General features: G+C 40.5%; 15 protein-coding genes, 1 long non-coding RNA gene and 1 other non-coding gene across 28 annotated transcripts in view; 6 read left to right on the forward strand and 11 right to left on the reverse strand.

The window, feature by feature from the left end:
- The first annotated feature begins 2228 nt into the window (after positions 1-2228).
- lhfpl5b (LHFPL tetraspan subfamily member 5b) lies at positions 2229-6973 on the forward strand. Its single transcript, XM_056385205.1, has 3 exons — positions 2229-2808; positions 5615-5851; positions 6815-6973. Exons 1-3 carry the CDS (start codon positions 2400-2402, stop codon positions 6823-6825), a joined length of 657 nt encoding a protein of 218 aa, XP_056241180.1. The 5' UTR covers positions 2229-2399; the 3' UTR covers positions 6826-6973.
- Positions 6974-7120: 147 nt separating this feature from the next.
- On the reverse strand, positions 7121-19671 carry srpk1a (SRSF protein kinase 1a). 2 transcript variants are annotated; one of them, XM_056385203.1, is made up of 16 exons: positions 19553-19671; positions 18824-18878; positions 15372-15499; positions 15149-15257; positions 14913-15000; positions 14593-14680; positions 14020-14126; positions 13305-13470; positions 13190-13215; positions 12865-13090; positions 12336-12728; positions 12041-12141; positions 11602-11709; positions 11351-11420; positions 10086-10178; positions 7121-8554 (listed from the first exon to the last, which is right to left on the reverse strand). In XM_056385203.1, the coding sequence occupies exons 1-16, from the start codon at positions 19563-19565 to the stop codon at positions 8370-8372; spliced, it is 1956 nt and encodes a 651-aa protein (XP_056241178.1). In that variant the 5' UTR covers positions 19566-19671; the 3' UTR covers positions 7121-8369. The 2 variants fall into 2 exon arrangements, with proteins under 2 accessions (XP_056241178.1, XP_056241179.1); XM_056385204.1 differs by lacking the exon at positions 10086-10178 and adding an exon at positions 8903-8995 and having other exon boundaries at positions 19553-19670.
- A 2772-nt stretch (positions 19672-22443) lies between these two features.
- mapk14a (mitogen-activated protein kinase 14a) lies at positions 22444-37183 on the reverse strand. 2 transcript variants are annotated; one of them, XM_056384109.1, is made up of 12 exons: positions 36781-37183; positions 33891-34020; positions 33638-33696; positions 29579-29690; positions 27770-27799; positions 27386-27433; positions 27162-27276; positions 26942-27013; positions 25621-25700; positions 24148-24226; positions 23784-23957; positions 22444-23680 (listed from the first exon to the last, which is right to left on the reverse strand). In XM_056384109.1, exons 1-12 carry the CDS (start codon positions 36897-36899, stop codon positions 23616-23618), a joined length of 1083 nt encoding a protein of 360 aa, XP_056240084.1. In that variant the 5' UTR covers positions 36900-37183; the 3' UTR covers positions 22444-23615. The 2 variants fall into 2 exon arrangements, with proteins under 2 accessions (XP_056240084.1, XP_056240083.1); XM_056384108.1 differs by lacking the exon at positions 25621-25700 and adding an exon at positions 26137-26216.
- Positions 37184-38280: 1097 nt separating this feature from the next.
- elapor1 (endosome-lysosome associated apoptosis and autophagy regulator 1) lies at positions 38281-52861 on the reverse strand. The gene is made up of 22 exons (XM_056384107.1): positions 52703-52861; positions 50727-50847; positions 50423-50603; positions 50137-50284; positions 49960-50040; positions 49751-49856; positions 49510-49659; positions 49135-49223; positions 48747-48924; positions 46674-46802; positions 46358-46448; positions 46174-46279; positions 45934-46071; positions 44188-44451; positions 43188-43364; positions 42945-43095; positions 42149-42242; positions 41854-41955; positions 41516-41642; positions 39993-40171; positions 39683-39848; positions 38281-39600 (listed from the first exon to the last, which is right to left on the reverse strand). The coding sequence occupies exons 1-22, from the start codon at positions 52787-52789 to the stop codon at positions 39514-39516; spliced, it is 2952 nt and encodes a 983-aa protein (XP_056240082.1). The 5' UTR covers positions 52790-52861; the 3' UTR covers positions 38281-39513.
- Positions 40178-43052, forward strand: LOC130174372 (uncharacterized). Of its 2 annotated transcripts, none has more exons than XR_008828589.1 (3): positions 40178-41340; positions 41447-41659; positions 42915-43052. It is a non-coding gene; the product is annotated as an uncharacterized LOC130174372 (long non-coding RNA). The 2 variants fall into 2 exon arrangements; XR_008828588.1 differs by having other exon boundaries at positions 41450-41659.
- A 1790-nt stretch (positions 52862-54651) lies between the features above and the next one.
- Positions 54652-56847, forward strand: cfap276 (cilia and flagella associated protein 276). Its single transcript, XM_056385812.1, has 4 exons — positions 54652-54850; positions 56067-56183; positions 56293-56408; positions 56556-56847. Exons 1-4 carry the CDS (start codon positions 54776-54778, stop codon positions 56656-56658), a joined length of 411 nt encoding a protein of 136 aa, XP_056241787.1. The 5' UTR covers positions 54652-54775; the 3' UTR covers positions 56659-56847.
- A 368-nt stretch (positions 56848-57215) lies between these two features.
- smc5 (structural maintenance of chromosomes 5) lies at positions 57216-69350 on the reverse strand. Its single transcript, XM_056385811.1, has 24 exons — positions 69109-69350; positions 67015-67156; positions 66648-66700; positions 66202-66364; positions 65896-66030; positions 65451-65591; positions 65168-65329; positions 64678-64749; positions 63996-64251; positions 63704-63858; positions 63191-63304; positions 62984-63078; positions 62704-62836; positions 62228-62401; positions 61951-62120; positions 61667-61790; positions 61186-61308; positions 60898-61023; positions 60667-60762; positions 60132-60236; positions 59900-60019; positions 59592-59771; positions 58432-58527; positions 57216-57768 (listed from the first exon to the last, which is right to left on the reverse strand). The coding sequence occupies exons 1-24, from the start codon at positions 69270-69272 to the stop codon at positions 57634-57636; spliced, it is 3234 nt and encodes a 1077-aa protein (XP_056241786.1). The 5' UTR covers positions 69273-69350; the 3' UTR covers positions 57216-57633.
- A 1641-nt stretch (positions 69351-70991) lies between these two features.
- Positions 70992-71357, reverse strand: LOC130175603 (small Cajal body-specific RNA 2). Its single transcript, XR_008828772.1, has one exon. It is a non-coding gene; the product is annotated as a small Cajal body-specific RNA 2 (non-coding RNA).
- A 3203-nt stretch (positions 71358-74560) lies between these two features.
- zgc:195245 (uncharacterized protein LOC565483 homolog) lies at positions 74561-77262 on the forward strand. The gene is made up of 4 exons (XM_056385363.1): positions 74561-74793; positions 75276-75426; positions 75555-75699; positions 76568-77262. Exons 1-4 carry the CDS (start codon positions 74718-74720, stop codon positions 76667-76669), a joined length of 474 nt encoding a protein of 157 aa, XP_056241338.1. The 5' UTR covers positions 74561-74717; the 3' UTR covers positions 76670-77262.
- A 1851-nt stretch (positions 77263-79113) lies between these two features.
- On the forward strand, positions 79114-89465 carry inavaa (innate immunity activator a). Its single transcript, XM_056383996.1, has 10 exons — positions 79114-79238; positions 83832-83927; positions 84743-84876; positions 85534-85656; positions 85762-85996; positions 86088-86141; positions 86770-86995; positions 87531-87680; positions 87792-88488; positions 89108-89465. The coding sequence occupies exons 2-10, from the start codon at positions 83864-83866 to the stop codon at positions 89198-89200; spliced, it is 1776 nt and encodes a 591-aa protein (XP_056239971.1). The 5' UTR covers positions 79114-79238; positions 83832-83863; the 3' UTR covers positions 89201-89465.
- Positions 89466-89600: 135 nt separating this feature from the next.
- Positions 89601-92381, reverse strand: si:ch211-163l21.11 (serine/arginine repetitive matrix protein 2). The gene is made up of 7 exons (XM_056383997.1): positions 92246-92381; positions 92118-92158; positions 91984-92034; positions 91370-91509; positions 91134-91268; positions 90388-90501; positions 89601-90294 (listed from the first exon to the last, which is right to left on the reverse strand). Exons 1-7 carry the CDS (start codon positions 92358-92360, stop codon positions 90144-90146), a joined length of 747 nt encoding a protein of 248 aa, XP_056239972.1. The 5' UTR covers positions 92361-92381; the 3' UTR covers positions 89601-90143.
- A 4558-nt stretch (positions 92382-96939) lies between these two features.
- On the reverse strand, positions 96940-99956 carry rpl10a (ribosomal protein L10a). Its single transcript, XM_056385706.1, has 6 exons — positions 99867-99956; positions 99361-99432; positions 98999-99079; positions 97815-97963; positions 97549-97721; positions 96940-97157 (listed from the first exon to the last, which is right to left on the reverse strand). Exons 1-6 carry the CDS (start codon positions 99869-99871, stop codon positions 96987-96989), a joined length of 651 nt encoding a protein of 216 aa, XP_056241681.1. The 5' UTR covers positions 99872-99956; the 3' UTR covers positions 96940-96986.
- A 280-nt stretch (positions 99957-100236) lies between these two features.
- On the reverse strand, positions 100237-105137 carry fance (FA complementation group E). 3 transcript variants are annotated; one of them, XM_056385703.1, is made up of 10 exons: positions 104896-105137; positions 103137-103725; positions 103003-103047; positions 102852-102908; positions 102298-102441; positions 102091-102214; positions 101767-101842; positions 101616-101682; positions 101378-101503; positions 100237-101269 (listed from the first exon to the last, which is right to left on the reverse strand). In XM_056385703.1, the coding sequence occupies exons 1-10, from the start codon at positions 105093-105095 to the stop codon at positions 101165-101167; spliced, it is 1533 nt and encodes a 510-aa protein (XP_056241678.1). In that variant the 5' UTR covers positions 105096-105137; the 3' UTR covers positions 100237-101164. The 3 variants fall into 3 exon arrangements, with proteins under 3 accessions (XP_056241678.1, XP_056241680.1, XP_056241679.1); XM_056385705.1 differs by having other exon boundaries at positions 104824-104905; XM_056385704.1 differs by lacking the exon at positions 102298-102441.
- Positions 105138-105801: 664 nt separating this feature from the next.
- mkrn4 (makorin, ring finger protein, 4) lies at positions 105802-111971 on the reverse strand. 2 transcript variants are annotated; one of them, XM_056385057.1, is made up of 8 exons: positions 111520-111971; positions 109232-109360; positions 108908-109155; positions 108728-108804; positions 108363-108613; positions 108166-108273; positions 106777-106876; positions 105802-106665 (listed from the first exon to the last, which is right to left on the reverse strand). In XM_056385057.1, exons 1-8 carry the CDS (start codon positions 111588-111590, stop codon positions 106528-106530), a joined length of 1122 nt encoding a protein of 373 aa, XP_056241032.1. In that variant the 5' UTR covers positions 111591-111971; the 3' UTR covers positions 105802-106527. The 2 variants fall into 2 exon arrangements, with proteins under 2 accessions (XP_056241032.1, XP_056241031.1); XM_056385056.1 differs by having other exon boundaries at positions 108363-108616.
- A 416-nt stretch (positions 111972-112387) lies between these two features.
- ppardb (peroxisome proliferator-activated receptor delta b) lies at positions 112388-119498 on the reverse strand. The gene is made up of 8 exons (XM_056385055.1): positions 119031-119498; positions 116662-117063; positions 116420-116571; positions 116165-116303; positions 115551-115753; positions 115134-115340; positions 114792-115035; positions 112388-114027 (listed from the first exon to the last, which is right to left on the reverse strand). Exons 2-8 carry the CDS (start codon positions 117002-117004, stop codon positions 113780-113782), a joined length of 1536 nt encoding a protein of 511 aa, XP_056241030.1. The 5' UTR covers positions 117005-117063; positions 119031-119498; the 3' UTR covers positions 112388-113779.
- Positions 119499-122183: 2685 nt separating this feature from the next.
- On the reverse strand, positions 122184-130610 carry LOC130175302 (differentially expressed in FDCP 6 homolog). 2 transcript variants are annotated; one of them, XM_056385715.1, is made up of 12 exons: positions 130398-130610; positions 128651-128791; positions 128358-128543; positions 127242-127469; positions 126995-127141; positions 125831-125893; positions 125607-125715; positions 125224-125522; positions 124962-125128; positions 124356-124554; positions 123548-123638; positions 122184-123016 (listed from the first exon to the last, which is right to left on the reverse strand). In XM_056385715.1, the coding sequence occupies exons 1-12, from the start codon at positions 130491-130493 to the stop codon at positions 122820-122822; spliced, it is 1923 nt and encodes a 640-aa protein (XP_056241690.1). In that variant the 5' UTR covers positions 130494-130610; the 3' UTR covers positions 122184-122819. The 2 variants fall into 2 exon arrangements, with proteins under 2 accessions (XP_056241690.1, XP_056241691.1); XM_056385716.1 differs by lacking the exon at positions 125831-125893 and having other exon boundaries at positions 122185-123016.
- The window catches only part of troap (trophinin associated protein), a 13616-nt gene continuing 2887 nt past the window's right edge, over positions 127363-138091 (forward strand). Inside the window, exons 1-12 of one of the 5 annotated variants that reach the window (XM_056385713.1) lie at positions 127363-127501; positions 132815-132922; positions 133708-133945; positions 134036-134555; positions 134921-135039; positions 135226-135277; positions 135895-136034; positions 136178-136232; positions 136334-136416; positions 136512-136586; positions 137453-137563; positions 137654-137963. In XM_056385713.1, the coding sequence (XP_056241688.1) occupies positions 132861-132922; positions 133708-133945; positions 134036-134555; positions 134921-135039; positions 135226-135277; positions 135895-136034; positions 136178-136232; positions 136334-136416; positions 136512-136586; positions 137453-137563; positions 137654-137963 (1765 nt within the window). In that variant the 5' untranslated portion in view covers positions 127363-127501; positions 132815-132860. Of the gene's footprint in view, positions 127502-130720; positions 131483-132137; positions 132373-132814; positions 132923-133707; positions 133946-134035; positions 134556-134920; positions 135040-135225; positions 135278-135894; positions 136035-136177; positions 136233-136333; positions 136417-136511; positions 136587-137452; positions 137564-137653; positions 137964-138091 lie in introns of those variants that run through there. The other 4 variants (XM_056385714.1, XM_056385709.1, XM_056385710.1 and 1 more) reach the window with 4 other exon arrangements.

The following is a 138091-nucleotide window of genomic DNA, read 5'->3' on the forward strand; positions in this document are numbered from 1 at the left end:
CCTCTCCACAGCATGGCATAGTGGCATATAGAAGGTCCTCAAGCCCCTTGTTACCAACTGTGACCGGAGGGCAATGGGCACAGATGGTGGCACGCTCTGTTCTGCTGCCCCTGTCACACTTGAGCCGCAGTTTTCATCCCAAACTGACTGTGGCACAAAAAATAATGAGTGCAAGGAGCAAAACCATATGTGCTGTTGTGCTTTAAATGTAACTGTGTTAAATGTTTACATAAAAACACACCAGTCATTACTGGTAAATGAGCAAATGAGATTCATAATTTTTTCCCCCAAAATTTACTTCTGGTGTTGAATACGCTAAATTATGAGCCCACAGAGGGGCAATTAATATGGCAACAAAACAGTCTCCTGAACAGCAGAGAGAGAGAGTTAGAGAGAGAGAGAGAGAGAGAGAGAGCAGAAAAAGCTGGACCCGCCAGCGTTAGCGAGATCTCTGTTTTGATATCAGGCATCACAGACCAGCTGGTTTTGGCAAACACAAGTGTGCTGTGTGATTTGAAGCTGCCCACATGTGTGTAGTGTTAGGTTTCCCACATATGTGCCATCTCTGAGCCAAATCAGACAGTGTTTCACTGTCGTTCAGCGCGCTGTGATGCAGCTGAACTCCCCAACATCCTCTGCGACAACAAAAGCCATAATCTATCCACGTGAGAGCTCTCTTTTTTCAACTCATCAAAATAAAACCCTTATTGTCTTCCTGTCACCGGCAGAAAGTTTTCAGATAAGCAGCGCTCCAATATGAAGCCTCGGCTGGAACAATATTGAATTTAATATCAGCAAACCTTTTATTTTAAGCTTGCTGTGCATCGCCCATAAACCTCAGCAAACTGTCAGAGTCCATATCCATGGGTTTAATGTGACTTTCAACAGCAAAAACTGCCGTGATTATAAAAATAACCTGAAAACCTTGGGGGGGGGGGGGGGTCTCCCTGATGTGTCATGCTGGATGAGGATTTTCCACAAACTGCTAACCTAAAAGTTGCTGTTGTTAATGGCTTACAAGTAATCTGTAAAGCATTACTAAATGATTTTTTAACCAGTGATAGAGCCATGAATTACCACTTATAAAGCCTTTATCAGAAAATGTTACAGAGACATGCTGGATGTTTTCTTAGTGTTTGAACCTGACAGCCTCTTTGTATTTGCTTTTTGAGCAGGTGAAGGTATACTGTTTAATGCAAAACTGTAGGCCTACACAGACAAAGGTGCTGTGTTGTTTCTGGTTGTGCTGGTTCATAATTCTGGGTTGCTTGGTGTACTATGAACACACTGTTGGATTGCTCATGCTGGGTCAAAGGGGTTTTTAAGGGTTTCATTCACAGCTGACCAGCAGGTTGGATGACTTTGATCCAGCTGCTCCTTCATTCCATTAAGTTATGTATAGAATATACAGGGGTGGACGGTAACAAAGTACATTTACTTGAGTCCTGTACTTAAATACATTTTTTTGTGATTTTTACTCCACTACACCTAAAACACAAAACATTGAACTTTTGACTCCACTAGATTTCTATGAAGTATTCTTACTTTGAAGCAGAGCTTTTAGTCAGAGGAATTAATTTTCTTTCATTTTGAAAATGTGATAGACCATACACTGTGTTCATCACAGGAGAAAAATCCATCACAGCCAACTCCTCCACTGTCAGTCATGTTTGAACCTGTCAGCGTCCTAACGATGGCGACGTTAGATAAAGATGAGGCAGAAGATTCTTCACCAGAGACCATCGTCTGATCTGAGGTCTGTGTTTGAAGCTTTAGAAATAAAGAAAGATTCATCTAGTTTGAAATGTTTGCTGCGTTTACCACGACCAAACTTCATCACTGACTAAAAACAAAATGAAACAATGTCTCCTTTCGTTGATCAGTCAGTGGGTTGTTTCAGAGTCATTAGGTTCTGTAAATGTGTACAACAATGTTTTTAAAATCAAGTACTCCAGTACTTTAACTTTAACTCAAGTAAAAATCTGACTGAAGAACTTTCACTTGTATTGGAGTCATGTTTGACCGAGAGGGTCTGTAGTGTAACTCCAGTAATGAAGCTGTGTACTTCCTCCTCCTCTGATAATATATTAAATTGAAATTTAAATTCGTCGTTGAAAAGAAAATGGGCCAACACACTGTTCTGCACCTGTCCACGTCTGACGTCAGAGCCACGTGTCAAGGTAAGGTGCTGTCCAGGGTGCTGAATCCTGAGCCACCTCTTTCAGCGCGGAGCAGCCACAGCCGCAACAGGTGTGTGTGTCTCTGTGTGTGTCTGTTTGAGTAAAGACTCGGGACATATGGATTGAGAACAACATCAAAACATTTCACAGTTTTACTAAAGAGAGATCTTTTTCAGAAAAGCTGTAAAATCCGACACAAACTTTTTTTCTCTGCTCGCTATGGATCTGCTTCCAGCCCAGGAGGCCGCCAAAATCTACCACACCAACTATGTGAGAAACTCCCGCGCCATCGGCGTCATGTGGGCCGTGTTCACCATCTGCTTCGTCATCATCACCGTGGTGGTCTTCATCCAGCCCTTCTGGATCGGGGACAGCGTCAACACCCCGCAGGCCGGATACTTCGGCCTCTTCCACTACTGCATCGGCAACGCGCTGACCTCGGAGCTCATCTGTAAGGGCAGCGTGCTGGACTTCAGCTCCATCCCCTCTCCGGCCTTCAGGACCGCCATGTTCTTCGTGGGGACCTCCATGCTGCTGATTGTTGGCACCATGGTCTGTTTCAGCTTGTTCTTCTTCTGCAACGCCGGGAACGTCTACAGGATCTGCGCCTGGATGCAGCTGGCCTCGGGTGAGGGAGAGGTGTGAAGCTACAGTTACTCCAGCCTACTTATGTACACCTCCAATTTATGTTTCTTTATACCTCTACTACATTACATTTCAGAGGTTAATACTGTACTTTATACTGGACTATATTTATGTGACAGTATAAGTTACTAGTTAGTTGTTTATATATGACCCATGTTTAAAATCAGATGCATAGTTACCTATTAAAATACCTTAAAGCAGCTAAAACTAACTCCACCAGCTACATTAAAATGCTGCTTACATGTCCATCATGTGCATCAATAATGATAATAATAATAATAAGAGGAAGAAGAAGAAGAAGAAGAAGAATATACACTATGAAATGGTTCATTCTGTTTAACCAAATACATAATTTTGTATAATTCATAGTTTCAGGTCACATTTCATTTGACTAAAAAAGCTTTCAACCCGGTGAAGCTGAGTGACAAATCTATACGATGCTGCTTTACTGTGAAGCTGGATATCAAGTGGGATTTTGATTTCCCCGCTCCCTGAAGGCAGCATGAAATGAGAAGCATCTAAACTCATCTAAATTAAATCAATTGCAAATTGGTTTATCTGCTTGACCTTCATTTTGAATCAATTCCTCAAAAGAAAATCACACTAAAATCTCTAATAGGAATCCCTAAACGATCATCATACTATTAATATTCTGGTATTCTTTTAATTAGGTTTATTTTTTTAGTGTCATAAAGACATTCTGTACAATGAGTTTAAATTGGAGGTTTGAAATGAGTCTGTTTTCATGAGTTAGGGTTAAAATCTTAACTAGGTTCAAGGGTTACCATCTGGGGAGACTTCTGCTTCTTAAAAAAACCTTATATTCTGTTTTAGCATCAGCATGTAATTATCCAAATTATTCTTCTTTACATTTGGTCATGAAAGCACACATCCTGCAAAAAGATCTTTTGAATCTTTACCAAAGTTCTGCATCTTAACGTAAAAAACTCTGAGGGATGAGTGAGACCTGTGCTTGTGATAAACTGAGGTGATAAACTCATGCTGTTGTGAGCCGCCTTCGCACCTCTCTGGTTTCAGGTGCGATGTGTGTCTTTGTTCTTGATGCGCTGTTCTTCACAGTGGAAGCCAATAAAGGATCCAGTTTCCACCCAGACTCTGACACCTCTGATGGTGGATTGGTTACATGTAACAAGATCAGGTGTTGCTGTGTTGTTAACTGATCTAAACTTGCACCTGAAACATACTAGGGCCAAGGAAATTAGCCATATATAGTTGTACATGACAAAGGCCTATATAACCTGTGGTAGAAGAGGTACTCAGATAATGCAACAATGTCAAATTATTACATTACAAGTTAAAATCCTGTGTTGTGTGTGACTGACAGCTCTTTATGGATGAAATTAGATTGTTAATACTGATGCAGCAACAGCATTTTAGTGATGTAGCTGCAGGAGGTGGAGCTAAATCATCTACTTTAGATATAGTCAGGTAGTTTAGCCCAGTGGTTCCCAACCTAAGGATCTGGGGCTGGTTGCACAAAACACCTTAAGTTAAGATGTTCCTTAAAGTCTGAGTTAAGGTTTCCTTAAAATAAAAACAGTTGCATAAAACAACAATTAAAATGTTGAAGTATTTAAGGTTTTCTACTTATCTTACTTAAGAAGTCACTTAAAATCTGTTAAACAATTGAACAAAAGACCATAGCAACCAAAATAAGGAAAAAACTAAAGGTACCTCTGACTCTATCTGAACTGTAACATGAATGAGTTTATGGTGATAAATGAAGAAAATGAACCGATCCCAAGAAGAGTGGGAGAACCCAGTGGAACCCAGTGGAACCCAGTGGAACCCCTTAACGATGAGGAATTACAGGTAGTCAGTCAGTTTATGATTTGTCCTCCCGTCTAGAGTTGGATCCTCTTCTTTCCACAGCGTAATGATTGCTCTGATAGCTGAGATGGCAGCGTACTTCTTTACTGTTACTGTCTTCCCAAAATTGACAACAGGCATCACAAGCTAATGCCAGCACACAAACAGTCTCCATGGAAACGGTAGAATTTTACCGCTGTAAAAATCTCTTTCATTGCTGTAAATTACTTAACCTTTTCCTCAATAAAGGAAACATTTTAAGAGATTCTGTGCAACACCCTTCGGTAACCCCCTCAGCTCAGGAGAAATTAAACATTAAGTGTCATACTTAAGTAGAAAATTTAAGGTGTTTTGTGCAACCGGGCCCAGGCACTTCCAAAGGGTCACAAGATAAATCTAACGGGGTTACTAGATGATTAATGAGGTAGGAACGAAGAAAAAACAAGGTGCTGTGACACACATTTATTTATATCTTCGCATTTTTGTGACGTTTGGAACAATCTGAGGTCTATTTGGGCCTCAAACTGTTATCTAAATGAAAAGACCTGAGAAGTTTAGAGGAGAAATGCCACTTTGTTTGAACTGCTAGCAAACCATAGAAATGTTTTGATGAGGAGCTACAGCTGCTCAGTTTTTTGTGAAGGGTCTCAAGTTTTGGGAACCAATATTTTAACCTTACTGTGTTTTATTTTCTAAGCTTTTTTCAAAATGTAAAATGTTCATTTTAATGTACAGTAACCACTTACTATATCTTTCAAGTAAATGTAGCTGTGTATGAAGTAAAAATGTATAAAGTGACATAAAATGAAAATACCTTTGGCACTTTATTATCATGCTGTATCCTGCAGTTGGGACACCAAAAAAAAAACCTCCCTCATAGTAGAGTAGAGAGTAAGAGCACAGAAGGTTTAATTACCACATTATGCAATTGCCATTTCTGTGTCCTCCCTCCACCACAGCCGCGTTGATGGTGATGGGCTGCATGATCTACCCGGACGGCTGGGACGCTCCTGAGGTGAAGAGGATGTGTGGCCAGAGGACGGATAAGTACAACCTGGGGAACTGCACGGTGCGCTGGGCCTACATCCTGGCTATCATCAGCATCCTGGACGCCCTCCTCCTGGCATTACTGTCCTTCACTCTCGGCAACCGGCAGGACAAACTGCTGCCGGATGACTTTGAGGTGGAGGGAACAGGTGAGTGTTAATGCAAAACAGGTGAAGTCTGAAGGTACGGAACAAAAGCCGGGAAGCAAACATCTCTGCTCTTGAGCTTGGTACGGAGAGTATGAATGCTGGCTGTAGGATTTGTTACGGCAGGCGTTGGCCATATTGTCACAGGATGGAAAAGCAGAGGTGTGTGACAGGGAGTCAAGCATGAACAATACCAGGACTGTGAAACTGAAGCAGCTTAACAACCTTCAAACCTACAAATCATATCAGAGGTTTGAGAATAAAAAAAAGGCTTTTAAGCTTCAAACGTCATTCTTGACCTTGGAAACAGCAATTGACAAAACAATACAACCTCAAGGTCCATTAAGTGGCTATTTTGGAGCTTTTGATCAAATCACATGATCCTCATCAGGTGGGATTTGTGCAGTTGTCATTAAAGTTGTAGATATTCAAAACTCTAACTAATGTCTAACTGCAAACCAAGAGAGAATATGTTTGTTTTTTGGGGTTTTTGCACTTATTTACAGTGTATACTCAATCTTAGCTCAGCTGGACATGTTAATACTGACATCGATAATCATCCCACAGTTAGCTGGGTAGTTGTTTTTTTTGTTTATCATGTGGTCTTTTGTGAGATCTACTTTTTAGAAGCGGTGAAAATTTACTTTATAACATTTAATGTGTATTGCTGAAGAATTGGATTATGTAAGAATTGGGCCTACAGACAATTTTGTATGGATTATTTCAATTCAGTTTTATTGAAATTTTTATTTACTTAATCTTTAGAAGCTACAAGCCAAAACATCCGCTCATTAAGTCTAAGCTGCATGTTCGTCATTATAAAATACTCCTGCTTTCTTTGTAAATCATTGATCTTCTCCCTTTAGTGTAACTTCGGTATGATGACGGTTAGGAGCCAGCAAAGACCTAGCATCTTAAATCCAGAAGATACAGATATCTATAAGAGCATATTTTACTCTTTTACAGAAAACCCTTGATGGGCACACGGACCACAGGAACAGTGTGATTCAGGTCCACTTCGACGACATTCAAGGTTCAAGACAAGCAACTTGAAATTCCATGACGCAGATCAAACTCTTCATATTTCTTGCCTTTTTTTTTTTGTTTTCTCTTTTATGTTTTTAAGTCATAGTGATATACGTTTGGTTAATTGGAATTTTGTAGTCTTTTACTGCTTCATAAACCCAAGAATAATATCCTATTGCAGTTAGCTTCTATACGTCTATATGTCAAATAGCTAATAAACTCAGAAAAACAAGCCTGACACAGTCATTTTGTATCGTATGAACATCTGTTTTATTGTATGGTGTGTTTATTTTGTGTTTGTTTTACAGTCTTGTAAAGTTGACAGCTCACACAAAGTCTATACTCTTGAATGATGTAAATTTTGTTTATACCTAGGCCTCAACAGATACATAGGTTACTTTGAAATGATCGATTTTGAGACACCATTACATAACATCAGATCTCACCATCTCTATGGTAAAAACATTGACATTATTGAACAGTTGGCCATACATACAACTGAACTCGAACACATCATCCATACGCTTTTATTAAAACACAGCTACCCAGCTAAATAATTTTAGCTAAGATATAAGATTTGTTAGAAACTGTACATAACTGTAATATACATAAAGGCAAACTCTTTGGTACAGATATATACAGTTAATTTTCACTTCTTTTTTCCTTTAAATTGGGCTTAAAATGTGGTCTTGTTGAAATCTTTAAAACACTATATTCCTCAACTGTAATGGGTGTATGAGAATACCAGCCTCCCATGAGAATGAAAGATCTCATTTATTATAATTCACTAACCACACTACATACCAGGTGATAACGGATTTGTTATGGCTAAACAATATGACCTACTTTATCAGACAGTGAACGTCTCAGTCAGAAACTAGAGCCTGTCTGGAGAAATGCTGTTAACATTACCACAGTCAGTGTAAATGTCAGCCCAGTGTGCAACTTCCTATCCCTACTTTACAAATACAAAATGCATACCTTACAGGTGTAATATAAGATAAAGTAATTCTTTTAAAAAAAAAAAAGAAAAAAAAAAAAGAACACAGCACTAATGAAAACGTATGAAGAAAGTGAGAGCGAGTCCTTTTTAAAGGGGACATAAATGACCAATAAAGGCTACATATCCTTGGTTTGTTTGGGTTTTAGTGCAGGAGTGTAACAAACAAGGATGAGTCACTAGCAGTACAATAACAGGTTTGCTTGGTTGGATGGGTGAACGGAGCACAGCAGTTGGAGCCAACATAACCACAAAGAAATACAATCCACTGGATTCCTGACGTCATCACACCGAGAGAAGAACCAACGAATACAAAGCAAACATACACAGAAGCATTAGCTCAATAACAAGAACATAAGAAATCCAAAAAAACAAACAAAAAAGAAACAAAAAGAGAAATAAATATTCATCTGATATGCCCAAACTGGAAAGTGATCTGTTGCAGTCTCTGGAGAAAGTGAGAGGGAGGGGAGGTGCAAGGGCTGGAAGACTCCACTAGAGGGCGAGCCATGGGTGGCGCAAGCACTCTGCGGCTGTGGCTCTCTTTTCAGGGATCAGCTCCAACATGGGAATCAGGAAGTCAGTGAAGCACTCGGCTTCTTCACGGGGCCACTCGTACTTGTCGATGAGCACCTCCAGCAGTCCCCACGGCTTCAGCTTTGTGATGTGTTTCAAATCCCCTGCACACACACACACACACACACACACACACAACGCTGTATCAGAGCCATGCAGGAACAAAACACGACACTTTACAACATGAACTCTCTGCAACAAGATAGTAAAGTCTATGAAACATCAAGCAGTCTTAATATCTTGATATTACATATAGGAAATATTATATCTTTTTAACTGTAAGTGTGTCTTCCAAACTGGAATTTCTTTTGTTCCATTCAATGTTTTAAAAGGTTTTTACCAATAGAATTTAAAATAACAAAAGTTATACACAACACTAGAGTATGATCCTAGGGACAGGAAACTCTCACTCTCAAGACATCCAACCTTGACTCTGGCACTTTTTGTTTTACCTTTCTTGGTGAAAAAATCCTTGGAATATTTGCCGGTCATTATTAGTTTGCGTGGGACACTCCCCAGCAGCTCAATGATCAGCGCTATATGGTCTACACGGCAGTAAAAGGAGAAGGAAAGACAGACAAGACAAACAACAGATTCATCAGACAGTGTCCCAGTCACAGGCCCAGCTCTGGGTGTGTGGATGGAGGGCTGGGGAAGAGCAGGGTCAGGCTGATGGTTCGCACACATGGGCCAGATTGTTGCGGAGGTCGGCGTGCACAGACCGACGGTTAGAAATCAAGGTATCGAACATGACCATCAGACATTACACGAGCTGGAAGGTTCTTCTGTCAAGAATCAACAGCAGACAGGGGACGGGACACATATTCCCAATGCAGATGTGCTCTGCGGTCAGCCGTCAAGTGAGGCACCTGTTCATATACTTCAAAGCAAAAAAATTCAGCTTCTCCCATCAAGTTAAAAGAAATGTTTTATCTGTTATTTAAATCTGTTGAAGCCATTGATATCACAGCTTCATCCTCATTTTTACAGAATCATTAATGGGCCCAGCAACATCTGCCTTCCACACATGTTCTTGAGCGTGACACTGAATGCCGACCGACTCCTGAGCCTGGGACCCCTTATGGATGAGACATTTCTCCCAGGGTGTGAGATACATATCATAATGTTGAAATACGTACGAACACTTGCATTTTTTGACGTCACTAAAAACATTTTATAATCTGAAACTTTAGACCTGTAATGCAACAAAGTTCAACCATTTTTCTGTGACTTAATATTTCTATCAGATAAAGTTAAATGTATTTGATAAAATTCGTTTATCACACCACTCCTGTGGCTCTTACACTCAAACTCCCCTGTGGAGGAATAAAGTCAAGAGAAGTTCTCCCAACAGGGATCAATAGTGTCAAGTATCCAGCCAAGTCCTCTGGCTACAACTGAAGAGGTACTGAATGTACCTCTGCCAGGCAATCTTTGGCAGAACTACTGACACTCGAATCAATGTCTGATGGCACTGTTCAAAGTAAAAGACATTTATTGGTCTGCACTGACTATTTTGTCCACTAGCCTGCACACACCAACAGCAGATCTGAATGCGCCGATGGAAACCTTGACCCTTCTCCCAGCCGTCCACCACTGTTCCCACAGCGGGCCACAGACAGAGGGGTGGCATACCTCTCTTGGTGAAGTATTCCTGTGAGTATTTCCCACTCAGAGCATAGTGACGAGGGATTTTACCGAGCAACTCAATCATGAGAGCAAGATGGTCTGGAAATGAGGCACATCAGAGGAGGAGAGGGAAGAAAGGGAAATCACGGAGAAACCGTTTTGGACAAAGGAGAGGAGATGGCAAATGGGAGGGGAGATAGGAGAGGGGATGGCAAACAGTCATGTGGAACAATGTATTAGAAACAATGGATGATGACAGCCTAGTATGACAAAAAGCACAGGTATGGGAAGCCTGTATTATTTTTTTCACATTTACAAACATTTCAACACATGTTGGCCATTCGGTTTCATACATGAAAACAAACTGAGTCTGACTGAAAATGAAGCTTAAAGCACGGCCGAGAAAAAGCCAATCGCACTAAAATGTGTACAGCATGTACTGGAGTCTCAATACAGGATGAGTAAAATACCCAATCAAAGACCGCCACACAACGGTGAAAAGCAGTGGTAGAACAGTAAGCAACAGACTCATGCTTATATGTGCTGTAGGTGAAAACTCGATTCACAGCTGCAGGACACGAGCCAGTGAACTAAAGGTTGAATCTCAGCACATACCTGACCTGCCGCAGCAGAGTCAAGTCAGTACAGACACCTCAAGCTATGCAGCAAGCCAACATTAACATAAAGCAAGCGTAAAGAGGAGAACAAGGAAGCGTGGAGAGTGAGTGATGAGGAGATGAAGAAAGGCGAGTGAGGAAATGAAGTGATGGCCCCGTCTCCAGTGCGCCAGAAAATGTGGTTTTGAGGTGTTAGAGAGGACATAAACACAGGAATATTGGTACTCATCATCACATGATTCACATCTGCATATCTTCCAAATTTGAGACCATTTGAAATCACTGTAATGGAGTACCTCATTTAAGTGTTAACGCTGTGAAATTGAAAGCAGAGTGCACTGCAACTTACTGTGCAAACTGCACATTAATGTGCAGTGAAGATCCCTACTTGCCATGCTCACTGTGAAACTCTTAGTATATGTATTTAATCGTTTAAATAATTCACGATGACAATAAAGCTCCAATATAACAAGACAAACATCATGAAGCTTTTCACACTAGCAACTGTTAAAAGTTACCTACAGTGCTAAAACCCTCTTACCAGTGACGCACATATTTCAGAAACACTACTAAATATAGCACTTAGGATTAATGCTGCGGAATTATAACAGGATAAAACGGAAAATGGACAGGAGGAAGAAATCCCAGCAATACCTTCATCCCTGGAATAATCTTCCCCAGAATGTGGTTCAAACAAGTAGTCCCCTGTGGCGAGCTCAAAGGCCTGAGGAGACAAGACAATCATCATCAACACAGGAAAAGACATTGTATGAAGGAAAATGTTAACTTCCTCCCACCACTTTCTACACTCTCATAATGCTAATGAAGTCTTAAACGTACATTGGACTATAATTTTTTCTTAGGTTTTGATACAATGCAAGTTGATTGTCGTCGCAATCTCTCACCATGCAGGCTGTGCTCCATATATCAGCCGGTGTGCTGTATCCAGCACCAATGAGCACCTCTAAGGACCGGTACTGCCGTGTCTGTATATCTTCTGTAAAGTGCTTGTGCTGAGAGAGGGAAACAAAGGAGAAGAAACAAATAATAAGATTCTATAACATGGCTATGTAACACAGCTAAGAGACTGCATCCTGTTATAATGGGAGAAGCACAGTATACACAAGAACTATAAATGCACGGAGAATCTAGAGAACTGTGCCAAACTGTGCCAAACTGCACCTGCCATTTTACATCAAAACAAACAATATACCATATAAAAACAAAGGAGATAGGAGATTGAAGTATTTCTATTTTGGTATCAAGATGACACTGGATGTGTCCCTTGCAGCAAGGCTTCATCCCTAATCAGGAAATCCCTCAGGTCATTAGCAGACTACTCACCACCCAGCAGGCATTTCCCAAGTCTGCAATCTTGACCTTGATCTTGTCTGCATTGAGTGGCTCAAGGGGGTTAACTAGCAGGGATCCTGCTGTTAGCTTCCCTGCATTGGAGCAGAGAGAGAGACAGACAGATAAGGATGGGCTGAAAATCTCATAAACAAAAAGTTTGACAATCAATATTTCAAAGTTCACATGGCTGAGCCTTAATTAAACTTTCAAAGCAGCCCAGCCAGAGCAAACAGTTCAGACAAAACCTTTTTGCAGTTTGTAGATTTGCTGGTTTTGACTGACTGACCGTTTCTCAGGCTTTCCTGGGTTCTATATTCATAGTCAGGCCCATCCTCTCCCTCCTCCTGCAAAAGGCTTTGCTCCAGCTCTCCTTCTTCCAGCCCAGCAGGAAGGTGTCGTTCAGTAACTCCGCTGCCGTGAGCGCCCCTGCCTTCAGTCTCAGTGTCCAGCTCGTGGAGATCGGCAAAGTCCACACCGTTGGGGATGGTCTGGACAGGAAACTCCTTGTGTTGTTGTTCCTCCTGACTGACACATTTCTCCGAGGGCTCTGAATTGCCATTGTGTTGGTCTTCGTCCGTCCACTGGGACTGTCTCTGCTCCACCTCTACATGGCCATTACAGTTCACCTCCGACAGCCCCTCTGGTCCCACCCTCATGAGGTCTGCAAGCACACTGCTCTCTGCCAGTGTAAGAACAGGAAAGGTGACAATTCTTTTTTTTTTCTTTTTTTAAATAACTCATACCAGGAATTTTATCACTGTATTAACACCACAACAGTAATAAAAGTAAAGCACATATACTTGTTGACTTCTTACCCCCTTTTTCCTCATTTCCTAGCTCCTGAAGAGACACCTGTCTGAGAGGAGCACACACCCGTCCCTTTGGAGACTGTGGATCATCGTCTTCATCATCTTCCTCCTCTCTTGTCTCTGTGGTCTTTTCCATTTCCTCCAGATCCAGGATGCACTTTTCCAACAGCTCCGCCTGACGCTTCTGCTTCTTTTTTAATTTCTTCTTCTTATTCTTCGACATTTTTACTGTCTGTCAGAGATGAACACAGGAAATAAGAGGAAGCTCTCCTTGACAGCCGCGTATTGTTGGGACTGCTTAAAACGTATGTTACACTGAAAAGGGTTGTACCTGTTTTGGAGCAGGTGCTGTGCTTACTGAAAAGAGAATATGAGATGAGTACAAACTGTTATCAAACTCATCAATGTATGTGAAACGCGCGCGTGTGTGTGTGTGTGTCTCATACTTGCTGAACCAGAGGGAGGAGGTGCCCCAGCCCTCTGCCACTCTGTGGCCTCTGCTGCGAGCTTGCGGACATAAGGCTCATCGACACTCATCAGGATGTTCTCTGGCTTGATGTCTGTGTGGATGATCTGACACTTTGTGTGCAGGTAGTCCAGGCCTTGGAGAACCTAGAAAATGAATGCATGGGAGATGATTAACTGACTGTCAAACATTGTCAACATTTGGGCTGAACTGAAATACAAACTTTTTAATATTCCAATGTCTCTGTTTCAACGTATTCTCTAAGTCTCTTTTGGTTTTCCTCACAGTTAAAATATATGGAAGAAATGGTTGATACACTTGTACATCATAGGGACAGAAATGCAGTCAATGTAAGCAAACGAAAAATAAAATCTTTAGAATAATTTACAATGTAAAATCAATTATCCGAGCATAAATAAAGAGTAATACTTAGTGGCAATGTGTGTCTGCGTATACATTTCAATATTACTAAATCAGTTCCTCGTTCAATCATGACAAAAGCTCCTTGGCTCTTTACAATTCTGTCATGTTAAGAGGCAGGTTTGACTTGCTCACTGTTTGTATTTTCAATCATCACAACATGCTCTGCCCTGACTGGTTCCCACCCATCACACAGCCTGGAGGCTACATGGCAAAGTAATGACTGCACCTTCACCATGAATCACCTGCATTCGAAACTGTGAATTCCGTGTTACCTGTCTTATGATGCTCTTCACACACGGCAGGGGCAACCCTTGGTAATTGGACTTTATTATCCACTTTAATAAATGATGCCCCAACACCTCAAAAACCATGCAGACATCTGAAGATCACAGCAGTCAAGATAGTAACGATGAAATACAAGAAAAGTCAAACTAAAAACTCATCAGCAGAGAATTACTAAACATGTCAAGGTCCTGTGGTCACTCACTTACACGAGGAGTAGCATTATTTATACTGAAAAGAGGGCAGGTCATGAGAGTGCAAACACTACAGTGTTGTTAGGGAGTCTCGTATTACAGCTATAGCTGTCCCTGTGGCATTCGCGGGATCTTATGCAGCCAAAGTGTTGTGATAGGTGGAGGTCTGTCTAGGACATACAAAGGTTCCATTTAGTCCAGCCGACACCTGCTGTCTACTTTGTTACTTGTACACTGCTTTCCAGCTAAATTTGACACCAATAATTCTTGACCTGAAAGAGTATTTTCTAAGAATTAATAAACTTTCTTTTCTACTCTGAGTCATGAAAGACAAGGAAGCAATTTGCATTATTTGGCTGTAAAGGATACGAGTTCCATTGACACCAGAGATCTTGAAGTCATCTAGCAGCTGGACCACCATCTCCCGCTTGGGGTCATCGGGGTCTGAGTTTCTTACCTGAGGACAAAGAAAGGGAACAATACAATCAAAATAGTGAGGATTTAAATTTACCAATATCTGACCGGACCAATAGAGGATCGGCATGTCTCTTCATCTGTAACCATGTAACACTGCTTAAACACACATGCCCAACATGCTGAAAGTTGTACTGTACATTCAGTCACACAGCGTGTAGACTCTGTCATGACTTTTACTGGAAACAAGTGAAAGCCATAGCTCAGCAACTTACAGATCTGAGGAGTTTGATCTCATCCACTGCTGTCTCTGTGTAATGCTCTGCACTCTTCACCACCTTCATTGCAACAAACCTCTTCACCCTGCAACCACAGACCAAGTGACGTTTGCTAACAGGAAGCACCGAAAAAGGTCATACTATAACAGTCTCAGAGTCATCTTTGTTATCCAACTTCAGGTGTCAAAAACAAAATAGTGCACTAAGAATATGGAGTAAAGCGTTTCTCATACTGGATGTCCCAGGCGAGCCACACGGTGGAGAAGTGTCCCCAGCCCAGTTTCCGGATAACGTGGTATTTTCCGTTGTAAAGGTCTCCCACTTTCACATGGTGGTAACCACCTAGAACAGAAGAAAATGCACATCGACTAAATCAACACACTCAAATGTTTCAGTCTGGTTATCCACAATAAGTGTGTATGTGTGTGTAAACATATAGAGTAAGACAAGACTCACCTTTGCAGTAGTCATTAGGATCCTCCTGCTCCTCATCATCAGAGCCGAGAATCTCCTCAGGTTCCTCGGGCTCCTGGGGTGAGGCCTCTAGCTGGGGTTGCTGTCGAGATCTGGGATTGGCTGGCTGCCTGATGGACAAGCACACCAACCATTATAGACTTCATTAAGAACGCAGTCCCTAACATATTCTTTCTTGCCTGAGTACATAAGTCCTTTGAGCATTAACATTTGCAGCACCTCTTACCAATTACCTGTCATTTAATTATAGAAATGCATTCCTATTTAACAAATGTTTCACAAGGGTAACAGACATGTTTCACTTCTTTTCAGGAGTGTGTTAACAGTTAACCTTCATCAGCCTCCACACTATCAATTTACTAACACTCAAATCTTATCTTTAAACCTGTGAACTTGTGACTGGTTGTTAATTTGAATCGTCACATGGGAATTAAGTTGAAAGCTCTGGTGTACCTGCTGTGTCTTGATTCGGCCTCGATGTCACCAAAAGAAAGCTTTGTAAGTTTCTGTCCTGGTCTAACCAACTGAATTTAAGCTACACTATTCATTTAAATACATTTTAAACACCATTCCATCATTTGAATGACTTTGAACTTCCACATAAACTCAGACAAAAACAGGTTTTTCCAAAGCTAATCTACATGGCTGGTTTTGGCAGATTTTTATTGATATGTACCTTTTTTTAAACATATAAACACAAACAAACAACAGCTTGATAGAGGCTGTAAAAAGCAATGCAAGCAAATACACCTTCGGCCTTTTAAGTGCTGCTGATTATTGAAAGAAGCATCTGTATTTTTACATCTTGCTCATGCAGGCCATGAGAAGAAAAATCCTATCAAAACCCTCCTGCCACAGCAGATCCACGCTGACCATCGTCCTTCCACAGATATCACACTTAAAGACACTAAAGCATAGGAAACACTTAAGGAAGTCTTTGCTGCAGGTGACATTTCTTAATGCCAGCTATTCAGCTGTCCACACATGTCTGAATAAGAACGGCTTTACTAATTTTACTGCAGGTCCATTTTAGGCCAAGTGTCTGCTGTGTATCTGTATCATGTATGAAAATATAAACACTGCTGAATCAGGACTTCACTACGTGGTATATAATAAATCACTGGGGTCAGAGGCAAGAAAGCTAAACTGCAGCTGAATTAAAAAGAGAATGCATCATCATTAAGAAAAAGATAAGGGTAGGAGCCTGTGCGCCACTGGTGTCCCACAATTACAGAGCAATTATTTTGTCATTATGTCAGGCTGTCAGATGGAAGCGACAAAGTCCAACGAGAACAAGCCATAGAAGACTGAACTAAAACTAAGACCTTAATAAAATAATATCAAGAGTATAGCTCAAAGTTTTGTAGACTATTATAGAGAAATGCTAGACCCATACATCATATTTTATTGCACAAAAAGTCTTGACACCCCCCCCCCCCAAAAAAAAAATTGACAAGAAAGTGTCAGTGCACGATTAATGACTGGGATGTGGCACATGAAGAATGGGCTCGGCCTGAAATGAATATTAAATTATAGGTTCACTGTGTGCAGACTTTTTTCATCTGTATTCACTGATGTTTTGACCATAATAGCAGCTAAAAAATGATCAAAGCAGAAAGCAGGCATCACAGGACAACAGGGTGGTCTAGGGTAATATATAGGGAGAATGTACTTCACATTTTGAATGAGATCTTTTTTATCCTTCGTTTGAGGTTTCATTAATTTAGTCATTCAAATCTTTGTGAAATATAAATATAATGGTTCCGGCATTTCAACCAAGCACAACAGGGTAATTTGACAGCCAATGTGTAAGATCAAAAATGTATTGGTCTTATAACGAAAGCTCAGAACATCCTCAATCACAGAAAACCATATACACTAATTTTCTGTAGTAATAAAAAACATATTTATATACAAGCATTTGGTCTCTGTATGTATATATATGACAACCTATAATCTGTGTTTGCCAACAGTTCAGTTGCTAATATTAACTTGAAAGCCAAACAGCCTGATGTTACTTCCTCCGCAGAGGAGATTAAGGCTGCTCATCATTATGGGAGCCAAGAGAGCTGAGATCACATTCAAATAAATTCCAAAACTGGTCTGTAGTGTCTCACAAATGGGCTGCTGGTTTCCACATAATCTGCAAATTCATTCCTGACACAGTTATTCGAAGCAAAAAGCTTTTAAGCATGTTTGTGCACCAATGACAGAACAAACAGCTGCAATTAATTACTGAATTATTTTAACTGAATTTAGACTTTCTAATGATGGCTTTTCCATTTAAAATAAATTTGCTACTCGTGAATTACTGCAATTCTTGTAATAATTATAACACATTTGTAGGAGGCAATCGGAATTGGTACTAATAATGAATATATGCAGTTCTCATACTCACAGCTCATTACCTATCGAAGAATGAAGACAGGGCTGAACCAAGGGAATATCATTACTTAAATGCGGAGCCAGACACAATTCCAATTAGTCATTTCAAGAAGAAAAAAAAACAAAACACGGTTGCACTTTTGAGTGAGAGGTCCAACTTTTGGTTCTCATTACTTTCGGTGTGAAGGCAAGTGTGTGGTCTAATTTTTAAGTCGTTCTGATACACGTTTCCTCGGAGAATCTTACATTAAACCGATATTTATTTTGACAACTGATTCAGAGCTATATCCGGTTCACTCCGCTGTGTCCACAAGAAGACTGAGTGTTTACTGCTCGTCTTTATATAAATGGTGCTCAGTATGCAAGGATGACTGTGGCATGTAACAGTACTGCTTTAAATTATATCTTGTTTGTTAGTATCAGATAATTCTTAAGCCTGATGGACATACAAGTTTCAGCCATGAAAATAACACTATCAGGAGATGACTATCTGCAATAGTGCTGTTTTCAGTGAAACACCATGCTTCGGTGGGCTGATGTGGGCTTCTTCATTCTCTCGTTTTAAATATAGCACAGGCTGTTATGCAACACTCCAGAGGATGCCACTGATGGCATGATTAGTAGATTGTTAGGTACACCAAAACAATCAGTATTGGAGATCAAGGCTGGAACAGTCTATTTTCATCCCTGTTTGTTGCATTATCTTAATGCAATCATTCATAAACTATGTTGATACTAGGGTTTAGCCCTCTGGTACTTTATTTCACAGTACATGCAGGCAGCTTACAACTTGCATCAAAATGACTGTCCGATGCTTTATGGATATGGCTACTGCTCTTACAGGAGCCCTATGAAAAAACTATAGAAACCAACCCTGTGTGTGCAATCTCATGATCCAGCTCAGATTATGTTAATAGGTCTTTTACTTCTTCATCTCTGCATCATGCACAGACCAAAATATGAGTGCAAACGTGCACCCAAGGACCTTTTGTCAGTTTCACATTTAAATGTTGGGACCATGTAGAGACAACACATGTGTCAAGACTCACTTTTTGCTGGTCTTCTTTGCTTTCGCCCTCTTCTTCCTCGCCTGCAGTGCCAGAACTGTCAGAAGAAACCAGTGACACATTATTTTTGCCTTTGTCAATAGCTGCCGTTTGATCTCCACCTCACACAGAAGACAAAAAAACAACATCATTTTACACTGTCTGATGTAAATGACACAACTACCTCGCCTTACAGCTCATAAACTCATGTCATTATGCGCTGTGGTGTATCATGTTTGCAAAAACCAGCATCTAAATCACAACTGCGGTGCATCTGTCACCCAGTTTGATACTGGAAACCATCTAACGTTAAGTTACATCAATAAGCTACCCACATAGGTAACCGTTCATCTCCAGACTGCACCGTTTGTGTGGCATGAAGTAGTCTCACACACTCGGGTGGCTAGCTGGTCGGTTAATACAGAACCAGCTGGTGAGTGTTGTCGGTGTTTTAGCTTGTGTATTAAACGGAAAGAGCTAGAAAGCTGGACGTAGCTCGCTAATCCTGACATGTCCCATTGAAGCTAAAGCTAACGTCTGGAGAGCTAACGCAGCTCGCCCCAGCTCAACAGTGCGTGACAGACGCGTTCAATTAAACCACCATCTGAATGGATGCAGCTCGGCTAAACTTTACATTTGTGACACCCACTGCAGTGTAGACCCACACAAACACACACAGACACGGGCTAACGCTGCTCACACAGTATGCGGAGTGTCGGTGTAAAGATTTACCTTTCCTCTCCATGTTGGCTGGACCCGTAGCTTAGCCGTTAGCTACACCACCAGTGATCGAATGTTCCACGCATGCGCACCGGCTCGTTTCGCTCAGGGTCTCCACCTGATCATCAAAACATCTTCATGGACTTTACTGCACTGGACCTGCGGGCAGCAGACTACATGGACGGTTAGGGAGGCCCCTGTGTGCTAATGTTTGCTGTTGGGCCCCTAGTATGCTTATTTGGTAAACACCACTTTATTTAGAAAGATGTACCATGTAAGCACACCACCTCTCTGCAAGACAGATCCTGAAATGAGCTAAATCACCTGCAGGGCCTGCCTTGATATTGTACTTAAGTGGTTCAAATTCTTAATTTAATTAATTTACCAAAAACTAAACCAACGTGCAGTGCATCTGGGAGTTCTGGGGCCCCTAGGCAGCTGCCCACTTTGCTCAATTGGTGAATATTTTTAGGTGCCCAACCTTCAACAGAAGCAAGCAGAAACAAAATGAACGAAAACAAATGTATGGTACCTCATACAAATGCATTATATCAGACATAAACTGAACAAATTAAACATTTAATTCATTAATAACTTAAATAAGTCTCATGCTGAATGTAGGTATTTAACAAAAACTGCTGTGTCAAATGACTAATATACTCAGTTTATTAGGTGCACCTAGTTAAAACTAATGCAGTCTAATGCAACAGTCCTGCAATAAATCCTCCTTCATGAAGTTTTTAATGTTCAGTTTTCACTGAAACTTTCAGGGAGGTGTTTGGTCCCCACCATGCTCATATTTTCTGCAGCTGTAGCTGTATGATCATTTTGGAGGATGTAGTGTGTGGTGCTGTTGAAATGTTTTGCATTATACAAAGAGTTGATTGTGTTATTTAGTCTTCCCTCACTGGACAAAATAATAGAAACACCTGTCAGTGTAATGCAATACAGCTGAGTGTATGCAAACATGTATTATACTCTACATTCATCTGTACTATTGAGCAGACTGTGATGCCCAGCAGACAAAGATGATAGACTGGACAGTAGAATACAAAATACATTTCATTCTCACCCTTTTTCAACTCACGCAGGAGGCACTTTCTGTCCTGGACTGAATGGAAGTGTCCAGTTTCCACAACAAAAGACAGGATGTCAGATCTTAACTGAGCACACAGACCTTGAAGCTCTGCTCAGGTTAAGGGTGACACATTGCTTGGGATGGTAACTGTGGTTTGCTTAATAATTCTTCTGACCATTTTCTTAAAGTAACAATCGCTACAAGGAAACCCACTGTATTTTATATTTAAATATATATTATATTATTATCATATTAAATATATACTATAAATCACATTTAGAAAATGACTATACAGTTTGGCAATCCAGCCTTAGCAACAGACGGTGAATAGCCTGCTATATATAAATATGTTATGTAGTATTACTGGCAGGAGTGCTAACTCATTTTAACCTTTTTATTCACTTTTACTGCACGGCCGTGGCTACAGTATGTTGACTTCAACTATGTCAGAGAAGTAAAACTGGCAGGTGGCAGTACAGTGTCAAATGATCTGCTAGATAGAAGTTTAGCTGCTCATATGACTTCAACTGAATAGTAAATGAAAAACTTTGAGTTCTGGGCTGATGAATGGAAAAGAGAAAAAACCAGGTGAGGAAAAATATATTTTAGAAACAAACAAGAAAAATGTATTTGTTTTTAACCTTGTTACCTTCTGAAGCCAAATTAAATCCTTTTGATGACTTTTTAAGCCCTGCAGATACCGCAAAGTATCTGTGCCCTGAGGGTCCATTTTTTATACTCACAAAGACTATAAATTGAGTTTGTTTCACTAAGTTTTGACATTAGCAGTGGTGTGCACAGAGCTGATCACCCAGAAAAACTTTGCATCCTCTGTTGACATTCTCCAGTCACCTGAGGAAGAGCTGCTGTTCTGTTTTTCCTCACATATCGCACTGTTGCACAAGTATCACAGTCATCAGATGTGCGCTGTCAAGCACAATTTCCAAGCCTATTTACTCATGTCACTGTAGTCACTGCTCCTATTGAAACACGAGCCAGTTGAGCATCTCTGTGACTGAAGCTCCTGCCATCCGTGCCCGGACAATGAACCCTCTTTTTAAAAGGCACTTAGATCTTTTCCTCGTCATCTTGATACAAAATCTGAATCAACTGGGTGCTCAGCAGTTTTATACCTGCCGCAGAACAGGATGGGATGTTAGTTGCTTAATTGTACCATGCAGTGCACCTGCGTGGAAATGTCTGTATTCTCCAGTCATTTATTCAGGTTTTTTCTTTCAATGTTACCCGTCTGTATGTGTCAAAACAATATACCTGTGATAAATTAATATCACCTGATACCATTACAGCTCCAGTCCACACACCGGGGCAGGGTGCTATGGTGCAGAGCACAAACAGAATTATTGTTATCAATATCTTATGTCATGAAAACTGTAACTTTTGGCATTTGAATGTTAAATACCAATATTGTCAATTGCCAAACAAATATTGATTACAATTATTTACTATAAGTAAAAAGGACATTTGGGCGAACACAAAAATGCAGCGATGATTGCCCTCCACACAAATGATTCAGTGTGCTCATGTCAGTCATGTTAGTGATTGACCAGCCAATCTCGGGTTCATATACAACACTTGCCTTCATCATGACTGGATGAGAGGAAGTCAAAATATGCATAAAATTAGGTAACACATAATAAATTTTCAAAATATAAAATGTGGAAGTCATTGTTCTTTGTAAAATCATCCACATTAATTAATTCATTAACACTTAAGTGAAAGCACTGAGTATTGTCCCTGTTGATAAAAATTCATTTTGAAAATAAGGATATAAAACACGCTGTCGGGACAATCAACAAAACGTGGGTCTCTTAAAAATAAGTCTTTATTTTGTTAAACAAAGGACTGAAGATAGTAGTTACTCTGCTGGACCGAAAATAGTTTACGGGATCTTTCAATTGCTGTTTATAAATACCACCTCCACAAAGTATAAATACATCTATAATCCCTCTTTTACACATTTAAGCAGTATTTCTAAAGGTTTCAGCATGACACTTAAAATTCCTGTAAACCAACAACACTCGCAGACGCACACAAAATCTTTAACTGATGTACATGCTAAAAGTGATTGCTTCACAACATAACCACAATAAGATTTAAAAAATATGGCACAGATATTTACATATTTTTGAGCAGAGCATGTACCCATTAATTTTTTTTTTTTTTATATTTCGGTGCCTTGTTGAAAAGCACCGTCCTTAAACAGTAGAGGCTCAGATTTTTCTGTGTAGCCAAAATATGTATACGAGTCTCACAGGGAACCTAAACTATCTAAATAAACATTAAACGTGAAATTCCGTTGGCGAACACTAAATTTCAGTGACTACACAGAGCAGGCACATTCTTAATTTGTCACCTATCTAAAAGCTTCTGTAAAATCTACTTCTGTCACAGATAGGAAACCCTTCAAAGTTATCTCTTTAAATACAGGAACAATCATGGCGATGACTGAATCAAAAATCATATTACAGATAAACGGGACCCAGTGCTATATGTGACTACGTGGCAGGGTGAGTGGTAGACTAGCGTATTCCTTTTCGACTGATAGATACAAAAGCTTATTCATAAGTTAGTCAATAGAAAATTTAAAACACAAAATAGCACAGCTATAGGTCCAGGTGTTTCAGCATCTCAGAGTCACAGTGATGAGTCATTAAAGTCTGAATTTAAAAAATATCTGAAGAATATAAAATTATTTCAGCTAATGGCAAGAAGTGACATTTCCCAGCATCGGACCATCAACATTAGTGGTTCATAACAGAGTAATGATAACTGCTCGAGCTTCTTCCCTTCCCTGCGCTGGTAATGATCTCCTTCCAAAGGCTAATCATGGAGAATGTTTTCTCAATTAATAAAGACTGACAACGGTTGATATGCACTCTGATACAAGTGTCTGAGAGTTTGTTTAACACTAATGCGCATGTATGAGGTTGTTACAAATTTGTCGGACGCTGGGGTTGATGTGGGTCGCACGTCTCACTACTCCATGTCATCCTCATCGAAGAGGGGCGGCTCAAAACTACACACCTCCTCGTAGGTTAATCCTGCAACAAATGAAAAAATGTTGTGAAAGTCCTCCAGTGTCAACTGTACGTTATTTCCCTTTACACATTTTACAGATTTCAGTCATGAATAGACAGGACTTACGTTTCCACTCTTCAATCTCCAGCTCACGGCTCTCAAAGCTCTGGTCGTACGGCTCGGCCTCAGGCTCGTCGTCCGGGTCGTGGTACTGAGCGAAGTAGGGGTGAGCCAGAGCTTCGGCTGCTGTTATCCGCTTGTCTGTGTCCAGAACCAGCATTTTCTCCAAAAGGTCCACAGCTTAAAAACATACACAACTGAATCTCTAACAGAGTCTATGATTCATTAAAAATCAGTGTCCTGTGATGTAGAGTTGTTCTGATTTCAAGCCAATAATACTTACAAAGTAAAAGGAGAATTTCAAAATAAAACACTGATCGCAGTTAACAGGAACTGCACCACCAGCAAAGCCAGTTTTTTCTGGAATTACCTTGTGGGTTTGCACCAATGAACACGTCAGCAAAGTTCCTCTTGGGCATGTGTGGCAAGGAGCCGATGTAGTTCCTGGCCTAGAAAAATACATACAGTACATCAAATGTCAGCTCCCACCAGCAGCAACATGTCGGACACATTCAGTTTTCACAATGCTCACATTCTTTCATGCCACTGAGACTGTTCAATGTAGCCACCTGCATCAATCATTACTGCTCAGTTAGGATATTTCTATCTACAGCTGTGACTGTACTGTATCCCACAAAGATAACATATGTTGGTGTCAAAGCTGAAGCCCTTTGCAGTATAATTATACTCATTGATTTAGTTTCTTCCTTTTCTTTTTTCTCTCATTTTTGTGTCCCTGTTTGTGTTTATAACTGTTGAATAACATGAAGTTTTTCTTTGGGGTTTCTGACAGTATGAAGTGAGACACAAGCTGTCAAAAACTCATTCACAGTTGCTGTTGATAGCTGTGTGCAGCTTGCGGCAAAAAGTGATTGACAGCGCTAATGTGTTGCCTAGCAACAGCAAGACGTCTTAGTGTGGTCTAAATAGGAGCTGCAGGAGTGAAAACATTGTAGCGCGGCGCTCTTTTTAAGACAATGAAGTGTTTACACTGTAATTGTTATTTTTAATATCCAATTTACGTCAGGATTTTTCTTGAAAGTGAAAGTACCCTCTAACAGAAAAAACTCCTGGCTGCTCTTGTGTCCTGTTGGGCTCAACACCGACAAGGAAGACATTTATTTTACCATTCATAATTGTCCTGAGAAGTCACCTCAGTGTAAAAGAAAGGCTTGACAGTTATTCTATCACATAGAGCAAACAAATAATGTCAATTACAAAATAACTATGTTGAAAGTTTCAAGAAATGTGCAACAGAAAGAGAAAAAAACACAGAGCTGTTAGTAACTACTGTATCACCAACAGTAAGCCTAGCTATTGCGCAGTGTGCATGTTTAACTCTGAAAAAATATTTTTACACTACTACAGTGAAATGACAAACACAGAAACGCCTTTACCACACAAGTTCAGAGCTGCTTGTGCCAATCGTTACAATCACATGCAACAAGCGTGTGAGACACCACACAAAGACGATGATTTAACTGGAAAACCAAAACCTTTAACCCCCAAATAGTAGCCCTTTAGTGGCCGCGCTGCTCCTTACACCCACTTGACCAAAGTTATTCCTGTGCTGTTGTTAGTGTGGCCAGTAAATCACTGTTTGCTTTATTTCTTAAAGATAAGCTAAAAAAGCAATATTATAGTGTGTATATATGTGTACATGTGGAAAGATCTGTAACATTATCACAGCATTTTGGGGTAACACAACATAAATACAGGATACTGAGCCAAGAGCTGCGTAGCTTTAAAAACAAAGAGGGAGAGTGCGTTAGAGCAGGTCTGACTGTCCTCCCGCCCCGGACTGATGTCTGGTCTAAAGAAAGCAACTGTGGATCCTGCTCACCTCGTGGCTGGGCATCCTGCTTATTAGAGATGCTGGGGGCGTTCCTGTCAAACGCATTATCTGCTGAAGCTGGTTTATATCTATGAAGCTTGTGTCAAGGGGAGTATAGCGACAGAGCAGAGATGGTTAAGAAGCTGCTTCTCAACCTAACACTGTGTGGCTGAACTAGATGCACTACAATGTTATGCTGAAGAGCAAACTTCAAAGCTTTGAAGCACAACGTGTCACAAAAGTTAAGAGGAGGGATTGTCAGATTGAGAGGAAAGAAACAACACAGTACTTTGCATTGTAGTCAGTCAGTGAAAGCCAGCAATCAATCATCTGTGCCACAATAATCTCACAGCAAACACCATTTTATTCACTCAGTTAAAAAGAGGCAGGAAGCAAGTCTCAAACCCATGAGGAAAACATGCTGTCATTTAGAAAGCGGCTGTATCAAATCGTCGTTCGGCAGAGCGGAAGGTTTAGAGCAGAAAACCGGTTAGAGGAAAACCTTGCATAACTTTGTGAACTCACAGACTCTGAAGATATTTTCATCAAGAGCTCGGGCCCTGGTGTTCCGACGAGCAGCATGATTAGCTTCAACTGATCAATGTCTACAAGCACACGGTAAAGGAAGACCAGAGGCTGGACGGGGGAAAACTTGTAATCTGACCGCCCTGTGAAACTTTTATCACTCCAAAGCCATGTTTGATATCCAATTTTACTATATTTACTTTGTTTCACACAGAGAAGATCAGAGGAGGAATTTGAACCTGTGGAAAAAGAACAAATTTCATAATGACAGCATACAATAGGAAAAGAGTGAAGGCAGTGGACAGCCCAGGTGTACACCTACTTACAAGCACAGCCGTTAGTCTGAAAAGACTGGCAGGGGGAGAGAAAGATAAACAGTTTTAAGCACAGACACTGCAGATTGATAGGCCCATACAAACACTGGCAGTGGTGCAGGCAAAACGTGGCCCCGAGCCAACCATGCATACTGACAGTGTAGGAAGAGTTGAAGCACGCCAGTAGAAACATTACAGCAGAGGGTATGTGTCAAGCCAGAGGGAAGTGTGGAAACAGGTACTACGTGTGTTACATTTTTAATATAAAAGGCGACGACTCAGGCAACGCCATGATGGAAAAGAAAAGCAGAAAAGCAGGTTTTAATAAGTGGACACAACAAATCAGCTTCTGCAACTGTGCCTGCAAAAAAACATCATATATCAGTACTTTCACACCAAAGTCAATGTGTATTAAACCTGTTTGATTTGTTATGCAAATGTCAGAATCTAGCCCCAGCTATCTCTCTCTCTCTCTCAAATGGAAAGGATACGGTCAGTACCAGGAAACAGAGTTCTTCCAGTGAGGAGTTCTGCCATTATACATCCCACTGACCAAATATCCACTGAAACACAGAAGCAGGACACAAACATTTAGATTAGCCTGACGAACAACTGTTCTGTCATGATGTATAGATGAAGAAAGACACAAGTCCAAAGGAGCTTTTTAAACAATAAATCAGCTGATAATAGTTCACTGCAGTCAGGCTCTACCTGTCATGTTGTAATGCATCCAGTTCAACATGATCTCTGGGGCTCGATACCAGCGGGTAGCCACATAACCGGTCATCTCATCATCAGTGTGCCGCGCCAAACCAAAGTCCAAAATCTGACAGCAGTTTACGTGCAAAAATAGCAGACTTGTTTGCAAAATATACACATTTGTGGGCAAATTCAGGATAAACTGGTGTTTTAAATGAGAGGAGCAGTTCACTGACCTTCAGCTCACAGTCTTCATTCACTGCCAGGTTACTAGGTTTCAAATCCTGAAGGGAGAAAAGCCATAAATGTGAATTTGTGTAATTTAAATTTAGGCAATAAGAATAATTAAGGTTGCAAAGTACATCTGTAATCTTGTTCTGGAGAAATATTCATACTTTTCATGAATAAAAACAAATTGCGCCCCTTCTTTATTAACATTACAATTGAAAAGTGCACATCATTAACACCATGTAAAGTCAAGGTCCTGTTTTCACTTCCCTTCCCTTGTTGTGTTTGTGTTTGCACAAGCCCGACTCTGCAAAGTGAAAGATGTCATAAACCCTGACAGCCCCCCCCCCCCGCCCAGTCAGGGTAAAAGACAAAGTGACATTTGCACTTACTCTATGAATGATGTCTGCTGAGTGGATATACTGGAGAGAGATGGAGGAGAACATGTGCATTAAACTACAGCATCAGTTTAAGTATTGATTAACCACTGCAAAAATGTCAGACGCTGCAGTACAGTGTAAAAATCATTCACTCCTCTAATGATCGTTAGTAGGACAGCTTAAAAGAAGGGATCTAACTTCTGTGGAATAGCCTTATTCACTTTGCTGCTGAGAGTTAGATGATGAGAAGATGGATACCACTGTCATGTCTGTCCATTCAATGTGTGGAGCTACAGGCAGAACACATTAGCTTAGCTTAGCATAGCATAAAGACTGGAAACAACGGGAAACAGGAAGCCTGACTCTGTCTAAAAGTAACAACATCTGCTTATTAACACTTCGAAAGCTCAGGAACAATATCTGTTTGTTTAATCTGTACAAAAAACCCCAAAGTGTAAAAAATGTTTCTTGGCCAGGCACAGTGACTTTCTGTGCTCTTGTTATCAGTGTGAAGTTGCCAGACAACCAGCAGAGACTTCAGGGCCCTGTTCTTGAAACGTGGCTTAGCTAATTCAGGCTCAAACACTGTTATCAGACTAAAATAATGCTGTTTATTCCCCTCAAGCTAATTTTGTTCAACAGTTTGAGGCTTGATTTGTTGACCCAGTTTGATCTTAACAAACAGTGTGCTCTTATTTTGAAATAAAAGTGAAATGAGCTTAATATAATATGAGAAGAAACACTGATGCCTAATGGTAGATTCGGTTATAGCAAGGTCCAAAAATGACATTCAACAAGGTGAAATGTAAACAATATGATCACATGACTGGAGTAAAAAAAAAAAAATTCCATGTCTAAATATAATTTCAAGTAAAGTCAGACTAAAGATATATTGTCAATAAGTGCATGAATTATCATTACATTTGAGTATTTTTGCTCTTTAGTCTGATGATGAACAAACTGTTGTGAACATGTGAACAGTTAAAGTTAATGTCAGACTGTTTTCTGCTGCAGAGGAGAGAAAGAAAAGAGGAGAGAAGTAGCTGATGTCTGATGAGTCAGTCTAACTGAAATGTTAATTTATAATCATGGAAATAATTAACTGTTAGTGGCTAGTTGTTCTAATCAAAAACATCAAGGTTTAGTTTTTATTTCCAGATGTGGTCATAGAGTCTCCTCATGTTATTCTGAGCTGTAGTGATGAAGAAGAGAGTAAATTCATCATCAGTGTCAGGAATCCTGTCGGATTAAGGAATATCTGTTCGATTAAAATGAAGCCATAATAATTATTATATATTTATTTAGCTTGATAAACCCATTTTAGAAGCTTTGTTTTAAAACCAGAGTGGACACATGGAAAGACTCAAACAGGAAAACTATTCCAGTACTTTTTTATATTTTATATCTACTGCTCGTTATAATTGATCACTCTTTTGTCCCTGTCAGGATCCTGTAGGAATGATGACTCGGTTTTTCCAGGTATCTGATTGGTCAGTAGTTTGGCTGTTGACAGGTTTTGATCCGATCCTCTGAAGGTAACCTGCACCAGAGTAGGTTAGGAGTTCAGCATCAGTTACCATGGTGATTTACCCCGGTAACAAGTGAACCATCGTCGTAGGACTGAAAACCCTGAGTTAAACCTGAAGTTACCTCAATAACCTGAAATCCTGCTTCGTAGTACAGACCTCAGGACTCTAGTCTTGATGATAAGATAAGCAGATATGAGAGTGGTATCAATCTTATATATTTAATTCTAACTCCCAGCAAGAAAACAAGTAAACATATCTTCCCGAATGTGAAACTATTCCTTAACAACCTTACCTTTAACCCTCGAAGGATCTGGTATATGAGGAACTGCACATGGTCATCTGTGAGCTTCTGACATTTCACTATGTTGTTGAGATCTGCCCCCATCAGGTGAGTCACAAGATACCTGCCGATCAGACGAGACAGTCGTCAGACACAAATATCACAAGGTGTATCAATGTTTTCCTGTGTCATAAAAAGCCAGTTGTATATATATGGATACATTTGCACTGCTAACAAATTTTTCCAGAGTTGTTTGCAGGCTGAGACTAATTTCCCATATGGCTTTGTGAGCTTAAACCGGTTTAGCTGCTACTTCTTTTCAGTCTCACTTCTCTCCATAGGCACTGAAAGGCCAAGCCCTTCACAAATGGAATGTCATTTAACAGCACACCCAGATAAATGGGCTTAATGGGACCAGATCAGAGCATAATTCAAATCTAATCCCAGAGCTGTTTAAAATGCACAAATAGCACTTGTGGAAGAAGGCAAGAGCAGGATGCTACTGCGGCAGTTTTGCAGCCAAAACACACAGAGCCATGTGCTGCTTCATCAGTCTGCTGCTCCACAAATACCAATTTCATGAATACTCTTCTATTCTCACACAGCACAGAGAGCGAGGCACTGAAACAGCACCTGGGGCCGTAGAACAGAAACTTCCCATCTAAAATTGTTAAGACAGAAAGAGTATAAGATAGCATTTTTCCTAAATTGGTATTACAGAAGCAAATCCTACCTAACTTTAAGAATCCTAAGTTATTTTCCCACGTCCAATCATATCTCAGGTCAGGAAATCCTACATTATCAGTTCAGTTCAGTTATGAACTGTCTGTTACCTAGCAGCCGATGCTACTTTTCTCATCTTATCTCATCTTGCTGGGGCATTTCTGCAACCCATTACATTTATCCTTGAAACGTACATATATCAATGTAACAAAAAGAACAAGGGGCACTTAACTTCAAGTGTTGGTAACATCTTCAGAAAAATCCAAAGATGTTCTTTTGGGAAATTTACAACAACACTAACTCGGGCGATAAAAGAGATTGAGTGGGCTGAGATAGCAGACAGTCTCCGCTGTCTCCGGCATCCAACGGAGCATTTTGTCCCTCTCAATGAATGAATGTTCTGCCTGTTGACATTTAGTTGGTTGTGTAAAAGCAATAAAAGAGCAGCCAGTGAAGTTAGGATAGTTTAAGATTAAGAGGCTTGTGTAATACACTTTTCCTATCTTAAGTTAGGATAGGAACATTGACTTAAGCACCATTCATCTGTAATGGCCTTTTCCCTAAACCCAATTACCATAGTTACCACACATTTAAGATAGGGTCTGAAAGTTAGGACGTTTCTGTAATATGGCTCCTGGTAATCCTTGAGCTTGTTGTTAGCAGCACACACAGGGACACAGACACTCTACAAAGTTCACCCGCCTTGGAAAAAAGGGGATATAAATAGTGACCTCTGTTTTCCGCTCTCCTATAGAAACAGGAGCACGACTGGAGCTGTGAGGAGCCTTACTGCAGCGTTGTGACTCGTCTGTATTTTTAGAGCCGAGGGGAAACCACACTTACAGCACCTGCATATCTGAGATTTTTCCTGGATATCACACTGCATGCAGAACATTTCCAATGTTCCAGCAGATGTGCAGATAAAGGGAGTCATATTTCCTTCTGGCAACCTGTGACTCAGCATTCATTTTACAGAATGAGTTTATGCTTCCACAACGCAGGACTCCAGTCCACACACAGTCTACATGTGTGACCTTTTATTGCCTTCAGTCCACCATGACATTAGGCTAATGGGGGAGGAGGGTGGGGCATCTTGAGAGGACAACTTTCCATCTCAACAGCAAACTGAGTCAGTGCCACTAAAAGTGTGAGGGAAAAGTTCTTATGTTCCACTAGGGATACATTACCATTCTGCAAAACTGCTGCATAGTCAAAGGGCACTCCGCCAGTATTGCACTTCTCTCACACTGGTGAGGACAGCTTAGTTCAAAAAAAGAATCAAAACAGATGCAGCAGAACCAACAGTCTTCTTCCTTATCAAAACCTGGCTCCTACATTACCCATAATGCAGCTAAACCACTGTCAGTCAGTGATTCGGATGTGTTACGCTAGTAGAGCTCATGTAGCCTTGAGCCTCTTACCCTCAAGCATAGATGAGGGAATTTATCTGACTTCACACAGCTCCTTTTTTAACATGCAGTGGTTCTCTCTGAGTTTGACCTGCCTACTGATTCACAAAGATATCAATTCTTACTGCAGTTCAATTTTCATGTCAGATATGAAAAGGTCATGTAGACACACTGCATGAGAAAGTACCTGTTCAAGCCCTCTGCATCAGCCCCACATGCTTTGCATTAAAATGCATGTATGATGATCAGACTGTGGACAGCTCCTGAAACACAACCCATTGTGAGTGGTCTGGGAAGCCTTGGACCACAAATGTGGTGTAGCATGGATGCAGACTTTTCCACAGTGTTTTATGGCAGAATGGGCCACCTTGCCTCTTGCCTAAAACAAACACCTCCATTGCTAACATTAGAAATGTATATACTGGGGCGTCGTGTAGCGTAGTGGTCTAAGCAGGCGGCCCATGTGTAGAGGCTACAGTCCTCGCTGCAGTTGGCCCTGGTTCGAGTCCCGCATCGGACGGCCTTTGCTGCATGTCATTCCCCCTCTCTCTGCCTCCCCATTTCCTGTCTCTCTCCACTATCCTGTCCAATAAAAGCCCAAAAAAAAAAAAAAAGAAATGTATATACTATTATGAAATCAAATTCTGGATGACTACCAGAGACTATAAGTAATACTTTGATTTCCATCACACACATGCACATAAAATAATAACTTTTCATGCCATATATTCATGAGTGTGGATGTTGTTTAGTCTGTCATCTTCCAACTAAATCAATGATGAGACAACATACGTCAGGATCGGAGAGACTTGCCACCTCAGCAAAACACTTTCCTGAGGGGAAACCTGGATCCCTGAGCACACTCACAGACTTCCTAATAAACTTTGTGGTAGCATAGATAACGTCCTTGCACAAGTGTATATAATTGATCTGCATATACCAAACTAAATGGGAAATGTCCTGAAATCCTTTTTTTCTAATTCAATTCAAGATGACACACCAAACACCTATTGTATGTTCTCCTCTGCAGTTATATGGCTGAGGTCAAATGTGCACCATCTTCATTTCAGCTTAGCATTCCTTGCAACTACATGTTCCTGGTTTCTGGTCTTGGGAGTCTACATATTCTCTGAGTGTTTATGTGGGTTTCCACACAAACTTAGTGACATGCACATTAGCTATTTTAAATGATACTGCCAATGTTGCTGACTATGGCTTGAGATATGAAGTGGGTCCCTGAGTGCAGCACTGCCCACTGCTCCAAAATAGTTAGGATGAGTCAATCGTGCAGGAATAATTTTCCATATGGGAAAATATAAAGTATAAAATAAAACGTGCAAGGAAACGAAATCTGTCTCCAAGTTCTAAGCTGAAAAACATTCTCATGTCGGGAGTCGACTGAGATATGTCACAATTTGATTGTGAGACAAATTTGTCAGTGTGAAGAGAAGAGGAAGAATCTGAAATTCCACAAACTACGGGGGAGGCAGGACACACGTTTGAGGAATGAGTCACTGTCTAGCTGTCCACTTCCCAATTCTAACAACTTTCAACATCAACAAATAATAACTACCTGTTTGCAGCAGCAGCAAATCAGTTATGTGTGTCACAAAGAACAGAAACCAGGAAACACAGGGAAGGAAGCTGGTGGTGAAAGAACTCTTGCAGCAGCCTGACAATGAATAACTAACAGAGTAGACGTGAAGTATGAAGTATTCCACTGTGTTCGGCCTGCTGGCCTGCTGGCCCGCCTCCAGGTGTTTCCCAGCCAGAGCTAGGACTGTCTGCTGCAGAGAAACTGAAGGCTGCAGTTTGTCGAACACTCTTGTTAAATTATGCACAAGTGTTGCTGAGGTGACACCCTGACCCAAAGCCAAAGAGCACAAAGAGGGAAACTTGGGATTAAGGAAGCTATTTTAAACAAGCACGGTCAACTTACACATCAGTGAATTCCTTCAGAGAAGTAGCCGGGGAAAAGACGTCTAGGAGGCCGATTACCTGCAAAAATATGGACAAATATACCATGTCAAGTTAACAACGACAGGCAGCAGCTGAAATCTGAAATCAATCTGCAGATTTTTTTTTATTTTTTACACAAACACATTGTAAGGGCATTGCACATCCAAACTCAAGCAATTTTATTCATGTTTAGCACCAGACAAAATAAAAAGAAGTGAAACAAATGGACTCACATTTTCATGTTTCATGTGCTTAAGCAACCGCAACTCTCTGTATGTTCTCTTGGCATGAATGATGGACTGAAACGGCCGAGAGAGCTTCTTCACAGCGACCTTCAAACCACTCTTCATATCATATGCAGAACTGTTAAAAAATAAAAATAATTTTTTTTTTTTAAAAAGCTTAAAACTCATCAGTAATAAACAACTTTCTTGTAATCACAATACTCTCACACAATTGAAACTGACAAACATGAACTCAACATTATAAACTAGAAATGAACTGGTCATTTTCCGGCACATGAGAAAAAATTTTCATATGGCTCAAAATGGGCTGAGTTTGCTCTCAACACAAAATTAGGTGCAGTAAGAGCTGCTGAAGGCTGAGGAAAAAGGGCGACATCAGCAGAAAACGTCATCTCTCAGCAGACTGGGAGCAGCCCTGCCTGCAATCTGTCCTGCACTCTGAAGACTGTCTGTCTCTAACTCAAACCTAACACCTACTAATACTCAGCTCACCCAATGATAGTCGTTACCAGTGGAAAGCCACCTGTGACTGCTAGTGGGCCTTAGAGACCAGAGGCCCATTGTGATTGGGGATGTCATTGAGTTCTTCAAGGCAAAATCTACAACATTTTCCATCCATATCAGCCTTTTTTTGTTTTGTTAATAGAAATGAGCTATTAAAACATGCAAGATGTGTAGGAATGACAATTCCACAACAACCAAATAACAGATGGATTGTCAAATGGATTATCCAAAAAAAAAAAAAAGACAAAAGATGTGCAACTGGCTGCTCAACCTCAAAAATATAAGTAATTTATCAAAGTAGAAAAAGGATCTTCCTTTATGCATCAGCAATCATATTGAAATAAAATATGAAGCTGCACAGAAATTGGCTGCTTTGATGGTGGTCCACCCTTTTGTACTTTAATAACTAAATATGGATAATATTGTGGCTCAGTAGGTGGAACAGGCCGTCCATTAATCCAGTGTTAACAGTTCAGTCCCTGGCTCCTCCTGTCCACATGTCGATGACAATGAGTGGACCCCATATTGCTCCTGGTGGTGAGGCCTTGCATGGTAGCTTGCTGCCATTAGTGTGCAAGTGTGAATAAGAGATGAATTATAGATAATTGCGACATAAATGCAGTCCATTCACCAATAATGCTGTTTTATATTAATTAGGGCAGAGTCTACCATGTAAACACAGACAATATAAGCCAGTGTGCCGTTTGAAAAAACAAAACAAAAAAACAATCACTCTGGTGAGCAGCCAGTAATCTGACCAGCAACAGATTATCGTATTGCCCAGCAACAGCACAGCTGTCTGCTTCCATCTGCAAAACAAACATCTGCCCACTAAATCAAATGTACCGCTGACAATGTTATGTCCTAGATAGTATCAGCACAACCTATTTAGGCAACACACCAAAGCAAAGGGTCTATCCTGTCAAAGCTTACCCTCTTGCCACTGAGCAGCATTAAGGAAATCCACCTTAAAACCAAGGTTCTCTAATAAGAGACCGCCACTGTAAATGCAAACGCCTTTGCTGCATATTTGTTTACCACTACTGGAAATATTCAGTAGAGCCTCTAAAAGATGAGTGGCTATCAAAATGCTTCAATTAAGACATGGTATTGATAATTTGATGAGACGACCAATCATATGGAATTTGCATGGAAATTTGTCATTTCCTGGTCTTACTACTGTATTATGAATTATACACGTTTACAGTGACGATTTCCATTACTCAATAATGTGTCAAATATCTTCTTTTTTTTTTTTTTTAATATTAATCGGTTTAACATTTTGTCTATAAAATATCAGAAAAGATCATCAGTTTACAGAACATCCTGACATTTAAGAGACTAAAACCAGTCATTTTTTTCTCCTCCAATTACTGAGACTAGGGCGGAAAGATTAGTCTGTTAATCATTAGTTGACTGACAGTTGAATAATAATAATAATTGGCAACTATCCTAAATATTGATTCATCAGTTCAATGATTTTTTAAATAAAAAATGCCAAATATTCTCTTGTTCCTCTGCTATATATAATATTTTTAACCAGAATGTCTTTGGGTTTTGAACTGTCTGTTGGTCTGTTTGTGTGTGAGGGCAAAACCATTTTGGACATTTAATAAGCTAAAAATAAAATCGTAAAATTATCTGCAGATGAATCATGATGAAAATAATTATTAGTTGCATTTATATGAAAGCAGAACTAGTAGAAATGTTGACACATCTAGAGCTGAAAATATTAGCTGATTAATCAACAGAAAAATAATCTGCAACCTTTTGAAAAAGCATCAGTCACTGTTCAAACAGAGGATGGTGAACAAAAGTCAAACATTTGCAGATTTTAGCCTCTCAACAGTGCGGATTTGCTGCATCTTTTGTAAAGTTAATATTTGGGATTTTTCGAAGGGTTTATTCGGCAGATTAAGATTTAAATCTATTGTTAACAGCCCCACTCACATCATCAGTATCGAGGTGGCAAGCATGGACCACATAATGATAATGTAATTTACCTGTGCAGCCGTAGTAGAAATACTGGGTCAGTTTTGTGATTGTAGCAACCCACTGATCAGATAAAGACTCACATACTTTGTCAGCAGTTAAACGTTGTTGTAAATGAGCAGTTTCCTGTAGTGTGGCTTATGTAAATGCAAAATTAAGTTAGAGAGGTTAACAACAGGTGGACAATATGCCATAGATAACAAGTCTACAGGTTTTCTTGTTGAAAGACACATCGTGGCTCCACCTTGCTAGCCAACAACCAGGACGAGCTAACCTAACTTTAGCATCTGCAGGCAAGGCCTCGTCTAAATGAATGGAGGTTAAGTTAGGTGACCAGGCTACTACCCCACGTACACAAACTTAAAGGAAAAAAGTGACTTACCACACGGATCCGTAGGCGCCAGAGCCCACCGGGGACAGGCTTTGGTACCGCTCCGGCACTTCCCATATCGTTTTGTTGACCTCCTGTCGATAAAACACTGGTCTCTCTTTCTGCGACATTCCTGCAGAACGAACTGCCGACCACCAACTGCACTTTCTGCGCTCACAGAGGTGGGTCCCTCGAGCCTGAGCCCAACTTTCCCCAAGTTACGAAAATAGGGGCTAAATGAAATGTTTCTCGCCGTCAGAGAACTTTATATTGTCTAGAGTTGCGGGATTGCCTTCTCGCTAAATACTGCAGAATCACCGTCTGCTGCGTGCACGTTTTTAGACCTTCACGTCGTTCGCTCCTCTCTCCGCTTTTCGCTTTCAGACACCTCCGAGATTTCACCCCGCTTGCAACACAGTGGAAAGTATCGCGAGAAAACAAATATTGGCACAGCCGAGCGGACGAGACGACAGAAACTGAGATCCCTGCTGCTTTCAAGTGCTACTGGAAAAAATAAGAAACGAAATGTCTCCTTAACACAATAGTCAAAAAAGTCATAAAAATCATAAACTTACATTCAGTGGTGGAAAGTAAACAAAAACATCTACTCAAGTACTGTACTTAAATATACATTTATAGATTAATTATTATTATTATATTATTATAATTATAATCTTATACCATATAATATACTTTACTTGATTATTTCCATTTTATGCTACTTTATACTTCCACTACTATGTGGAGATAAATATTGTACTTTTTACTCCACTACATTAACACTCAGTAATCAAGATATTAGGTACACTAGCTGATACAGTGTAATACTACAGTCCTGCAATAAATCCTACTTTCATGAAGGCTATAATGTTGAGTTTTTACTGAAACTGTTTCACAGAGGTGTTGATTCAACTGTGATCATTTTGGAAGATGTAGTTTGTGGTGCTGTTGAACTGTATTGCATTACACAGAAAGGTGTTTCTGTTAGTCTACCCTTATTGATATAAACGGGGTGCACAAAATAACAGAAAAACCTATTCCTATAGTGCGCACACACACACACACACACACACACACACACACACACACACACACACACATTATTCTGCTAAATGAGTGTAATTATTTGTAATTATTCAGATCTTTTAGTAAAAGCAATGTAAACATACTCCTTTACAAGTAAAAGTTCAGCGTTCAAACTCTTGACTTATGTAAAAGTACAAATTTATGTTTTGTATGTTAAAATAACTTTATCTGCAAAGTAACTGGCATCTATAACTGATAGATACAATATTCATTCTCAATTGTACTGAAGTAGAAGTATAAAGTAACAGAAATCTAATTTTGGAAGTAATTCTATTAGTTACTTTCCACCACTGCTTGTAATCATACTTTATTTGCCAAGATGAGACATTTAAAATGTGATGTGGAAAAATAATTTCATGAGTAAAAATCTATTACTATATTATTAGCATATTCAGTGATTAACATCTTCTTCTTTTTAAAACGCCCTCAGTTTGTATTCATTTTTTAATTAAACAATCAATTATATAGGTTTTTTTTTCAATCAAAAGCACATGGAAATACATATAAACATACAATATAGTGGCATTAAGTAGAAAATACATCATCAAATTCAGGCAGAAGTTGTCCTACAGTCACAGACACCAAACCATTTTCTAATGTCTAGTTCCAAAAACTTAAAAAGGTCTTAATATAGAGACAGTGGTTTTAAGAGCTTCTGAGCTCCTCAGTATCCTTTTTCTCTTATGTACCAACAGCAGAATTTCTTTCCTGTTTTCAGCCAATTTCCTATCATTTCATCCCAATATACAGAGTTACCATAAATGTATTAGGTTGTTGTCTTTTTCATCTATAAATTCCAAAGGGTCTGCATAGACAAATTAGTCTTGAAATTAAAATCATATATGCTTTTAACATCACCGAATGAACAATGGGACAAAGGGGGTCTCTTTTCACACATATGATTAATCATGTGATCACTCCGGAGCTGCTCTTAAAGAATTCTCTGACACTTTGCTTTAGGAGTAAAACAACACATGCGACTTATTCTTCACTTTCAGGAAGGCACTTTTTTTCTCTGAAGTTGGCTTTTTCATAACTCAAGTGTAATTCTTACACTGTAAAAACATCATGCAGGAATGTAGTGGAATTAAGCCACCTCAAATCAATGTAATGTGAAGTTATATAAGGTCATTCTTAGTTCCTAAAGATGTAGAAAATGTCTTTACTTTAGAGTAAAACAAAATAATATCATAAACTTTGGTGCAGCAGAAAAGGTTACTAAATCAAGCATAGCGAATATATTGCCAAATAGCGTTCTAAAACTGAACTAGATGGCGTGGCTAATAAAACAAATAAACAAAGGAGACAAAAAAGAGAAAAAAGTGAAATACACAGTAACAGTCATGTAAAATGTACACGGTCTCACACATCGACAAAAAGTGTAACTTTCTCTGTCGTGGTCTTTTGAAATACACCATGGGCTTTGAAAATATTCCCAAATACGTGAAGAATATCCCCAATATGGAGACTTTGTCTTTCAATATTAGGTGTGGAAACCTAACATATGCCAAAACTACTAAATAAAACTGTCACTCCTTGCATTATTTCAAAACTCCCTCAGTAAGCCTATATCTTTTGTAATAAATAAAATGCATTCACAGCCCATCTCTGTTTTCTATGACTCCACAAAGACCATGAAAGACCTGTTCATCCTCTGATTTAAGCATCATCAGAGTCCTCCTCCTCTCTTTGGTGGAGTGAAGACGAAGACTTTAGTGGAACTGAGTCAAACCCATCATACGTCCTCTGGAAACACAGTGATGATAACATGAAGCATGAGAAGTAGCCTTGTACTGTAAGAGTGTGTGTGAATGGAGCGTTTACTGACCTCCCGTGAGAAGGACTTAATTTTGGTGAAGAAGGATTTCTTGGTGAGGTCCATGAGCTCGTCCTCTGCGTCCTCTCCCTCCATTATTGCACAGCTGTCTGCAGTGGGCAGTTCACACTCTTTACCCCCAGAGCTCATCATCAGCTTGGAGTATTTATACTGCAACCTGCAAGTGGAGAAAGACAGCAATAAACAAAATAATTCTAAATGTTTTCATACTGTTTAGGTTTTAGCTTTAATTTTATTTACTGCCACGACATATCGGTGCTTCAACAAACACCGAAGGAAGTGTGGAGCTCAGCAGTCTTACTTGCGTGTCTTCTTCCAGAAATAGCAGCTGATACTGATGAGTAGCACAGCAGCAATCGTTCCCGTGGAAACACCAAACTTGAGCCAGAAATCCAGGGTCACACAAGCGCTGACTTTTTGCACCGGTAGGGACTCTCCTCCGTAGCACTGCAACGGCTGCTGCCACACATAGGTGGTTCTCTGAAACAAAATCCCTCAAAATGTTGAACTGTTCCTTTAAATATCCCCATAAACCTTAGATGAACATCTGTTTGTTCCAGTGCTTCAGTGTATCACAGCTATAGTACACTACCTCTTGTGGCTTAAGATTCAAACCTTCTTGTAAATTATTCTATACATTGTTTTTCTGTAATCTAGTCTGACATCATTGGTATATTTAGGATCTTTAAACGCACAGTATGTAACTTCTGCCTCCAGGGGTCTCTCAATCAAAACAATAACAAAAGATGGGACCATGGGAGTTGTTGTCTTCACCACCATTACAGTAATCTACTCCCGGTTTGGATTCCTCCAGTGTCAAGGGGTTCAAGAAATCAAACAGACCAGGTGATTCCGACCGTTAAAAACAAGTAATAAAGCAGCGACGCTGTACGGAGGACAGAGACTCAGGGAAGAGCTGGAGCTGAGATTGATGCTAACCTTTGTTTGGACTGTTTCTCTGATAATTTATGAACCAGACGTTCAGGAGGTTTTTAACAGCAGCTGAATTAGCCACAGAGGTGTCCTCCTCTCCATAACAAACACACCAGGGGATTAAAACCACTAAACGAATAACGCAGTCTCACTTTAAAAAAAAAAAAAAAATCAGTGATTTGCTGACGCACGTCGGCGGAGAGGGAGTAGCTGGAAACTGAGACTGCTTACCTTTGTTAATAAATTATGAACCAGGCGTTCAGCAGGCTTTTCCCGGCAGCCAAATTATCTGCAAAGGTGCTCTCGTCTCCACAACAAACGGACCAGGGGCTTAAACCCGGTAAACGAACAAAGCAGTTTCACTTTAACAAAAATAAATCAGTGATTCACCGACACTCTTCAGTGACACAGGACAGGACGTCTCCAGCAGCTGGGAGCTGAGCTGTCTAACATTTCCTCAGCTTGTTTCTCTGATAACTTCAGATCCAGACGTCCGGTGACCAAAATCCTATTATAATCTATTCAAATATAGAGCTGAAAACCACCAAGGTGTAAAAAGCGTATGTGGCTTAAAACTAGATAAAAGTCAATGTTGAGATTCTGGCAGGCATCCACAACACCGACCCATGCACATAGGGGATGATGTCATTGACTGTTACCATATTAAAAATACGTATTTATCTGGTTTGCGAATTATTGGAAACATTTGTGAAAATGTAAGTATACAACTCAAAAAAATGTATAACATAGGTCTAGTCATTTTTAGACATTTTAATGTGGAAAACGTACATATTATAACTTTAAGTGTTTCTTTCCACACAGCAGAGTTTGTGTTTGATCTGTGATGGATTTGTGGGGTTAAGGAGGTAAAATGATTTCGCTCCACTCTACCTGTATTCCCTGGATACAAGCGCTGACAATCTCTCTGTAGTGGTGTTTGGTGCAGAGTGGACATGCATGCTGGCTCTGCCACAGAAGGTGGAAAGAACAACCATCACACGTCCCCTCTGAACAGTTACTGCGGAGGAAAACAAGGTAAGAGAGGTGTTTACAAGCTTTTTACACGGCAGAAATGATCTCCAAGGAGCCACTTAGTCGACAGTTCAGCTTCAGAGAGCTCAATATGTGACCTGCATATGGCTGAAAGAACAGTATGTGTGTCAAATCAAATGCTGTCTGGATGACTCTGTGTCAGGTGAAAAGCTGAGTTTGGTTCTGGTGTGAGATACCTGGGCAGTGTGATGTGGTCTTTAGCCGTCACTGTGGGATTACATCTCAGTCTGATGGTGGCTGACCTGCCTTGTTTACAAGCCTGAGTCTTCTCACTGGACCTGGAAACATCACAAACATGACAAAAATGAAGATCTTAACCACCGTGGGATATATATGTGATATATTTTAGACTGTTTTTGAGTGTCTATTACATTTCAAATGATTAAACTTCCAGTATCAAAAATTTGCTATTAAAAATATGAATGCATCACAGTGGATGAATGAAGCAGAATAAATAGTGATCCTAATTACTTGTAATAGAATATGACGTCTGGCAAGCCGGGTGCAGGGGAGAACAGCCAATTTGGAGAAGAGACGCCAGCCAGCGCCGTGTCAGTGGTCACACCTTCAGAATAACATGGGACATATGTTTGTCATCTGATAAATGAAATGCTCACAGTGTAAACAGTCTTTTTCAAAGAAATGTCCATTTTGATGCCTCCTTACAGTAGTACAGCTAGAATAGGAAATATTAGAAAAAATAAACATAATTTAGCAGAAGTTCTCATGGTAATAATCTAACAACACCCTTAGATTCAGCTCGTTACACCTTGTGGGGTCTCAAACCTGAGGTTGGGAATGAATGAAATGATGCAGAATTCAGTCACGATCAGGCACGCACTACATCCAGCAGACTACTGCAAATGATCTCTGATAAAAAAGCAGGAGCTGAAACACTACTGGTGGTAGTAAAAACAACAGAGGAGTTAAAGCTCCTGAAAATGTTGAAGTTTTCTCTATTCCTCTATTAAATACTCACATCTAAATCCTTAGGTAATATTCACTAAAAGTTTAAGACTTATGTGAAAATCCAGAAACTGTAATAAAATAGCTGCTTTTATTGGAGCACTGACGCTGAGAAATAGAAAAGTGGAAACACCACTAATGTGTGAACAGAGGGTGCTGCCATTAATTAATATGGAAATTGTTACCACAGATTTTTCAGAAAATTACTGAATGTTGTGACTTGTCTTGTCTTATGAAAAAAATCTTTCAAACGTATGCTTCTCATTCACAGCGATAGCTGGCTGCAGCATTCAGTCCATACCGATGAGTGAGTCACCGATGAGGAAAGGCTGGGAGGACACCACGCTCTGACTCCTGATTTCAGAGGGAACCACGGTGGACTGGCAGACGTAACCTCTGACCTCTCTCCCACTCTCTGTTACGTTGTCCACACATGTGGCTGGCACACGGCCCTGCGAAGAGGAGCACGGCAGGTTAGAACGCACGTCAAACTACTATTTTACAAAAAAAAAAAAAAAAAAAAAAAGGATCACGGCCGTCTCACCTCTTTCCCACACAGACCCACGCTGAAGAGATGGAAATATCTCAGGCCTTTGTTGGTGAAGCGAGGCCCGCTGTGGAAGCTGGTGACGTTGGCCAGAGGAGAGAAGTCGTACTGCAGCCGGGCTCCTGCTCTCGTCCGCACATCCAGCGAACAGTCACTGACACAAGCTGAGTAAGCCTGCAGGAAGTCAGGGAGTCAACCACAGACGCATTTATATGCACATCATATTCTGTTTACTGAGGGTGGATCAATGTGGGAAAACATAATAAAACAAATTATATTTTAGCATTTGTTTTGTTTGTTTATGTGAGGAGATTTATGATGTGGGTTGATATATATTTGCGAAATTAAAATAAAAACGTATTAAAAAAGGTACGTAAGCGCTACTTTAGTCAGACCAACATTAATTTGGTAAAGTGGCTCCTGTGAACAATTTAAAATCAAATATGGAAAGAGGTTTCTGACTTCTGGGTTAAAAAAAAGAGAGAAATTGCTTTTCCTAATAAAAGAAATAAGCAGGAAGTCATGTAAGACGGGCAAAAGTACACAAGAACAAGCATTATATACCTTCATTTAGGATATGCCTACAGATACACATGCATTCATGGCAATAGCTAGGATTTTAGAAATGCTGACGTCATGATTTTCTTTTTTGAAGTTTGTAAAATTGTCTGATTTAATTGTTTCACATTTTCTTTATGTATTAATCTCTCCAGTTATATTGTCTGTAAATGTTTTGTCCCTCAGTGATGTCTGTTAACGCCTTCTGTACATTGCCAGAGAAACAAATACTATATCATGTTTAATGTTATTCAATATAATGTAATCATTTCATTATTAATTCATCTTTATTTTATTGAAACAGTTCATTATAGTCCCTGAAGCAACCCTGAGGTGATGACCTCTAACGACCTCGGCCGGGACACATTTACGCTCTGATAGATTTAGTCATAGCTTTGTAATTAGAGTTTTCCAGCGGTCAGGACTTCGTTCTCCTCACCTTGTTTCTCTTGGTGTTTGGACCACAGTGAACACAAGCCGCCTCCCCCACAGGCTGCTCAGCCCTGATGAAAGTGTTCGGCGAGCATCTCTTACACACCCCTGTCCCGTTGACCATGTAGTGTCCCGGTGGGCAGGGAACGCAGGCGGAGCCGGCCTCTGCGGAGCTCAGGGCACAGCGTCGACACTGCGAGGCTACACCTCCGACCACATTGGTGATGCGGATGGCGTAGATCTTTGCAACGTCGCGGCTGTATTTCCTCTCCTGGGGGAAGAGAAACATCGGGTGTCATTCATCAGCTGAGACTCTAAACACAGAGGGTGGTTGGCTCTGGACAGAGGAACACTTTGGAAGATAAAAATGTCGTCTGTTGTGGAAAGTAGCTGAACAAATTTAATCAAGTTCTGCACTTCAGTACAATTTTGACTTGGCTTGATTATTTCCATTTCCTGCTTTCTATATCCATTCCAGTTCTGAAGCAAATATTGTACTTATGACTGCAGTACATTTATTTACTTTAGTTACTTTGCAGATCCAGATTAGAAATATAAAATATAATCAACATTATTTTAGGTAAAGATAAGACTTTATTGATATCTGGGCCAAAATTACCCACCAGAATATGAAGTGATTAAAATGATCTCCACCTTTATGAGCTGCAGCAAAAGTGATTTTTTACACATTAATTCATCAATATTCAAAATTTAATATTAAATATATAATTTATATCATTAAGAAATGAGCCATTCTGTATAATTAGTGCTTTAGGTTTTGATACTTTACTTAATACTTTGGTACTTTTACTGACATGCACTCCAGTAACATATCAGAGTACTTCTCCCACCACACTGTGTTTTATACTCACAAAGGTCATTTAGATTTTTTTGAAGTTCAGCTCCAGACTGCCCTCTACAGTTAAGTGCAGTATCTGGGGGACAAACCCACCGTCCTCTGTCAGTGCAAAAATCACCTCCACAACAGTCAGAGGAAGCATGACAATGCTTCAGGAGTCTGTCAGAATAAATTCTAGTGATCATTTAAAACATTTACAGACATTCTTTGTAAATATAGTTACAGTATTTATCCCTACATTCGGTGCTTCATCTTCTGGCTCTCTTGCAGCTCCTCCTGCACCGTATAAATGAGTTTATACTATTGCGCTACACCAGATATTAAGCGTCGTCTCTGAAGTTTAAGAACAATATTGTTTTTATTTATTGTTTTCTTCTCTTCAACGTGATGATTTTACATTTACAATAAAGTCTATGAGTCATCAGCAAGTTTTCTCTCTGATGAGCCAAAGCAAAGAATACGAAGACACTAAGGGAATTCAGAAAGACCAACCGACTGTAACCAGGTAAACCTTTATTTGACTGACTGGCACTGTGCTGATGGCCTTAACCTTAATTGTTAGGAGGATGCTGGCATTTTGTTTCGTCTGTGCTGTTTTTGGTTCTTGATTTTATGTTCATTTCTTGTGTTTTGTTTCTGTTTATTTGTTTTCATTATGTTCATAATATTTTCAGGTTGTCCGTCCGTCCCATTCTCGTGGACACAATATATCTCTGTAACGCCTTGAGGGAATTTCTTCAAATTTAGTACAAACCTTCACGTGGACTCAAGGATGAACTGGTTAGACTTTGATGGTCAAAGGTCAAAGGTCACGGTGACCTCAGAAAACATTTTATAGCAGTGAAGCTGCTGGAAGATCAACACTGATGTTTGGGATGTGCTGCTGTGTCTCACCATGTTAAAGGTCTCTGTTCGCTGAAACGTCCAGGTGAAGCTGACGGTGCTGTTGCTATGGATCAGGTAGGAGTACGACTGTTTCCTGTTGCTGCCTTTCCACTGCTCCACCACATTATTATTCCACTGATTATAACCCTGCAGAGAAATGCATTCGCCTCGTTTATATTCATACACGTGTCAAGCTTCTTTATCATCACCTGAAGCACACGTGTGACAAAATGCACCATTTTCACTCACAGCCAGGAAGTACAATTTGCAGTCAGCTGTGCACGTGGTCTCAAAGACAAAGGTGATGGAAGACAGTTCAGTCCTTTCACTGTCTTTGACCAGGGACTGAGGCAGCCTGTGGAGACATGTGACATTACATACTGGATACAGAGCTTTATGTGTAATTTCTTCTAGAGAAAATGCTTGACTTCACCTGTATCCAGGGACGTTGAGTATGAGCATCAGATAGTCTGTGTCCTGATCCCCAGGCGTGGTGTAAATGTACTCTCCAGCCACCTCCCATGCTGTGGTTACAAAGAGGAAAAATGATAACACACTCCTGTGCTTTCAAACAAACAATACACACAAACAGACACAATAATTCAGGTGGCCATGCACATTGCATATTATGTGAATCATCACTTATAAATAAGGATTAAAGGACAAATTTGTAGGAATGTTACTGTAAGAAATCCTCAGGCTGAGCGTGTGATTGGTCAATCATGACCAACTAATGTGAAGTCTCTTACCTGTGCTGTGGTCGGAGTGGCTGAACTCCCGAGTGAAGACGGAGCTCTTCATGTTGCTCGGCATGGTGTTCCACCATTTGTACTCGAAGCCCACCACCGGCTCTGTGCCAACAGGGCACTTAGCACAGGCTGTGAGTAAATAATGTGTTATTATATCAGTGTAAACGTGTAGGTTTTTAGTATTTTTAGCATTTCCGAGTATTACGTGTACTTGAAAACAGATGAAGACAGGGAAGGTACGGAACTACCATTACATTTTACGGCACCACTTTACTATAAGACGACCCCTACAAAGGATTTATGAATGGTTTATAATTAGTATATTAGTTAGTTTGTTAACACTTCAAATCATTTATAAATTGTTATAAAACATTAGATAAAAAGGCCAACAGGGGCCTGTTGTTTGCCAAATAGTGAGCCAGCATGTATCTGTACTGTTGAGCCTCATCTCTCATTAGTTACTGAGCTTTCTTTGTTTTCTCCATCATCAGCTTTTGTAGCTGCTGCTTCATCACGTTTGTTCAGTCACTAGCAATGAACCACCGTCACCTTCTTAATGGTCAAAACATTCGGCATATCAATAAACAATGATGTGTTTTACACTTTACAATAAGGCTCCTTTTACCAGTTATAAAAGGTAGTAAGTCATTAGTAGGATTAATGAGTAGTAAGCATTAACTTGATCTTGCCAAATAGTGAGCCTGCATCAATGTATGAAAACTGTGTTATAACTTGTTTATAATTGTTTATTTATGATTTATAAAGCATTAACAACCAAATTAATAAATAACTTAATTATAAACCAATTATAAAGCCTTTATAAGGGTAGTATTAAAGTGGTAACAGTTTTACACTAAGTTTGAATGTAACAATAACAAAGTTGTTGAATAAATGGCACAAGAAATCTCAAGTGATTTGTTTTGACTTGTTTGAATGGTCTATAAGGATTTTTAGGGGAGAGTTTTTCCCGCTGCACAGATTGTCAAGCCCCTTGAGCCCAATTTGAGATTCGGGATTTTGGGTTTTATACAACTACAACAGTTAGTTCCGAATTTGTAATTTGGGACTTTTAACTACATGTTATCAGGTGTTCTATTAATTGTTAATCAGCATTACATTAATGGTCGGTATAGATTATAACAAAATTTGCAAAAATGAAAATATTTCCAGAAATAACATTTGAATTAAATTCTGTATGATCGTCAGAAGAGGATGAAGGGAAGGAAAGAAGCTTGCGGTCTCGTACCTACGACCGAATCACAGCCGTGCTGATATTCAGTACGTCACTCCCTCTCATGTGATATTACTTAAATATAAATGAAACTGACTTGACTATATGTTTTTACTTTAAAATAATGTATGTTGTATCTGCAGCAAAGCATAATTCATCCCATTCTATTGCGTTTCTACCATGCTGTCCATCTCCAGAAAAAGCAGCCTTAACAACAGAGCCATCACACGCATCACTCGACAAAGCAAATGAACACTTGACATTACTTGTGTGTGACATTACTCCTGCAGAGAGGAGACTCTGTAAGAGGGTTTGCTTTGGCAGGAGTTTTGTCCCTTCTGTCATAGCAGCCTTATATAATCCCTCCCTAAATGCTGTGTATAGATGTGTGTCATACAGTGTATGTGACTGTGTGAACACATGTATACAAGGACAGTATGTGTGGGTATATGCATGTGTATGTGTATATGTATATGTGTCCACCATGTTTACTTTGTGCGTTGAAAATCATTTTCTCTGCTCTCTGACGTTCTATATTTATCTACTGACTTTACATGGCTTTGTTGATTATTCAGCTCTAGTTAGTCACTGGATGTTTTCTGTAATTTGATTCAGGACTTTAATCACTGTTCCTTATTCTCTCTAGACGCATAAATCAACCTGCAGTCAAGACGACTGATCGATTCAAAGTTTGTCTCGGCAACAAATAAAATCATATTAATGGTTATTTAGCATCAAATGATCGACACCTTCGGTAAGTACACATGCAGAGTATGTCACTGCAAATAAAAAAAAAAAGAATCACGTGAAAATGCAGTATAATTAGTGTACTGATTCTGCACCTGTTCCATTAGAGTAGAAACCGTTGGCGCAGGGTTCACAGGTGGAGGAGTTGGTGACAAAGAACCCCGGGTTACACGGTGGACAGGTTGTCTTCTCCCCTGACGCAGGAAGCTTCACCGCTCCTTCAGTGGTCTCATTGCAGATCTTAGGTTCAATCCACTTGTACATGAGCTGCGTCTGAGACACACAACAAGCCAGACGTGAATAAATGAAAGAAGCCACCAGAAGCTCAATCAGCGCAGATGATTTATATTTAAAGAAACCCGATAGGTACAACAGATGGTTGTGGCAGTAGCAGCAGGATTCAGAAAGCGAGAATCTCTCCCACGTGTTCACCTCGACTCAACCTGCATGAATGTTGCTTCCGTGTGTTTTTGTCGACATTACCTTTCCCTCGGAGTCACAGGGAGTGTGAGTGTAGAAGTAATCACTGTTTGCACAAGCGGGTCTCGGTTTGCAGCTCCCTGAACCAGCCTCTGAGAAACATGGAAAAAACCAAGCCATGTGAACCAGCCGGCGGGGACGAGGGGGGAAACACACAGCTCACATTAAGATCCAGTGATAAGAAATACACACTCTGTAACCTCTTAAGCAGTAAAAGTATTTGAATGCAGATTGCTTTATGTATGTGTGGCAGCATGCAAATACGTAGCGGTTGTAAGTTCAGCCGTATCTACAATAATGATATGAAGTTAGAGAACACGTCAGTAAGTGATGTGACTCTCTTTGTGGATGGAGTGTTAGAAATGTGAACATGGATACCTGCATATTTGTCTGGTTCACACTGATGGCAAACAGTGGCACCCTTAGTGGAGTAGGTGTCAGCAGGGCAGGGGGCACAGCGGGCGGATCCTGGTTTTGCACTGTAGGTGCCAGGTTTACAATGGAAACACTCCGATGTGAAGGCCACCCCTGGAAGAAAACCATTAATCACCTTTTAATCATTAACAACAACAACAACAAAAAAGGAGTTGAAGAGCGAACAAAACGGGTGTTAATCTACCTGAGATGGCAACATTTCTTAACAGCACAGGTTTGACGGCGCTGCCCTGCAGAGTGTAGGCAGTGGTTCTCCAGTACAGCACGTTATTGCCAGTGTTCAGCTCAACCTGCACAGAGTCAGTTTGATAAATGAAAGAGACGGAGAGCAGCAGAGGTAAAATGCTGATGCAAGCAGGTGTGACATAGTGCTAAAGCTACACTCAGACAAACCCTGTATTTACTCCAGCTGCTCTCTGAGATCTTCATCCACCGGCTTTCAGAGTCTGTAGACTGACACTGGTCGTTCTGAACCTACGGGAGGGGGGAGAAAAGAGAGCGAGGTCACCAAATATTCCTCCTACACACAGAACTCTTCGTCAACAACAACAGTCATTTTAAAGCACTTACAAAGAACTCAAAGTAGACACTGTTGTCAGGGTAGAAATACTCAAAGGACACAGTTCCAGGTTTCTTCAGGCTCACGGCATAGGACAGCACGGCAGTGCACTCATCTGTGTTTGAGGCTATGTAATCACCTGACGGTGTCCACGTTGAGCTGGAAAAACATCAGCAGCAGAAAGAGTCGGATGAGCTTCTTCAAACCAAGAAACAATGAGGATTTCAATTGATTCATTCAGCTAAGACAAAAGAGACAAAGACTTTTAAAAATAAGTGAGGTACAGTGCGTACTGACTTGGAGCAGTCTGTGTGGGCATCCCCGCCATTTGTTGTCACCCCGTGGGTGACAAAACCTGTCGGTAGGCTGTCCCACTCATCGAAGGCCACGCCGGTGCCCAGAGAGTAGGTGCCTGCAGCACACTTCTGGCACTGCTGCGACTGCATGGCCAGGAACTCCCCCTCACTACAAGAGAAGGCTATAAGAGGAAAAAGACCAAGCAAGGGCAGAGAGGAGAGGTTCATGGAGATGTGGCAGTGAACAGATACAGTTCATTATTTACATGTTAAAGCTGTTTTACATGTAAAAGGAGGGAACTCACTGCACTGAGTGCCTCTCACTGGATCTGGTAGACCTGTGCATGTGTCGGGTTTGTTTGGAACTGCCACTCTCCATCGAGACCCGAGTACGTCACACTCTGTGTACTCAAAGTGATAGTCTGACTGCAGGGACACAACACAGCTGTGAGTTTCACACAGCCGGATAGCAAAAGCACTATATGCACAGCATGAATAAATTATATGGAAAAATAAAGGAGAAGGGCTGCAACTAATGATTATTTATATATATAATTTATCAGTTAATCTGCCAATTCTCTGTTTTATCTACAATATGTGAGAAAATACTGGAAAATGCCCATTTTAATTTCTCAGGGCCAAAGTTGAAGTCTTCAGATGTTTTGTTTTGTCCAACCAACTGTCCTCAATCCAAAACAATGATAAAGAAATGCATCAAATCCTCACATTTGAGACGCTGGAATCAGAAAATCTTATAAAAACTAATCTAACATCAAAGTTGTTGTAGATTAATTCTTTGATCATTGACTAATTGATTAATAGACTAATTGTTGCAACACTACAAAGGTTGCAAATCAACATGCATGTGGGGAGGAAATGAGGCTGTTGGTAGACAGGTTATCTGCCTGTTTTAAACTTCGGGTCAGACCAGCCTCTTTTACAAATAAAGATGGAGGCTAATATTTGCCAAGGCAGCCGTTTTAATCTCTCTCATCAAGGATGTGCTGAAGCTCCAGCCCCTCCAGGCCTTATTTACTTGGCCAAGGGGGAGAGATCCAACTCTTCTGTAAACATTTCACTTCAGTGTCGTCACAGAAGTTCGGAGACAGCAGGAGCTCAGGTGCAAAGCTTCTGCCGTGTTTGTCTGTCGTGCTTCGATACTTACAGTAGGTGACTGACAAACACTGTCCCACCCGTAATGATGTTATTTGAGGATTGACATAACGTTAAAGGTAATCTTGTTGATCTGACACCTTCTGAGACAAGTCATGAATACAGAGCAGACACACAGTGTAAACTTAAGATTTGATCATTGGTCAACAGGAGGCTGTAATGTTCCTAGGAAGGTCATTCAGAACTAATCCAAGCCCACACACAGCCTGGTGGTGGGATTAATAGTTAACAGAAACACAGCAGCACTCTCCTCTGGCTCTGTGTGTTTTCTATTAGAGCTGCTACATTAGCGGTGGTTGGGGTATCAGATGAACACGGGTCTGAGTGGGAGGATCTGATGTAAAAATGCACCAAACTGGGGATGTGCTGGAGCTTAATTGCCTCATTTAAACAAACATGAGGAAACCACGGCAACGGGACACGATGACCGCTGAGCCACATGGTCAATGGGCTGGCATGGAAACAAGCTCACCTGGAAAAAGTAGCTGCTAATAGGCAACCTTTATTAGCTCACAAAACATGAAAGTCTACAGGTGTGTGGCAGCTACTACACACTCTGAAGTAATGTTCAAAGTAAATAGATTAAAAAAAAAAAAAAAAAAAGAAATGTCTTGATTATTATCAAACAGTACTGTTATTATGCAAACTGAAAGTAGATAGAGAAGGGTGAGGAGAGCACAGCAGACTATATGTAGCATATGGAAGATGTAGTAAAACAAGTGTCTGATAACTGTAACAACACTGAAGCAAGCACAAGTGAATGACTAATGTAATTCAAACACTTGCTGTGTAAACATATGTTCATTTCCCACACACACAATATGTTCAGGTGGCCAAACTATAGTCCCACTGTGAATGTGTCTATTCAAAACTCACATCAGAAAATGTACATTTTTCTTTACAAGCATTTAAAGTCAGTTCTAAGTTAAAACACTTCCCTTGAACAGGTCTCCAAATGCTGATGACACTGCTTCTAAGGTGTTCCACGAGTTTACCTGATGACACCTTTGTATGTAGACTACATGATAAAAACAGCTGACACCTACGAGCAATTTTAACTTTGAATGGCTTTACTGCGTAAGAATAAAAACAACATGAACCTCCTCACCTCTTTGCACATCGGCAAATCCGCAGATGTTTGTGCAAAAAGCAGCCACAGCAAAAAGTGGCTCAGGTGTGTCAGGCCTCGCTGCATCGTCGCCTCCTGTCAGTGTGGAAGTGATGGTGACGGAGGAGCGGTGGGTTGACCTGCATACGCCCTCAGGTGCTGCCCGCCCGGCGGCTGCTGGAGGCGGGAGAACAAATACTGGGAGGTGATTGGCTCTGGAGATTGTTTTTACTGTGAATCGTCTTTGAAAGACTCGCTGTTGAACCACAATAGGCTGCTGACTTGTATTTTACCTTCCTTCTGCTGGTGTTATTTGGACATGTACTATATAAGTGAATGTTTTTCAGTAATAATCCTGAAGAGAAAAGAAGGTTGTATAAAAAAATATATAACCGTATGTGTGTGTGTGTGTGTATAGGCCTATATATAGCAACTGGTGGGTTGAGGTGGTGGGTTTATAAACTAGTATTGAATTAAGTGGCCACTTTGCCAGTGTGACACGCTGACACATCAGTTAGATAAGGGAAAATAATTCGTAAACCGCTGGAAAAATATACTTCTTTAAGAAAAAGTAGTAGCTAATAGTACACTGTGAAAAATACTGAGTAAGAGTCCTGCATTCAACAGTCTGCAGAAGTGAAAGTATCAAAAGTGAAAGTGGCCTATTCATTATTCATACATTACTCATGTATCGTTGCCTTTTACTGTTTGTCAGCGCAGTAAGAATTTTTACTTTTAAATGCATTTTGCATGTATGCATCTTCATCAAGCTCAGAGGCCTGGAAGTTTGAGGGCCCCCAGTGACCACTGGCACCACTGTTGCCTTTACTCCCCACATCTTTTCTAGCTCCTCTTTCGGCCCTTGATATTTTTTTCGAGCTTCTCGTGTTCCTTCTTCCTGATGTTGCTGTCGCTCAGGATTGCTACGTCTATCACCACTGCCTTTTCTGTTGTTTGTCGATCAGCACGATGTCCAGTTGGTTAGCCTTCACCAGTTTGTCAGTCTGGATCTGGAAGTCCCACAGGATCTTCGCTCGGTCATTCTCAACCACCTTAGGAGGCGTCTTCCATTGTGATGGCTCGGGCCTTGTTCTTCCCATTCAGCCAACTTTTCAGGACCTGCCTTACTCTGTGTAGGTATTTGGCTGGGACTTACTTCCTTGGTCCTCCTTACTGTTCCCATTTGTCTGCAGAACACCAAGGTGCTTGTAGCTGTCCTGAACATCTATAATGCTGCCTGCTGGTAGTTCAAACCCCTCTGTCCTGATCATCTTCCCTCTCTTTGACACCATCCGACCACACTTATCTAGTCCGAATGACATTCCGATCGTTGCTGTAGATCCTGATGATGTGGGGCAGTGAGTCAATGTCTCGCTCATTCCTGGCATACATCTTGATGTCATCCGTGTAGCGGAGGTGACTGATGGTCACTCCACCTCGGCATCGGTATCCGTAACCACTCTTTGACATGATCTGGCTGAGGGGGTTCAGGCCTATGCAGAACAGCAGTGGGGATAGTGCATCACCCTGGTATATGATGTTGATGTTGTACATTTCCAGGCATTCCAGTATCCATGTGTGTGGCATTGAGTCGTAGACTTTCTTGTAGTCAATCCAGGCGGTGCACAGGTTGGTCTGCCTGGTCTTGCAGTCTTGGGTGACTGCTCTATCGACCAGTAGCTGGTGCTTGGCTCCCATGGTATTGCTCCTTTCTGCGCCCTGCTCATGTATTGGGCCACGTGCCTATTCACCATAGCCACCTGCGTAGTTACTTTCCACCACTGTTGTAAACACCTGTGATTAATAGGCTCATTACCATAGATGTATTAGGCTATAAAACTTCTAATAAGTAAAGTCTTATAATACATCCATGCTCATGACATGTGGGAGGAGGGAAACTTCCGTCAACAATCATTTTATTTTGAAAGGTTTAAACGGAAGTTTTTGGTTGCTTAGAAACCAGGTTATAAACATACCGGGTTTAGTTACAATAGCTTAGCAGCTACAACAACAGCACCAAAACTCTGGCTTTATTATGTTTTCTGTTTGCGTGTTGTCGTATCGTCATTAAAGATGTCGGGCCGGGAACCTTTCGCCTCTCCACGGTTTGAAAACGGCTTCACCCTCAGCGGCTTCAGACCGCAGCAGGTGGGTTTGACTACTGATGATAACTGACCGTTTGTCTCAAATCCATGGCAAAGCAAAACACAAGCTAAAGGCTAAACTAAACATACATATTGGCTCCTGGCAGTTATTTTTACACTGAACATAAAACACCTTTTCCCTAATTAAACAACATGTAGATGTCTAACATACAATTCAATGACCACAAACCAGTTGCTACAAAGTGGAGGGTCCTGTGGTATGAAGGACAAAAAATGACATAAGTATGAATAAATAAATAAATGTAGAAATACATAAATAAATTAATAAATAAATAAATAAATGTAGAAATACAAAAATAAATAAACGTAGAAATGCGTAAATAAATAAATATTGCCAAAATGTTTTAAGAGCATGTTTAGCATTTATTTATGTATTCAATTTTCTTTTTCAGCATTTATTTATTTATTGATATTAAGTCACTTTTTGTTCTTCATACTAGGGCTTTGCACAGTTGTTAATCGAGCCTTGGGGAATCAAATGATGGGATTTAAAAGAACCTGTCCTGTGCAGCAATTAAATACATCAATACTGTAGGAAAAGCAGACAATACTTTTATCCTCCTCCACAAATTTTTTATATTTCTAAGTGCGATACTCCTTCATGTGCAATATTCTCTTGTGTCATTTTGTCTGTTTTGTGTGTGTTTACTGTTTGCACTGATCAGGAGTAGCTCTCATTCATTCATTTCATTGTAATTTTTTGTAGGACAATAAAGGATTTCTATTCTATTCTATTCTAAATACAACCACAAAATTGTCAAAAACTGAGTTTTTGCTTTAAGGCAACATTTCTTCCAAACATTTTACATTTTGAATATAACTTCTAAATTCTGAGGTGTGATGGTTCACTGTTAAAGAAAGCAACATTCTTGTGTTACATGTTTCATCTCCGTCATTGTTGGCTTATTACTGTATGTGGATTAAGTCTAACAAAATTACCATCTATGGTGAATAAAATCAAATAATACAAATCAATTATTAATGAGCACTATTGTGGCTCTATGTAGTCCACTAAATTTGCAGGATTTTATTCTAAAGCAGGTCCACACTTGGAGAACTATCACCTGAACTTCATCAGTTTAAGTCTTAAAATGACCCTTAGGAATAAAAGTTGACCATCATGTTATGTCCACAAATAGATTTGGTGATAATTTCTTTGTAAATTTGGAATCAATTTTTCCTCCTGACCCTTTGTGCAGAGAAAAACATATAATAAACCAACACACATCGCCCAGACAGAGGAACCCTGGAGTCACCTCCATGATGCAGCCACTTTGGCCAGCATCCGACGGAGCGTGATGCATTATGAGCACCAGGTGAGCTCCAGGGACCACGAGTTTGACCTTCATTTATGAAACAAGAGAAATATTTAAAGGCAAACACACCTTCCGTGCTCTGAATGCACCGCTCTTTTCTTGACATCAGGCTCCAAACGACAGCCTCGACTTCCATCTTAAGTCGGTCCACGATCAAAGCAAGGACTTCCTCAGGAGTAAGAGCCAGATTTTATACCAGAAAGAGACTGTCTCTGAGGACCACAGGTGGGTGTGTGTGTGTGTGTGTGTGTGTGTGTGTGTGTGTGTGTGTGTGAGACATTAAGGTCGTGGACTGTCTGTACAACATCACTGTGGCATTTCAGGAGTCTAATTCAACCATGTTCATTTATCATTTTCAATGTTAATTTGCAGGAAACAGGAAAAAATAAATCAGTACATGCTGGAAAAGGAACAAGAGAAAGAAATCAGAGTGTGGGTCGACCCACAGAGGCGCTCCATCTACAGCATCAAGTGAGGCATCTGGCTTTGTCTGGAGCAAAGTGTGTCCCAAATACCAATACAATGCTCTACTTTTCCTCCACAAGCATTTTCAAACAAGGGCATCAGCAGGGAGAACGATGGCAGCTTCTATTCTACATGTAGCTTCCACTACCACCGTCTCCAACTGCTGCCAACATCAACAAATAAAGAAGTTCTTTCAGTACATTTGTCTACTGCTGGTGTTTTTCCAAATGACACACAGTGAAAACTAGATACTGAAAGGTGATTCATGGATTTCAGGATCACTTGAACCCCAAACTTCCCAATAAACACTGAAGAAAAATAAACTCACTCAGCTGTCACATTACTGGAATGTTTAAATGGCCAAGTGGATATTTAATGAAGGTAAAAATTAAGGTATATTTCCACTTCGTTTGGCTGTTAATGCACAATAGTGCCACTTTTTTACTTTCCAGAAAATATCTTTAGCCACTTAATGCTGCACTGCGTACTGAAGCCGTATTCATGCCAAGCATACAAGGCGTCACATACTGAATGACTATTCTAAATAAATTTAACATTTAGAACAGAAACAGCAGAATATTTTATTCAAATATATAAACGTGCATATTAACCCCTTAAGGTAGAGATGAAACTGTTGTACTTTTTTTGTATTATTAAAAGAGTTAACATGTTGCTGCATAAACAGACAAATGTGCAAATGAGGGAACAACAAATATGCTCAGTGCATATTTCTATTTTCATAATAGGCGTTTTATAAATGTCCAACCCATTTGAAAACTCCTCAAGAAGTGACAGGACATTGTTGGTCTGTATATGACTCATCCACAGTGCAAAATGATATCGTTCCCCTTCAAAAGGTTCATATAAAATATTCTCTCTGAAATAACAGAAACTTTTTTATCATATCATGTAACATCCCCTTCAGATTTACAGTCGTATATTTTGAAACTAAGTGAAGCCTTCAGGTCAGGTCGACCTCGTGGATTCATGCCTGGGCTTTTCTTTGGAGACAGCGTCTGATGAAAGCCTTCTCAACCCACTGGTTCGGGGGAAGCATGTGGGCGCCGTTATGGACACACAGGATGGTCATTTCCTCGGCGTACTGAAGATTCTGCAGCAGCTGAAAAAAAAAAAAAAAAAACCACAGCAGGAGAGAAAGTTCAGGAAGATGAAGAGCACAGACTCTCGTGGGAGATATGCAGTTTCACATGAAACATTTTAAACCTGCATGAACTGACTTTTTGTCCACTTGGTTGCTGCAGGCAACAACGATAGAACTATCACCTTTAAGTTGATAAAACAAACATTCATCCAGATATGAAGCAAAATTAAGATTCATTTAGACTCGTGTTTCTGGCCACCAGTCAGTCCAGTATTTACTTTTTCGTCTCTACCACCTCCTGAAGGAAACATCTGTCTCCTCAGCTGCTAAATGTTCACCAGTTTGTCGCTAACTCTGTCTGTCTGCTGTTCGGGGCTGAGCAGGTGGCTTACTTTGGCTTATTTTGCTGAATACAGCTGCAGTACAGTAAAGTAAAGTTGTGTCTGGAAAGCTAAACAATGAAAGCTTTTTCAACTGAGGGATAATTCTCTGCAAGTTTGTCACTACAAGTAATCATGTGATTCATTGTTAATATAAAGATATTGATTACAGCTGCTTTAACAACACAAAATATATAAACAGATGCAAACCTACACACACACACACACACTCAATGACGTCAGTCTCTTGTTCCCATCTGACCTTTCACTCCTTAGGAGGTAAAAAAAAAAAAACACTCACTTTGGGTGTTATGAAGAAGTACTGGGATGTTGTCTCTTTGCAGGCCGTGCGGACCACAATGTCAAAGACTCTTCTCTCATTTACAGGATCCATTCCCTACACACACAGACACACAGACACACAGACACACAGACACACACACACACACACACACACACACACACACACACACACACACACACACACAAGAGAAACACACTCAGTAACAGTAAGTAAGCAGTGACTCTTGTATTAATGCTGGCAAGATGCTCATGAAATGAAGCAAGTGGGTGAAATAAATAAATAATACAATATATTTTTTAAAAACTCACATTTACACACTCAGTTACAATTCTGTTATAAAATCCTCGAACACAGGACGGATATATAAACTCAGTTTGTTTATTTTCGAGGATGCATGTGGAGAGAAAGCGAAGATTTTGCTGCTTTGCTAAAAAATTATTGTAGAGAATTCAAAGCTCACTTTAGTTAAATCACAGAACAAACCAACATGAAACATGATTCGCACATTTTCCCCTCATACTCGTACATTCGCACATTATTCGTTTATCAACTGTGTGAGTATGTGCTGCATTATTACCTCACTGTGGCCTAAATTTGGTTGAAAGTTAGGTCATGACCGAAGGAATCAGTGCTATAGCGCCACTTCATGGCCATTTATGAGGCACTTTAAGGCAGTCAGGGTATATCATGTTATTTTCCACCTCTTTGAATATTGCTCGTTTTCTATTTTCATGCTTCGGTGCTGTCCCTAAATTACTGTATTTCTGAGCAAAAAAAAATACCACAAAGGTTTTTTAAGCATTCTGAGCTCATTCCTCTCCCACTTTGTTTAATATACACTTGGATTATTTTTACAGAATTGCTCATTTAATTGCCCAGCATTTATCATTTTAAAGACTGTTGTTAAAACATCATAACAAACTCTCGTCTTCAGTTAGAGTGTGTTGAAACTGAACGTAATGCACTGACTGGACCACAGAGACTGAAGTGGTTTTGTATTGCTTCTGCAATTATGCAAACCCCATGCCTGGTTCTCATGGCAATATTTACATCAGCTTCAAGTTCATGTTGTCAAAAAAGAAAAGGCTGTGTGACTTTCTGTTTGTGTGTGTGTGTGTGTGTGTGTGTGTGTGTGTGTGTGTGTGTGTATGCACTACCTGGTTGATCTCATCCACCACTCTGAAGGGGCAGCGGTTGAGCTCCTGCAGGGCCATGAGGTAAAGCATTGTGGAGACGCTGCGCTCTCCTCCGCTCTGATGGTACGCTGTCAGCTCGTGGAGCTGAGTGCTGCTGTGAAACTTCACCCGGATACGGATCCCGTATTTGTCATATTCCTCCTTCAGTGGGCAAACAGCAGCATCCAGGTTTTACAATGACCACATCCATATATCACCGAAGAAAATAAAATGAAATGGCCACTAAAATCATCCCTGAGATGTCAGATCAAGTGTGTGTCCGCACTGACCTCATTCTCTGCGTGCAGATCAACCTCTCCTGCACACTGCATGGAGCGAAAGAAGTCGCTGAACTTGTCATTTATCTGTTCCACCAGTTGCTTCAGAGGGTTCAGCCAGCGTTCCTTCGCCTGTGACACAAAAGAGCTCATTATACACCCACTTACACACGGGACGAACACTCAGTCGTAACAGAGGTGACAGAATGAGCATGTGGCGCTATGGCAGTAACACAGTCATCACCTCTGATATGTTCTGCCGGTAAGCATTCAGGGCGTTGCTCTTATCTTCCAGCTCTTTCTCCAGATTTTTGATTTCCTGCTCTCTCCTGTTGTACTCCTCCACAACCTTCAGAGAGAATTCACGTGACAAACATTTACACTCTGGAAAACGTGAGAAAACCTGAGACAATAGATACATTGCGGCACTTTAAATGACTTATATGGTCTGATCACACTTTCCTGTTGTAAAGGTCTAATGTTTCCAAATCACATTTTCATAACACGAGCATTGTCCTTTATGTGCATTTTTCCTAATTATTGGTGCCAGTCTTAAAATCATGACTTTACTGATATTTAACTTGATGAAGACATTTTTCTCCCAGTTGTGGAAAAAAATTAAACAACAAATCTGTATTTTTGTCACGGATTTCCAGGCCGGAACAGCTCATTCTGAGCGGGAGAAGGCGGGCTCAACATTTCTAATCTGCTTTCTGAATGAATGAATTAAGCCATAATTATGTTTTTTTAAGAAATTAAGCCCTCCTCGGGCAAATTACACTTTCACTGAGGCCAGTGAAGCACTCGGCTCTGGACCGCTCCTCGTTCAGCATGGCATCAATCTCGTCCAGTGTGTCGGGCAGCTTGCTGAAAGCCTGCATTGACAAAAAAAAACGCACCATTAACATTTTACAAACTATTATCAATGATATCCCCCACAGCTGTGATCAGCCTGCGTGACAGGATAATATTGTATAGGAAGTACAGAAAGGGATGCTTGTTTCACTAACGTTACGCAGGTCTTCAGGTAATGACTCGTCAGGCTGCATCCTGCAGATGGACTTTGCTCTCTTCAGCAGGCCTTTGCAGTGTTCTGTCAGCTGGATCTTCCTCTGCTCCAGACGGTTGAATTTTTGCTTCGAGAACACATGCACGTAAACCAGTGAGATATAGCAAGAAATGAGTAAAGGAATATTACAGACGTCGACTCCCGGTGCTCTCGTTGAGCAACATGTTATCAACTTCTCCTGCCTGCGTGATGTTGTGAACGTACGTAAATGCGTGCGTGAAACACTTACATCGGTGGCCTTAAGTTCAGTGGCGCCTTCTCTACAGTCGTTCTCCAGCTTGGTCTTCTCCGCCGTCAGCCCCACCGTCTCCAAGGCCAGGTACACCTTCTCCATTGTCAGCTTGGCTCTCAGCTACAGGGGATGGATCGACCAGAAAAGTTGCAATGAGAGTCAGACACATAAAAGGCAGAGAAAGATCCTGAGCTCAGGTTTGGATTTTGCTAACAAGACATGAAAAAAAGCAATATTCTGAAAAATCTATTTAATTCATTAACAATATAAGTCAGACATAATGTCTACTAGGAGGTGAAGTTCTGGTGCAATGAAGGAGGTAAAGCATGACAACACTGAACGGAGGTGGGCACCGACACAAAGAAGGAGTCAAAGAAACAACAGGTTAATATTTTAATTCTAAATGTCATCTTAGCACAGCTCCCAAATGCAACGCAGTGACATAAAGGATCTTAGTTATAACTTCATTTATCCGCACCTTCATTTGAGCCATGAATGCTGAGACTATGGCCACCTTCTGGGAATTGACAGACGCTATTTTCTCTTTTGTCTCCTCTTCAATCTTCTTTAGGTCAATAACACTCTGCTCCATCTGCCTGAGACTGAACACATGGGAGGAGGAGGGGGGCAGGCAACCAACTCTTAAAATCTGCATTAACCAAACTTTACAGAGATTATTTAAAACATGTGTTATGTATGTAAACATATGAGATGATACAGGGAGAAAACTTTCAGTGCTTGTTAGTATTCCTTCAGATTTACCTGTCCTGTTTGGTGCTGATTTTCTGCTCCAGTTGTCTCTTTTTGCCCTTTAGCTCCGAGAGACGCTTCTTCTCTGTCAACAGTTCATTGTCGCTGCGATCCAGGGCGGCCGCTTCCTTCTGCAGAGCCTTCATCCGTTCATCGATGTCTCGTAACTTCAGCTCACACGCCTGGTTACAGCGGGGGTTGACAGTTAAACTCACGCCTCAGCTTAACTCTCGTTGGAGTTTAAGAAAACTGTTCGTTCTGCGCTTCCACGTTTGTTCCAGTGTCTCACCTTCATCTGCTGCTCCAGCTGCCGTTTCTCTTCAGCGTCAACAGTGATGATGAGGTACTGGGAAGGGTGTACCGCAGAGTTACTGGTGCTAATCTTGTTGGAGTAGAAGGACCTCTTCACTGAGTACCTCTCCTCTGTCGTGTATAACACCTTGAGGTAGGGCTCCTCAATCACCTTTGAGAAAGAAAACGGACAGAAACATTGATTCCTTTCAAGCCGAGTAATCAATAATATCTCTGCTGGCCTCAGACAGAAATGAAATTACATTTTCAATTCAGCATCTAATTTCTTCATCCACATCAAAATGAAGAATGCATCTTAGTGACATCTCTGAAAGGCAGGAGATAAAAATAAATAAAGGGCTAATTTCTATGTAATTTTTCTGGGTGGAGCTCATTTATAAACCTCACTGACAAATCCAGTCTCCACCACAATTTCTCTATTTCACCAAAGAGGTTGAATTTAAATGAACTTACCGTTTTAATCATGGCTTTGGTTTGTTCATTGCCCACAGGGACGTCATGTACCTTGTACTGGTGACAGAGGTAACTCATCACCTCATCAGGCGCATCAAACATCTCACGTAGGTACGTGAAGAACCCAAAACGCCTGCAAATTCAAAAATAAGAAAATTAAAAATAAGAAAATACGCGTGAAAACAGAAAAGTAATGGTCACAGACGGAGACACAATTATATAAAAAAAATAGACATACACAAATAAATACAGTTCATTTGACCAATTCATTTTCTCTCACCTCAGGGACTCAATATTTCGGGACGGCTCCCGCTTAGAACACGATTCCTCCGGAGCAGAAATGGAGTTCACCTTCAAGTTCATCTTGTCACGGACCTGAGGGTCAGAACAGAACAAACTAAACGTTTTGATTTTTTGGGAGGGTGAAAACTGGATTCCTCACACAAGGTTAGGTTTTGTGTGACATTTAGCTCAACTATAATTTGACCTCAATCATGAACTTCTCCATGTCGTCTTTCCTCTGGAAGACAAACGCCCGCAGGTCGTGGAATGAGATGTGGTTTTCCACATACTTGGCAAAGTGATGATCTCTCACATTGATCTGAGGAATACAGAAAGATCCATAACTAATATTAAAAATACAAATCACCCAAGCTTCTGTTTTTTTTAAAAGGGAAAGTGTCCTAAATAAATTCTTCTACTATTTTTTCAGGCGTTGCGTGAACAATTACAGAAAGAAGCAATTTCACCTTTTTAATCTATTAATGATGATAATGATGGTATAACACACTATAATGTAGTTCTAAGCATATATATATATATATATACACACACACACAAACACATATATACACATATATACTGTATATACAATAATAAACACTTGACCTGCTTACGACGACATTATACTGTGTTATAATCCATTAACTCTATGTAGCTAAACGATATTAAATAGTGCGGTTTAAGTGAAGTATGACCCTCCTGGTTCTCTGGGACTCACCACCAGCATCATAGGCTCATGGACATTCCCACCAAACTGGTGTTTGTTCTGTCTGAGCCACTGGAGAGCAACATGTGTGTCCCTGTGGCGTCCTCGCAGCTTCTCCTCTTTAGCGTTCATCATGTTGTTCATGTCATTGAGCTTTCTCTCCAACACTGGCGATAAAAATGAATAAACATAACCTACATGAAACATGAGTGAGCAGCATTATAATGTTTAATATGCTTCATAATTAGATCTTTGCTTATCGAAGGTGGTTCAGAGGACACTGTGGTTTGTGGGAAACACTCACTCCTGGACTCAGCAAAGAGGTTGTCTTTCTCCCTGCGAAGGTCGGCCTTCTCTCCTTCGATCTTGGCTCTCTCCTCCTGGATGCATCTCAGCTCGACATTGATGGCATTGATCCGCGGTGTCACATCTGGTTGATCGCCGACTTTGGCGAGCTCTGCCTTCAAGTCATCAATGGTCCGTCTGGTGTTGCTGATTCGCTTCTGGTGGTCTTCCTCCTCCATCTGCTTCAGTCTCAGTGTTTGTTTAATATCGTCGATCTGAAGAGAGGAAGTGTCACTCATAATGAAAAACGTACAGCTGCAGATTGGACAGCTGGACAGGAAAAGTTTTCAAAATAAACTTAATGCACAGTGGCATGTTTATTGGATGCTTTACATTGTTACAAAAATGATAATGTTCTGATGTTCTGTTCACTCACAAATATAAAGCTCCTGTTCAATAATATCTAAAAATAAATAATATTAATAATAATGAATGCATATTGCAAATCAATGGTAGCTACAAATCAAAATTTGATTTTAACTGTTTTTCTTTTTTATTACAACAAGAAAACCTAGTTTTTCCAAAATAAAAGCAACATTCTTCCATACGTTGACAAGTATGACAACACCATAGATTACGTGTTTTCAGTGTTGAGAGATTTTCTACCTCTTTCTGAGTAAAAAGAAAGTGCAGAGTCTCACCTCTTTGTGTTTTCGATCCAACTGATCTTGTTTCTGTTTGCACTTGTTTGAGGCTTCTTTGATCGCAGTAGTCTGCAAAACATCAAGCTCATCTTTACCATCGTGAGATCACAAATATTAACACTGCAGTAGTATATACATGCTCAAAAACCCTAGCCTTTCTTTTATTATGCATTTTATTGGGCAGCATAATGCTCTCGTTAATCTGTAATTACAATTCCTGGGAAATTCTCATGGATGCCAAAATAAATAAATAAATAAAACCACTCAAGTGCACTTGTTGTACTGTAGGTACCAGATTCAGACCTATCAGTGAAAGTTAATGCCGGGCACAATATTACAAATAGATTATAAATTTACAACCAAACAGCCTGAAAGTAAACAGATCTCATTAGTTTTCTACACATCTACAGAATAATAACATATCACTGCCCATATTTCTTCTTTGAAGCCTGTTAGACTCAGAGTCTAACAATATTTGCTTTTTCACCTTGGCTTTTATTTGTGCCTCAGTGGGCTTCAGCTGGTTGTCAATCTGCTGGATCTTCCTCAGCATGGGCGTCTGGGCCTGCTTCAGCGCGGCGAGCTGCTTTTTGGCCTCGTCTCGCTCTCCCTTGACACCCTCGAGTTCCTTACGGGTGGTCTCATACTCCTAGTGCCACAGAGAAACAGGGACAGATCTAACACAGTCGAAAGACCAGTTCTTCTCCGACTGCACGCTCTGTTTATTTGTCTCTCTTTCTTGTGCACAGTGTTTCGTTCCAACCACTCACCACCCACGGTTTCTTCTTCTCAAGCAATTCAATCACATCCAGATGCCTCTTCTTTTCATAGTAGCGGTTCACATCGTGTTTGTTCCTCTCGTTCCTCTGCTTGGCCTTCTCCAGGAAGCTAGCCCTCTCTTTCACGACATTCTAAAAGGGAAACAAAGCACCGACACAACACTGAAAAACCTAGAAGAGCCCAAAGCAAAGCTGCCTTTACGTGTTTTTAATATGTAAGAAAAAGAGAAATAATTGATTCTAATAATTATTGATGTGAATCTGTTTTGTTAAAAACTGTAGAGAAGTGACAAACATACATGAACTCCTGCTAGATATTAATGGTAAGAGATATACAAAACAAAGTTTAATTCTGTTGTAGTATTGTTTTATATATAGATTCAATTTTCAACAAAAATGCGTATTCAAAATATTTGTATAAAGCCTTTTCGTTTACCTCCAGTTCTCGTTCTTTGTTGCGGAAGTTTTTGAGCTCACAGTGGTACTCGTACATCTCTGGTGGCCCCACTGACTTCTCAGTCGCCTCCAACAACTCAATTTTGGACATTTTGGCAAACTCTCCCACTTTTTCCTGAAAAGACAAACCAGCAGGAAAATGGAAAACAATGAAGCAGATGTTAGTTAGACACGACATTTAAGACGCCTTCGTCCTAATAAAGGACTGTTATGGTCATTCTCATAACTGCACAAATAATTCATTTTTTTAATTAGCTGCCCATGTGCACGTGTGATGAACACATACCTGAGGCAGAAACTGGCAGAGGTTGCTGACTTGGATACGCAGAGCCTTGACCTCCTCTTCCACTGATTTCTGGTTACAGTGTCGTCCATTCATCATCCACAGAGACTGATTGTTCTCCACATGGATTTCTCTATTAATCACTATATTACCACCGTTCTTGCACCTTGAATAAAAACGAGGAGTATGATTCGACTATTTGCTACATCTAGCACTGGGAAAAATGGACTTAACACTGGTGAAAAGTAAAACAAACAGTAGTATCATTTATGGTGAAACTTATTTTTAAATGACTGAATTACATTAACAAGAATAATATTTAATGATTTCTAAATGGATAACTCGGGAATTTCCAAACAACGTAACACTAAAGGATTTCACCTATGTAAAAGTTTATTAGTATTAGTAAAACAACAGTGTGTGTCTGCAATCTATTTCACATAACTTACAGTTCAATCTCAATAAAACCTTTATGGCACCCACGTTTGACATAAAGCCCAACCTAGAGAAAAAACACAAACAAATCCTTTTAACAATCACCACAATTGTAATTAACTTATTTGTCAGCTAAAATAACTGTATAATAATTAGACTGGGAGACACTGGTGCAGGGAGATGAAACAAACCATCACATTCAGTGCAAGAGGACAATGACTGACATTCAAATAACATGTAACAGTTCTGCTGGTGCGCTGAGCTGAAAACCTGCCTGTTAACCTCGTATCATGCAACCAAGTTCTCTCACTGGCGTTCTGCAAAGAAACCAAGGCCTGATCAGAGTGCGTCTGCAAATTGCGGTGTTTCCCTGCTGCTTACCTTGTCGCCTCTGCCCAGGATAGCGGTCTTGCCAGCCAGACCCAGACAGATGGCACAAACAATGCTGGACTTGCCAGTTCCATTGGCTCCAACAATCATGTTGAGATTAGGTCCAGGACACACCACAGAGTAGTCATAGGTCCTGTCAAAGCACAAAGGAGATATCTATGGTTTTCCTGCAATATTTTACAGCAGAGGTGGTTGACCTTGCCTGAAATAAGGACAGCCTCTACTAACATCACAAAAATCAGTTTTATGAATTAAAACATCAATCTTATGAGAGCCAGAGTGCCATTTCATAAAGCATATCTGACATGTGTGGCTATTGTTTACACTTTAGTCTACTGACTAAGCTGATCCCGAGACAAGTCACTTCAGGATCTGAGTGGCCTCGCCACCTCTGCTAAACAATTTAGCACTGAAAATGCTTTGATTGCCTCAGTGCTTCGATAAACACATTACATTTTAAATGTTTGGTTATATATGTGCATCACCTGGCTGTCTGGGTGTGAAGAACAGATGCACCAGTTATTATTGCACAAGGTCTTTCAGGACCAAGCTACAGAGAGGTCAGATAAACAATGACGAAGGGCATTTTGCAGAGATCCTAAGCACTTAAAACACAGAACAATCCTTCAGATTTTAGGGATCGTGCTCATGTGGTTGTAGTCTACTAGCTAAAGCCTCTTGACTGCCAGCTCACACAGTGCTAAGGAAACATCTGCTTGTATCTTAACGCTTATCTTCCAACTTTTTGAAACACAGAGTGATGAGAAATCTATTTTTCAACTGTAAAATGTCCTGCTCAGTACATTTCTTGGTCACAATTGTTTAAAAAAAAAAAAATTATAATAATTAAGGGCACATGATCAAAAATGTTTATATATGTTGTGGGTTGTGTATAAAAAAAATTATATTGGCCGATATATCATTATTGGATTCAATATCATTATCGGCCTCAAAAATCCTGTATTGGTCGAGCTATAGTTTGTGGTGCTGTTGAACTGTATTCGGCTGTACGCTATAGCGTTACTAACATTTAATATAGTCTAACTTTTTAGTAAGGTGGACTACTCTACTAAATAGACTACATATTTATTCATTATTTATTGGATAAAATATTAGAAACACCTCTCAGTGTAAAGCACGACAGGTAACCAGTATTCTTTAACAGCTCTTTAATGACCTTGAAGTTGAACAGTTTCAACAAACCCTGAACATTGTAACAATCATGAAGGGTGAATTGTGTCAGGAGACAGTTGTATCAGACTGCAGTAGCTTTTTACCGGATAACGTAGCAACTGAATGTACAGTACTGTTCAAAGGTTTTTGCACTTTAGATGTTTGGATTCTTATCCATCACTCATTACGTCAGGGAGGCTTCTGATTGGTCCCAAATTCACTCTGCAGCATGTCAACCAGCCCTAACATACAGCCAAGAGCTATAAAGAACTATCTGAAGAGACAAGAGGAGCAAGGAGTCCTGCAACAGAGCCATGGTCTTCACATCATGGAAACAGTCTGTGATTATCTGAAGAGACAGACGACACTGAGACAAATCCACAGAAGAACTCTGGCAAGTTCTCCAAGATGCTCACAACAACCTACCTGCTGAGTACCTTAAAAAGCTGGGCGCAAGTGTAGCCAGGAGAATTAGTGCTGTTATAAAAGCATCCTCGCCTTACTCTATTTTTTAACAAGTCCCTAAAACTTATGCACGAGGTGAAAATGGTAGGAATAGCCATTGCGAAGGCTTGACTTGGACACCTCGCTTTAAATCTTAAAACCCAACTTGAATTCGTTCCTTGAAGTCTTAAGCTTTGACTTTAACTTAAAGTATCTGATGTGGACTTGATTTTGTCAGTTATAGAGAGGACACATAAGTTCACATGACAGCGTTGGAGCCACTGACACAGCCTGGCCTTTCTCGGTGGGTGAACGACTTTGTCATGTTTACATGGAGGTCAAAGCATCCAAATAGAGTGCCAGGAAGCGCTAATGTGTTAGCCAAGCCGTCCAGCGATCATCAACCTCAGCCGCCTTAAATACGTTGTTCTGTTGTTGTTGAATGACAGGTGAGGAGCAGTAACTTACAGGAAGTTTTTCATAGTGATGCGAAGTATGGATCCTTCCACAAAACGACCGTCTCCTCCACTTCCATCGCGCGGACTGCCCTTAATCGTGTTGGCGGTGCCGGAACACGTTTGTGAGCTGCTGTTAACTTGACTTACTCGCTGTTTTTTGCTGGGCTCCGCCATGGTTAAAATAAAAAAACAGAGCAGCCTGCCTCAAACAGCCACAGGCACTGCCGTTCACCCTCGCGCGCCTCGCCGAGTCGTATCTGAGAGCTGGTTGGACAAAGGCAGTCACGTGTAAACACAAAGGCCGACGTCATTGTCAAAGGTAGCGTTCATTATCGCGAGACAGTGTGTACGGCCTGATGAATAAAACCTTCCTTTTACCCACTAATCTACATTTAAAGAGATTTAAAGCTAAGTGTACATATGTGCTTTCACATATAATTTTGTTTTGTTTTATTCTGTGTTTTGAACATGTGCTGTTTGACCTGTTTGAATTTTATGCTTATAATATGAATAAGTCCAAACAGTAATGTATATTATGATTTAGATCAGGATTAATTGTTGAATATCCCTGTGATTTCTGTAAAGAGAAACTGATACGGTTGTAAAAATAAATAAAGTCCTGAATGGATATTAAGAATTTTACTAGAAGACTCAAAGACTAGAAGAATAATCCAATTACAGGATGAAGCCAAATATTTTGTGTTCATTACATAATGGGGAGAATACCACAATATAACATTTTAAAAACAAAAATATGGTTTTATTCATCAGTTTCTCCCATTCATTAATACCCCCAGTTACTGGGTCTGATATGATGAGTTGTGTGTGTATATGTTGTCCACTTAGTTGCCAGTTGATCAGGTAGACCTAGCTAAAACTAATGCAGTCTAATTTGTATTAGACTGCACTTTACTGTAATTCATGGAGGTTACTGCAGTTTAAGAGTAAATTAAATGTGGCTGATAAACTGCCAACTGTGTATATAGTGTACTTTCTGTTCTGAAAAAAAGAACATTTATACATTTTCACAGAAAAATGACTTTTGATTAGTCCCTTGCATGGAAATTGCTTAAGAGATTTCTGCTGCTGCTGTTTTAAAGGCAAAGGCTGGTCAGACCAAATATTGATTTGTTTTGGGATTTTTTCTGTTAACTGCACTTTGTATGATGTTAAACTACTGTTCATGGCATTACTTTTGAAAACGTCCTCACTTTACTTTTAGTGCCTACAACCTCTGCGCATGTACAGTACTGTGTGGGTATATGAGAACTGTTTTATGGCAAACTTGAAAACGTGGAAATATCATTGAAGACGGGGGAACAGATAGTGAAGTTTGAACCTTCAATAACTGATTTGTTTTTTGGCCATTTGTTGGCAAGTAAACCAGCTGTGAACACAGTATGACCCCTGAAGTTGAAAAGGCGAACTCTTTCACACATTCAAGTTAGGGAGCTCTCTGCCTCTCACGTAACATTACTACTGTTAAATGCTCCTCTATGTTCAAATAGTTGCTGTGGTTGTATGGTGTTTGTTGTTGAAAAGAAAGTGTACAGAGCTAGAAAAACAGAAAACAAAGACCGGACAATGACCGTAGACTCTATGCAAAGCCCCACTCTAGGTCGATGATGTAGGATGTTTTTCGTTTATTTAAAATCACCAATTACCAAAAGTATTTTTGGTTAAATTGGCTCTTACAGTTCTTCAAAAGCTTGAACGTAAAGTTACTTTTCACCTCAGAATACATGAAAACGTTTCGACGGTTCTCACATTATGACGACATTGTTTCTTTTCAAACAGTCTCGTGAGCAAATACGCAGGTCGTTCGAATCGGTCGGTTAAAACGGTTCAAACATCCACCGTCCACGGCTCGTCGTCGCTGCTTGTCAGTTGTGGTCAGATCAGAATCGCCTCTTTACTCATTGTTCATCGTGAAGCTTGAGATGAATCCCAAACTCAACCAGAACTAGTATATCTGATCAATTCATCACCTCTCACCACAACATGAAGCAGTGGAAGGCCCTGGAGGTTTCACTATTGCCTGCTGCTCATCGCCACGGAGGCTAGCGAGCGCTTTTCCTATCATCTCCGATCAGAGCAGAGCCGAACTCTGACCGGATCAAATAAGATCAGTGTGTAGGTTTTTAAAGAAATTCACATTCACACTCACAAACACGCTAAATTCACGCATTCAAACAATCACCAAACACTCTCTCTTACATACACACACTCACGACACAAGCCATTCAAACTATGGCGGACAAGGGACTTCCGGGGCGGGGTTTATATCTAAAAACCGGATGGAGTCATAGGACAATGAAAGCAGAACATATAGTTGTATGTTGACCTCATGTGGCCATTAACGGAAACGACCGCTCTCCTTTTATTTGATATTTCTTTCATTAAATGAATAAATTACAATTTTACAGAAAAGCAATACTGCCTATATGAACACAAAATAAGTGTAATATCTTATAATAATAATCACCATCAAATTTTAAATAAAAAATCAGATTGCGATTTTTTTGGCAGGTATTCAATTGTGATGAGTCACAATTTCAGTTGGTATGCATTTCATTCATTCAAATTATGATGATCTGGTTTTTATTCTGTCATTTACCCTGACATATAGAGAATATATAATACATATACATATATATATATATATATATATATATAATATATATATATATAATCTCTGTAACACCACAACGATTCATTTATGGTATGTTGTCACACATACGACATAAAATTGCAGCTCCTGCGATTTGGATATCACACTTGGCCATATTGTGATAATATTTCAATTAATTGTCCAGTCAATAATAATAATAATGATAATGATAATGATAATTTTATTAGTAAAGCACTTTTCAAAATGATAGTTTCAAAGTGCTTTGAAGAGCAAAGAAATACCAACAGATTAAAACAACCAAGATCCAACTAAAGTAGGAAAACCCAAAAGACTGAGACACAAGAAACAAAAACTACAAACAAAACTCTCAAAATGCATGCACATAAATTAAAGGATAAGCTCAACACACTAAATGAGAGAAGCTAGAACAGGAAGTTGTAGATGCCTGTCTGTTTAAGTGTGTTTAGAGAAGAAACTTGAAGGTTGATACCGAGGTGGCCAGCCTGATTTCCTCTGGCACGGCATGCAGAGCTTTGACAACAAAGGCTCTGTCACCTCAAGTTACCAACCCTGATCAAGGAACAGCCAGGAGATCCTTGCCAATGGGAGGGTTCATTCAAAGTTAATGAATTGATTGTAAATGTAATTTTTAAGGATATTGGCATCATGGGCAGCAATACATTTTAAATGACTGGAAAATATTTAATGCTTGGTCTCAATTCCTTTCAACCGATATTATACATAGAGTATATATAGTACTGTATGTAGAACAGATTCTTGTAAGACTGGTGAGTAAATAAATTTTTTTTTAAATTTATTTTATTTATACTTCTATCTCTGGGTATTGCTCAGAAACCATATACGTAGTTTGTCTATTGCACAAGCCGTGTGACTGTGAGAAAAAGGTGTTGTGAAAACTTTGATTACACACAGTTTTGATTATTTCCATCTCTATGTGAGGAATTACTTAATTGATTTATATCTATTTCAACTAATTGTTATTTGAACTGTATGTCTCCAAAAACCAATGAACACAGTGTAAAAGAAATCTGACCACTGTACACAAAATACAGCATGTTTCTTTGCCTGAAATCCTCTGTTGTTGGAGTCTCTGTCAGTATTAATGGGCTCGCTGGTAGAGCAATCGACTGGTAATAGTGCCGTGTTAGGTTGGTTTTAAGCTGCATTTGTGTCGGCGGCAATTAACTAATCTAGCGTCCTGTGCCCTGTGGGGGTTGTGAGGTAATCTTGAATGGCGTAACAAGATTTCAGTGTCTACTACCACTATTGACTACTTCTAGATGGCACACTGAGTCCGAGGAGCCCTCATCAGCAGCAGTATGTTGGATTTGGATGTAGCAAAGAGACAGACAACAGACTGACTATGTGAGGAGCGGTGATTCTTTGAATAATGGACTAAAACAGGGGAACTGTTACTGGACAGAAACAGTGCACCTCCACCATCCTGCCATGGAGGGGTCAAATGCAAAAAGAGTGAGTTTTTGGAAGTTGTTTACTTAGACAATAAAGAACTGCTGTCTGGTGAGTGAGAGGTTAATGTCTGATCTGGTGGCCATCTGTCAGAGCTTTAGTTGACTTTTGGTCAAGCTGTGAGTGTAACCTCAGCGAGTTTACAGTGGTGGTTAATTTTGAATTCTATGTGTCCAACAGACTTTATATCCTTATTAATATTATTTATATTTTGATAAAAAAAATATAAGTGTATGCTTTATTACAGGATAGTGTTGTTGGGACAATCCAGAATTACCCTCAAGATTATAGGACAATCAAGATGATTGAATCTGATTCAGCCACTTCATGACAGTCCATTACCGTCTCTAACTAAATTATAAAATATGAAATTACTTTAGTTAGGTAAACAGTAGGCTACAGTGTGGGTTATCATCACACTCAAGATTTATTAAGTGTGTATATTTTATCCTCATGAGCATCTTTCTGCCTTTTGTGGATACTTAAATGGTCAGGTCACGTCAGAAAACTGAAGTAGCCACATGTTGCATGTAAAAATCTGACTCATGGTTATGAAATCCTTTTTATATACCAGGATGGAAAACCTGAAAAAACATGGTTGAGTTTTAGTCAAGCTCTCTTTGAGAGATGCAGTATTTTGGAAACACAAGGTATTCATCTTTGGCTACCATTGGATGTGCACCTCAAAAACCAAAATTCAGTCTATTAAAAACTTTGCTGATGTTTCTGAGGGTAAAAGTATGTCAGCGCTACATTTGAGAATCAGCTTGTGACAACTGAGTGTCAGGTGTCACTCAGTGAGAGTGTCAAGTCGGGGAGTCTGTGCTAGAGAGAAGGAGAAGTTGTGAGAGATCAGGTGAAGCGACTTTGCTGGAATCCATCCACAATGGCTTCCAACCGGTAGGACACCCGTCAGGTTATCTCCCAGCTCAACCTCTCTGCAGGGGCCAGAGGAGGGACAGGATCTGAAGGCTTAGTGACAGGGACAGTAAAAGGCACAATCCCAAATACAGAGCCTGAGGACCATATGGGTCATCTGTAGGACAGTTTATAACAGAAATATGCTGCTACCTATCTGAGCAAGGCAGGACAACAACAGCATCTACCAGCTGTTCCCTGCTCAATATGATCCCTTCCTCCAGGTGATCTGGTTTCACTGGGTGTGGCAGAGGTATCTGTCTGGTTGTGTTACAGCAGGATGTCATCCAATGTGGTTAGATCATGAATGTAATAAATACCGATATTTATATATTTTTCTTCCGAATTACTTCTACATACGTAGGCCTACATTTCTGTTTGACCAAAGACACTGCCGTGCCAAACCTGACAGGCTGACAGAGCTGTTACATCACCTCCGTGCTCCAAGTAAACACAGCTCACCTGCTTAAGCAACGCAGCGGGCACTGTCCCTTTTAGCCTTTATCTAATTATACCTTCTGTCCAATCAAAATAAAGAAAATGTTTTGACAAACCAGTTTTCATACAGCAACGGTATCATGTTTGGCTCTCTTCTTTTCTCTTCCTTCACACTTTTTAACCGACAGAAACCAGGATATGGGCATCACAAAAAAGGTATCTTAATGCTGAGCAACACATAAAAGAAGCACACATACTGCTGATGATACTGTGGATTAGAATATCTGATTGATAGAAGAATCACTCAGCTGTTACAAATCAAATGTTTGATTACTTAATCAGTTTGAGCAATCAAAAATTGTAGATCAATCAGTCTCTTTGAATGATTGATTGGTTTGTTTGATAGAATTATCTTGAAATTAAATCAGACTGGCTCCATTATAGTTTTTAAGTGTTATTTGGTTTTCATATTTTCAACTGGTCACTGAAATTATTATACTTTATTTAATTTATCTAATGACTTTGTGACTCAAATAATCAAGAATATACAAATACTCGGTCACTATTTGACAGTCACTTACAGTTTGATGGTTGTGTCGAGTCAAACTTTTTATAAAAAATCTATTATAAGAGTAGTTTTCTATCATTCTGGTTGAATGTATTAAAAGTACAGATATAAGGTGCTTTGTGTTGCTCAGAGAACTCTGTTGGCCACCCGCCGCTGTGCCGTCAGTCCACCGCAGACTTCAGCAGTGACGACAACGTTCAGCCCAGGAAACTGAACGGCTCGTCAGTGGATACACCGAGCTACCAGAACCTGCACCGGGAGCTGCTGCTCAGCCATAAACGGTACAGGAGGCCAAACACTAAAAACACCTTTGATCCTCTCAAGAATTGAAACAGAGCAGGGGCGGGGGGGATGAGGGGGTGGGGTGGGGTGTTCCTGTGTGTAACTATGACTCTGGCTGACCGTGCAGGGGTCTGCTGCTGGAGGAGAAACCAGAGCTGAAGCGAGTGTTGGAGCAGCGCAGACTGGAGCTGCACAAGGAGGAGGAGATGGCACGACGGGGGCCCTCAGATCTGGAGACAGAGCTCCGCAAGAGGCAACAGAAGCTGCAAGAGGTCAGAGGCACATAACATACAGTTGAGAGACTTTTCACAAAGTGATTATAAAATACAAATGAATTCACTTTGGCCCAAACACACAGTGGTTGTTATTACTGTTACAACAAGAGTTTGAGAATTCAGAGGTTTTAAGGGCCAGTGCCTCCCAACCTTTGCCTTTACCTACGACCCTTTACAAAAAAGTGCATTGGTCCATTGTCACATTTCAGATTTCTATGAGTTTTCTAACAAAGAGCCTAAACTCCTACAAACTTCTCAGATGGTTTTAGCAAATAAAAGTTCAACATCCGAAGAGGTCAAATTATATATAAATATTTCACAAAAAGCAAAGATTAGAGAAAAAGTCCAAATGAAAACAAATGTGTGTATCAGAACCTGCTTATCTCCAGACCCCTAGGATTTATCTGGTGACCATTTCACTGCAGAATAAGTAGCCTACTTGTACTATTACTTGAGCAGGATATTGAATGAATGGTTTTTGCTAGTGGTGTGTGGAGCACTTCTGCATTGTCATATCTGTACTTTTACTTAAGTAAAGGATCTGAGAGACTTGGCAGTAATGAAATTTCCATATTAAAGGTTTCAACAGATGATATCTTGTGCCAGTGTTAATCAGTTCTAAATGTTAATGGCCAAATACCCCCAAGATTTGTTATCCGTCTCAGCTCTTGTGAGGTTAAAAAGTCGTTTTGGAACAGCAGACTCTGGGACATTTATACTCTCTTTTTAAACCTTTGGTGTTTGAAATGTTGCCCAGACTGAGAGGTAAACTGCTCTTGGTCTGGACCAGCTGGATGATGGATGAGGTGGATGACATTAACTGGCTAAGAGCAGATACACTGACTTTGTATTTATTTTCCCCCAGTACGAGCAGGAGGAGATCAGGCGGCGGGAGAACCAGCAGAAGATCCCGGAGTTTGTCCGTGTGAAGGACAACCTGAGGCGCACTCAGGCATTTGAGCAGTGAGGCCCTAAGGCTCCCATCAGCCCCTGCAGCATCTCACCATAGTGGCCCTAAATCTTTATGTTCACTGTCTGCTGAGTTACACAGCCTATATAGACAAACATCACAGGTGCACCTACAGGCTTTGGATCTCGTCATGGATTTTAAATTGCATTTGGAAATATCAGGAATCATACAAAGGAAATAGGTATTCCATATTTAGAAATGTCTTTGTAAAACTTAATCACAGTTCTGTTTCTGATGAGGGAGTGCTCATTTTTTATTTATATTTATGTGGATCAATATTTAATTGTTAAGGGAAAGCTACTACTGTTCAGAGGTTGGATATTTTTTATGTTTTCTATGGTAATTGTACTATTTATATTTTCAAATCAACTTCTCATGCTTCTTCAGGGCCACATCAGTCAAGCCTAATTCTTATTTTAAAACACTACTGTTATGGGATTGCTAACAGATGCGTTCCCCAACAGATCTGTTTTGTATCACTAGAAATCCCCCAGTGTTACAAATTTGCTTGTTTGTTTATCTGTTTCTGTCATGACTTTTGATTTTTAGTGTGTCCGTGTGCTGTGGAAATAAAGGCTTCGTGGTTTGCAGGGATGTGTTGTTTTGTTGGACACCATTCAAAGCACTGGGGACTGATTTGCATGCAGCTCTTCTCCCTGAGGACTCTCACGGTTCTTTCGCATGGATATGGGACTTTGTTTGATTAGCTGATCTTTTCATTCCATCACGGGACGAGAGGAGAAAGCACAGGCCATCTGGAGGAGGCTTTTCAGGATATATAGGCTGGGAATACCCAAGGGCCTGGTTAAGGCACTGGAGACATTTGGGATAGTCAGTGAAGCCAATGGCTGAAGGTAAAATAAAAGTAGCCTGTTTCAGAATTACATTTAGGTTATTTTAGCAGAAGTATAATAAGAAATGTGTAACTGTGAAATATGTTATATAAGTAAGTAATAATCCTACACTTACTTCGGTACTTTCACATATAAGTAAAAGTACAGAAGTAACATTTAAAAAAAAACAACTGTATCCAAATTAAAAAGCTCTCACTAAAGTGTATATTATTAGATAATATTGCATTAGTAGGACAGGATAATACATAACATTTTATGAGATTATCACATGTTTTCTATGTAAAAGCTGACTCTGCAGAGTAATTATTAGCTGTCAAACAAATGTAGAGGAGTAACAAGTACATCATGTACTTCTGAAATGTAGTGGCACAAAAGTATAGGTGTGGCTCTCTGGTAAGGCACCATTTATATAGGGTTTATAAGCTGTAATTAATTACTCTATTAGCAGTTAATAAATAGTTACTTATATGTGATAGATCAACTATAAGCCATTAATAAGAAGAATGGAAATTGTTGACCAGTCAACTTTGGGAACTGTCCAGTCCAAAATCCAGTTATAAAAAGCTAATCAACATTAATAACAAGAAACTAAATTGATTAATATTGAACCATTTATTAATGACATTATTAACATTTATAGGTGACTAACTTTTGCTGATGGCTTTTTACAATATGACTATTACCATTCCTGAATGGCTTACTAACACGTATGTCCAGTGCAGACGTGAGGGGTTGGATTTAGGTGCTACCAAAGTGTCAGGCTGGAGGATGATTTTTTACAACCTGGCAACCTAAAAGTCATTATTAATGGCTCATAACTGGTCCACAAATGATTACTATGCGATTTATCAACCATTAATAAAGCCATTAATCACAGTTTATATAGTCATTGTAAATGGTACCTTATCTGAAAGTGTAGAATCAAATAGAAAAAGTCAGGTATATCAAATTTGTATTTAAATACGGCATTTGAGTTGCTTTTCACCATTGTGCCTATCAAAAACAATAATGAAAACAATGTGCAAAATAATCAAAAATCTAAATAAAGAAATTAAAACCCAGATAAGTGCAGAAAATATTTTACACAACAGACGAAGAAGAAATAAATCTTCTTATTTATGCTAATTGTCAATCAAAACCAGTCTACATTTGTCTCTATTTAATTGTGTTTTAAATGTAATCTAGGATAGATGGGTGGTACAAATTGGCCGACATGAGTGTGGTCTTATTCAACACCACCACTTACTTACTTGCCAGCTGTCCTGAGTTTTTTCCTTTTTTTTAACCAAAAACTTGTCTCTCCCTCGGCCATTCATCCTTCAGATTAAAAGCCCCTCAGCGAGTCGCGTGCTGTGTCAATAAGCAGAGCGTGTCTGGAAAGAAAGCAGCGTCGGACCGGACCATTTAAAAAAAAGTCCGGGGGGGATCGGCGGTGCCAAAAAGTTTACTTTTCCTGTTTAAAAACTTACTTTAGTGAGAACAAATAGTTTCAAGAGATAAACAACAACAAAAACAATGGGTTATGAAGTAATATATAAATTATGTAGCTAGCAAAGATACTTTTCAATAAAGCCTTTCCCCCTTCAGCGAAAAAGTGGAGTTGACTGAAACAGATGTCCCAAGCGTTCCCCTCACATCAGACCAGAGAAAGTGTGGACAGCTGGAGACTCTGCAGAGGGGATGCTGTAGAGAAGCAGAAAACACACCACAAGGTAAGTACACACTATTCTCTGTAGGTTTAATGTGTGAAAGAGAGGGAAATCAACCGAGCAGCAACGCGAGTACAACCTGATGGAGAGTGTGAGGCAAGGGATGCTGTCGCTGAACTTTAGACAGACATTACAGAACAGTTAGCAGCGTAACTGAATTGGCTGTTTCGGCTGTATGTAACCATTAGAAACACAAACACTTCCAAGGAATATATCTTTATGATACCTCTTCGCTCTTCTTCCATATTGTAAAGTAACCGACAGTTGTGGAAGAAATATTCACATCCTTTAAGAGTAAAATTACTAATACCACAGTGTAAAATACTAAAAAGTCCTTAGCAGCAAGTAAAAGTACTCAGTATGGAAAATGGGCACTTTCATTGTGTAGGTTTTTAATTTGTGTGCACAACTTATTATTTTGTGCAGCAAAATGAAAAATAAATAAATTTTCTAGGACTTCAGGACTTTTAGTTTTACACATCTTCAACTTGATCATGTCTAATCAGCCAAATAAGTGCAAACACCTGTGTGGACTGTATGCTTTAGAAGCGTATTGCATGTTTTTATGTGTGATCAAAGGGAATAGTTAAATGCCAAATAAATGTAGTGTAGTAAAGACTACAACATTTCTCTCTGAAATTCAAGTTAAGTACTTTAACTGTACTTTCCACCAGTGGTAACATATTACATTTAAGTTCCACATTTCAATACAATGATTACGTATTTTAATTGTAATTGTTAATTGTAATGCATTGAATATTTCAGTTATCTGCCATTTTCTGCTTCCTTTTCACTTCAATTCAATGGGACTATACTTCACTACATTATTACATTATTTCACAGCTACAACAACTATGACATTAAATTGATTCTTACATGTTAACGCATCAGTGGTACTAATCCACCATTCTGCATAATGATTACATTTACCTGAAATACTTTAAGTACATTTAGTTGTTAATACCTCTGAACTTTTACTTAAGTAAAGATTTTAATGCAGGACTTTTAGTTGTAATTGATTATTTTCATAGTCTGGTACTGCTAATTTTACTTAAGATGACTATTGTCTTCCACCGCTGCTGATCCTCTAACAATCATGCTTTATTTGTCTGTTGACAAACTGTGAAAGAAAAGTTAAAACTATCATTAATTATGATTAATGAAAACTTGAGTTCTTGAGTGTCTGCAGATCAATAACTTGCTCTGTATTGTACCAGTAATATAAACAGGTTGCTTTCACAGAGAGAAAACACTGTAGGACATATTTGGGGCAACACACTGGTTGGTGGCAGTTGTTTGTGCCCACTGCAGCAGAATAAACACAGCGTCCTGCAGTCCACATGTTGACAGACATGCAGTGTTACCGTGGTGCCAAAGACAACACCTCTGTGTTGTTATGCTCCTGGAGTCCCCCCAGGTCTTTTGTTAACAGTGGGTACTTGTGGGTGAAAAGCTTTAACCACATCCTGCCCGTGGCCTGGGGTGACCATCAGTGTCCATTTAGAGGCCTCAGAAATGATGACTCAGAGGGACAAGGTGCCATGATCCCCGGCCAGCCCTTCAGCCTCTGGTGAACAATGGAACATCTCTTCTTGCCCTCTGTATTTACGCTGTCGCTGGGCTGTGACAGAGCTGGTGTGTCTGGCCAGCATATGGCCTCCAGAGACTGAGAGCAGGCCGGTAGGTGCTTATTACCCCTGCATTGTCTCTGTTGGAAAACTAAGACCCCTGCACTACTGAACAGTGTGTGAGTCTTTAATGTAGCCTTCTCACAGCTATGGCTTAGATGAACTTAATGTTATCAAAGCCTCTTGTCTACATTTTGCTGCTGTCTGTGGAGTTTCCAAACTCTGACTCCAGTGACGTGCTTTTCTAAAACAACACTCCCCCACATTGATGCACTTTTCTTCCAGCAGCCCATACTGTGTACAGAGTGGATCCATTTTGCTGAATGGATTTTGGCTTTTCATCAGACTCTGAAATAAGGCATGCTGTAAAGTCGTTTGGTTTCTTCCATAGTATCAGCATTCAGTGGAGAATCTTAATTACAGGGTTTGAACAGGCCTCGGTCTGGTTTCAGGCATCCCTCACTGTTTCCTCGGCGAGGCTGGTCCCCGTTGGTCCGTCGGTAATTCCAGGGCCGACCACAGTGGTAATGAGCACGGCGGTGGTGGCGGCATTCCAGGAGATTGCAGCTCCAAAGGCTCATGGGAAAGGGTGGTGGGGGAAGTCTGCGAGACAGTGAATCCACATCATGATCTCTTGCCACAAACACCCACTTCCGTAGATGTTACACTGTCACGGTCCGGTGAACGAGCGAGGATGGGTGGGGATCTTCAGCTTCCATGTCTGACACGTTTCTAGATCGTCTTCATTAGCGGTGATCACACACTCCCCTCAATTAAGATGTTTTGGCTACATCTATGTAGTCCGCTGGGTGGAGACTGAGCTATCAGCAGCTATCCCTTCAGGAAATGGACTGCTATTCCTGTTCCACTCGATCAGGACAAGTATTGTTTTTTTGGCTCTTCCCTAACTGTATAATTTCAACGCTCCCACGACTCCAGGTTCTTATGAAAGCCATGATAAATGACTTCGCAATGAGCTGCAACTTCTAATGAGATTTGCTGTTTTACCCGAACTCACCCACCCACCCGCTCACTCAGCCTAGACCTCCGACCACAGACTCTTGTGAAAGTCTTCAGAGAGTTATGGGGTGTAAGTGGGTAAATCCCACATTACCCGGCCTGTCTCTGATTACCAGGCTGGATTCCTGTCGACGTCATGAGTTTTAGATTGCTGCAGCGTGGAGCTGTGCGTCTGAGAGTACAGCAGCAGGCCCTGACCTTGCACAGTAAAAACTCAGCACTGTTCCTTTCTCCATCTCTCACTGCAGCCTTGTCTCAATATTGGCCCAACAATGCCGCTCCGGCCTGAAGCAGAGTTGTCAGCAGATATTGCGCCCGCAGCAGATTATTGAGGCCGGTTGGTGGATACAGGGCCTTTGTTGCAGTGTTGTTTTACTGACTCGAGCTGCCTGGCTGTACTTCATTGTGCTACCGGCTGCTCATAGCTGCGTCAGTTCACATGAGTTGCTGTGGTGAATGGGTCAGGCCGACGGGATACACAATAATATCCTGTTAGAGGAGGTTCTCATCCACACGGGCTCCGAGTCTTCCTGGTCCCTGCAGGAAAAGGCCTGATACCAATCTCCAAACACAGAGGATGAGACAGGAGCTGAGGATTATACACAGCAGCCTTAGCAACACATTCATTCATGTGGTGTCTGTTTTTATGTCTCCCTGCCTCCCCTTTATTTCTGACTAATAACACATCATTTATCTCTTCTGTGAGTTTTGCTTACATGATTCTGACACAGAGGCAGCTCCAGGTCATAAAGTTTATGAACTTTCCCTTTTATGAATGTGTTGCATTGAAGTAAGACAAGCTAATAATATCATTCAATCATGTTAGTGCCCAGAACATTCTCTCATGTGATCTTCTGGCCTTTCTAAGGAGGAGTCAAGGTTGGTGGCAGACATGTGACATCCAGAATAAATTAATTGACCTAAAAATAAAAGCAGCATTTTCTCCAATACTTTTCTTTTTTTTGTTGTTTTTCTTTTCTTTTTCACCACATAGCCACACACACACACACACACACACACACACACGCACACACACACACGCACACACACACACGCACACACACACACACACACACACACACACACACACACACACAACACACACACACACGCACACACACACACACGCACACACACACACACACACACACACACACACAGACCTCCTGGCCTGGTTTTAAAAGCCTTGACTTATCCTCAAACACTATCTCCAATTTGTTGTTGTCACTGTTTTCCTCTTCTTGCAGTCGTTCCTCTCTGCATCTTGTTTTAGGTGATTGTGAGTCAGATGTTTGGTGGAAAGCAACAATGGAACAGAGCGGGCCATAAACATGAATTGTGCTCGCTTGTTTGTGAAAGTGTGTTTGTGAAGTTGGGCAGCGCTGCACAGGAGTCAGCAGGGACCTTGTGATCTGATGCTGCATGGACAAGCCCAGCATTGAGACATTCTTCCACTTCAAAGCCCCCAGAGGGTTTTCTGGACACTGGTTGAATAGGAGTTGAGGGAGGGGTGCATGGGGGGAACAGGTGCAGTCCATGAGTGGGGTAATTCCCGCTGCCATCTGCTTTCTTTTTCGGGGTCTGGGCTCTTTAAACGCCCTCTGACACGCCTCACGGCGACACACTCCCCTAGCTAGCCACACCGCGCCCCGTCACCATGGCACCACGATTCGGATTAACCCCCGCACATGTGCCGAGTCAACCGTGAGGGTCTGCCTCTTTTGTGATTGAGCATGGGAGGGAGAAAAAAAGGGAAGGAGGAGGGGAGAGATGCAGAGCTGCATGGATAAGTGTGTGAAAGGACACTCGCCAGTCATTCACTTTTGTTAAGTAAAGCAGCAGGAGGGAGAATGAATGAAGCCATGTGGCAGAGAAAACACCAGGAGAATCTGTGGGCTTCTCAGTGATCACTTTAATTGTACTAATCTGAACAAACTTATTTCAACAGGTATTTCCAAAGCTTGAGAGCAGAGAGTCAAAATGACGGCCATCGAGAGTAAAGAGGAGATCAGTGACACTGACAGTGGGATTATCTTGCACTCTGGTAAGAAGAAATGAAACAGATTATCAATACAGCATCTGATTTCCACACATTTCATGTAAAGATCAGGGCTGATTTATCACTATCAAAACACACAATAATAGTACTAATTCTAACTCGAGCAGCTCAGGCCGATATTCATATTTGTTTAAAGTTTAAAAAATCAGAAGATATATCTACCAATAATAATTTTTTTTAAATAAACACAAACATTTTCCTTATTTTCTTTCTTTCTTTTTTTAGTAGTGACTCTGCTTAACAAAAACAAGTGTGACACGAAGGGTACACATATACACATAATGGACAGACATGTAAATGACAACACTAAACACTTATAGAGATATAGAAATGGAAAGAATATGATGTGTATGGTTCGTGTCTGTGATGTCTGTGAGTAAATTTTGTAGTTTAGTTTCTGTAGTGACATTTTTAACACATACACTGATGCTGATACATCTGCATCAAGCAAATAATGGCCGTCATAGTTCATATATGACAGACAACAGCCCATATAACATTCACATCATGTGATCAGGAGAAAACAACACAGCAACAAACCACTTTAATACTATGCAGCAGTGCCTGTGTTGCATAGTATTAAAGTGGTTTGTTGCTGTGTTTTTTCCTATACAAGACATAAGACCTAATGTTAGTGTAAGTCCAGAAGAAACAGTGCAGTAACACCGGCTGTGGTGCAACTCATGTGTGCGATTCTAGACAGTACATTATATACAGTAGAAATAGTGAATTTATTTGTGTGGCTGATACAGTAGCTGATGAGGAAAGCTTGATCTGATCTTCAGTGTGTTTCTCTGCAGGTCCAGACAGCCCCACGTCCCCTGTGAAGGACCTGACCACCCACACCAGAGCTCTGAAGCTGAAGCACCAGTCTCTGGAGGAGCGTCTGGAGCTCTGCCTGCTGGAGCTGAGAAAGCTCTGCATCAGAGAGGCAGTAAGTTACCTCTTACATGAGCACAAGATATATACCAAGATATTATTTAGTGCTTAATAGTATATGAGCTATTTACTAGTTTGTTGATTTTTTTTTATATTTATTTATTCGTTTTGAGTTTGGATTACTTTAATTAATTTGTTTTATTTTTGGATAATATTCTCTTTTGATAGTTGTTATTTTTATAAATATATTTATATATATTATTTGCTTATCTAGCATAGATAGTTTGGTTAACTACTATTTTGTTTATGTTTGGGTAATGCTATGGGCACATTTGGTTATGTATGTAGGTAGACTGGTTTAGGACCAGCATGCACCTGGGTGGGCCTGTGGTTTTTTACCAGAGCAGGAGAGGCAGCAGCAAACATGATCTCTTTGTTCCTTGGTTTGCTGCTTGTTTGGATTAATAAATCAAAAAGAAAACACATTGACTTTGTTTGGACGGTGCCTGTGTAAACCACATATTCATGGTTCATCAGTGGCCTTTTGATTTTATGTTGGATTCAAGTTTGTTTGAGGACAAATAGCCTCTGCAAATAGTCAAGAGGAACATTATAGTAACTCTAAATGAACGGTGAAGTTTTTTGCATGCTTTGTGTCAGGGTGATAGCGTTTAGCGTTTTGTGATCAGCACTTTTATTTTGTCCGTCACAGGAGCTGACTGGTTCGCTACCCTCAGATTATCCTCTGATGCCCGATGAGAAGCCACCTCGGGTTAGAAGGAGGATTGGAGCTTCCTTCAAGCTGGACGAAGGTCTGATCCATCTGGATAAACAGGTACAGGACACGATTACGGTTCACTAATTTTGATGAAAGTAAATGAGCAAAAGAGACTGTTACTCATCAGCTGCAACTAAACGTCAGAACCTGTCTCTGTCACAGGATACCGAGTTGCAAGCGCTGGAAACTGACTTGGCCCTTCAGCAGCAGATTTATGAGGCGGCCCGCAAACTCTCCCTTGAGGGCAACCTCAGTAAACCACAGAAGAAGAGCCGGCTCCAGCAGTGCAAGAGGGAGGAGAAGAAAGTGAAGGATCTGCAAGAGGCCGTGTTCCAGCACAGGATCAAAAGCGAGTGCAACTCACCGCACATCAACAACTCAACCAGTCAAAACAAAGGTGAAGAACACTGCTGCCCCCTACAGGCCAATATGTGCAATACACCTATGAGCATGACTGACACTTAAAATGCTTGTTTTTCTGCCTGCAGACCTGAGTGTGTCTGATGACAGCTCCCTGTCTGACGTGGTGGCCCTGGATGATGGTGAGAGAGAAGTACATTTATACACATAGGTTTAGATTTCTCTCTTATAAACATGCTTTGATTGAAACATGTAGTTGCAGTAAATGGTGGAAGAAGAACTCAGATCTTTTACTGAAGTAAAAGTAGCAGATCCAAAGTGTAGAAATACTCTTACTCTTACAAGTAAAAATGCATGTAAAGCTTTAGTACAAATCTACATCAAAATATACCGAAAGTAAAAATACATTGAGAATGTCCCATTTCATAATAATATATATTATATTATTGTATGATAATTATTGATGCATTAATGTGTACATCACTTTAATGTTTAACTTTGCAGCTGGTGGTGATCATTTTAACCACTGAATATGCTGCTGGATAGCTTGTGAATTTTCCCTCAGGGATCAATCAAGTCACATTTTAATGTATAATAGTCCATCATAGTTTACTTGCTGAATATATTTTGTGTTTGTAACCTGAATCTGTAACTGCAACAATCTGTAATCAAGTAAAGTGCTTGAGTAAGTGTACTTACTCTCTACCACTGTATGTAATAGATAATGTAGATCTGAGATATTTTGGAGCAGCATGCTCTGACAGTGGTGCCTCATACTGACGGACTGATTGGCTCTCTGACCGTTCATAGATGTGGACCCGCCCAGCCCCCTCTCTCCTCCAGTGCTGGGCACTTCCTATTCAGAACCCCTTCAGCTGTCAGCCAAGACCCTGCCATCGTCCCAGCAGTCATCAAGCCAGCTCAGTGTGGAGTATGAGCGCTCTCCCATCCAGAACTCCCCATGGAAGGAGTCCAGTCTGGACCAGCCGTACCAGAAGGTCACAAAACCTCAGTCTGCTTGCAGCAGCAGGTCCAGGTAGGAATCCGAAGTGTGATAACCAGCCATGAGATACATGACTGTACTGTGATCTCAACAACAAATAAATGTGTTTATTTTTCTGTTAACATGAGCATCAGAGAGAAAAGAAAATTGCATTAGGTTGAAAAAAAAACAAAGTGTCACATGTCAGTATTCATCCAGCTGACCCTCATGTTCATTGTTTGGATTTACCAAACCAGTGTTCCTTCAGTTAAAGGGATAGTTCAGGTTATTTGACGTGGGGTTGTATGAGGTAGTCGTGCATGGTCAGTGTGTTACCTGCAGTAGATTCAGATCAGAGCCCTGCCAGTTACGAGAGGAGGAGCACCGGTACAGAGGTGGAGCGATGTGCTGCTGTGCACGGGGCCAGCAGAAAAAATATGTTTTAGACATTTTTAAAATAAGCCAACCGAAACAATCCAATGTCTGTTTAAATGTACGCTTCATGTAGAATATTTTCAGCGGTTTATCTTCCCACACCCCCTTCATGCTGCATGACTCATGTCGTCCCTCCTGTTTTTGTTGTGTGCAGTAGTCCAGCAGGAACCCAGGTGTCGGCAGAGAGCAGCAGGATTCCTCTCTCTCAGTTTATAAAGAACTCGGCCCTGTTTCACAACCACTCCAGCAGTGCCCCCTCCACCCCGGAGCTGCACGTACGTCGCCAGTACTCCCAGTCCTTCAGGTACACCAAAGCATCATGTCAGACACATCAAAAGTGTGATGGCCAAAGAGCGTACCCACATGCGTACTTATGTTTTACAACTTAACATGATTGTTATCATTGTCTCCTCAGACTTCCCAAAAGTAAGCCGTCTGTGGACATGGAGCGCCTCAGCTCAGACAGCAGCCGAGGGCGAGCCAGGCTGCCCCAGCGGCACTGCGTGGCTGATTTGATGGTGCGTTCTCCGGAGTACTCTCCCCTGCGTCCATACCAGTCCAGCTCTGAAGACAGTAGCTCGGAGCACTCCTCCTCCTCCTACATCAGCTCTCCTGGCAGGGATGGACCCACTGAGATCCCAAAGCTCTGCCCGCCTCCGTATGGATTCCACTTTGGAGCACAGAAAAAAGGACTCTCCAGCTTCTCCAGCTCACACAAGAACACCAGCCAGTCTCAGCCCAGCCCTGGCTATGTCATGGCCATTACAGAAGATGTCCCCCTCTCCCCTCAAGACCTGGACCTGGGGAAATGCTTCCTGTCCTCCCCTCCTGTGGCACGCAGCCATCAGCAAAGACAGTGGCAGGAGGGAGCGTCGTCCCCGAGGAGAATCCTAAAGCCCCCTCCACCTTACACCAGGCTGGTGCGAACACCCTCGCTGAAGGAGTACCCGAACCATGCCATTAGGCTGATGCCCAGGGAGATTGTATCAGAGGAGCTGAAGTCCTGGCACCAGAGGAATCAGCTGCAGAAGTTGCGGCCGAGCTGCGGAGATCAGCTGAGCTCCCTCGGTTTCAAAAGCCCCACTTCACCTCACCTGCATCCATTTAAACAGGTAATTGTCTGATTTTCACACATACCACCATCAGACAGAGTCCTTAAATCTGGCCTAGAGTTTTAATATACATAAGGCCTGCCACTGACAATTACTTTCATAATCAATTAGTCTGTTGATTATTGTCTAAATTCAACATCAGAACACAATGGAAAATGTCCATCACAGTCCATTATGACATATTCAAATCTTGTTTGACTTACAGCCCAAAACCGAAAGATATGAAATTTACAATAATGTTAAGAAAGTACGGAAAAGTACGGAAGCGTGATGCATTCAATTAAGCAGAAAAAATCTGCTGTTTTCTGAATCAACAAGATCATTTTCTCAGAATTGTGAGATATTAAACACGTTAATTCTTTTCTCAAATGAATGCATCACGCTTCTGTAGACATGTATAGCAAAGTCTTACATTTAAGAGGCTGGAACTATCACTTTTGGCATTTGATTTAGATTTGGCAATTGATGGAAACGATTAATCAATTATTAAAATATTAAAATATCTGCAGATTAATATTTTTATGGTTGTCTAATCGGTATCTCATCTACACAGGTGTTGCAGCTCAATAACAATATATTTATGCACAAAGTGAGTTCTGATTTCATGTGTTTTCTGCAGGGGTCAGGGAATGTGATTCTCCAGAGAGCTGCAGACGGGACTCCAGTCCAGTGGTTTGTGGCTGAGGATGCTGAAATCGTGAGCCAGGTGTAGCTGAGACCTCTGCTCCTCTGCAGTATGTTCAGTAGGGTGAATGCTATTCCTTTCTATTTATCTCTGTATTTATTAAGTATTTAGACTCTCTGTGAGATCGTATGTTGACATGATGCAGAAAACACGGACCTATCAGGACCCTGATGAGCACAGTTCTCTCTCTTCTTTTAATTTAAAACTTAATGTAAGATGCTATGCCAGTTTTATTTATTTTAAATTGTTTTCTAATGGATGATTATTAAAAAAAAACCTGAGGTGAACTGAGGTTCATGCAATTCAATAATTGTGTCAAATGGATCATAAACTTGCTGTGGTTTCAAGAGTTGCTTTGTGGCTGGCACACACTTTGCACATAAAATTCACCTACAGAAGTTCTCAAATAAGTTCTCCCATTCCTAATATAATTTAAATGTTACACCATATTTATCTATTATTTAAAGTTTCCCTCTTGCAACATAGAGACTTATTACTAAAATCTTGATACACCTTTGAAAATGCATTTATATATATATATATATATATATATATAGTTAAAGTTTAACATCTGTCTAGCCAGGACGTGAAGTAAGCTGAATTTTAACGTTTGCTATTAACTTTTAATAATTAATCACTGATGCCTTTAATGGTGGTTTGATGAATGTTTTCACTGCAGTTTGGTGTTTTTTACTAACCAAGTGATTGTATCAGTTTTGATATTTTTTGTATATTTATAATAAAAAAATGTGACTGAAAATGATGTTTGTGGCATTTTTATGTAGAAGGTTTTTTATCTGAGATAAAGGAACACAAAGTATTTCAGAACACATGGATGAACAACCAGAAAGTCTTACATCAAAATGTGATATATTCATATACAAAGAGCTTTAAAGACAGCTGGTCTACACACTAATGTTCACAGTCAGACAACGTCCTGGTGACGTGGTGTGTAATCCAGTCGAACAGATCACGCCTCAAACGCTCCATCATGAAGCTTCCACAACAAGTAAGTCAACGTGACGACACAGAAAAGCATGAGCAGGTACAAGCAGAGGACGACCCAGCGACAGCGGTACAGCCAGTGAGCCAGGGGACGGTGTCTCCACAAAGATCCACACCTGAAGAGATCAGTCAGTCCATGTTTGTCCAGAGGAAACAATCATCAATAATCATCAGTCATCAAATGGCTCTTAACAAATCTGTTGACCTACGTGCCCGCAGAGATCCGCCGGTAGATACTCGCACTTCTTTTGTCCTTGTCTAACTTCTTCTTTGACAGCACAGCTTTGCCCTTGTGTCTCTGTCTCAAAGTATCCAGGGGGGTGCTGTAAGAAGGACACACATTTTATAGACGTTACAACAGTTACATTATGGGACAAAATAACAGATCACTGATAAAACAGAAATTAATTTAACACAGATTCATTTAAGGATATGCATATTATTAAACATAATATTAACTGACACTGCCTTTTGCACAGGGCTTAATAAAACAGGCTCTCAAGATTAAGTAAAAAAAGATGAGCATCTAGAAGAGCTCTTAAAATTTTCGTTTTCAATTGTGCTGGTAACTAACAAACTTGTAATTAATTGAAGGTCTATTTGTGTGCTGTCGTGGTTTTTGCGTTGCCTTGAAAACGTATTGAAACTCAGATACAACTAAATATTATATGAAACTTGTGTAGCTGCTACACTTGTGACATTCCTGCTCTGACATGTCAAAACGGTCTATAGCAGTTTCTCTCTAAATGTTGCCTGTCAGTCACAAACGCTGCAAAGTAACATAAGAGCGCTAAAAGACAACACATGTCAAACAGAGAAATATTTCACTGTCAAATAGGAACTGAAAATATAATCATGAAGAGCGTCAGCAAACTGGTGAATACTGCAGGCTCTTGCATTGTGTGGTGTTTCTGTCATTTTGTCAGATAAAACTGATCCAGATTCAGGCCTGTACTTTTTGTTCTGGGTTTTTCTGGTGACCGCTTGTTTTGATGGGGGACACTCTGGGTTGGGGACGGGGGATGGAGAGGGGTCTGCAGGAAGCTGAACAGCTGAAACTTCTGATGGAGTTTCATCCGGATCAAGTTGCCTGAAAAAAAACAACAACAAAAAAACCACATCGGGTGATGAGTTTCTGGTTTAAAACATTTCTCAGGTGGAGCAGATACGGAGCGTAAACCCAGAGTTGACCTGTCGTCCACTGAGCAGCTGTCGTCCTTGGCCATGGCGGAGCAGCTGGACTCTGAGCTCTGGGATGGAGACGGGCAGGACTTCCTGCCAGAGGACCCTCCATGAGCTGCCCGCTTCTTCACGTCCCGCTTTCTCTTCTCCTGTACAGACAAAGTCTCGAGGTCAAAGACACTATGTTTTTTTGTGTCTGTTTGTTTTTTTTTTAAGTCAAATCTTTATTTATAAAACAGTGCTGTAACAATGTAAACCTATACAAAAATTATATTCTGTTTAGAAAAAATAATACTAAATAAACATAAAGAGTGACGTTCTCAGATACCAAATTATACAAATGATAAAAGTAAAAAATTAAATAAAATGAAAAAAAAATTAACCTGATAATGGTGGAACTAAGGAACTGAACATTGGGTTAAAATAAATCAGATTTGCATATAAAATTATTAAGTTTGGCCCGGGCATTATTTACCTTTTTTATACATTTCAAATACAAGTAAAGAAAAATAATTTTTAAAATGAATTCCCCATGGGGGGCTTTTAGCAAAGCAGACACTTTGTGTTTTGGATGATAACAGTTGTAGACAGCGTGCGAGGGCTCAGTAAAGAAACCTTCTTACCTGGGTTTGGCTGGTGATGACTGATATACTGACCCTTCGACGGCTGCTGCTCTGATACAGAAAAGAGACAGAGGAGAATAAAAGGTAGAACTACTGTCATTAGATTGTACAATAAGCCAAAAATATCTCCATACCTGCTGAGAGCTTCTCTTTCTGCTGTCACCTTCCTCTGGATCTACGACAAGAGACCCAGTGGTCAGTCAAATATTTCACATCACAGCTGCACAAATGCTTCAGACAGACGGACCAAAGTGTCAGCAACCTGGTGAGGCTCTGGGGTCGCTGATGTTCTGCTGCTGGAGCGTCTTCTTGGCCTCTTCCAGCTCTGCCACGTTTCTGTCTTGTCGCCTCCTCAGATTCTCCACATGAGCCACCATGAGCTCGACCGCCCGACTCACTCGAGCCTCCTGTCAGACAGAAATCAGAGAGGTCGCAGCACTATTTTACAGCGAGGGGTGAACCAACGGCGGGTCATTTATAACGTGCTGCAGACCAAGAGTGAACATGTTGCAGGGCAGTGATGCAAGAATAGAAACAAATGTTGCGTTTCCAGGTTGTGAGGCCGCATTTAACTGGTTTCTTTATATGCTCTCAAACACGTGTCTTTTCCAGATGTTGTTTACGGTGTAGACTGATATAATACAGATCCTCTCCAGTGTGATCTGGGTTCTGCTTTCTTGTTTTCGTGCGTCTGTGCAGATGACACTCAGAGCTGGAGGCTTATTGTTTTCAGGCTTTCAGGTCACATTCTCGTGGACACGATATCTCAGTAACGCCTTGAAGGAACTTCTTCAAATTTGGCCCAAATGTTCAATTGGCCTCAAGCATGAACTGATTAGATTTAGATGGTCAAAGGTCAAAGGTCAATGTCACAGTGACCTCACAAAACGTGGTTTTGGTCTTGTGAACACAATATGTCCGTCACCTTTTGAGAGAATTTCTTCCAATTTGCTACAAATGTTCACTTGGACTCAAGGATGAACTGATTACATTTAGGTGGTCAAAGGTCAAAGGTCAAGGTCAGTGTGACCTCATAAAACACCTTTTAGCCATTACTCAAGACTACATACAGCAATTATGACAAAATTTCAAAAAGTAACTTAAAGTAGTCTGAGTGGAGGAGGCAGACAACCGCGAGGAGGTCGTTCTAGTGTTTGTTGCTGTTTTATAGATAATAGTCAGATCCTTTCTATCTGGAGGAAGTCTGCAGAGCATCTGGGCCAATAACTGTTTGTCAATGATGTACCAACCTTTAATATTTTTAGCTGATGGCTTATTGCGCACTGTGGGCAGATAAATTATTCACCTGAACACTAACAGTCAAGAATAACAACTTATAAACCTTTTAGTTTAAACAGATTTTTTCTTCTGAATCAAACTTTTAATCGGATCATTTCAACAACCCATCTCTCATCTGATCCTGTAGAAATATATGTAACCTGCCTCTGTATTAATTTTTTTTATGTTCTCTGTTTGTCTTCCAAACTGTGTGGGACTGCAAAAAACCTGCAGCTGGAAAACAGTTTAAAGGATCACAGGTTCACACATTTTAAAGTCTGTTTGCATGCTACAATCTTTCCTCCTGTTCATATGGGTCATTAAAAGATCCCTCTCTGCTGTGTTTTCAGTGTAGGTGATGGTGGGGACAAAATCCAGTCCTCATTCTATACAGAAGTGTATTCAAAAGTTTACTGCTTCATATGAGACGTCCAAATTAGACAAATTAAATGAAAACGAGAAATCTGAGAACTTTTTTTTGTTGCTCTGACATTTTTCCAGCTGTAAAATAAAATAAAATGAAATGTAGACTTAGATTTCGCGGCGCTGAGCGATCCAGAGGTGAGTCAGTGTACCTGGTGCACGGCCCCGAGGACCTCAGCTGTGTTGGAGATTCGCTCCACAGTCCCGCCGAGGATGTCCAGAGAGAGCTCCAGCCTCTGCAGGATGTTACTCCGCTTGCTGTCCAGACACAGGCCCTTCAGTGTCTGAAAACACACACACACACACATGTGACAGAGTCATAAAGACTTACTTCAGATCATCCCTCTCGTTCCGTACCTCCAAGGTCTCCCGGCCTCTGCTCAGCTCCAGCTGGATGTTCTCCTCGGCCAGGTTGCGGGCGTGCTCCTCCGCCTGCAGCCTCTGCTTCAGGGTGTACTGATCACAGCGGAAAGCCAGGGCGATCTGAGAGAAGGCGGTCTGAGAGAGCAGAAACAAACTCAGTAACTCAGTCACTCACTTTAAGTCGAGTTTTAATGCCTGTTTCCTGAAGATAAACTATATTCTGTTTTTTTTTTTTTATTATTCTATAAGGTTGAATTGACAATAACAACTAAACTGGAGCTTGGAGAAGAAACTGAATGTGATGAATGGTTTAAAGTTGTGAAAGAAGCGAGGGGGAAAGCTCACACAAAATAAGGAAGTTGTTGAATAATAATATGTGTTGGAAATGTAAAACTGAAATAGGAACTTTCCTACATTGTGTTTGGGAGTGTAGTTTGGTCAAACCACTCTGGATCCGGGTGTTAGACACTCTAAGCAGTTGGCTTGTTGTTGGATGTGATTACAGTCTGTGGAGTTATTTTAAAACACTGGAAGGAAACAGAGGCTCCTGAACTGAAAGAATGGTTCAGTGCAATTGTGGAAACATCATATCACCTCACGAATGTATGCTCAGTAGAATAAATGGCGATCAGGAGGAAGGGGTGTCCCCCTGGGAACTGCTCTGGCCTCACATTAAAATGGGAGACATGTCATCCCGTAGTACGACTCAAGATCTGTGACGTGCTTTTCCACTGTTGTTTTGTCTGTTCTGTTTTTCTTTTTCCTTCTGGGTTTATTTTTTTTTTATTTCTACTGAGTCAATATACTGGAGTCTTCCCCCATGGAAGATGTTACCATGATGTGTTCTATATGTATGTCATGTACCGAGCCTGCCAGAAACCAAGGAACATTAAAATTAAGATTAAAAAAGACAATAACAACTAAACTAAACTGAAACTTGAGGAGAGTGTGAAAAGACACGTTCATTAACGTCACTTTTTTAAAATAAAAATGTGTCTTCAGCTCTCACTACTACAAACCAACATTAGGACAGAAGGTCATAATTAAAAGATTCAAAGCACATTCATGCAGCACATGCACCATATCAAGTATTTCAAAACACACAATACAAAGAGGAAAAGCTGTTGAATTAGATTTAAACATCATCTAATCTGTAGGATATCATGGTGAATAAGGAGCGGGAGGCCTTACCTCCAAATCTTTCTCTGACATCTCTACACTGTCAGGAAAAAAGAAGCAGGGTGGAAATCTTAATGTAAGGTCAAATGAAACCATATATATTATGATGCTGTGTGACAGTCAATAAACTGCACCTGTTGAGGCCGACGCGCTCTATGATGGACAGCTCGTTCCAGCTGGTGACTGGAAGCTCCTCTTGGCTGGTTTCTGTTTCAAAGATAAGATCCAGTTGAAATTTAGAGCCGTTGCATTGATTACTGGTGTTTTATTAATGAGTTTGTTTTGCTTTTCTTTAACTGTTACCTTCCTCACTGTCCTCACTGCCCAGCATGGTGGACAGACTGCAGCTGTACGTCTCTGCTTCAGGCTGAGAAGATGTTCAGAAACATTACCTGTCACTGATCGATGCCATCATCAAATACAAGGTGTTGATCAGTATTAAGAGGAGCAGGCAGCTGGGAGATTATTTGACTCACCTCAGCGTTCATCACTTCATTAGCGGCTGTCTTCAGGAGAATAATCCAAACGTTGTACTCAGGTAAAAACCAGATTAAATCCTTCAAATCCTCTTCATGGTCAACAGCAGATTTTTCATTGTCGCTGAAAACACAAACACATTCTCACAACAGGTTCCTGTCGGTGTTTGGTTCATTTTGTCCCTCAGCCTTTCTCCTGTACTGAGAATAGATAATCCTATTAAGAGATCCACAGTCAAAGCAGAGCAGGACAGCCACCCCAAGAGGCTCATGGGTAGCTCCAGTACATGGCTCAGTCTGTTTTTATCTGGGGTAAATAATTACTGGTGTTGTCCCAGGTGATGAATCAAATGTGACTCCTCTGCAGCCGCCATCGGCCTCAGTCCTGAGAGAAGAAGAACATATACACTTCACTACATCCTCACGTCCTCTGGCACTAGATTCTCTCTCTCGTTCTAAAGAGCAGGAGAAAAAAACTTCTGCTTTACTTTGTTTTAATGCTCTGAGCTGTTGGAAGTGTCTGAGGATCCGAGTGCTGCAGAAAGCTTTAGCCTCTCTGTTACATTTCATAATTGTTTTATTGTATTTAGATTTTAATGTTCTACTCCATCCTTGGCTTTTTTCTATGTAAACATTTTTTTAATTAAAAAAAATTCAAGAGTAGTATTAGTTTTGACCATTTTCATTCCCGTGCAGTTTTAGTTTGTATGAACTGTTTTAATATCAGCTTGTCTGTCATGTACATAGCACTCCCAATTACACTTTGCTGTATGCAAGTTTAAGAGTCTGATGGACCGACAAGCAGTTAAATCCTGAAGCAAATGGAATGTTTGGATTTCCTGCAAATACATCCGCAAATTAAGGTGAGAAACATTTTGAACTTGGAAAGTGACATTCACCAATTCCAAACCTGTCTGTATGTATGTGTGTATATACACACACACACACACACACACATTTATTATTCATGTAGTTTTAAACCCAGGTGATTCAGGCATATATAGATATTTCACTTGACTATTGCATGTGCACTGAGTGATTTTTACAGACTATATGAACAAAGGTAACTAACATTACTGAGTCTTGAGCATCGACACTGTTTACAAGGAAAAATCATTGCAACTGAAGATGATTGTCTAAGAGCATTAAACTCTAGACTATGAGAACCAGTTTCACACCGTCAGTGAACACAAAGCTGACAATTTATAGAGAAAAAGAAAAAAAAGACCCAAAAAACTGAAGTTTGGAGCATGTCCTTTTTTTATTAAACAGAAAAGCCATCATTTAGTAGAGGCGCTGGGGTTTGCCCATGGTGCTCTTGACGTAGAGGGCGCGCACGTTCTGCCAGTTCTTCTTCAGCAGAGACACCAGGAAGTTGACGGCCAGGTGGATGTTGTACACAAGCTCATCCTCCGTCATCTTCACGTGTCCTACAGCCACGGCCAGACAGAGCACCTACAACACAAAGATCAATATACTGTTCAGTGACCCAATGATCCATTTCTTCAATATAAGGTTAGTGTTTACCACTAGACCTGGATTAAAAATAAAGACTGCAATTTGAATGATTCAGTATCGATGATTATAACCCAGTGCTGGAAGTGGCCATTACATAATGCACAAAAAGGTTATTTTAAGTTACAAAAATAAGATGATAGTTTCTGTATGAGGCCTTGAGTCACAACAGTCCCATAAACAGTGATGTAAAACAGTGAATAGTTCATATTTAAAAAAGGCATTGCTCACTCAATGAAAAGAAATGTAAGTTCCCAGGATCATTTCTGAAGCATTTTATTCAACATTGCTATTTATCTGATTTTACTGAATCAAGCGCTGCTGAACGTACCTTCTTCATCTGGAATTTGATTGTGGATTTGACCTCGTCCACCTTGGTGTTCAGGTTCTCGTTGTGGGTGAGCAGGGAGGGGAACTTGCCAGCCTTGTTCAGACCAGGACCCAGGATACGAGGGATCTGCTTGATCAGAGACTCTGAGGCCAGGAAGGCGTCGTACTTCTTGGCTACAGGAGGACAGCAGAAAGTGAGCAACATTAAAACTCATTCTAAATCATTAATGTTCAAGCATGTCAAAGGTCATGTTCTGGACTTCGTACCGAGCTTCTTGACCAGCTTCTTGTTCTTGTTGAGCTTCTTGAGAGCCTCGATGTCCATGTGTGGCATGTCGGCAGCTTTGGCCTCGTCACAATGCTGCTGGTCTCCCAGGACGCACACAGAGAACTTGGGCCTGGGGAGAGTCTTCAGCCTGCGCATCAACAAAGCAGTTAGCAACAATGCTCACCACCCCACTTCAAATCCAGGGGTTTTGGTAGTACGGCAGGGTGTGGCTGAGAGAGATCTCAGGTTTACAGTGGACAATGACTGAGTGCTGGGAGAAGGGACTGTGACAGTGACACCTCAAGAGACAGACTGCTCACCTGGACTCATTTATTACATTATCCATCACATATGATTTCCTTCAGATTCATGTGTTAATAATCATTTAGTCACTGTCCAAATACTGTACACTATTATAGAACATTATAGTACATTGTATATTCAGCACAGAAAATCTAGATATGCTTTGTCTCCATTTTATTTTTTAGTTATTGTATATAATTCGTTCTCTCATTCAACTCATTGTTCTGACTCTTTACAACTTATGATTTCTGTAAAGTGGCTGCTGTACTGAAATACACTGTACACTGAAATGTCCCTTTGAGATTAGTCACTTCATTCTACTATACTTCAGTGTTGAGTGCATGACCTGCAAATACAGATCAATAAAATTAATTCTTAGCCAAAACTCATTTTATAGATTAGTTATTACATTGCAATTACATGCATTCAACTTGAGCTCCTTAATGTGAAATAACATTTGGTTTTACATCTGGAAACTTAAAATACTCTGCCATCCTCCAAATGTACACCTCCCTGATTTTACTTTGTAGTAGAAAAATTCTTACCCATACCACCACTGGCCGGTGTCCAGCTGACCTCTTGGGTAACATAATGTTAACTGGTCGGCTTGAGGACATGAACTTACCAGCTCTGCCACTCAAAGCCTCCCCTCATGTTTTAAGACCCAGGGTAGGGGTCCGCCTGCTTCGCCTTCACCAGCCGAGGCTGAGTCGGCTCAGTCAGACTACCCAGAGTACTTCTCCATGTCTGCCCCTGGCCTGTCTGGACTGTTTTTAAAGTTTATCAAGCCTCTAAAGGCCATATAAAAGGCTGTTTTAATACTCAGACAGGGCTGGAAGCACACAGGGAAAAGGGTGGGTGAGACAGTAAAAGGTCGAACCTGACAGTGCCGGAGAAACGCTTGTCCTTCTGGGGATCATAGTTTTTCAAGCTGATCTGCAGCTCCACCGACTCCACGAACCTACAGACAGACAAGATTCAGCTGTTACACTGCAGTGTTCACATTATAATTTAGGACCACATGTAAAATATAATTTAACATAGGATTCACCATCATGTCAGTTGAGGTATGAAACATTAAACAGAATCTACAGGTATATTTACCAATTGCACAGACTTATTGATATTTATCTCATATTTATGTCAATACTCCACAGATGTAATCAACACAATATATAAAATCAAGTGACTTCCTGCCTTGAGCAGGACAGAAAATGGTATTAAAAACAAATGTCAACTTACTTCCTTGGCTTAGCCAGGGAGCCCTGCAGGACCTCCTTCACCGCTTCATACAACGTGTCCCTGGAAACCTTACTGTTAACAGAAAAACACAGAAACACTTAGGCCCAGCTGAAATGTTAGAAATGTCTCATTACCATCCAGTTCGTTGGCGGTGCTAAACAGTAGCGACAAAAAGTCACAAAACAGGAACAAAGCGCAGAAAGATTTGAATTAGTATGATCTAATATAGTTAATTTAAACATCTGATGTTTGATTGTAAACTTAAATGTGTTTTTTATCTTTGGATGACGGTGGATTGAACCTAAAACTTAACGTGGTTTCCTGCATCGGCGGAAGAGCCGGTCACATACGTTACATTTAGCTCCATCTATTCCAGAAAAACTGGACAGAGTAACACAACTGCCGTACAACGTAATTACACTACAGTGTTTGACGGCAAACATAGCTGGTGTAAATGTTATTTACAAGCTTATTTTTTTTAATTTATCGACTAAATTCGCTCTAACCTCATTTTCGCAGCTTGTCCCTCCCTCGTCGCTACGCTGAAAAGGAAGTGCTGAGGGAAGTGACGCAAAATAAAGGCGACCGTGGTGACGTCGCCAAAACGTAAATTACGTAGTTTTTTTGTTCTTTTTAAATAGAAATATAAAAATAATTACTTTTATATTATTTAACCGTGTGAGTTATTTCATTTTTCTAATTCTTCTTTAATTTACTCTTGTCCGCTCCCTGAATAATATTTTATATGTATTGTCTTCAGTGAAAACAATAAGAATGTCAAAGGAGCGTTGCAGTTCAATACCATGGTCTAAATGTCTAAATGCAAAGGCTCCTTCATGGGACACAGAAACCAAAACAGAAAAAACAACACACACATTTATAGAAAACAATATATTAGAAAAACGAATTTCAAAGACACAACAAAATAGAAAACACAAAACTTTAGAAACCACCACAACAGTTTAGAAAACATGTTTCACAAAACGGAAAAGGTAGGGACAACAATTCTTGCTCATGACTGAAGAGCACCCAAGCCACGTCCAATAGGCTACTTGTAATTATTATTATTTTTTAATAATAAACATTTTGCTGTCTGAATTGATTTTATAACAGTCTATGTTGGAAAATATTTGTATGTTGGAAACAAAAAATGTCAAAGCGGAGTTGCAGGCCAAATATTAGAGTTCCCAATAAAACAAAGTTCAAAAGATCCCTTAAGTATGGTTAATTAATTCTGGGTAAACTATGACTCCTTTCAAATGAAGAAACACTGGTGACAGACCTAACTAACCAACTAAACAAATAAATAAATAAATAAAAATATTTGGGTTAATATACAATTCATTCTGTTGATACTTATCCAGACCAACACTTGATGAATATGACAACACAATGAGTTTCATGTGCTGCAACAAATTTCAGGTAAACAAAAGTCAAGAATGCAAAGATTAGTTTTTGGAATAGTTTAAATAAAACTGTTAGATCCGAGTCAGGGGGGGATTTTCATAGTAAGAGGGGAAATCAGTCAGTGTCAAACAGGTGGGTTGAGGAGCTTCACTTTCAATTTAGATTATCATCAAGAAGTAGACAAGAACTTATTTAAACAGGTTTATTAACACGCATGAGGTCAGAAGAAACCTCATGGGTAACGCTTTACTCTACTCCCCCTATCTATATATAAATCACTAATAATCCATCATAATGTAGGATTAAGCAGATATAAGTATTTGTTAATGTATTGTCAACAACCATTACTCCTCCTATAAGGCATCCACTTTGTGAAAGCTGGTGATGTGTTCGCACTTCATGTGTGTGTGATTCTTTTCAAAGCAGCTTGAAGAGACTTTTTCAGGAAGGTCTCATTTAACATCAGGCAAGCGGACAGGGAGTGTTTGTGTGCAGCAGTCACCTAGAGAAAAAAAGAGATGAATACATATTAATACATACACAGAAAGATTACAAATACTTTTTCATCCACTGTTCAGCCAATATGCATGATATAAATGTACAAACTCACATGGCTGCTATATTTGGTGAGGACTGTTAACATCATTTTTGCGAACTTCACAGACTTAATGAACTGAGGACCCTGGCTGATGAGCTGTTCCGTGAACTGTGCAAACACTTCTTCATTCAAGTCAGGCTGAAAAAACAATAAACCGGCAACTCAATTACAACAACTATTATAACCTTTTTATATACAGTCTATGATTGTGAGTGGGTGGTCTTTTCCCATGAATAAACATTCAGCTGACCTTGGAGTCTAGCAGGCTGTGGATAATGGAGAGCGCCGCCTCAGTCCACGCAATTTTGAAAGTCATTCTGGAAGAAAAATAAACTGCATCAACAAACAACCCATAACCATCTGAGTCCATGACATCCAAACATCCAAACATCTTATCTTACTGCAGCAGCAGTAGTCTGTAGTGGGAATCCAGGCAGCTCTCTATCAGCCTGTTCAGCAGCTCAGCCTGTGGATTCCCTGAAAACCAAACAAAGTTCAAAATAGAAGATCAATTGATGTTAGGGCCAAGGACTGTGTAAAAGGTCCTGGCTCAGCCCTCTGTAACATCAAAGCATCTGTGTTGTTTATGTGCACTTGGACCAGGACACTGAATCCACGCCAGCTCCAGGACTTCTGCTCTGTCACTCATTGACTCTAATCCCCCTGCAACAAACTGTGCTAATAAATGATTAATTAACTCAGTCGTAGCTCAGCCTTTTCCTCACCTACGTTCTTCTCCATTAGAACTGGTCCGATGAGAGCGTGACACATTGGTCTGGGGTAATGGCCACACAGTGATGTCACTGCAGTAACCAGGCACCTTGAGGCCGGTTCTGACAGGGACAGGACCTGCACACATGTAGAACCAGGACATCCCATCAGTATCACACACAGCAGCACATTTCGCATCCTTCGCATATCCAGTGTTGCACCTTTTCCAGCAGGAGGCTCTTGATGAGTGTTGCTGCCGTGCTGTAGCTGAGGTCGGGAGAGAGAGCCAAAACACTGCTGCACAGTTTAGGCAGAGTCTGCTCCGGTAAAGCAGATAAACTCAGCATGTTACATAACACCTCCACCTAAACAGGAGAGGCAGAGGAGTTGGATTTGTCTCATCACAGACCATCAGTGAGCAACTGTATAATATGACGATGTGGTAAAGTGGAGCTATAAAGCACATTGAGGCTGGTACTTCACTATTTTCCTCCTGGTTTCTCCAATTCATTTCTCAAACTGGAGTACAATGTAAATACTTACAACCTTTGTGAAACTTTGGTTGAGGTGTTGACTATCATTTCTGAGCCTGTATTTGTTTATACTCGTGTTGTGTTGCACTACCTTGAAATTTTTGGTGTCCATATACTGTACATGACTGGGGTGAATAAATTATCACAAACACATATAAATATAACACAAGAAACACACAAAAGTCTAAATGTCGGGGTAAAACATTTGAAGTTCACTATAAAATACATTCTTGAGGACACACCTGAGCGGGGTCACAGTTGTTCAGAACTTTGAACACATCCATGGAGCTCTGGTCCCACTGCAAACACAATAGAAATAATTATTATGCTAATACCAAACATCACTTAGAGTCTGTGCTGTTAAAGTGTGCTGGCTAGGTGAATTTTTTTTACCTCTGTCTGACTTTCCAGTAATTCCTTTATTTGAAGAACAGAAACCTGAAAAATTACAAACACAGTATACCAATTATGTTATTTCAACTCTAACTTGTGTGATAAGAGTCTGCGCTTCCTCACAATGTCTCTACCTTTATATGTTCAGGCAGGGAATCCCGTGGACTGTCTGCAGCCGGCTGCAGGTCTTCAGCAGGAGTTTCTGCTGGAGCATCTCTTTCTAACCTTCCTGTTGTCTCCTCATTGGCGCTCTGTTCTTCTGCATCTACACACTCGCTCCCGCAGATATCCATCTTTATCCGTTTGCTCTGCTGTGCCGTTTCTTTATCGCCTTCAGAGTCCAGAGTCACAAAACTTCCTTTCCTTTTCCTTTGTGTCCCCTGCTCTGATAAACCAGAAGACCTCTGAGATTCAGATCCCGATGGCTGACCGCTGAGACACTTGGCCCATCCTCCGGCCGCACCGAAACCAACTAGACGCTGTGACAGCTCCTTGAGTCTCTGGCTGCACGGTGGAGTGCACAGAGGCTCCTCACTGTGGACCCCCAGGCTTCTCTTCAGCTGTCTACCCAAAGCGGTGATCCAGGGGTTTGGATGAGGGTCCTGGCCGAGGCATTTGAGCAGATGGAGGACAGAGGTCTGAGGAAGCACCGAGTGGACCAGATAGATGAAGGACAGCAGATTTTGTTTGAATAATGCAGGAAACAGGCACACCATGGGTTTACTAGAATAAGTGAGGAAAAAAATGGGTGTGAGGCGCAGGCACAGGTATGTGACATAATATAGTATAGGATGTCAACAGTTTGTCTTTGCTCGAGCTCAAACAATTAGTTGATCAATTGATTGACAGAAAAAGAATCAGAAACTACTTTAATAATCGATTAATCATTTAAGTCATTTTTCAAGCGAAAGTAGTGAGAGCAAAAACCTGTAAAGACATTTTGTGGTTTTTGGACTTGGACGTTTGAAGACATGATGTTCAGCTCTGCAAAGTTGTAATGGCCTTTTTTAGTTTTTTAAACTAGACTTGATTCAGCACTTTTCTGGTGCGTAGTCGAGGATTGTAATTTCAGAGCGACAGCTGTAATGGTATTAAAAAGAATCAGTGGGGTGTAGTTGGAAAATGTAGGAGGATAATCCCAGTATTAAAAATCAGAACAGCAGTTTTAAACCTGCTGTCTCACTCAATCTGACTCACTTTTTATTACAAGGAATAATAACGACAGTTTTAGTTGACTTTTTAATTTTTTTATGCTTTAATAGCCTTGTCTGCATTAGTAATACTGCGTTCATACTAGTAAAAGAGGCCTAAATAAGACTGATATGTGATTAAAAAAAATTTAAAAAAGACCTTCCTGACTACCTAACCAATGAGAGTTTAACTTTTTTTCTTGATAAATCAATAGATTTTTTTGGCTTGTAAAACGTCAGAAACTTTGAGAAATGCCCATCAAAATTACTCCAGAGCCTAAAGTGACAACCTCACACTCCAAAGCAGCAAATCCTCACATATGAGCTGAGTTTGGCATTTTTAAATGAGAAATTAAAGGATTACCAAAATATCAATATCAACTTATTTTCTTCAGCTCCAATTGTGTATACGGTGGGATAATATATTCTATAACAAAGCATCATATGCTACAAGCGCTTCATATGTTTTATATTTGACTTTTAAAATAACTAGTAAGTTGTCAAATGTGTGCAGTGCAGTAGAAGTTTAAAGTGGCCTGAAAAGACAATCAACTAAATGTGCAAGTACCTCACCAATGTGCGGTTCCTACACAGCTCATCTACCGTTTCTATAGCAAGTAAAATCTCACACCGTTTATGTTGCTATGCTGAATTGGACCGTTGTCCTCTCTTCAGTCACCCACTGCTGTGTACCTTTACTCACACACTTAGTGGCTGGGCTTCGGTCTCTGGACATGTTACTTCGTCCTGGCACAGTGTTTCTATGAAGTGACCCAGGGACATGTCGGGGTCAGCCCGCTGCTGCCTGTGGAAGACGTCCAGCGCTCTGCGGGCGCCGGAGGCTCCAGACATCAGCGACCGGACCAGCAGCTTCGACTGGCCGTCAAACCGGCTCAGAAACATCCCGGCGATCCGACTCCCAGGTAAAGTCTTCCTGCTGCTGCTGCCGCCAGTTTGTTGATATTTCTTCCTCTTACGTTTTATTGCGGTTGGCATTTGGCAAACAGCTTTTATGCTCATTACCGCCACCAGCCGGGACGGAGTGCGGATCTGAATGAGTCTAATAAGCTTTATTATATTCTTTTCCAAAAATGTGTATCGCTTTACATCCCACAAGCCCTGAATGCAAGCGCAACAGTACTTTTAGTTCAGGCTTGGTGTGGTCTTTTTCCACTTTGTGTTTGAGAACCTCTTTCTTGCCGATACTGAGGACAATAAATAAATCACGTTCTACAATTTCCTGTAAATTGCAATACTCACATGTACCAGCTGCATGTTACCAATCTTTTGCTAAACATGCACGTGTACTAATAGGATGTCCAAATCTCATTCTTGAGATGTCTTTTCAGTTCAGCTAGTTTCACCAACTTTCCTTTGGATATTGTTGTAATGTCTAACTTTAGTTTCCCTGTTCCATTCTTCCAGCCAACTCTTCATATCGTCTAATTTATTAGTTGCATCGTTTCTTAATAAGATTTCTTCTTCATGAATGTAATTCATCCACATCTCGTGATCAAGTCAGAAGCAACAGATTCTGGCCTCTCAAATTACAGATTTAAATTTTACAAATTTTTGATTGTCAAAAGTGTCAATAAAAAGCACAGCACACTTTTTCAGTGAGACAATGTGCAAAGCAATGTTTTATTCTCTGTGTACAAGTACAACTTGTTTAAAAGAAATAAAATCTCAACATTTTCTGCTCTTGCCAAAACCAGGAAAACGGATGTCACTCTTGAGGCAGGCATTATCGGTAATGGGCACAAGGACGAAGGGGTACAGTACACTTTTCATCTTTAGACAATTAAAACTACCATCCACACCACACTTTAAAATATCAAACTGGTGCAAACTGCTAGGGGAGGAGTCAGAAATTATCACTCATCAAGTCAGTAGAGAGGTAAAGGAGAAATTAACAATCTGCAACAAGTTTGAAGAACTATGGCCACAGGAAGGTAAAGGAAAACCTTTAACTAGAAGACCACAAATTACACACAAAATCGTTAGAGGTAGGACAAATACTGGATTTCTATCTGGGGTGCTTTTATCTAAATCCAGGGCAACAAACCGAGTGCCGTGGAGAGCTAGTGTACACATTTCATTTCCAACCAGACTGTAGAAAGCAATTTCTAGGTAAGTTCTAAATCACCTGCTGTCGTCTGACTAATTAAAAACATCAACACACTTGGCACTCCGTGGTGCATGGTTGACAACCTTGATCCTGATCATGGCTACTCAAAAGCTTCAAGGAGGACAGAGGGCTCAATGGGGCAACTGATTATATATAGTTGACGCCCCATTCAGTGGCTTCAGGCACTGACAAAAAGAATGAAAAAGCTCAGAAACCATACTCCTCAGTTAGGTAAAAACGAAAGTCATAGTCATCATCGTCGTCTTCGTCGCCAAGAAAGGTCATGGCTATGAAAAAATTAAGCAGATCTACACCATCGTAGTCGTCTTCATCTTCTGTAGGATACTGGGAGCAGGAAACAAAATGTATGAGAGAAGTAAACACACCAACAGGGTCTCGTGCACAGCTGGAGTCATGAGAACTTAAAAGCACACTTCAGGGTTAAAGCATATTTACCGGGAATGATCTGCTACGTGTGGGTTTATCATGGCGATAAAGGCACTCCGTTTTGAAGGGACAACATCTGTATCGTGCGTAGTAACTGCAGCTTTTCTTACTGTAACCATAAGAGATGAGACAGAACAGGAAGGACTCTTCAGACACATTGTCAACAAATCACAAAACATTGGCTTTGGATTCAAAGCAGTTATGAATGTATCTTTAACACTAAAAAGGCAAAACTACATGGAGAGAAGAGAGAGAAAAAAGTAACCACATCTCTACTCTTTATAATGACATAAAATCCAGTCAGTCAATTGTGTTACATCTTATTAGTATTATTTACAGTAAAGTTACACTGCACTACTTTAACCTACAACACTTCTATAGTTGCAGTAGCAGCAGGTGAGCTACAGCTCAGGTACATTCAGATCACTGGGTTAATCTGGACACTTAAAAAAGGTAGGATTGATCATATGTAGCAGGCTTATTAGAATTTGTCTTCATTGGCCAAGTTATCGTCACAGTAAAATACTGTCATCCCATTTGTTTAATACAAGTTTTACATTTTTCAAATTGCGGATCAAGCTCTCCATTTGCAAACCTCTGACCTGCTCTATACAGTAAATGTTAAAGCCAGATATTTATGGTCACATCAACTTTTAGATCATTTTTATTTTTGACTTATATTGGTAGCAGTGATTAGTCTGGATGTGGCCCATTGTTATGCTTTTCAATTGCAGCTAAGTGTCAGTCAACTTGATTAACAACAGTATGTCAAACAAAAGAATCACTTCAACACTGGAATTTAAAAAAACAAAAAAAAACAAAAAACTGCTCAGGCAGAATGAAAAATCCTTTCATCTGCACATTAGGTTTAAGAACAGTCATGTTAGACCTGAAACCCTGGAGTGGGCATTGGCAGCTCTTCATAAATCCATCACTGAGTTTGAGCATAAAATCTGGAAAATTCTTGGCGACTTCAAACGAGTGATTTACTAAAATCAGATTGCACCATTAAAACTTGAGAATCATATTAGCTAGTAAAGACTATGTTGACAGGACATGTTGAAACATTGCCCAATTAAGAACAATGAACTTTGTAAATAGGAAGTCACTGCAGTCTCACAGGCTAGCATAAATTCCAAAAATGATAATTTGAGGCTGAACAGATATACTTTATAAAGTGTAGGCATCACTTCCTGCCCCATTTAGGTCTGCATACATGGAGAAATATGCTTGTGTCAGAGTCTGCAATGGTAATACAGTTTAAAATGACTGGGAAAATATCCAATTATGCTCCACTTACATTAGAACTAGGCTGAGGTTGAACTTATAAACTGCTGATGCAACCGGCTCCTGCTGTAGTGATTAGTGCTGCTATCAAAACGGAATCTCTTGCCATACCTGCATTTCTCTTTGAAGGCAGCAATTACACTTTCCTTTGCTTGTCCTTCAACCCAGAATTTGTTCGGCACATAAAAGGGAGACCTCACTCTGCACTGTGGGCAGGTCCTGAGGAATAATCAAACAGCGACATCATGCCAGATCTTTTATGTTATGTCGTCAGCTGCAGTTAAATAGTCAGATCTGGTGAAACCTACTTTACCACGTCCAGCCCGAGGTCTTTTGTTTTCCTCCAGGTCATGATGCATTGTAAACAGAAGGAGTGATTGCAGTTTGGCAAGATACCAAAAACATGGTTTCTTGGATCCGTCTTTTCATACACCTTATCCATGCAGATCCCACAGCTCACATTTTTACTCTGGAGGAGGGCCTCCATTTCCTCTACATTCCCCTGGGCACTAGAGGCCGCAGCCGCAGCCCCATCCTCTGTTGTCTCAGCTGACGATGTCTGCTGAACACAAAAGCCTTGCAATCAGCAAAAGCCTCCAGGGTTTCATCTAGTGGAATTCACCATCAAGCCCTGTAGAATGATCACACTTAACACAGCGAATTAGAGTCTAACCTGTTCGTTTCTTCGACCACATGCACCTGCTTGAGCAATGACTGAGCTTTGAGAAGCAGTCAGAGGAGAGTCAGTATCTGCAAAGAAAAAAAAATAAAAAATAAAAAAATGCAGTTAAAAAGTTAAGTATGGAGAAATTCTGACCAAAACCAGTTTCACCCATGAAAATTTTCCAAGTACCATCTGATCGTTCTTCAGTAACATCTGAAACCAGGCGCCCAGTGTTGTGTTGAGCATCTGATAGATCAACCACCGTCTCTGATCTGCTGCATTCCTGCCTGGACATCACCTCAGCCTGCAGAAGAGCAGGCTCTGACCCTCTTCTGTCAGGTGGAGCGCGAGCCACCCTGGAGGAGGAGACGTTAGGCACCGAACCTCTTCTACCTGTAAGAGCTGCAGCAGCTTCAGGCTGAAGGACATGGAGATACCTAGTAGTGGAAAATAAAGCATGAGCCAAATAAATGTGTTTGCATATCATCCTAATACGCACACACACACGCTTACCTGCAGCGTTCACCATACCAGCATCCACCTTTCTGAAAGTACCGACATATTTGGGATGACGGTATAACTGGCCATTCGTGTCGATAATTACACCTCGGACCAAATCTGCAAGAGCCATTTATGAAATGCCTGTAATGAAAAGGGAACAGTAAATTTCAACCAATATGATGCTAGAAGTAGAACTGGTTCATGTCCCTTAGGGCAACTCTGAATCAAGTAACAAGTCTTCAAAATGCAAGTCTTTCAGATCTCTGAATGGTAACTAGCCCTTTTTTAAAAGTAAAAGTACTAAGGAAACATCATTTTAATTACAGACTAATCTGTCAATTTTTTAGATTTAAAATTAAATCATCAGTTAATGAAACAAAATAAATGCCCCGTCTTGTAGCTTGCAAAACACAGCATTTGAAGTCCTCCTTCATATACATAAGATAGGGTACATTTTATGCAAGTCCAGCCTAACACTAGTTCATGTACACCACCACCATCATCATAATAATGCCTGGATTTCAACAAAGGTCAAAACTTGAGACATCGTTTGAAGTCATATCAAGTCAAGGCAAACCTTCAGAGGCATCTACAGAACAATTACAGTTGTGCTCGTAAGTTTATATACCCTGGCAGAAATTGTGAAATATTGGCCACTTTTTGGGAAACATAACTGATCATGCAGAAAACTCTTATCTTTTTATTTAGGGATAGATGACATCATTTATTAGCACATAAATTGTGTTTGCCCTTTCTAAATCATAATAACTGAAACCACCCAAATGACCCTGATCAAAAGTTTACATACCCTTGAATGTTTGGCCTGATAATATACAAGTTGACAAACACAGGTTTAAATGGCTGTCAAGGGTAAGTTTCCACACCTGTGACCTGTTTGCTTGTAATTAGTGTCCGTGTAGAAACAGTCAATGAGTTTCTTAGCTTTTGAGAGACCCCTGCACATTTCATCCAGGGCTGCACTGACTTTGCTGGATACTGAGCCATGGGGAAAGCAAAAAAACTGTCAGAGAACCTGCGAGAAAAGGTAGTTGAGCTTTATAAAAATCTGAAAAGGCATTTAGAGAGATATCCAAAGACTTGAGCATGTCAATCAGTAGTGTTCAAACTCTGATAAAGAAGTGGAAAATAAGGGGGTTCTTTTGATACCAAGCCACGGTCAGGTAAACTAACAAAGATTTCAGACACAACTATCACGTTGTTCAGGATGCAAAGGAAAAATCCCACAACTTCAGCTGACATACATGCTTCTCTGCAAAACACCGGCGTGGCTGTTTCAAGATGCACAACAGGGAGGTACTTGAAGAAAATGGGCCGCACCGTCGAGTTGCCAGAAGAAAACCGTTACTAATAAAAAGCCACAAAACAGCCTGCTTACAATATGCCAAACAGCATCTAGACAAGCCGCAAAACTTCTGGAACAAAGTCATTAGGAGTGATGAGACCAAAACTTAACTTTACGGTCACAACCATGAACGCTATGTTTGGAGGAGTCAACCAGGCCTATGACGAAAAGTACACCATCCCTACTGTGAAGCATGGAGGTGGATCTCTGATGTTTTGTTTTTGTTGGGGGGTACACATCTTAAATTCTGCCAGGGTATGTAAACTTACGAGCATAACTGTAATTAGAGCAAAGAACAATTAAATTTAAAAAATGCTCCTGTAAACGACAGGGGAGGTTAAACGAACTGTTAACCCGGCCGTTTGAAAAACAACAATGGAAATGGACATAATATATATACGAATGGATGGCAACAATATCTTGCAGTAACTATTTTCTAATGCAGTGGTTGTTTTATCCTGAAGAATAAGCGCTAAATAAAAAAAATACCATACAGACATGAGCTCCTCAACTGCGCGTGTTTAGGTGCAGTCGGAAATCAAGGCTTCCAACTGCTGCCAAAACGAGTTAGCTATGTCTATGCTCCACTTTGAACGCAATAACTAACTCAACACAGGTCAGAGGGCGTGTCACCACCAAAATCTGACTTTTCGCCAACATTTCACCACTCCTTGCTGGATACACACCCACCCGTTCATTCACACGGCTCTCCACGCTTCTCTTAAAGGTTTAACAGCCACTTAAAGATCGACTTTTCCTGGTGTTATTTCGCCTGCCTGAAATCTGAACAACCGCATTCGAATGCAGCACAGCTACAATTCAAAGTAGTGCGAGCTGAACAAACACAACTGTTAGCGACGTTATCTTATCTGTTGTTCTTCTACTTTTTGTCCACCTTGGCGGCTTTAAATACGACAAACTGCCGCTTACCACTTACCTACAGACACCTCCACTACGGCCCGAGTCCATCCTCCATGTGTTTTGAGCATTCCGCCAAGCACCCGCCATCCCACCGTCTAAATAGTTAACAGCCGGTTGCTTTTACCAATTAACTTAGCAACGAACCAATAGAAACGTGACGTTGACGTTTGTACGTAACGGTTCCTAAATTCCCTTATATCCATCAATGAGTCTGAACTCTCCCCCAAGTTTAATAAGTGAGCACACCAAAGGGTACTTTAACATGTGGGGAGGGAGTTGGTAACCTAAACATATTGTCTACCTCATTAATAAAATAGGAGAAAATCACTGTTTCTATTAAAGTGAGATGTAACTAAACTAGACCTGCAGATAGGTTACATGTGACTATAAGAACGAAATGTCAAGTTTTCATGTGTTTTTGTGAACAAATGTGTCAATCCATCACTTACAAAGGCATAGAGGTAGCTTACATCGACTTTTTTTTGGTGTACTTTCTCGTTTTATCCCTCCACATCAGCCAATAAAATCAAATTTTGCAATACGTATCAAAAGCAGGATTAAGGCCAAAAAAAATAGTCATAAAAAATTGTCAGAGATTAGATGAGACAGTGGAATAATGTCACAGATCATACATTAGAGGTAGATAGGGATCAAGACAGAATAAGAGCACAAGAGGAGACGTCTGAGGGTGGAGTCAGTGAGCACCACTGCTGACATACTGAAGTCCATTCGGAATAAGTACAGTGAAAAAAGAAGTCCTACAGAATATGGAAAAAAAAACAAAACAAAACAAAATAAACTTGTGAACCGTGGCTACAGTGTTGTAAGGCTGTTACACTTTGTGCCTCTCCTAACAAGACAAATCAGACTGCACACAGACAGCGTAGTAATCTAGGGCTGTGGTTATATCTAGGGTGAATACAGAAACAATTTATCATACCAGATGCTGGATGTTGATTGCTTTCTAATCATCAATTTTCAATCAATTTTGCCAATATGATATCATGGTACAGTATGCTGGTTTAAGGTAGATCCTTCTAAGGCGTTCAATCCAAGTTCCTCATTAAGGAAAAATTTGTTGGTATGCTCAATGATATATTTGGTACAATCTAAACTAAATAGGCAGGCATGTAATATGAAAGAAAACATATACGTAATACATAAAACAAGATAGTAATTCATGTTTTGCCCTTACAAGTATGATCAACAATTACAAATAATTAGTAACATAATTACAAAGAAAAAACTAAGAAAAACCTTAAAATGGCAAGTTCATAATAATTTGCAGATTAAAAAAAAAAGAAAAAACATGCTGTCCCTTGTACTTCAATGGGTCATGCGTTAATAGTGTCAGCTTCAGAAACTTAATCTATGCAGCATAGTCCATTAGTTACCACTTGGGTAGATGGCTTTAAGACAGGACCTAAATAACTTGGATCTCCACATTTATTGCAAAATGGAAATGGTATTGCACAGACAGCTGCATTGAGAGAGCTCTACACTGCTGGAGCCAGCCCAGTTTGTGTTCTATAAACCAAATGGCAAAGAAAGCGGTCATTGATGATGATTATGATGATGATGATGATGATGATTATAAAGATGTAAACAAAACCCAATTTGTGCATCTTCAGCTTCACCCAAAGTCCGAGAACAATCACTCTACCAAAGACATTGGCATCATAAGAAACTCTTGCAAAGTACAAACTGACAGCTCAACTCAACTATGCCATTGGTGTGAGAACATGAAATGCTTTCCCTTTACAGCAAGACACAGGCGAGGTGAGTGAGGAGAAGCTCTCTCTAGATGCTGCTCTGGGGTCAGCTTTGCTATTAGGATGAAATAGGAGCAGCCTTGGTGAGAAAACATATCATTCTCTCTGTTAAGTGACCGTTGTGGGAAACTAGGACTTGCAGCAAATGATTCCAGATGCTCATCTCTTTCTCTCTCTCTCTCTCTCACACACACACACACACACACACACACACACACACACACACACACACACACACACACACACACACACACACACACACACACACACACACACACACACGCGCGCGCACACACACACACACAATTACTGTGCTGAAGGTAATGCTGACATTGTGAAGACTTTGCTGATTGTGTTAGCCCTACCACTTGACTCTGCCTCATCTGCACATGTTAAAATCCATGCCCAAACGTGGAACAGTGCTTGTACTGAATGCAGTGTATTATAATAAACGTAAATTAAGTCTGTAACAGTATTGCTAAGAGCAGTCTGTGCTGAAGAACACTAATACATGTCTTTGTAGATCTCCTGTAGTAGAGGGTGGAGCGAGGTCTCAGACTCAGTCTTTTTAATCTTTTGGACAAGCTGAGCGTTCTCAGTAACCAGCTGACGGAGGTCGGCCATCTTCTGCAGCAGCTTTGGGAAGAGGTAGACAGAGTCAGAGTGGTTTGCTTGGAGGTGGAGGTCCAGGGCCTGGAGGATGTTGTCCTGACTCTGCTCCACCTGCTTCACGTTCATTAGCCCGGGACGATCTGGGAGAGCAAGATGGGAGCAAAGGACAGCTCATGATGAGTCACAATTTAAATAAGCAAACAGACAAGTTGAATTTAAGATTTTTAAAGACATTTTTAATACCACATAGGGAGAAATTTAATACTCGCTTCATGATCATACTGACCAACGTATTAAAGAATGGTGGAAAACCAGAAGGGACGATATGGTGATAAGTGAGGACAATAAGTGACAAACCACTTTTTTCACTACTTACTAGCAGTATAGAAGAATAATTGTTAATTATATAATTAATTGAATTAATGCACCTGGAAGCGTCATAAGCAGCACAAAATGCATAGAGTGTTAAACCAAAAAAAAGAAAGAGGATGAATTCATTTGAGTTCATGTTTTTGCCCAATACAAGACAAAGAGCTTCCTCGCAGTAGCACTGCTACTACTTTTGTTACAGCCAGCAGCCGTGACAGTTGTTGCCACAGGCCTGATGGGTCTGATTAGAATCCCACAAAAAATGACTGAATAGCTTCCTATGTCATAATCATCCCACTTAATTTATACGAGTGCAACGTGTTCTGACAGGCTGTAATCAGATACAAAAACATTTTTAAAACTAACATTACCGCCTATGACAGGCAAGAGGTTATTGTAAATAAAATATAAGACTTTTCAATATCGATTAAGGCCTTTTTTTGAGGGAACTAAATTCTGAAAAACTTTTCAAGACCTGGAGATATCCTGAACATAACACGCATCATCATACTAAACAAGAAAACCCTGTTCTCACCTCCACAGAGAATTATGGCAGCAACAAACAGGGCCAGGTCGCTGTCATCCAGCTCCAGAGCATTAAACTTGACAGCAAACTCAAACTTGGGCTCCATGATCTCACTGAAGGGCTTTCTTAAACTGCGCAGGAACTCCCTAGTAACAAAGCCTTTCCCATTGGCCACCAAGAGTCCATCTTTGTTCATGAGAGATGGCAGCATGGCAAAAATAGCCTCGTGCACACCATATTTCAGCAAAGTAACCTGCAGAAAGCACAAGGACAATTGTACATTAGCATCTTCCTAAACAGCCACATACAAATGAAGTTACTGTACAGCACACTGAGGAGACGGTGACTCACCTGGTCATTAAGGAAGAGGTCTACAAACCCTGGAATGCACTTGGCAAACTCGGTGAGCTCTCGCACGGTCTCCACCGTAGTGCACTGGCAGCGGTAGAACACATGGACCCCGATCTCCTTGGTCAGGGGCGCACCTGGAAGTAACTGGCTCCACACCAAACCACTTTCTGCTTTCCAGAGTGTGTCTACATCGTAGATCACAAATGGCTAAAAGGGGGACAAAACAATACAGTTCTCTTGAACAAATATCTGTAACTGCGAAGACTTAGAACCAGAGTTGTTGCATTCTGAAGGGTGAGGTACACAGAATTATCACAGTGTTAGAATGGAGTATATATTAACGGGGACTTTTAAGTTAGACTGACTAAAACAATCATGTATGATGTATTACTTTAGAGTGAGAGAGTGAGAATGTACCGAGGTGCTGCTGGTTTTGCCCGACAGGATGCTGCGGGCCCTCTTCTTGGTCATACTGAGGTTCTTCAGGTAGGCTGTGTTCACTTGTTTGGCCAAGGTCTTCAGGTCAGAGCCTCCTGGTTTGCCAAGGTTCAGCTCCTCTGCAAGGAGGCCTGCCACCAGCTTCTTCCTCTCCGCCTCAGGCATACGTCCATATCGGATCGCTAGGCAAACATACAGACACATGCTGGTTTTATTTTGAGTGGATGTTCCAGGAGTAGCTTGCTTTTGTGAATCTTGATGTTCATTAAATTCTTGAAACTCAAGAACTAACCGTCAACTAACAGTGTGCAACAACATGTGCTATGCCTGAAAATCTGTGTTACCTTTCACCTTCCAGCACCAAATTATGCAAAGGAGATTAGAAAGGATTTGAAATAAATGAGCAGATTTGTTACTCACTTCAGGTTTGATAAAACTCTTCTAAGCCCAACCCGTGTCAGTTCATCACTTTTTCATTCAAGTCTTAGATTTGTAAAAAAAAAAAAAAAAAAAAAGAAAGAAAAGAAAAAAAAAGAAAAAAGAAAAAGCTTTCATCTTGTTCTTTCTTTCTTTCTTTATTCTTTCTCTCTCACCATCATGGGACATTCCCAAAGACAGGCACTTCTGGAAGCGACAGTATTGGCACTTGTTACGATTCTTCTTCTGAATCTTGCAGGAACGCTCGCAGCGCTCATATTCCAGTTTCATGCGCACGGTTCGCCGGAAAAAGCCCTGAGTAAGAAACAGCACAACCAGTTCAGCAACTCATATTGCAATGTACAAAACTACTGGTATCACCCTTTATAGTCTTACTAAGCCGTTCTGATGTAATACACAAACTGTGTTACCTTGCAACCTTCACAGGCATGCACGCCATAGTGGAAGCCCGAGGCCTTGTCCCCGCAGACCTTACACTCCACGCTGATCCCAGACCCTGCACTGTCTTCGCGGCCAAGACGCAGCTGCTCTGACAACGAAGGCGACGAGGTATGGGACAGGTCTGCATAAAAATAATTCATGAAGATGAAGGCTCAAGAATGATCTGCCATCTAAATGTCATGTTCCAGTTCAAGTCATTAAAACGTCTTACCTGTGTAGCTGGACGCTGCACTGCTGTTTTGCTTACTGTGATTGTTCTCCTCCTTATCCAGACCCTCTTTCTCTCTCTTCTTCTTCTGGTCCCCTTTCAGGCCTTTAGAGACAGGCAACACCTCCTTCTCGTCCCTGTCCTCCTCATCTTCACTTTCCCTAGCCTTCAACTCTTGCAGGTCTGTCAGCTCTGACACACTCGTCCCCCCACAGCTGTCCGAACCCCCGGACTCTCCCTCCGGTGACGTCCACCTGACATCAGCGGTGTCCTGGGGGGATTTGGGCTCACAGTAGCCGTTCACCCCGTCGTGCTTCTTTGTAGCAGTTTGCTGAAACCCTTCCATGGTTCCTGTTGAAGCTGACTCAGCGGTGCCCCTCCTGTCACGTTGCCATCATAGCTCCACTATTGAAGAACAGATTTTTTTTTTTTTTTTAACAAGCAATATTTAATTAAGAATGTGTACTTAACATGGGCATTATATTAAGAACAATGAACACCTCTTAATCACACATCGTCTACCTTGTTATTAAAACCAGCATGTGAGTGGTTAACAACCCGATTCCAGTGACCTGTCTCCAGCCAAACTGAGCATGAAGCTTGTCATAACACGTTGCAGAGCCAAAATGCTTCCCTGTTTTTTATGTAAGCACAATGGTAAAAAATCATATCTTGTGCAGCTATTTAGTGTCAGGTTTAGTCTATCACTTGTAATTTAAATGAGTACATTTACTAATCTTTGACATTATGTATATTTATGTGTCCTTTCCCAAGTCTGTCCAGTACTACTGGTTGTGTTTGAGGAACCAGCGAATGTCCTTGATGGTAATAAGCTTATGACATGATATACACTTGCAGTAGAGCCATGCTTGGAATTACCCATAAGGCAAGCTGTACAGACAAGCAAGGGCCCCCCACCATTAAGAGCCCTGAACAAGGGCAAACCTGAAACATCTTTTTAATCTGGGTGGTGGATATGAATAACATCCTCTATTATGGTATAATGTGATTTTATATTCTGATGTCAATATATAATCACAATGTAGTACATTTACTGCAATATCAACAGAGAGGTCACTGGCCCGATACAGCAAATGTATAATCATACTTCATTACACAAAATCATATAAAAATCCAATATAGGCAAAAAAGCAGGTCTGTTCATTGATTTGAAAAAAGATTACAAGATAAACTTCACCTGGAAACACTGATTTCATATCAGGCATTCAGGCATCACATTCAAAAAAGTTTCTGGAGAATGTAATTGTTTTAAATAGTCATTTTTTCTCTGTCATGTCTCTCAGGTTTTGTTGTGTTCACGTGATTGTTGTGAATTAACGATTGTGTGACAATTTACTTAATGACAGGTCTCTCTCAACTCATCTTAAGAGACTTCATGGGTAAATAAATCAAACAATTTATAATATATATGTATCACCCACCCAATCTCTAATCAGAATATGTGTCTGTGAGGCTAAAACCAAACTTTAAAACAACAACACAGGCCTGGACAGAAAACAAAGCCACATTCCTACTACAACACAAGATTCCCATCCACACCACTGTATTGGTCTGCCATTAGTGTATCTTTAACATTTCAGCCTGTTCTCCACTATCTTAAAAAGTAAACTTTGCCTCTTTTGCAGCTTGCAGACATCTGTATTATTGTTTGCCTCAGCTCCATGGTAGGGTGCACAGTGTACTTGGTGGGTGCTTTAAGGGGACAGTGTGCATGCACTATGTACACACTGGGCAGTGTTGATCGCCAGTGGAGGCGGTGGGGGAGAGGGCTTTGGGGGTGGGGGTTACATTTTTGCCCCGGGGCCCCCTAGTGGATTAATCCGCCCGTGAATGTAGCCGTGCCCTGACAAACACCCACAGAGACTACTTATTATTAGACATTTATTACTGTTTTCAGAATGAACACTGTCGTTTCAAGATGGCCCAAAGTGGTAAGAAGTCTAAACTGTGTCCTCTCAACATTTCAGGAAAAAGAGAAACCAAAAAAATCCACCTGGAGTTAGGACTGTTAAGACTTGTCATCCAGGAGACAACCTGTCACACTGGTTCTCCTAAATCTCTCCTAACATTACTGTGAATTTTACCAGTCACTACAACTGGACACAAGCATTTGAGAAATTAAGTTAAATGGCTTCCGTCAAACTTTTTTACTGCCAGAGGAAACGATATAAGACGTGTAACTGAGTGGCGTTAGCCTGTCAGTCGGCCGTCGAAGAGTGCGGTACGGCTAGCTAACTCAGCTAGTTAGCTACTAACCTTGGATGTTGACTACCACTAGCTGTTAGCGTGGCTGACCCACATTCCCGTGTGTGCCTTCAATAAACGTTAGCTGGCTCGCCAAGTTAGCTTACCTCTCCCGATAGTGCTGCTGGTTCAGAAGATTTTTACGTTACAGAAAACTGCCAACGGGCTACAACGAGTAAGCAGCGAAAACAGTCCCGAGTCCCGTCCAGGATCGATCGGATCGGCTGTTGACAAGTTGAGTGAAGTCACCAGCAGCAGCAGCAGCAGCAGGAGTGAGCTAGCGGCAGGAGCTAACACCAGACTGCTAACATAAACTTAGACCGATTCAGGCCTTCATGTAGCGGCCGAGCTGACACATCGCTGAGCGCCAGAGAGCAGAAAGACAGTGTGGTCACTTTTTGTCGGCCACCATATCACATGCAGATAAGCATAGTTAACTGATAATCCCTCCCCGACTCTATCCTTGCTGCTAGCTTTACTTTGCTGTGCTTTGCTTTGCTTTGCTTTGCTCCACTGCCCCCTCTCCTCCTCCTCGTCACATGCCAGGACACAGCGCCCCCCCCCCCGACCACAACACACACAAAATTCACAGGAACCTGCACACAGTTCTCTGACTGAGGAGTCAAGGTCTCTTTTATTTTGCCCTGTTGTTTTTCTTGTTTTTTCACATAGTGCAATGACAAGTATTATTGGTATTTTGCTATACATATATATATATATATATTTATATATATAAAATACCAGTATATCGACCTACTGTAAATAACTTTTTACTTACATTAACCCTCAGTATTTTTCTTGTACCACTTTTATTCTTTTTTACTTAAAGTAATAGTCATGTATATACTGTATGTACAGATTACAGATACATTGTATGTTGTGCATTTGTTGTTGCTAAATGCATCTATTTTTCTCCTGCTTGCTTGTACACACTATCCTTTTATTATCTTTTACCTAACTCTATGCATGCATCTATTTTTCAACCACTGGCTTGTGCATCAGTCATTTACTTATCTCTGTTCAGATTTGTTGTCCTTGTGTTTGCTGTATGTCCATGAGTATCTTCCTGAACATTGTTATTGGTACTGTGTGTGAGTACACCAAGAAACCAGTCACATTCTTTGTACGTGCAAATAAACATATTGGGCCAGTAAAGCTGATTCTGATTCTGACGTTCAAGGCCTAAGACTGACACAATAAATATACAGTACAGTGGAGTAGCACAAAAATCTGGCCTTGTATGCAGCCTCAGTGTCTCCCCTTCCCCTTTTTTTTTCACAAGTAAACACCTTCATCTCTACTGGTTATTAATTTATAATATTAATCAATAACACGTGTTTAAGTCTGCACAAGCTGAAATCTCAGCATATATCAGCCCCCTCTTCTCATCTTAATGTTATTACTATGTGAAGAGATTTTACAATATTACAGAACATTACACTATATCACTGGTACTATACAAGAACACATAAAAAAACATGTGTGAACAAAAACTGAACATTATAGTCAACAAACATACAAGTAGACTTTATGGCAGAACTAACTCTAATTAACTAATTGAATTAAGCTGTACAAGTGTACCTAATAAAATGGCCACTGACTGTATATCTCCCACTGTGTTTAGGTCTTCGTTATACCCAAAGGTAGACATCCATCTTACTCTGGTCTTAAACTGCAAAAGAATTACTGCGCTACCGACATCTACTGCCACCATGAAGGAAGAGATCCCAGAGTGTACGATATCAACTTATGCATATAATGAATATTAGATTATACATTTCAACAATAAAAAAAAAACCTGAGATTAAGCTTCAATCACGATGACCAACTATTTTAAACACATTAGTCACTTGACAAGAACTTTACATTTATAACATCTCAGACCCGCCATACAAACATACATTACTATTTGGAGATTTTTCCTGTTTTTTCTAATCTGCTACATGGGCATTTTACTTGAGTGCTCTGATACGACAAAGCTTTTTGTGCTATCAACCATATTTGAAATAGAAATAGAAAAGATAGCCTACATCAATTAGAGAAAAAAATATGGGAAAAAAATATTAGTAAATATTTGTAATTTTGGCTGTATGAATACAATAGAATTGCCTGAACTAGTCGGATAGAGGGGGGTTGCATGGTTTTCGCAACATGTTGGAGAAGCAGTTTTTATTAATCTAATTTCATTGTAGCTAAATTTCAAATACTGAGACTCAGGGTCACTGTGCAGCATAACAATATGTTTAATTGTAAGTTAGCTTGGCAGTCAATATTAAACCACTGTATCAAGACCTGATCTTGAGGACCTGCAGGTTTAAGACTTTTATTATTTCCTGCTGCTAAATACATTTCTGTGTAAATAGAAATAATCCATTCACTGGACAGGGGGGGTTACTGTAGTTTCAGCAGCAGGTTGATCTGGCCATGATATTTACATTAAATTAATTAATTTACAAAGAAAACATCTGCATGCATAATTACATGAATTTATAAGTGCTGCTACACCAGAAATATAATTTCCTTAAGAAACGAGAAAGTTAAAAACTATATGTTTTGTAATTCTGTTACGGTGATATAATTTTAAAAAGAAACAAAAGTCAAATGTTTTCGTAGCTAAAATCAGCCATATACTTTATCTAGAAAATAAGTATAAAATGTCTCTTTGCAACACATGATGGTCTATTAATACTCTTTATTTATCTATTGGTTAATACTTGTGTTTCTCTTTGATATTGAAACTTTGAAACTTTAAGAAACTTACTTCATATGAGTTATTGTAAAGGAAAGTGATGCTGTGTCATGCTGACGAAAATTTAAAGTAGACCAAAAAACCAACTCAAAAAAGTTTGTTAATACTGAAAGATCAGAAAGAGCACGGTGGGACTTTTTAAAACAGTTGCGGACGATAAACATCTCTCCAGCCTACGTGTAGTTTGTGCAGTTTGTCAGGTGATGTCTCTGTTCACTCGTGTGAGCCAATTTTTCATCAGTGGGAGGCATCGTATTAGTCAGTGATGACACATTTCCACTTTGAATAAAGGAGGTAGACTCAAATTCAAACTAAAGCGGACGTGCGGTTTGCAACTTCAGCGCTGTTGGCTTCAACTTCTTCCACTGGGGTCTCTGGAATTTATGTCACAGCTGTTTTATAACACGTCTATTTAGTTAACAAAAGCTTATTGAAATCATCACATTCATAGTGTAAAAGTATCACTTCAGATTTTAGTGAAAGTTGCATGTAAGTTAACACACAGTAAAGAAAACAGAAGAAATCTGGTTATGGCATTAATTCACTCTTTTATTTACACTTATGTTAAATGATAATAGAAACAGGAAGCGCGCTGAGAGTCTCTCTCTTCCCCTCCCTCCCTCTCTCTCTCTCTCTCTTTCTCTTTCCTGTTTGTGTGCAGTGATACTTTTAGACTGAAATTGAAGTAAACTCTAACACTGAACCAACTTTTCTCACCAAAAAGTCAAGCTGCACCACACGACACAAAATATATGTGAAATTGAAAAATCGTTCTCCCTATATTACAGAGCTAAATAAATGAGCTTCCTTTATGCATGTAGCTATTACTCTTTAAACATGGACTAACCTTGTACTTTCAGCTTCTCTTACAGCTCACTCTCTTTGCACTGAGGTATCGTTTATGTCCAGAGGCGGCCTCACACAGGTTGCAGTCAAAGCATTAGTTTAGCAATGAATCCTGCAAACGCAACTTCTCACTAACATGTTTTAAGCTATTGCTGTCTGTGAAATGAGGTCAGTAAAATCAACATTTAACAAGAAGTGGTAGTACTGTAAATTCAGTTTTAGGTGTTGATGTCCCACTGTTTTCACATATTAGACGGTCGCCTCTGGCCCTGACCTGGTCAGCCTCTCTGGTTCACGTTTTTTAGGGGATGTCCATGTCTCCATTAGAGGCATGGGAGTGGCGTTTTTCTAAATCACACCCAGCTCTGTTTTCAACGTTTTCTTTGCTCTCCTCATCCTGATCCTCTGATCCTGATCTCCTTCTGAGACGCAGCCCGGGATCTCTCTGCGTCGGGATCTGGAAGGACGAGAAAGAGCTTCCTAACGACGGTCTCTTCTCTGAAAACAAGGAAAGTAACGACAAAATACTTCAGAAAAAAAAGTCCATGTGTACAGCAGACAAATGAAATCAGAGCTACGTCTGTGGACAGATGGATTGGTCAAAAGATAAAGAATCAAGTTTATATTTAATTTATATCTAAAGGGGTATGAAATATAAAAATACTTTATTTTGTCTCTAATGAGAAAGAGACAAAGAGTAGAATAATCAGTCTCTAAGAAAGAGGTCGTGAACTAATCTTTACATGAATCAATGTTAAATGTCAACCCAACCCCAGTGATGGCATTTTACACTGACATTTAGTCACCTTCAGCTCATTCATGGAAAATAATTCAAATGTTGACAGCAACATAAAACAAAAATAAGTATTCTTTATCCACACAGTATTAGGTTTTATTATCATACAGCTGTCAAGAGCATGACCTTCTTTCGGTGTGATACACTGACTGAAAGGTGAAAAAAAAAATCTTTAAATCCATGTTTGTCATGTGTCATAATGCACCATCTCGTGCTGCAGGTGAGACACGTACCGCCTGGTCCGATTGGTCGCATCAGTCTGTTCATCTGGACGTTCCAGTGTTTGACGTTGGTGCTCGCTTGGCGAAGCTTCCTCTGCGCAGCCTGTCGGAGAAAAAGAGCTCCTCGTTAAGTCCTGTGTGTCAACAAGTAGCAGCTACTGATAAATAAACAAACTGATGCTGAAACATCACGACTGGTTTGTAAATAAAAATCACAGCTCGGGCTTTGCAACCAACTTAAAGTAAATGTTAGAAAATAAGTAACTTTTCGTATTGAAGTTACAAAGTTCTTTGATATGAAAGAACAGTCCATCCTGTGCCTGTGATGCTATAACATTTAAATAGTAGATGGAATAAATCAGACAAAGTCCTAAAAGGACGGACTAACCCCATAACAGAACTTGTCGATAACCGTGGTTCTGCTTGGAATTTGAAACCGGTGAACTGTTTTGTACGACAGGACACGATAGCTTTGGGTTTTGTCTCATTAATGTCTGTGTTACGCTGCATATTGTAATGTGTCTTGTCTGTAACTACATATTGTAAAAAAGGTTTTTAAAACAGAACTGGATCATACACAGTTAAATAAAAGTGAACCCACATGACAAAAATCAAGTTAACTGAATAAATAACAGTAATACAGTAGCGGCTTTAAATGAAAACAGAAGGATATTATTGTCTTAATGTTTTATTCACACATCACTCAGGATCTACAACAAGCAACAAGTTTCCATTTCCACTAAGACATAAATAACTTGTATTCAGTTAAATGTAGTTCTCCTTATTTTACTGTGCAGTCAGTGAGATTTTTGGTTCTTACCACGACATCCTGGTCAACCCTGTGCCGGTTGGCACGAACCTCCTCCAGCTGCCTCTGCGCCTCATCCAAGGCTCGAGACTTGGCCTCCATTTCCTGCTTCAGCTCCTGCTTCTCCCGCTGTGTCTTTAGGATGTACTCCTCCTGTTCTTCCTGCAGGGACATCAGTGCCTTCATCTTCTCCTCCTCCTCAGCCAGTAACCTGGACACAACAGAGAACATGAAAAGATAGATACCAAGCTGTTTAAGATCTTTATAGAGCATTTCAGGCATTAGAGAAAAGATGCACAGGGTAAGGTGTTTCCAGATTAACGTCATCAATTTGTCAGAAAAATCTAACTTGAAAATTTTGAGAGAGGCAAAAACTGCAACACGTCAGGTCTGACTGGTGGCAACATTTAACAACTTCCTTTGCTGGCAACTCAACTTCCTCAGGAACATAATGCAACATGAACTCCTTTCAGCAGCTGAGCTGTCTGCACACACAAGAGCCTCCCTACTTATAGCTTACACATCATTATTTGCAAACAAATAACTTTCTTATCATGCTGTGAAATGTTCGTAGATGTCTATTTGTGTCCTGGGTGGAGATAAGTGGCTTCACTCTACCCTGCTTGAGCGTAGCGGAAGGCCTCCTCATCCAGCCTGGCTTTGATCTCCTGCTGCAGCGCCTCCTCCAAACGCTTCTGCATCTCCTCCAGCTCCTGGATCCTCTTCCTCTGCCTCTCTGCTTCCTCCTCTTTCAGAGCCATCTCTGCCTGCATACTGACCCGGGCCTTGACACACACGGCAAGAAGCGAAGGGATGAACGGTTGCATGTTTCTGCTTCTGGATTCAAACTCTTTTGTTCCTTCTTTGCCTCCACACTCACCTCTTCAGCCTCTCGCAGCTGGACCTCCAGGGCCTGCTGGAGCTGCTCATGCTGCTGGCGCCTCCTCTGCTCGTCCTGCTCCAGGAGGGCCTGAGCCTGCTTCTGCGCCTCCTTCAGGAGCTCCAGCTCCGCCAGCTTACGCTCCCGTTCCTCCTGCAGGGCCCGCAGCCTCTGCAGCTCCTCCTCCTTGGCCTGCCGTCTCTTCTCCCGCTGGTCACGCTGTTCGCGCCGCTTCAGCTTCAGATCTTTATGGAGGGACGTTTTCCCCTCCACGTGCAGCCTGATAGCTGTTTGAATGGCTGTGGAGAAGACATTGTTTAATCTGTTGATATCAAAATTAATCTTTTGAGATTGATCAGTGGTCAATACCAGTCTCCTCTGACCTGTAGTCCACTCCTGTCTCTGTTTGGTGTCTGAGGCGCTCATTTCATAAGTCTTGGAGAGGGTTTTAAGACAAAACATGCACCTCTTCCCATCTCGGTCTGGGAGCACCTGTTCAACAACAATAAATATCCCTTCATCATACACTGATTTTTCTTTTTTACATTTGCTGTGACCATTTCTGTAATAAACAGTGGTGAGGAGAAAAAAGAAACAGTGAACTCACTGGGAAAAGGACGTTTTTGATCCATTTTGAACGACCAAACAATATTTGATCATCGTCTACTTCCTATAATAAAGCATGATTTTAGAATGATTGTTTGTTTTGCTGTGGAGTAACACATGGTGCAATGTGTAGTGCTCTTGCTGGAAAAAGGCAGAACTTGACCAGATGCTTTTTTGTAAATGTGCTCAGTTTGGTACCATGTAGCATTGATGGGCTAATAATTGACTCAGTGTTCACATCAGAAGACACCAAAACAGGCCGAGGAACAATCGCTCTACTTCAGCTCTGTTCGCCTTCACATTCAGAGCGGCTCATTCATGAGAGTGAGGATCTTCAGCTCTGTGAGATTTATGAGGAAATGTATAATCTGATTGTGAATCTGAAAAAGACAACCCTCAGTTTCCTACTGCTCCGCTGGTTCCCAACCGTTTTTTGGTTACGACACCTAAATGTGAAACAGCATACACTGTACTTGTGGACTGTATGAAAATCATAAGTAGGGAGGGGTATTCAGAAACAGAAGGGCGAGTTATTTATGTATTTTCTCTTTATTATCTCTTTTGCTGAAGGGAGGTGTTATTACTTTTTTGATGCGTCATTTGTTGTAATTCTACAGCCTGTCCCTTCTTCACTTATCCTGCGTTGTAACAGAGAGCAGCACAACGTCAAAGTAAAATGTGTCACAAATATTAAATGTGTCATATAAAGTGACAGTGACAGCTTTAAGGTGAAAACACAGATGGGCAGGAATACTGGTTAAATTCTTTGTGCACTTTAAGTTGCTTATGTCACAATAAAATTTCCTCTTAGTCAAGGGAGGGGTCCAAAGAAGTATAAGTATATTATTATACAGACTCTTGTGGCTCCTCATGACATTGCATGTGTACAGGCTGTGTTTCATTTTAATGTTTTAATTCACAGGAGAAACCAGCGAATATTAAAAAAAAAAATCTGTGAACCATCTTGTGAACCTTTCTGCTTCATCTTGCAACACCTTGGGGAAGTCCCCGCCCCCAGGTTGGGAACCGCTACAAAACAAAGTAAATAAGCAGCATGTATTTCTTTCCTGGACAAACTGACAGAGAATTCGTTGTTATTAAAAGCCACAGGTCCTTCCAGTGTTAAGTGTTTAGCTTTGCAAGACGATCATCTCCAGCTGCTTACCTCCACGCAGCAGTTCCCATCCAGAGCTATGTTGCCCTGGCACTCCTTGCGGTCCTCCCCGGTGTAGTAGGACAAGTTGCTTGGCCTTAAGGTGAACCAGCGCTCCTTCCAGTTTCTCCTTAGCTGGCCTTTTTTCCACAGATAACCCTGCATGCACCCAAAGCAACACACACATACTGTCACCACCAAAGAGAGGAGCATGTTGGAAACCAAAACACAGACTTGTGGTGGCGGAGGGTTCTCCTACCTCTTTGAGGACATCACCAACTATCTCCCTATATACTTCCTCTATAGCCATGCTGACTATGCTTTTATCAATTCCTTTGGTTAGCTTTCCTGTGTTCATCATCTGCAGAAAAACCCAAACAGTGATGCCACTCTGCTGCACTGAGTCCTGGGAGAAGAAGTCCTCCAATTCAACACAGTTGAACTCAATACTCATAGCCATGCAGACCTTCTTGAGGAGGTACTCCACCTAAAGAGGAAAAGGAACCAAACGTCTTGAAGGTGAGAATTAATATGATTCATTTCAACTACCTGTTTGTTGCATTATCATAAAAGGAGGAAGATAGATTCTTTTTTCTTTTACTACAGTTGTGGAGCTTTTCACAATAGAGTGTTTGTTGACTGATAAAATCAGAGGACTCTGAGAATTAAAGGTCAGATTCAACAATGCTGTCCTTTGTAGAGTAACTTTTATTTATGTTTTTTCTTAATTAAACCTACTTCAGTAACAGTATTTATGACACTGTGGTACATATTGCACCACAGGTTTTTCGTACAGTGGTCAGCGTGTGAAGCCAAAATACTAAAATAAAACTGGATAATGTTTTCTTCAACCCAGTATGATAGAAACTACTCTGCCCTTGAAATTTAGGGCTTTCTCTTGGCAGCGTCTGTGAAAAACACTTGACAGGAAACCAAAACGAGAGTTTGCAAGTGAGAAACAAGCCCACACTGCTGCACAAAAAGAGCACCGTGTTCCATGATGGCAAGAAACAAGGTTTCAGCTGGGGTGTACTTAGTGATTGTAAATGATCCAACACCATTTTTAGGTCCCAGATTGCCGACTACAGTCTTAACAACAGATCACAGTAACTTAAAACATTCATGTGGCTAAATTTAGAAACAAGCAGCCACGATCAACTCTGACTTCAAGATGTACAAAGTTGTTTGTTTATGTAATCTTACAACAGAATTCTTTTTTTTTCAGTCTAATCGTGTCTTGAATAACAAGTACTACTTCATATTCCAAGTAAATATATTCTTTTTATGAGAAATCAAATATGCTTTGTGATTGTAACTGTAGTGAGTTAGTGCGAGGAAAGTCCTCTAAGTCTAAATATAGTGTAGTTGAACCCACCTCATCAGGGACCATCACCAGAGGGTATTTGTCCTCAGACAGAAAATTAAAAAGGCACCAGAGCCGAAAAGCATCCTTCTCTGGAAGAACAGTGCTGCTGTTTTTGTCAGTCTGGTAGTTTTTCTTCGCCGTAAGAGTCCAACAGAGCTCATCTACGTTTTCCTTATTAAAAGAGCCTTCAACAACCTACAAGCAAGAAAATGTAGAGACTGAAACAAAACTTTAGCAGCCTCATTGACTTCAGAGCATTAGTTTGATGAAACCAAAAGAGCATGTAGTTGTGTTTTTATCACCTTATCCAGGATGTATTTGTTGAGATAAGGCATATAACCCTGACTGGAAACTGGGCCATCATCATCATCCCTAAAGTGCTCCTCCAAAGCAACTGGGTCATGAGGGATAGAGAGGACTGTGCACAGGTTGTGGGACAATACCTGAGAAATCACAATGTACAGCACAAACATATTTAAAACTGTAGCAGTGATATTCTAAATCCATATGTAGAACACAGATGAATCAAATCAGCCATAATGACATGAATGTGATGTTACACTACGGCCAAAGCTAAATAACCTTCTGTATTTGTAGTGGACAGTTGCAAACAAACTCAAAATTCATTTCTGTGGCATCATATTTTTCTAATAATAATGTTTGCAAAAAAAAAAAAAGTTGACTGGAGTCAGCAAGATACGGTAATAGAAACTGCATGGTGAACATTTTCAGATACCATATTTAAAGTCAGTCAATTGTACAACACCTTTTACACAGGTTAGTGCGGCTCAAAGTGTTTCACAGGTGAATGACTAACAAGACAGTGTGAAGACAAGACGTGTGTTCAAAAATATAGAAAAGCTTGAAAAATGTGAAAACACATGAGAAAAGAAAAAATGAATAACGGGCGTTAAAACAAAGATGAAAATCAAATATTCATAAGACACGGTAGAAAGTCAGATTACATTATAAACTATAAATAACACCATATACTGTATGCAATCAGTGAAAGGTGTAACTGTGTTTCAAAGGGGATTCTATCTAAATAAAACTCAAGTTCTAGCTTTTACTTTTGTACTTGAGCGTACAGCGTCCTCACGTATATATTGCATGTTATCTGACTATCTGTCTCCGTGTGTTGAGCCATAACCACATCCTCTCTCTGGTCTCCAGTACACTACAACATCTGTCAGTTCTGAGGCCACGACATGCAAACTGCTGCGAGCGCGTCTTAAGAACATGGTGCCTGTACAGAGGCTGCATGCATGAGGGGGATAAGCCTAGTCATGAGGCTGACTCGCTGTGAGCCAGGAACGGCAGGCAACACATCGCAGGAACGTGGAGGTGGCTCGAAATGGAGTCTGATCCACACCAAGACTAAGTGACATAATGATGAGAGCAACAAGAATACAGGCCTGTGGCAAGAGACAACAATCCCCAACATGTTTCCACTTTGTCCTTGCTCTCACTGTAACAATGTTCTTTTGACGTACACAGGCTCATGTTGTGAACATACTCTATTCAACAGGCTGTTCTCTGGGCAGGTCCAGTGCCAGAGGACCCTTTGCACTACATGCTGGTACGTCGAGGCCCAGAGTAAGCACAGCTTGGAGATGAGGGCTCCCATTCATATACAGACTGAGAGCAAACTGTTACTCTGGTGCTCTTGCCAGACAGAGGTGCATATTGTGCCCTCTTTCAGCAGTGAAAGCATTTTACTCGAAATATAGGGAACAAATTTGTTCCTTGTTAAACAGAATGTAGTTTTAAAAAACTGTTCACACAGGAAATATTGAGGATGATAAGACTGTGCACACCCGTATTTCCTGGAGTACAGAATCAAACATGACAAAGATTAATGAATTTGTGACATTTAGTTCGCTGAGCACTTCAATAATAATTCATAACTCATCTTCCTCATAGCGAGTCCACGTGATGGAGCGTGAATTGAGGTAGGAAACGAGGCAGTAGAGTAAAATAGTGACTGAATTCTCAGGCAAAAAAACTTTACTTAAGTCCCATCTTCCAGGTAGAGGACCCACCACTCACCTTCAGCTGAGACTTGGACACCTTACCGCTCTTCTCCAGATCCAGGGCTGTGAAGCCGTACCAAATGGACTTGAGCAGCTCAGATCGCAGATCCATTTCTGCAACAGCGTTACTTCTTCTACGTCTCTTCTTCTTCCCTCTGCTGTTGACATGGGCCCCTGGGTGACAGGCAGACACCCACACAGTGTTGCTGCTGTCAGGCAGGCATGGGGCTTTACCATTCTGCTGGCAGCGACACCTGCTGGATGTACTCAGTCACTGACAGAGTGGGAGTGTCCTATTGTTTACTACATGATCTGATCCTGCTAGGAGTTTGAGTACAAATACTACATAATGAAAATACCCCATTACAAGTTAGAATCCTGCAATGTACTCAGAACCTCCCTTTCAAACTATGTTAATCCCTAGGGGATAAATAAAGTATCTATCTATCTATCTATCTATTATTACATCTGGAATAATTAGTTGATTAATTAATACGTCAGTTGACATAAAATGAATTATCAATATTTTAGTTTTTCCACATAAAAACACCCCAACATTCTCTAACTTGTACCTCTCCAGTGTGAGGATTTGCTGCTTTTCAGTTTTATTTCATTGTATATTAAATCATTTATAGACCAAACAAGTAGCTATTCAAGAAAGTAGTTGTCAAAATAACTGATGATGAAAAAAAAAATTATTTATTGCAACCCTTAATTATTACACTTTTACGTTATTAAATTATGTTATATCAATAAGATATTACTACTGTTGCATTAACGTTGAAGTTGCTAGAAGCAGAGCTAATTTTGACTATGTACATTCTTGGTTGGTCTTGTTCATAATAATTATATAATCATATGTTTTGTCTGTAAAATCTCAAAGAAACATATGCAAAATGACTAGTAACTAAAGTTGTCAAATAAATACAGTGGAGTAGAAGTGTACAGCAGAATAATATAGGCTACTAGCATGTACTCAAGAAAGGTACAGGTCCCTCACCAGTGCGGCCTTCACAGACTGGTGATAGTATAGGATTTACAAGTAACTGTTACTGCTAAATATGACTGATTTTTCTACAGACCTGAGTGACTGGACGTAAGGTAGGTTATATTATCACTATGATAATACGTTATCATTTGCAAACAAGGTTTCACTCTTTTCTTTACTTTTAGGTCTGTCTGTCAGGAACAATGAAATTGGCGTAAGCTTTAGCTTATTTAGCTAGTTATCAGTTCCAAACTGGTGTTAGCAGTCAGTTTTCGTTATTTTGCGTTAATTATATTGTTAATTTGAGTCTTTTGGATTACGTAAAAATAAATAAAACTACCGACTAGCCTACAGCAGTTTGGTTCCAGCCCCTTGAATCGCCAATGTCTCAGGTTTTTGAGCAAGTCGAGGAAATTAGTTAAAGGAGTCATTGTAATTAAGTGGTGACAAAGCTAAATAGCTTCACTAGCCCCAGAAGTGTCAGAACAAATGTCTCCAAATCTATCAGCAATTGTAACATTACAATACGTTTGTTTAGCCTGATTAATATACATTTTCCACTCTGGTAGCCAATGTAGTTTTATTCTATTCTATTTTATTTTATCCTATTCTATTCTATTCTATTCTATTCTATTCTACTTGCACGCAGATGGGGGGAGGCCGCGGCAAAAGGCAGTCACGTGGTAAAACTACTTTCGCGTCGTTACCATGGAGCTGTTTATGAAAATCCGTTTCTCATTGGTTAGAGAAATTGTCATGACTAAAGTCTGCGCAGTCATTGGTTAGCACGGCTTCCTATTGCGACCAATGGCGAAGCCCGCTTTTTACAAACTGCTGCGAGTCCAGGAAGTTGACAGCCCTCCGCGATGTGAAAGGTAGCAACAAGGGATCTTTAAATCTGCACAAAACGCCTGGAAAACCAAAACATTTGGAATTAATTGTATCAGAGAGACTTTATCGTATGCCCGGGACGAAGTAACAGTGGCTACTTTGTATATTGAAAGTATGTAAACTATGTAGTAAACGGCTTTGCATGTGTACGTAGCATGTGCTAAGTGTAAAAGACTTAAATTTATCCTTTCACTCGAGTTAAAGCTAATTTCTCTTGGTAATGTTTCTAGTCAACACTTTGGTTTTTACTCTGCGCAAGCTTGGTTACTACCATTTATGTGCTCTATTAATTAGGCAAATATATTCCGTTATTTATTGCCTGATTATAGTTCACAGTGTCGTTGATGGTGAGATTTCGCTTCACGGAGCCCTAGTTTCATCCACTTGCTTGTTGTTGTTGCTTACTATCTTTGGTGTCTGTTATTTTTGTTTTTGCAGCTTAGTGGTTTATGTGTTCTGTCCGTCTTTGTCGTCACTTTGCTGGTAGTCTGTATGGTGTTTCCCTCTTGGCTACTCAACTTTCATTTCTTTTTTTCTATTCCTTGTTTCTCTAGTTCTTCTCTACACCTTCACCACCCACTATCTCCTCCTGTCATCACTATGGATTCCTCTGCAGTCCTTCGTCAGCAAAGTCGGAACAAAATTTGCAGTGACTTTATGAGGTAAGCCAGTTTATAAAGTATGAGACACATCTTCAGTTTTCTTCTCTGCTTGACTTTTGGTCTGGGCACTGAATACCTTTTTGGAACCAACAGAAATGTATCTGTGGTACCAAGTATCAAAGACTGTCAGGCACCAAAGTTGGGTCAGATTTGTAATCTAGTTTACCTATTTTTTTGATCATTTGTTACTGATTTAAATCTTTTGTTGTAGATTGTGTTCAGTCTGTAGTCTGTGGTCTTGTGTCTTGTTGTCAAAGTAAAGTAACAAAAAATTGCTTTGGTAGTGTTACTGGAACTCATATATTATAACAGCACTAGTATCAAAAAACAAACAGACAACACCCAACTCTATACTCACCAAGCACTTTATTAGGGAACACCATAGTAATACTGGGTAGCTGCACATTAGTGCTGCCAATCTCCTTTCCTACCACATCCCAAAGCTGTTCTACTGGATTCAGATCTGGTGACTGAGGAGGACACTGAATGACACTGAACCAGTGTGAGACAGCTTTTGCTTAGTGACATCTTGCATCATCACGCTGGAAGTAGCCATTAGAAGATAAAAAGCTGTGGTGATAAACGGATGCACATACTTTATCAAACCAGCCCGTGTGGCACCAACAATTGTGCCACAGTCAAAGTCTCCAAGATCATATTTTTGTGAACATTAACTGAAGCTCCTGACCTATATTTGCATGAATAAGCAGGTGTTCCTAACAAAGTGCTCAGTGACTGTAGTCACTTTACTATTTTGCAACTGGCTGTGTTTTTTTCCCACACAGAATGAAGAATGATCATAACAAAATGCCAGCAGACTCAAAGCCTTCCAAACTTGTGTCTGCATCTCACCTTTCTAAACAAGAAAGTGAGAACAAAGATCCAGGAATCTCAGAAATAGGCAGAAAGGCACCTGTGCGACCAGGTGTAAGCAGGCTACCGGTGCTTGCAAAGTCTCTTCATCTTCAGACTCCTTCCAGCTTCAGTCAGTCCCACTGTAGATGGGAGGAGAAACCTCTGGCTGTAAGTGCCTCCTTCCTGTCGTGTAGATTTAAATGTTTTCGTTTAATGAGGGGATTGTTATTTTCTTAACACTTTATCATTTTACTACAGGGGAAAGCTAAGAAGAAAAAGCCATGCACCAGGCCTGTGCCGTTTAACCTGTCTCAGCCTAAGAGTTCAAGAACGACCAGCGAAAATCAACTGCCCCTAACTGTGCCACAATCACAGACTGGCGCTGATGCTGTCCAACCTGAAAAAAATGTATGCAATCCTCGTCTTAAGACCCAAACCATAAATTCAAAACCTTCCAAACATCAAGCTGTGTTAAACAGCCACGTGGACTCAACACACAAGTCTCATCGAAAGGCTACAGAAAATATATCCAACCTGTTGGCGAAGTCTGGGCTTCCCAACATTTTTAAGACTTCAGCCACTTTGTCCAGTCCTCTGTCAGCCATTCCTAACAACACTCTGCAGGACAGTGCTCCTTCTTCTGCACAGACTGCTCTTAGTGCAGAGACCTTTTTGGAAAACATGAACCTGCTCAGTCTCAAAGATCCGACCAAGACCTTGCACATCAGCCAGAACACAGAGCTGACCTCACAGGTTCATTTTTCAAAGGGTTCAACTGGTAAGTTAGGCTTCTTGTTGACTTGACATTGCTTTTCTGTGAATTTATCTGCATCTTAACGTTTGTAGCTGTGTAGATGCATTCGTTTATATTTGGCAGTAAATCGAGCATACAGTAATTTTGAATGTTTTATTGTTTTAATCTGCACTAACTGGACTTTATCCAGTTGTTATATTGCTGTAACAGCATCTCTTCAAAGGCCAGGCCAATAACACAATCTTAATTTATTGTTAATTTGATAGCTAGAAATGTTAGCATTTCCACGATTGCCTGCTCTCTTTTCTAAGTTGTGACTTGTTGACTACATTCCTCCTTGTGAACAGTAGCCGTCAGTGGTTCTGAGGTTGATTTCTTATGTATTTCAGACAAAGGGGAGAACTTCCAGCCCAACCATGCAGCTTTGCTCAGTATCCTGCGGAACGAGGGAGTCAGCACCACAGATCTGGGATCTGCATCTCCACAGTCTAAACCGTACAATTATCTGGTGAGCCTGTTTCATAATCGTCATTTACTGCCTTTTTTTGTCTTTTGGTCCCTGTACCTCTTACTGACAGGGTTGTTATTGAGGTGTTGGGTTTTTAATGTTTATTTTTGTCTGAACAGTGATTTCAGTGTTTAACATGAGTCCAATAATCATCTCTGTGCCTGCTGGTGATTCTCTTGTTTGCAGCCCCAGCGGGTGTCTGTCATGAAGAGTCGACAAAAAGCTGGGCCCACCACAGGTTAGCAGAAGACTTCATTCTCATTTTGTTGATGTCGTGGTACATCTTCATGTTTACTTAGAGGGTTGCAGGTAATTATTCAATTAAGGGACTAGTTCTGCATTTCTGGAAAATAAACTTATTATCCTTCTTGCTGAGAGCTACATGAGAGGATTGATACAACGCTCATGTCTGTATGGTAAATGTTTGACTAGCAGCTGGTTAATTTAGCTTAGCATAACGACTGGAAACAGCGTGACAACTAGCCTGGCGCTGTCCAGAGGTAACAAAGAGTTTTAAAAAGTGTCTGGATTAAACAAAGCAGAGACAACGAATGAAATAGTGAGCTTTAGAGGTGCTGGTAGGCCAATGTGATCTTTGAACAGAGCCAGCTGGCTAACTGCTTCCCCTGTTTCTGACTCTGACTCCAGTCTTAATGTGAAGCTAACTGGTTGCTGGCTGCAGCTGCAGAACAACTGAACTGAACAGTCTTCAGTATTACTTATATCACTTGTTACTGAGATGAAAAGTTCAATATCAAACAGTAAACAGTAAAAACAGTAAAATTCAGTATCACTGAGTTTGGTCTTTGCATATCCGATGAATCTGTGCTCTTTGTGCTCTTCCTATGGGATCAGCAAAGTTGGTGCCGTTCTCCCCGGACCCCGCTGCACTGCAAAGTATCCTCCAGAACGAGGGGGTGAAGGCTGGAGGGCTCGCAAGTGCCACGCCCCGAAAGTCTGTGTGTCCGTCAGGCAGAGGCACTTCAGTCTACACAGTATGAACACATTACATGTGTTTTCACTTCTGCTATTCTTCCTTCTTATTCTATTTATTGTAGCTTTTTTCCTTTCTAGATTACTGCTCTGCTTCTGAAACGCAAATACGCAGTTTCATTTTCTGTGTTGCTTCCTTTCACAGGCTCAGAGAGTGCCGGTTAGGAAAAATCATGCAGAGGCGACCAGTGGACCAGTGGGTAAGATGCAGCAATGTCGTTCTTGTTATCTTATAAAAACCTAATGCATCCTTATCTCTTTGTCCTTTCATCCTGATGTGACTCGGCTGTTTTATCCTCAGCACTAGCGCTCAGAGAGACTCCACTGAAGAAATGGACTCCGCAGAGAGTCCGCGACACCAGACATCAGCCCATGTCTTCTATGGTCAGTATACATGTACTGTACGCTCATATTCTCTCTGCTTGGCATGTTGTGTTTCCTACAGTCACTTCTTTATCTCATGATGTTGCTGTTTTCAGAAATGGCATCTGTCGACACCGTACGCTGCCACTCCCGGGCTGAAGAGCAAAACCAACCTTCAGCCGCACCAGGAGGTAGGGGCGGAAAATGATTTAAATTTTATAATGTGTATAGAGGGAATTTACACAAACCTGTGCTTTACAGAAATACTGTATTATGAGAAAACTAAAAATAGAAACTTGAGGCAGAGTCAGAGTAAAAACTCACCTTGAAGGGTCTTTCAATAAAATCAAGAAGTCTCCACTTCTTCATTTTCAATTGAGATAAATTGAATGGAAGCAGAATTTCAAAAATGTAAATATGAGGTTTTCTCAACAAACAGCAATGTTTTAAAAGCAGCATACTGGATCTGTTTCACATCACGTCCTCACTGTAACAACTGGTTAGTGGGACAGAAATGTTGGAGCCACATTTGTTTCCTGGGAGTAAATAATAGGACATAAAGTGCTGTATTTCTCCCTGTGTGTCTGAAAAGGCTTAAAAAGGAGTTTTCTGTCTCTGGACCTTTTTAGTGATGTCATTCTTAGTAAAAATTTGGATTTCACATCTTAGATAATCTGCTATTGTAAATGATGACCCTTCTCAATTACGAGGTTTTTGACATAGGTTTTGATGGAGGATGGATGACTGAGATATTGGCAGGACATTTGAGGCCTATTTTTATTATTTTATATATATATAATTAAGATATTTTGGATGTTGAAGATCAACAAATACATTTTTCTACTAAATTCAGCACTTGGAATAGAAGATCGCAGATTTTAAAAGTAGGCTGCGATGATGCCACACCATTTTACTACAATAAAATGCACTTCAGAACAAAGAGCATGTACGATAGATACTTTTGATCCTAAGCTTTTTACCGCTCCCATCACAGCATATATTCTAACCAAAAAGGAACATACCGGATCGCAATTCATATGGCTTTTTCGTTTATTAGCAGGAGGTCGTCCAGAGATTATTTGAGGATCAAGAGGACGAGCAGAACACAGACGTGACAGACAAAGATCCTGAGACACAAGCAGAGCAGCTCCCAGTTCAAGCCTCAAGTGTAAGAAATCCAAAACGTGCCACCAGACACACATCCATATTGAATTAAGTTGTTTATGTAGTTGTTTTGTTTCCTCCCTCACTTCTCCAGACCAAATCCCGCTGTGAAGAAAAGTTAGAGAGCAGAGCTAACATCAGCAAGGATGAGGAGCAGGAGCGGACGGTTGCGGGAGAGCAGCCGTTCTTTCAGGCACCGCAAAGAGAGTCGGTCATTTTTTTCTCAACGGGCAAAAAGCTGCTCAGAGCTCCACGTTTTGAGAAGCAGGAGAGCTCTTGTGATCAGGATCAGCATGGTCCAGTTTCATCAGAACAGAGAACGGTGCAGCCAGTACAAGAAGAGATGTCATCTGTGTCAGAACCGAGCGGTCAGATCAACCCTCCTGTTCAGAGTCTGCACAGAGGTAACACTGACGTATCACATTCACATAATGAGCACTGTCCGACAGGATTAAACAGAAAATCCTCACAGTCCTCATTATTCTGCACTAACCTGAATATAAGACAGTATTACACAGATATTCAGATACAT

This window comes from Seriola aureovittata, chromosome 9 (genome assembly GCF_021018895.1).
Source record: "Seriola aureovittata isolate HTS-2021-v1 ecotype China chromosome 9, ASM2101889v1, whole genome shotgun sequence".
Taxonomy (NCBI): Eukaryota; Metazoa; Chordata; class Actinopteri; order Carangiformes; family Carangidae; genus Seriola; species Seriola aureovittata.

Bases quoted from the DNA above. Each gene is read 5' to 3' on its own strand.
- lhfpl5b (XM_056385205.1), top strand. From the start codon at position 2,400: ATGGATCTGCTTCCAGCCCAGGAGGCCGCCAAAATCTACCACACCAAC. The intron at 2,809-5,614 runs GTGAGGGAGAGG...CCTCCACCACAG, and splicing joins CTGGATGCAGCTGGCCTCGG to CCGCGTTGATGGTGATGGGC.
- srpk1a (XM_056385203.1), bottom strand. The intron at 13,471-14,019 runs GTAACACGGAAT...TTCATTTTCTAG, and splicing joins TGAAGAGCATCATAAGACAG to GTTCTCCAAGGCCTGGACTA. The intron at 8,555-10,085 runs GTATGCCACCCC...GTGTGTGTGCAG, and splicing joins GGAATACTTCACCAAGAGAG to GGGATTTGAAACACATCACA.
- mapk14a (XM_056384109.1), bottom strand. From the start codon at position 36,899: ATGTCGCAGAAAGAGAGACCAGTGTTTTATCGACAGGAGGTCAACAAA. The intron at 34,021-36,780 runs GTAAGTCACTTT...ATTTTTTAACAG, and splicing joins GGCGCCTACGGATCCGTGTG to TTCTGCATATGATATGAAGA. The intron at 27,434-27,769 runs GTAAGTGCAAAT...TTCTCCCTTCAG, and splicing joins CAGCAGACATCATTCATAGA to GATTTGAAACCTAGTAACCT.
- elapor1 (XM_056384107.1), bottom strand. From the start codon at position 52,789: ATGCAGCGAGGCCTGACACACCTGAGCCACTTTTTGCTGTGGCTGCTT. The intron at 50,848-52,702 runs GTGAGGAGGTTC...GTGTCCCTGCAG, and splicing joins ATTTGCCGATGTGCAAAGAG to TCAGACTATCACTTTGAGTA. The intron at 44,452-45,933 runs GTGAGACACAGC...CTCTTCCCCCAG, and splicing joins GAACAGAGACCTTTAACATG to GAGAGGAAATACAGCCGCGA.
- cfap276 (XM_056385812.1), top strand. From the start codon at position 54,776: ATGTCGGGCCGGGAACCTTTCGCCTCTCCACGGTTTGAAAACGGCTTC. The intron at 54,851-56,066 runs GTGGGTTTGACT...CCCTTTGTGCAG, and splicing joins GCGGCTTCAGACCGCAGCAG to AGAAAAACATATAATAAACC. The intron at 56,184-56,292 runs GTGAGCTCCAGG...TCTTGACATCAG, and splicing joins TGATGCATTATGAGCACCAG to GCTCCAAACGACAGCCTCGA.
- smc5 (XM_056385811.1), bottom strand. From the start codon at position 69,272: ATGGCGGAGCCCAGCAAAAAACAGCGAGTAAGTCAAGTTAACAGCAGC. The intron at 66,031-66,201 runs GTATGTGTTCAT...TTGTCTTTTCAG, and splicing joins TCTGCCAGTTTCTGCCTCAG to GAAAAAGTGGGAGAGTTTGC. The intron at 62,121-62,227 runs GTGAGACACTGG...CGCTGTAACCAG, and splicing joins AGCTGGAGCAGCAGATGAAG to GCGTGTGAGCTGAAGTTACG.
- zgc:195245 (XM_056385363.1), top strand. From the start codon at position 74,718: ATGTTTGGCTCTCTTCTTTTCTCTTCCTTCACACTTTTTAACCGACAG. The intron at 74,794-75,275 runs GTATCTTAATGC...TGTGTTGCTCAG, and splicing joins ATATGGGCATCACAAAAAAG to AGAACTCTGTTGGCCACCCG. The intron at 75,427-75,554 runs GTACAGGAGGCC...CTGACCGTGCAG, and splicing joins CTGCTGCTCAGCCATAAACG to GGGTCTGCTGCTGGAGGAGA.
- inavaa (XM_056383996.1), top strand. From the start codon at position 83,864: ATGACGGCCATCGAGAGTAAAGAGGAGATCAGTGACACTGACAGTGGG. The intron at 83,928-84,742 runs GTAAGAAGAAAT...GTTTCTCTGCAG, and splicing joins TGGGATTATCTTGCACTCTG to GTCCAGACAGCCCCACGTCC. The intron at 88,489-89,107 runs GTAATTGTCTGA...TGTTTTCTGCAG, and splicing joins ACCTGCATCCATTTAAACAG to GGGTCAGGGAATGTGATTCT.
- si:ch211-163l21.11 (XM_056383997.1), bottom strand. From the start codon at position 92,360: ATGGTGGCTCATGTGGAGAATCTGAGGAGGCGACAAGACAGAAACGTG. The intron at 91,269-91,369 runs GTCAACTCTGGG...GTTTTTTTTCAG, and splicing joins AGCTGCTCAGTGGACGACAG to GCAACTTGATCCGGATGAAA. The intron at 90,502-91,133 runs GTACAGGCCTGA...TCCTTCTTACAG, and splicing joins AGAAAAACCCAGAACAAAAA to CACCCCCCTGGATACTTTGA.
- rpl10a (XM_056385706.1), bottom strand. The intron at 97,964-98,998 runs GTTCGACCTTTT...GTTGATGCGCAG, and splicing joins CGTTTCTCCGGCACTGTCAG to GCTGAAGACTCTCCCCAGGC. The intron at 97,722-97,814 runs GTACGAAGTCCA...GTCCTCCTGTAG, and splicing joins GAAGCTGGTCAAGAAGCTCG to CCAAGAAGTACGACGCCTTC.
- fance (XM_056385703.1), bottom strand. From the start codon at position 105,095: ATGTTTCTGAGCCGGTTTGACGGCCAGTCGAAGCTGCTGGTCCGGTCG. The intron at 102,215-102,297 runs GTGCAACACTGG...ACATGTGTGCAG, and splicing joins AGAGCCTCCTGCTGGAAAAG to GTCCTGTCCCTGTCAGAACC. The intron at 101,683-101,766 runs GTAAGATAAGAT...TTTTTCTTCCAG, and splicing joins TACAGACTACTGCTGCTGCA to AATGACTTTCAAAATTGCGT.
- mkrn4 (XM_056385056.1), bottom strand. From the start codon at position 111,590: ATGGCGGGTGCTTGGCGGAATGCTCAAAACACATGGAGGATGGACTCG. The intron at 108,805-108,907 runs GTACTTGGAAAA...TTTTCTTTGCAG, and splicing joins TACTGAAGAACGATCAGATG to ATACTGACTCTCCTCTGACT. The intron at 106,666-106,776 runs GTAAATATGCTT...TCCTGCTCCCAG, and splicing joins CACGTAGCAGATCATTCCCG to TATCCTACAGAAGATGAAGA.
- ppardb (XM_056385055.1), bottom strand. From the start codon at position 117,004: ATGGAAGGGTTTCAGCAAACTGCTACAAAGAAGCACGACGGGGTGAAC. The intron at 115,036-115,133 runs GTGAGTCACCGT...TGCTTTCTGCAG, and splicing joins ACCTCTTCCTTAATGACCAG to GTTACTTTGCTGAAATATGG. The intron at 114,028-114,791 runs GTGAGAACAGGG...TTGCTCTCCCAG, and splicing joins TGCCATAATTCTCTGTGGAG to ATCGTCCCGGGCTAATGAAC.
- LOC130175302 (XM_056385715.1), bottom strand. From the start codon at position 130,493: ATGGATCTGCGATCTGAGCTGCTCAAGTCCATTTGGTACGGCTTCACA. The intron at 125,129-125,223 runs GTGAGTGTGGAG...GTGTGTGTCAAG, and splicing joins AGCTGCGAGAGGCTGAAGAG to GCCCGGGTCAGTATGCAGGC. The intron at 123,639-124,355 runs GTAAGAACCAAA...TTTCTCCGACAG, and splicing joins GGGTTGACCAGGATGTCGTG to GCTGCGCAGAGGAAGCTTCG.